The 144,179-nt window shown below is 40.3% G+C and overlaps 4 protein-coding genes and 1 pseudogene across 5 annotated transcripts; 3 read left to right on the forward strand and 2 right to left on the reverse strand.

Annotated features, from left to right (window-relative positions):
* The first annotated feature begins 684 nt into the window (after positions 1 to 684).
* CUNH3orf52 (chromosome unknown C3orf52 homolog) lies at positions 685 to 25,251 on the forward strand. The gene is made up of 6 exons (XM_035444114.1): positions 685 to 816; positions 6,041 to 6,170; positions 18,065 to 18,192; positions 20,903 to 20,973; positions 24,879 to 25,060; positions 25,220 to 25,251. Exons 1-6 carry the CDS (start codon positions 685 to 687, stop codon positions 25,249 to 25,251), a joined length of 675 nt encoding a protein of 224 aa, XP_035300005.1.
* A 527-nt stretch (positions 25,252 to 25,778) lies between these two features.
* LOC113835364 lies at positions 25,779 to 26,208 on the forward strand (annotated as a pseudogene).
* Positions 26,209 to 36,008: 9,800 nt separating this feature from the next.
* Positions 36,009 to 45,428, reverse strand: Gcsam (germinal center associated signaling and motility). 2 transcript variants are annotated; one of them, XM_027412590.2, is made up of 6 exons: positions 45,272 to 45,428; positions 42,520 to 42,588; positions 40,152 to 40,208; positions 39,230 to 39,276; positions 37,333 to 37,361; positions 36,009 to 36,378 (listed from the first exon to the last, which is right to left on the reverse strand). In XM_027412590.2, the coding sequence occupies exons 1-6, from the start codon at positions 45,298 to 45,300 to the stop codon at positions 36,061 to 36,063; spliced, it is 549 nt and encodes a 182-aa protein (XP_027268391.1). In that variant the 5' UTR covers positions 45,301 to 45,428; the 3' UTR covers positions 36,009 to 36,060. The 2 variants fall into 2 exon arrangements, with proteins under 2 accessions (XP_027268391.1, XP_035299185.1); XM_035443294.1 differs by lacking the exon at positions 42,520 to 42,588.
* Positions 45,429 to 50,415: 4,987 nt separating this feature from the next.
* Slc9c1 (solute carrier family 9 member C1) lies at positions 50,416 to 110,302 on the reverse strand. The gene is made up of 28 exons (XM_027413261.1): positions 110,155 to 110,302; positions 109,756 to 109,856; positions 107,840 to 107,968; positions 106,840 to 107,005; positions 104,140 to 104,265; positions 98,164 to 98,325; positions 95,104 to 95,203; positions 94,195 to 94,338; positions 93,049 to 93,223; positions 92,134 to 92,215; positions 90,629 to 90,795; positions 88,423 to 88,548; positions 85,996 to 86,090; positions 82,667 to 82,786; positions 79,869 to 80,064; positions 78,486 to 78,671; positions 77,136 to 77,285; positions 75,763 to 75,814; positions 74,005 to 74,153; positions 70,010 to 70,135; positions 67,236 to 67,334; positions 65,135 to 65,308; positions 60,882 to 61,013; positions 60,576 to 60,761; positions 57,661 to 57,787; positions 53,717 to 53,775; positions 52,716 to 52,769; positions 50,416 to 50,550 (listed from the first exon to the last, which is right to left on the reverse strand). The coding sequence occupies exons 1-28, from the start codon at positions 110,300 to 110,302 to the stop codon at positions 50,416 to 50,418; spliced, it is 3,666 nt and encodes a 1,221-aa protein (XP_027269062.1).
* A 10,777-nt stretch (positions 110,303 to 121,079) lies between these two features.
* Positions 121,080 to 141,733, forward strand: LOC100771559 (OX-2 membrane glycoprotein-like). Its single transcript, XM_027413262.1, has 5 exons — positions 121,080 to 121,092; positions 124,231 to 124,569; positions 125,198 to 125,497; positions 134,146 to 134,257; positions 141,643 to 141,733. The coding sequence occupies exons 1-5, from the start codon at positions 121,080 to 121,082 to the stop codon at positions 141,731 to 141,733; spliced, it is 855 nt and encodes a 284-aa protein (XP_027269063.1).
* Positions 141,734 to 144,179: the final 2,446 nt, after the last annotated feature.

A 144,179-nucleotide genomic window follows, 5' to 3' on the forward strand; every position in this document is an offset into this window, starting at 1 on the left:
TGGGTGGAGAACTGACACATCGTCGCTGACTTCCCAAATAGGCTGTCCTAACTGCTATCAGTGACACGGATACTGTCCCTATGCCTGAAGCAGCTTTCAAAGGGAATTATGCGGCTGTGTATCATTCATATTCGGGTGCTCATAACCCAGCAGGCTGCCCTGCACACAGAAGATTATTCATAGCTGATCGGTGATTCGGTAGATGAACACCCTCGCTAGACAGTGAGTACTGGGGTAAACCTCGCAACGCATCACACTGGTCAGGGAGAAGGCAGACTGAGAGCTGGATCCCGCAGCCCAGCCTCTCCCTTCCTTGCCACAGTCCAGTTTGCAATCAGGCTACTTGAGGCGGTCTGGGTCTTCATCCACAGGGAAAGGCATTGCAGGCAGCAAGCTGAACAAACCAGAAAAACAGCCCTCCTCTGCTCTGGAGCCCAAAACAGGAGGGTCCCACCCGCATCTACCTTTCCGGAGTAAGGTCAGCTCTCCGAGGCCAAATCGCCTCTACTCCGTGGCTTCGCCCCTCCCCTTCAGGCCAGCTGCCACAGGTATATCCGGCGCCGCCCGAGGTCTACCTGCCACGCCGGGTGGGTGGAGTGTGAGCTGAGTCGGACTCTCAGTGTCCTGGACTCTGCACCTTAGGTGCCTGGGTCTTGCCTGTCGGCAGAGCCTCTGTCCTCTGCCATGGAAGGGGCCAGAGCCCCATCGCCCCGGGAAGAGCTGGAGCTCTCGATGCTGGAGGGGCAGCGGGAAGAGGAGGTGCCTCTCAACCTCCAGATCCAGCCTTGCTCCGCCGAGAACCCTAGCCCGGCCCAGGTAAGGACTCGGGGCTGTGGTGTGTGACAGCAGGAAAGGGGCCTGGAACCGCTTAAGGGCTCCAGGGCTCCCTTCCAGTGTTCAGGACACACAAAGAGGGGGCCAGGCGAAAGAAGGCTAGAATGCCTTAGGGCAGACCTCTCCACTACTGAAACCTCCCCTAGAGACACTTCAGGAACCCTGGAGGGGGCGTGGCTGTCACTTTCAAGGGAGAGGAATGCTTTGGAGGTTAGTGGTGGTGTTAGAAAGTTACATATTTTTTTTCTTTCATTCGCAAGTAAAAAGAGAGTGGTGGGTAGAGTGTTATCCACTCTCTTTCCCTCTTTCCTCCCTTTCCCCTCTCCCCCTCTTTCCCTTTCCCCCTCAGCACTCCCACCATTCACCCCATCACTGGTGGCTTACAGTCCATTACCTTCTATCTCTACCCAGTTCTATGTCCTCGCCCTCCCCCACCTTCAAACACATTATGTTTTCCCCTACTTTGGTCATTGCTTCCTCCAGCACAGAGACAGGTGCGCATGCCGGTGCGAAGAAACACAGGGAGGAAAGAACTAGGGCCAGACTGAGAGATGGCCCTGGTGAATTCACCGGCTCAGAAGAAAGGAAATAATACCAAAGTTCTACCTAAGAACTAGCCTTCCAGTCTTTTCATCTCTGAGGAAGTCCTTGGGGTGTGTAGGTTAAACTCTTTTCTGATTCAGCCATGGTAATGGCTGAACTTTATTCACAGATCAAATGCTTGTAAAACATCAGTGAGCTTGAATTCTGAGCCATCTGTCTTCTGATTAACCTCCAAGGTTAGCTTGAGTTTTACTGGGCACATTCAACTCTCTGGGCACATCGTTTTAGCCTGGGTTTTCTCACCCCATTCTTCCTCCATCCTTTTTGTGGCCAAGTGCTGGTTTCAGTAGAAAATCCAAGGCTTGAAAACATTACTCTTGGTCCGCAGTGATTCCTGGAAACAGTGTGGCAATATCTTGTTTCATAACTATCTTGGGGAATACATTGGCACCTTAGGTTTGTATGAAATGGGACCACAGATGAGTGAAGTTTGGAAAATATGGCTGAAGGCTAGTGCAGGTAGACATAGCCAGGAACTTTCATTCTCCAGGGCAGGGTCTGGGCATGGAAATTACAACTAATTGCCTCAAGTCAGTCAGGCCCAGCACATCCCCAAAGATTTCAGACATTCTCCTCGGGGGTGGGGGGGGTGCGGGGGGTGGGGGGGTGGGGTGTGAGCTGGGAGCTGGGACAAGTCTGTGAAATGATGTAACATCTTATGCTCCATTTGGGCTTCTGAGAGCCCTAGACTGCTGGTGGACAACAGTTGAGAACATGCCAAATCCATGCTGAGCATCAGAATTTTACAATTACTTAACACCTACCTTGTAGAGAGTGTGCTTTCATGTCCTAGTGACTTCCTTGTTAGTCAGATGTATACAGACTTGCCAGACTTCCTTGTAATATAGCATTGTAGGTCACTAAGTAGTAAAGTTTCATTGACTGATGGAGTGGAGTAGGGGTGAAGGACTCTATGAGAACCTGCAGGGCCTTCTAGAAATACTTGAATGGTGACATTTTAATAAGGAAACAGTGAACAAAATTCTCACCCCCTTTTGTGTTAAAATCCTTCTAATTTTATAGAATAGGTAGAAATGCATTTTAACATGAACGGTCAATTAATTTTGTTCAGTAAGGACTAGTTTGCACAAGCCCGGTTCCAGATGCTGAAGATTTTTGTGTCAAGGTCTCAAGTTGTGTGATAATAGTTCTGACTTTGATACTTGTTTAAGTCCATATACTTTCCACCATATGTTTTGTACCTAACATATGTGAAATACCGTAACACACAAATGCAGTTAATTATTTTCAACTTAGAAGGAGCTGTCCTAGTTAGCATCAACCATCAACTTGAGACAACCCCAAATCACCTGGCCAGAGAGTCTCAGTTGAGAAACTGTATCAGGTTGGTATGTGATAGGTTTGTGAGGGATTGTCTTGATTGTCATTTGATAGGGGGTGGGTCCATGCCATTGTGGAGGATACCATTCCCAGGGAGGTAGTTCTGGGCTATGCGAAAACTGGTTAAGCATGAGCCAGTGTGGGAACTGGCCAGCAGCATTCCTCCATGGATTCTGCTTCAAGTTCCTGCTTGAGCTCCTGCCTTGGCTTCCCTCAATGATGGCCTGTGGCCTGGGAGTGTAAGCCAAATAAACCCTTTCTTCTTCCTCTAAGCTGCTTCTGCTCAGGGTGTTTTTAATTTTTCTTTACTTTTTTTTGTTTTATCACAATGACAGAAATGAAACAAGAGGGGAGGGGTACTAGTTTTCAGGTTTGACAGATGAAAGAACTGAGTGAAGAAACTTAGGACCAGAGATGCAACCAAGCTACTCAGGCTTACTTAATGGCACCCCCTCAAGTCTGGACTCAGAGCTCCAAGGTCTCAGGTCTATGCTATCAATCAATTTTACATTTATTTCCTTTGTGTGCATGTGCCATGGTGCACCCGTGGATTCAGAGGATGACTTTCTGGGGTTAATTTTTTTTCTCCCCTACTATGTGTGTGTGTGTGTCCCGGGGATCAAATTCAGGGTGTCAGTCTTGGCTGCAAGGACCTTTACCTGCTGAACCATCTGGCTGGCCCCTGGTAATTGATCTTATGGTGCACAGATAAATACATATGACTTGATTTATATAATTTCATTTCTAGTTGCCTCAATCACAAATTTTATATTACTAATAAATATATACAGTTATGTAATATATGCATTTTTAAATGACAGGTGAGGACTAGAGGGGCAGATCTGGCTGATGAGGGAATTCTAGGTAGATGGGTGAATGGATGATGGGCAGAGATTAGCACTGACATCATATGCATCCCATTAGTGTAGGCGTTTTCCTGTTTGAAAAAGTTGAGCTAGGGAGAATGTGTGAAGAATTTCCCTCCCTTTCTTAATCTGGATTTGGAATGTAGCAGAAAAGGAATATAAGCCATCGAACTCCACTTTGTCTACTGTGAATACCCTTGGGCAAAAATTACCAAAGAAACTGTAGTTGATAAGGAGAGACTTGGTTTCTTTTATGGCTTGTTACCAGGTCCCCAACTCAGCAGCCCAGAGATGTCTTAAGTGATGGCATCATCATGTATTAACAATGAACAAGTAAATGGAGTGTTCTGTGGTAACCAAGGCTTATTTGAGTTAACAAATTAGCCCCATTGCTGAGCATTGCTCAATCTAGTAGAAGAATCAACTGTCTGTGTTTGGATGAAGTGTGTGTTTAGATCAAATGCCACAATGAAGAGATGGAAGTGCAGATTCTCCTGTGTACCAACAGGTTTACCCTTAGTCTTCATAATAGCTGCTCTTAATTGAGCCAAGAAGTAGACAAGCTTTTTGGATCAGAGATAGGTAGTCCCACCAACGTGTCCAGATCCTTTATGAACATCATGTATTTAGTAGTTTACCTGGGGAGGTGATGAATCTCCCTTGCAGTATTCAGAGAAAAGCCTTAAATTTCATAGCCTTTTAATGCATTCATCAAATGCACAGTGGAATTTGCAAGCGTATATAGAAGACACCTTGTGGAAAACCTGCCTGAGGCCTTGAAATAGATCACTGGTACACACCAGATTAGATCCAACTAACCTTAACAGCAGTCAAACCCTTAGTTGTTGGACATGAGCAGTCATTCTAGGCTCATGTGTTGACGGTTTGGTTTCCAAATGCAGTAATGTACAGCGATGGGCATTTTGGAAGGTACTTGGATCTTCAGGGCTTTGACTTCACTTACAGGGTTGTCCATTTCTTGATTCATAATTTGATGGCATGATTGGAAGATACTGGACACTTTAGGAGGTAGAGCCTACTTGGAGAATGTCTTCTCTGGGGTATGTCCTGGAAGGTTGTATCTTGTGCGCAACCCCTTTGACATTTTCTCTCGTTGCTTTCTGATTGCTATGAGGTACCGCATACTCCCATTGCTGTGGTGTTCTGCCATGGAGTTAGTTGCCATGGACCCAAACAACGAAAAACAAATATTAAACCATAGCCCAAATAAATCTTTGAGTTGATTTTCTCAGGTGTTCTGGTATAGTAAGGGAAAGCTAACACATACATGCTTTGCAGTGGGCTCTAGCTTTTCACTCTCTAATCTCAGTTTCATGACTCTTTATGACACTGCACCCCAAACCTTAGGTTGTTCCTTTAGCCAATTCTGTTACAAATCAGCTGGTTACTGTTTTTTTTTCCCCGAGAGAGGGTTTCTCTGTGTAGCTTTGGGGCCTATCCTGGCTCTTACTCTGCAGACCACACTGGCCTTGAACTCACAGAGATCCGCCTGTCTCTGTCTTCTGAGTCTGGGGTTGAAGGCATGCACCACCACTGTGGGCAGTTCCTGGGTTCTTAATACCTTCAAAAACCCTTCCTTCCATACACAGTGAGAAATATGTTCTCACTTGTGTGCTGAAGTTTAAAATGTTGATCTTACAGAAGCAGAGAGCAGAAGTACTGTGATCACAGCCAGGTAAAGGAATAGGGGATGGAGTGATGGCAAGCAGGTGGTCAGTAGAAAGAGAAGTACTGATAGACAGAGGAGATGCCTCACAGTGTTCCATAGCACGACAGAGCAATGATGGGTGACAATGATTTTACATTTTAAAACAGCTAGTCCTAATATAGAAGAAATGATTAACATCGGAGGTGATGGATCTACCATTATACCTGACAATATCTCAGTGAGCTCCATATATATATATATATATATATATATATATATATATATATATATATAATATATCATGTGAGTTAGAAATAATATAAGCTGGGAAGTGGTGGTGAATGCCTTTAATCCTAGCGCTTGATAGGCAGAGGCAAGCAGATCTCTGTGAGTTTGAGGCAGGTCTGGTCTACAAAGTGAGTTCCAGGACAACCTGTTTTAGAAAAATATAAGGAAGGAAAAAAAGAAAAGAAAAGAGATAAACACACATTTTTAAAACTCTAAGAGTGAAAATCATCCTGTCTCCATGTCAGAACCCCCAGAGGAACTTTGGCTTCCTTCATCTTGAGGCTACATTCTGCCCTGTTGTAAGTTTGATTCAGTATAGTGTATCCTCTTGAGGTTAAGGGCCTGATGACCTTAATTCTGCATCACTGCTCTCTAGTAGGACTTTGAGACTATTTGTTGAAATCCAATGACTACCTCATAATCTCCCTTTGCTTTTTAGACAAACAAGGAAAGTCCCTGGAGTCCCTGTAACAAGACCGTGGTTGGAAAATGTAAACTGTGGATGGTCATTGTCACCATTTTCCTGTGTTTCACTATAGTGATTGTTATAAGTTTATGCCTTATAGGAGGTAAGGACTCTATTGACTGTGCTGACACATTTGAAGACCTTGTCAAATGCTTGTGACTTACACTGAAATGGAGAATGTGCTCACTGATATGATACTATTTGTAACATGAATTGAAATATGGCTTGGGCAGCTGGGCATGATGATTTACCCCTATAATCCCAGTCCTTGAGAGGCTAACATGAGAGGGAGTCTTTAGCTAGAAACCAGCTAGGGCTATATTGTGAGTGTGAGGCCAACTGGGGGGCACAAGTGAGACCTTATTTCATAAAAGAAAAACAGAAACTAAAATCAAATACAACAAAACTGTCTTGGAATATGTTGTGTGACATATACACAAATCTCCCCCGACCCTGTGTGTGTGTGTGTGTGTGTGTGTGTGTGTGTGTGTGTGTGTGTGTGTGTGTGATGGTGATATGTGCACATGAATACAGGTGCTGCAGGAGTTCAGAAGAGGGCGTTGGAACTTTTGGAACTGTAGAGACAAGCTGTGAGCTGCACTGTGTGGGTTCTGAAAACCGAACTTGAATCCTCGAAAGAGCCCCAAGAGCTCTTAACCCTCAGCCATCTTTCTGCTGCGTAAAATTTGAACTTAAACACTAATCTGCATTTTATTACATTTTAATGCATGCTTCCTTAAAATTTCTTATAATTTACTTCAAGGAAAATAATTAGTATATTTGGTACCAAATGATAAAATAATAATATATTTGAGAGAGTTTTTAAAAGAACTTTACTGAGGTATGTGGCAGTAAGCCAGTGGTTCTCAACCTGTGAGCTGGCACCCCTGGGGTGGGGGTTGCATATCAGACATCCTACACATCAGACATTTACATTATGATTCATAACAGTAGCAAAATTACAACTATAAGGTAGCAACAAAATGATTTCATGGGAGGGGTCGTCACAACGTGAGGAACTGTGTTAAAGGGTCACAACATTAGGAAGGTTGAGAGCCACTTATTGAATAAGCTGTCACTGTTTTAACTCATTTTAGAAATAACTATTAAATTATATTTCCATGAAGCAAGCAATTGAATGACACTAACAATATACTGCATATATATCGTCTCACTTGGCTGTGTGTTTTGGTTTAAAAGCAATACAGTACTAGCCACACACCCCCATATTATTAATAGTTTGTCATATGCTCTTCTTCTCTTTTTCTTATTTGCATTTTTAACTAGAATCACATTTTTTTACATTCTAGCCCATCTTCATGATTTTAATGTTGTATTAAGATAATCTTACCAGGTCATAAAAGTTTTGGTAAGCAATATATGTAGTCTATATGTTGGTTACAGTATAGTCTTATATATAGTGATTGTAGTGTGTGGATCTTCTACAGCATTTTAAAGTCTTTTAGGTTGTGACTCTTCTAAGAACTATTCCCTGTATTTTTCAAAGTTTTAAGATGCATAAACATATTATACTCCACGAGGTAAATCATTTTTACATCAAAATGGGGTGGGGGAAGAATCATGACAGTGGTGGCCCAGGGGGTGTTCACCTAGAGCTAGGGTTCTCCTAAGGTGGTGTGACCTCCAAGAGGTCTGAGTCCGGTTCTCAGGAGCAAACCTGGTCATGGAAAAATGTCACAAGGACAGGGAGCTCTGAGTCTCTCCAGAGGAATTCTTGGGCAATTTTTTTTTTCAGGAATCCTATTTGCTTGTTTTTCCTTCAAGCGTGATAGCCCCTGGAGGCTTTCACAGGTTTTGAGTTTCTCAGATAAGCACCCTTCTACTTAGTTGATGTGGGTTAGGTGGGATGGGTGATTCCCTGAAGCTGTGAGCATCTTTGGGGTGTGCTGCACCTCCTTCACCACACTGAGGACAATGTCTTTGTTATGATCATCCACTCTGTCTTCACATCAGCTGCCACAGGTGGTTGCTGAAACCAAAGTTGAGTCACAGTCTCCGCCCATCTCCAGTGCCTGGTGCAATCCTGAAAGTTGACTGATTTGCCTGATGGCAACCAAAGAGCCAATCGTAAAGCAGGTGACTTAATATTCAGGACTAGAAACACAAGACTGGGAGTCTGTCTATTCTCTAGAAATCGCCTGACTTTAACTACAAAAAGCTATCTGCAGAGAGTTATTTAGTTTCACTCAAAAGGTTTTGGGGAGATGTGAAAAGCCATCTTTAAAGTCCTAAGTAACTTTTAATATTATAGTGCAAACTTTAATTTGATTGAAAATTTGCATTTTAACATGTTAATGTTATTAAAGAGATCTAAAAATAAATTTTTTCCCTCTCTGGGAAATACTTATTTTATTGGGAATCCTGCTTATCAGGCTCTACGGCTTACAGGGAGAATCATGATAGACTAAAGAAATGGAAAGTACTTAAAGAACTTGAATTTGAAACTATTATATGTTCAGTTAATGTACCAATTAGTTTTATGTCAGCTTGACACAAGCTAGAGTCATTGGAGAGGGGTGAGCCTCAACTAGAAAATGCCTCCATAAGATCATGCTGAAGGCAAACCTGTAGGGCATTTTCTTAATTAGAAGTTGATGGGAGAGGGCCCAGAAGAAGCAGACTGAGCAAGCCATGAGGAACAAGCCAGTTAGTAGTATTTCTCCATGGCCTCTGCTCCTGCTGCCAGGTTCCTGCTCTGCCTGAGTTTCTGTCTTGACTTCCTTCAATGATGTACAGTGATGTGGAGGCATGAGCCAAAAACAAAACAAAACAAAACAAAACAAAACAAACAACCCCCACACTCCCCATGCCCATAAAAATGTTTTCTTGCTTTTGGTATATTTGGTTTCATCACAGCAATAATAACTCCAGTGAAGACAGTAACATATATCCGTAATAGTTTGTTATATTTTCTAATTTCTGATTTGCCTTTTGAAATAAATTGAGATCAATTTTTAAGACTGTGGCCTTTCTTGAAGGTCTTAGAATCATTCTGACATCATTTTGCTAAATCACTACAAGTTCAGGGAATAATCTCAGTGAGGTAATAGATTAAAATAGACGAAAAAGAGTAAGTATATTAAACAGGGATGAGATTAAATAGATTAAGAAGGAGAGAGACAGCAGGCTGCCCTGCGTGATCATGCTAGCTACACCCAGGACTACTCTGCTAGTAGTTCTGGAAGGACAACTGGCAAGCTTCAGCCACTGCCCAATTGCCAAGCAACTGATATGAATCACATATTTGCAGAACTTAAGGTACTGTGTGGGAAGCAGGGGAAACAGTAGTCCTGGGGTAGCCAGGGGTCAAGATTTACTGAGACAAAAAGGTTCCTCAGGATCCATACTGGTCCATTCTCTCCCATTTTTCCTCTCTCACATCTCTGAAACTCCAATCTCAAGGCTCTCTAGTTTCCCAACAAGCTGGACATTGAGGTGGAACTCACTATGCAGTTGAAATAGACGAAAACAAGACACTGCGCACATCCTGCTGAGCAATAAAGGACCCATGGCAGGGTATCCAAGGGAGAGGTGTAACTGCCATTGTTAAGACTTGCCTGTATCTGGTGATGTTTAAGGCAAGGTGTTTGGTCTTATTTTTGTTCTCAGTCCTCTGAAGGCTGAACACTTGTTATTCTCTAACGTTTGGGGTGGGCTCACCCCCTCCTCTGCTCTGTTGTGCACTGAAATAATGGGTAACTTAGAGTAGCAACTCAGCTATGTACACAATAGGGATAAGAAGCCATCATGCCACAAGATTCAGCTGACAATGACTTTTTTTAAATTGACAATTTTATGGGCAGAGTCTAGTGAAGCTTGTTGAATTTGGAGAACTGCTTGTTCCAGCTCTGCAGAGAATTCTATTAATGGACAATTTCCTTCTCCCTGAAGAGTTATAAAATATTTGGTGTGAAGGGTAAAGGGGGGTGTCTTAAGCACTGTTGTATTGCTGTGAAAAGGCACTATGACCAAGGCAACTCTTATAAGAGAAAGTATTTAATTGAGGGCTTGCTTATAGTTTCAATATTTAGGCCTTTATCATCATGGTGAGGACCATAGCAGCATGCAGGTTAGCATAGTGCAGGAAGAGTAGTTGAGAGTTATATCCTGATCTGCTGGCAGAGAGGAGGTCGGAGAAGAGGAGGGAGAGGGAGTGGAAGGGGGGAGAGAGAGGGAGAGAGAGAGAGAGAGAGAGAGAGAGAGAGAGAGAGAGAGAGAGAGAGAGAGTCAGAGACAGGGTTGGGGAGCGACATTGAGAGAGACTAGGCCTGGCAGGGGCTTTTGAAATTGGGGGGTGGGGTGGGAGGGGCATCTTCCTCTTTTCTTTCAGAGTCATTTTCTTTGTAGATAATTTGGAAAACCACTCATGCTTCTTCAAGGGTTCCTTTCACTTGGGTACCCTGGTTAGAAAAAAGTAACCCTGCACCGAGAAACACCTCGTGACAAACAGGTGAATGCTTAAATATGATGTAAAGTTAGAGAACTCTGAGTGACCCCCACATGACACCCTCCCTCAGCGTTACAGTTGACCCTTCCACCCTCTTAGTTCAAAGTGCCTTTTGTAGGAAGGAATGCTGTGACCTGACCCAGGCAGGGACTTCCTTTTTTTTTTTTTTTTTTTTTTTTTTGTTTTTTTCGAGACAGGGTTTCTCTGTGTAGCTTTGGAGCCTATCCTGGCACTTGCTCTGTAGACCAGGCTGGCCTCGAACCCACAGGGATCCTCCTGCCTCTGCCTCCCGAGTGCTGGGATTAAAGGCGTGCGCCACTGACACGTGGCGAGGCAGGGACTTTCTAAGTGATGCAGTGTTGAGTGGATTACTCCATTCTTCACTAGAGGATGAGACTTTCATCTTTTGGCATCACATGAACCTGGCACACTGTTTTCACAGGGAGATACTTCCTGGTTTGGGTGACTCATGGGGAAATCCTTGGCAGATACCATGAATAGCTGTAACCTACAAAGGTCCTTAGGGCAGGAGCTGAACTCCCTAGATCCACTTTCTTAAAGCTACTTTACATTTTCACCTGTCAGTTTTTCCCACCAAATCTTTGGTAATTTTCCACTTTCCAAAGACTCAATTCTTACTCGTGTTCCCTACAAAATATCATGAGCATCCCACAGTTCTTCTTCACAGGATTTGCCATGTCACGGAGGTATTGCTTTCTCTCCCTTCTTTTACTGGAAAACTTAGAGGTGGGTCTGCATTTGGATCTTGCTCTCTGAATACGTCTAAGCCTCTTGTGTCTATTGACTGAAGTTTTATTGTACCAAGGTGACTACAAATTATTTGATTGTGAAGTCTGACCTTTATCCTCCTTTGGTCCTATTTGTAGCTGTCATCTTTGTCAGGTAAGCTGTACTCCCCGAGTCTATGTGCATACATACATATGTGCATACATACATATGTGCATACATACATATGTGCATACATTACCCCCCCAGATATGTACTAGAGAATGTAGAGCCATATACATTAGGTAGATGTTCCACCACAGAGCTATATCTCCAAGCCCTTTTAGTTCTCTGTCTGTTTGTCTGTCTGTCTGTCCGTCTGTCTCTGTCTCTGTCTCTCCTCTAGTACAGGGTCTGTGGCTCTTGATGGCCTGGAACTCACTATATAGACCAGGCTATTTTCAAGCTCACAGATATCTGTTTATCTCTGCCTTCCAAGTGTTAGGATTAAATGTACGGGTCACCACAGCCAGCTTATTACCTTTTATTCTGAGATAGGGTCTCTTACCAAGTTGCTCAGATCCATGATCCTCTTGCCTCAGCCTTGTGAGGAATTGAGGTTATAGGCTTGTGCCACTGATCAGAGGTGGGTTATTTTTGTTACTTTTGCTAGTGGTTTTGGCCCTGTGGGTCCATAAGGCTTTTCTTTAACTCTCTCACCTTTCATATTTTTAATTTTCCTCTCTTGGAAAGCTCATTGATACCTAGGGCAGCAGCCTACCCTATAGGAGAGAAATTTTGTTTACACCTACACATGCTGCTGAGTTTTAGAGATGTTCTTTGGAAGATATCACCACTTAGAACTAACTGTAACTATATCCATCATTATCTATGTGAAACTAGTATATGTTTGTATTCTGCCTCAGTCATCTTGGCTTACTGTAACAAAATGCCATAAGCACAGTCACCTTAAAAAAATAGAAATTGATTGCTCATTATTTCAGAGGCTCAGAGGTCAAAGTTCAAGGTGCCAGGAGATATGGTATATAGTAGTGGCCACTTTCTGGTTTGTAGCTGACATCTTCCAGTCTTTGGTTAAAGGGGCTAGTCAGGTCTCTGGGGCTTGCAGTTTTTACAAAGAGAGAGCAGTAATCACATTCACAATAATCAGTCACCCCAGTAACTGGTTTCAGCATTTGAATCTGGGAGAACAAGCATATTAAGAGCCCAATATAGCTCCTCCCTTGTCACTCACTTTTTATAGTTTCAAGGTGACGGAGGAGACCACATACTCTTGCTTTGCTACCATCTAGCTGTGTAGCTTTAGAAAAATTTTCTAATCATCTGGACTTTAAAAAAAATTTTTACATTGCTAAAATAAAAAGTATTTCTGAATCTATTAATACACCTTGACCCTAGTACATATTAACTTATTGGCCTGAAAATTATACATTTTCTTTAAGCCTTTTAAGATGAAAACAATAACACTGAACTCAGGAATGATGTGCGGTAAAACCTATAAAATGCTAGCAGGCTGTTTTTATTTAGTGATTACTACAGTAGCTGTTCTTCTTCTTGGACAGGCTTGATACCATAGAGCCATTTTGGTTTCTTTTTTCCTTTCCCAAGGCAGTAACCAAATCTTTCCAATCATTCCTTAATAGTGACTGTCCCTGACACTGTGAGATTCTGTTTCATATAATTTATTTGCATTGTTTTTCATCTTTATCTTCACTTGCAACATTGGTGTTAATATTTCTGTTGAAAGGCTAGTTTCAGAGATTTAGGTGACCTCCTCAAGATCATCTGGCTAATGAGTAGCTAGCCTGGTGTCAAAACCAAATCTGGCTAACTTAAACCAGCTCTGTCCTCTGTCTCTCTTTTCCTCCCTCCTTACTTCTTTCCTCCACTGTCGGGCAAAATAAGCTTCAGAGTATGGTACCCAGCAGCCTTCCTTGATGCCTCCAGGCTCTTCTGGTTCTAACTGATCCAAAGTGTGAGTTGTGGTATAAGCACATCTTCTACCTTCTTCTAGAAGGACTCCCGACAGTGCTCTATTAACCTCCTGACATCTCTAGCATTTATAGCTCCCTCTCCAGCTTCGTGTCTTAGAGTCCAGCTGAAGATCTGTCATCACGTTCCTCCCACATACTGGGAATATGTCTGTGATTTTTTTAAAAAGCCATTTCATTTCATCTGCATGGAAAGCATTGCTTGTATCAACTGTCATTAGTTGCATAAAAACTATTCTGGCTGGCCAAGTCTGTTATTATTTTTATTTTAATGAACACATTTAAAGGTCATGTCTCTGTAGAGACTGAATTATTTCTAAGCTACAAGCTAAGTATATGTCATCAGAGATGGTCCTAGAAAACTCATGTTGAGTTTTCTGTCGCTTCATAGCATCTTGAGTATAGCACTTAGTTATTGGTATTCCTAACACATCTTATATCGTACCTGTTCTTTGGGAGTCACTGAGAGAAGACTATGTGGTAGGTGGAGAGCTCACAAACATCTATCGCAGCATCACTCACTCATAAACCTTTGAGAGGGCTTTGAAGTTCCAAACCATAGCAAATGATACATGGAGTACTTTGTTTTTTGGAGTTGGGTTACAATTTTTTGTAGTTTTCAAGTGTTTGGATAAGATGGCATACTTCTTAGAGTTACATAAAAATATTCAATGATTTACAACAAATCAAAATTCAGGGCTAACCCTCTGTGTGTGAGATTCCCCAAAATGAGTTAGTGAATTTTTAGAAATATACATACACAGCACTCGTGGCATATTTGCAGTTATGACTACCCACTAAACAAAGGCATTTATTATTAACAGAATCTACAGGGATTTATGGTGAGATTTTAGAGTCTTTCCCAGTGAGGGTACTTGGGACTAAAGTTTTACAGCAGCAAGTTGTGACTAGACACGTGCAAAATCCATTCTGGGTGCCCACTAGACACTTTGTGCCAAGGCTTTTGTTGGGTGTTGGTTACATAGCCTCTGTCTGAAGTATGCTAAATTACAGACTCTCAGAAGGAAAGGTGATACTGACCATGTTGTTTATACAAGTAGATGAGGCACAGTAGGTTACCCTTCAGGAGTTGATGGGAATCTTGTTCAGATCCAAGCTCCGAATGCTAACCAGAAGTCACCCTGAGCAGGCCTTTCCAAGGCTGGAAATCTCAGCGCTCTGTAACTCTTTGTGGCCAATTCTTTGCCCCCAATTCCTCACAGTACTCTCTTACAGGGAATAAGTGTCAGAACTCTTCTTCCTCTTCCTCTTCTTCTTCTTCCTTCTTCTCCTTCTCCTCTTCTTCCTCCCCCTCCTCTTCCTTCTTTTTGGTTTTTCAAGACAGGCTTTCTCTATGTATCCTTGGCTGTCCTGGAACTTGCTCTGTAGACCTGCCTCCTTCAGCATCCTGAGTGCTGGGATTAAAGGTGTGTACCACAGCCGACTGGCAAGTGGTACAGATTTCTTACTTTGTGTGTGTGTGTGTGTGTGTGTGTGTGTGTGTGTGTGTGTGTGTGTGTGTCTGTCTGTCTGTCTGTCTGTGTGTGTGTCTCTGTGTATTTGCCTGTATGGAACCAGAGAATAACTTTGTTATTCCTCAGGGGTCATCCATCCTGTTTTTCAGATGGTATTTCATGTTGGCCTCCAACTCATCAAATAACCTAGGCTGGGTGGCCAAAGAGCCCTGCAGCTCTGTCTGTCTCCTCCCAGAACTGAAGTACATACCATCATGCTGGGCTTGTTTGTTTTCTTTTCTAGTATGATTCCATTGATTTAAAATTCAAAATAAGCAAGTTAATCTATGACTACTGAAGTCAGGAAAGACATTCCTTTTTTGGGGTGGGTAGTGAACAGAAATTTCTGTAAGGAGATAGTTTTTTTTAAATATTTCTATCAATTTTGTACAAAACTTTTGGTCATATTCACCCCTACTCTTCCCTCTAACTCCTCCTAGATTCATGCCTGTATCTCCACCCCTTCCCAACTTTATGCTCTTGGTTTTTGTTGTTGTGGTTGTTTGTTTTTTAAAATAATCTACCAAGTCTATTTTGTGTAGACCATATACTCCTAGGAGCAGGGTCATCTCCTGAAGCATGGTTGACCTTCCAGAGCCACACCTTAAAAAGCTTTCTCTCCCCATTGGAGAGCTGGCCTTGCTCCTCACCAGCTGCAGCAGTGGGCCCTGCACCTGATCTGAGAAGCATAGTAGAGCTGGCCTGGTGATGTGGGTGTAGGTGAGCCGGCCCTGAGGACATGATAGCAGAACTGGCTCCACCTTTTGTTGCCTACAACATTGGATGAGCTAGCAGGAAGTGGAGTGCGGGGGGCAGTGCTGGAGAACTTGCCCTGTTGGTGAGGATGAGGGAGAGCTGTCAGGCTACAACCCAGCTACCACCTAGGCCCAGAATCAGGGCTATGAGTTGGACCATCCTAACATCCACCCCATCTATAATCTGTTGGAGCATGTGAAGGGGCTGGTGCTGCAGACCCAAAGCTGCAGAATCTCCATGACATAGGGCAGCAACAGGATGTCCAAGAGGAGTCCAAGTCAGGGACTAGTATTGGTAGAATAGCAGAAGCCAGAGGCCTTGAGCCAAACCAATGATTCATTGCAATGAACACTTGAAAATAAAGATGAATGGCCTAAATAAACTGTGTGACTCACTGTGACACACTACAGCTTCTAAGATGAGATATTTTTTCTTTTAAAATTTATTTTTTTGGGGGGGGGTTGGTTGCAAGCTCAGAGGGCAGGTAAGAGAAGATAGAGAGATGGATGGATTGGGGTTTATGATGTAAAGCCCACAGAATCAATAAAAAGTTTAAATAATAATAATAATAATAATAATAATAATAATAATAATAATAATAATGATGATGATAATGATAAAGCTGACTCTCCTTCCCCTAGAAGCTTTTAATTGCCAATAGCTCCTCAAGGGTGGAGGCTCATGAGCCCTTCCTCCCTCCATGTTATAATGTTGATCCCCTTGATCTGGGCCTCATGCATCTGCTGAGAGTTCATGAGTGCAGCTGTCCTGTCACTTCTAGAAGACCTTGACCATTCTTGTCTTCCTGACAAGGAGTTCCTGCAATCTTTTTGACCCTTCTTCCACAATTGTCTCTGAACTTTGGTGGTGGGTAGAGTCATGCAGATGCTCCAGTCATGGCTGAACACTCCACTGAGACATACTCTCTGCACTTTGATCAGGTTTGAGTTTCTATGGTCACCCCCATCCATTGCACAAAACACTTCTCTGATGAGGTCTGAGAACATCTGTAATCTACAAATATAGAGATAGGGATTTAGAGGAAGTTTGCTATTTTTATGTCCATTTAGCAGAATAGTGGTAGTATGTTTACTCCTGTGGCCTATGAGTTCCCCAATCATGAGTTCCCTTTAGTGGACTGGACCTTAAATCTAATTAGAGAGTAATTGGTTACTCCCATAACATTCTTGCATCTATCGTGTCAATGGGCATATTTTTCTACACTGGACATTATTGTTGTTCACAGGGCTAACAGCTGGGTAAGACTGTTGAACATGTTCATTTGTGTGTGTGTGTGTGTGTGTTCATGCATATGTGGAGGTCACAGGTTGACATTAGGTGTCATCTTCAACTGCTCCCCACCTGCATTTTTGAGACAGAACAGTCCTGCGTTTTATCTGCATTTCTATCATGCTAAATGCATTCCAGGATGGCCTTTCAAAGGCTGGTGAAGGAGGCAGAGTTGGTTACATATGATGTGCAGAACTTAAGGGGAAGTCTGAGATCACCTGGTTCCTCAGTTCCCACGCTTTTCACAGGGCAGATGAGGTGGCCCCCTGTGTGGAGCAAGCCTGTGAGGCTGGAGTGGAGCCAGGAAAGCTGCAATAACCATGCCAGTGCCAGCTACTGGCTCCGGGCTCCTGGCTTTGTGTGGTTTTCCTTCATTCCTCTAGCACTAACTGTTTAAGAATCAATTAGCTCTAGTCATTAGAACACAAGCAACACAGAGCCCATTGTCCTAGAAGTTGCTCGGCAGGCAATGGGGCTCCAAGTGAAGTTTGGTTTCCCTTCTACAAATAGAGTACATCAACATCCCTCTCCTGTGGAAGCCAGGGTGGAGTTGGAGTGATGACTTCATGCCCATAGCCTGTCTCTTAGAAAGCTTGGAGACATTCACTCATATCCTTATTTTCTAATCTTGCCCCCATTCTTGTCCATGGTATCACTTTCTCCTCAGGGTCTTTGACAACACTGAGCTGGAAAGTGGTTCACTGAAGCTGCTTGTGATCCTTCCCTGTATGTGTTCACGCTGTCTCCCAGAACTTGGCCCAACACCTGAGTACTCAGTCAAGTTCAATGCTGCAAACAACTTCATGTTCGTCCACCTGGTCTATATTCAGTGGTGTCAGAGACCCCTTTGCCCTAAAACCAACAAAATGTTTATTACAACAAAGACAAGCATCTCTTTCTTTTATTCATTTTTGCTGATCAAAGAAAGTATTTCTGCTTGTACTTACTGTGTCCAGTCTTTAGCTTCCATGAGTATGGATAGTTATCTTTACCTATAGAAGCCAACAGAATGAATGCCTTTTTTGACTTTGTATTTTTTGAGACCCAGTGTCACTGTGAAGTCATGGGTGTCTTGGAGCTGGCTATGTAGATGAAGATGGCCTGGGACTTGTTGTAGTTCCCCTGTCTGTGTGTTCCTGGATTAGAAGTGGGCACCACCCCATCTGTCTTTATTAGACCCATGATTTTATGCATGTCCTTACCTCTATTTTTACCTCTCGAATCTCTTTAGTAACTTACATTGATGAAGATGAAAACGAAATCCCTGAATTATCATCCAACAAAACCTTCTTCATCATGCTCAAGATTCCGGAGGAGTGTGTAAATGAAGAGGGATTACATCACTTGCTCACCAAAAGGGTAATTATGCCTTATGTATTGCTTATGGAGGTCTTAACGTTGGATATTATGAGTTCTGTTAGAGAGATTGGCAAAGCCCTAGAGTGAACAGCAGAAGATGCTTATAAAAGCAAGTGGAATGAACCTGGCCCGCCTCCAGCTTTGTGTCCCAGAAGACAGCATCCTTCACACACGCTGGTCCTGTATTTCACCCAGCCTAATAAGTCACTGATGACCTAATAATGCCAAGCTCCAGGGCCACATAGTCCTTGCTTACAGGGAAGTCTGAGTAGGGGAAGCAATCACACAGTTACAAAATGGTGTAGTTATTTCCTAATACTGAGTTACATGCAATGTTGATGGTATTTTTTAAAGTATGTGTACATGTCATTTGGGTGCGTATATGCACATGTGTGTACATGTGGAGGCCAGAGGTTAAATTGCTCTCTACTGTAGGTCCCCCCTTTGGGGGTCCATGACCCAGCTCCCCCGAAAATACACAGAGACTTATTCTTATACTTATGAAATGCCTGGCCTTAGCTTGGCTTGTTTTCTAGCCAGCTTTCTGACTTAAACTATCCCTTAAACTTTAACTACATTTTGCCTCTGGGTTTTTAACCTTTCTTTATTCTGTATATCTTTCTTTCATACTCCATGGCTGGCTGTGTGGCTGGGCCCTTGAGTTAGGTGAGAGTGCCTGGTCATCCAGCCTGCTTGAGATTAGATAGGAAAGAAGGTGTGTACCTTCACAGGGTCCTACTGGGTGTTGTATGTCACAGTGCTTACTCCTGGATATATTCTCAGCTCACCAATCCTTCCCGGTATGCCTGGGAATGGCTAGCTCATCACAAGGTCACCACCAGTAAAGTGAGAGGCCAGAGCAGTGTCTGGGTGGAGGTTGCATGGTGGGCATGAGTGGGTCTGGCCTTGCTTTTGATGTAGCTGTGACTTTAATCCCAGAGCTGTTCCCATGCTGAGAGAGGTACCAGATCCCAGCCCACTCCTGACTTATCCTAGAACTAGTGTGTTGGAGAGCAAGGTTTTAACTTTCCAGTGTAAATGTAGAAGGAACACAGTGTAAATTCCATCCACCATGTATTCCCTAGTACCAAGCAGTTAGGATTTGTATCTCTTGAAACTTGATGGGAAGACCAAGCAAAGCTGGGAAAACCAAGCTAGAGAGATGGCTCAGGGGTTAAGAGCATGTTTTGCTCTTGCAGAGGACACAGGTTTGGTTCCCAGTATTCATATGTCAGCTCACAACATCTGTGATTCTAGCTCCAGGGAATCCGATGCCTTCTCCTGCCTCCATGGGCACCAAGTACATGTACATTACACGTACAGATATGCAGACCAAATGTACAGAAAAATAAAACTAATTTTAAAGGCCAGAAAAGCTTATGTCACATGACACCAATAACTACTGTCTGAAAATGAAACCAACCACTCCGAATAGAGAGGAAAAAGTTAAGACAAGGAAATAACAGATAATTGAGTGGTAAGAGGTCCTAGAGAGTTAAACACATAGAAAGGTGTTTCCCCATAGTAGGAAATACAGTATACACTATACAGTATACAGTATACACATGATGTGAGACATGATTCTACACCCCCAGGTTGGGAACAGTTTTTAAGTTTAGTAAGATTATGGGGAATTGAGTAGGTATGATAGTAAGGAGAGGAAAATGGAGAACGTTCAGCAAGAATGTGTTGAGCTGAAGAGGAACCTGTTTTTGTGCCAGTGATTCCATTTCTTAATATACTTTGGGGAGATTCTCACATGAACAAAGAGATGCACAGAGATGTCTGGGGATGATTGCACCAGCACAGTTTATGATAGAGACAACCTGAAAGGAAGTCTCATGGCCATCAGTGGGGAGCCTGATGAGTCGGGGTAATGACTTAATGCAGTCTATGTGGGAGATGGATTGAAGGGACTCCCCCAATATGCTTGTTAGGCATAAATCTCAAATGTAATTTTTAGTGAAAAAAAAGTAAGTCTTAATTTGTTCACAATGGCACACATCTGTGATCTTAGCTACTCGGGAACCTGAGGCAGGAAGATACTGAGTCGGGAGTTTTGACCAGCCTGAGAAAGATATGGAGAATGTGTCTGAAGAAATAAACAGAAACAAACACATGCAAAAACAGCTCTTAGAAGATTGCATAGGACACCTTTATTTCAATAAATAACATGTTGTTATGATTCTGTAAAGAAGTAGTGATTTCTAGCCGGTTAGTGTTGGCACACGCCTTTAATCCCAGAACTTTGGAGGCAGAGGCAGGAAGATCTCTGTGATGTGGAGAATTGCCCATGAGTCACCCGGACTTTATCAATAAACTCATTTTTATTTTTTTTGGCAGTCTCATTATGTAGCCTTGGCTGACCTAGAACTCACTATGAACACCTGGCTCATCTTGAACTCCTGGGAAGTCTGGCTTCCTTAGCTTTCAGAATGCTGTGATTATAGGCATGTGCCTGGCTCTCAATGAGAATCTACTATTTGGAACATTGAGAACTTTTGGAACATTGAGAACTCACCAAGGGCTAACTTGAGCTTTGATTTGTGGTCAGCTTACATGTTCTTACTCTTAGTCTAGAGCTAGACAAGTGAATTTCCAGCTAGAGTGAATTCCCCTTTATCCTGAAGTCATTAGCTTCTGTAGGTATTATGTAAGATGACTGCCAGTGACTTATGAGTGTGTTCTTATTTCCTTGATGCATGTTTAGCTCACGGACATGTATAGAGAGTCACCATCTCTGAGCCGTTATTTCACTTCTGCTGAAATCGTCGACTTCAGGTAAGAGCACAGAACTTTACATCTTGTCATCTTTCTCAGAAGAACACCCACCCCCCTAAGCAACCCAGCACTGCTTACCCACACTGATTTCCTTGAGCCTTGGTGCAGGAAAGGGGCTGATAATAGAATCACAGTGTCGTGCTGGGATGGTTCCTGGAAACTGCTTAGCTCAGTTGATATTTCACAATTCAGAAAAAAAAAAGGAAATCATAGACTATGTGATTCAATTAAGGTCACGCACAGAGAGGAAAAGCCTGTCCAAGGGAAATATTCCTGTTTAACAAAAGATACATAAGTATAATAAGTGCAGAAATAGACATAAATCTCAGAGAGTGATGTACTGGAAGTGACATGATCTATGTGGCACAAAAGTGATTTAGGACTATAATCTCCTCGTGTAATATTAATACAGAACATACCAGTCAGTCAGGTCTATCTTCTGCCTCCTGCTTTTAGTGCTACCACCAATGACTAATTACACTCACTCCTACAAAATTAACAACCCTAACAGTTTGCTTTGATTTTTTTCAGTGTATATATTTACTATATACAGTATATATTCATACATTTTTTTCTTTTTAATTCCACGAAATTTGTAATAGTTAGGGAATGTAGATCAAAGTGTGTGTGTGTGTGTGTGTGTGTGTGTGTGTGTGTGTGTGTGTAGTCAATTAATTAATTATTATTTTATATCACAGAGATTACTGGAAGTATTTTAAACAAGGTTTATGTGACAAAGCCTTATTGTCACTTGTTCCTTGGGTGTCACTGGGAGGTAGCCATTGAAGTCAGTGTTACATATTGAAATTCTCCCACCCAAGTCATATTACCAGTAGAACTGAGGGAACTCTATGACAGTGGTGACTTTATGGGGTAGGACTAGAAAGACTCTGAAGTCTGAGGCTGCCTTCCTTCTTCATAAGTCTCTGCAGGCACATACTGCCCAATTCTGACCCTACTGCCTTTAGTTATAAGTCACTGGCACAAACATGGAAATAGGAAAGGGAGAGTTGCACAGTCAGACCTCACATGCTTCACTAGACCTGTCTTTCAATTCGTAGTAGTGCTGAGGGAGGAGTGATTCGCCCTCCCACCCCCCAGAGCCTTTGGGTCTTTCCAAGAATCTGTCCTTATGCTATGGGTACAGAGGATCAGGGATTAGTATACAATGGGTGGGAGTTGATGCTGGGGAAACCTACCAGAAAACTGAGCAAAACAGGTCCAGAAAGTCAAGTGTTAGAGAATTCCCCTCTCCACCCCACTATGCAGTTGAGGCTTAAACCCAGAGCCTTATGCTTCCTTGTTTGGCTAGTGTTCTATTACTCAGCCAAATCCCCAAACTCCTTCAGAATTTGTTCTTAAAAGTCATTTGGGGGCTGGAGAGATGCCTCAGCTGTTGAGAGCACTTTCTGTTTTTTCCAGGGGACCTGAGTTCAGTTCCCAGCACCATGTTTGGCTGGTCAAAACCATCTGACTCCAGATCCAGAGGATCTAGCATTCCTACAGACAGACAAACAGACAGACAGACACACACGGCACACACACACACACACACACACACACACACACACACACACAGATAGAGATAGAGATGGATGGATAGACAGACAGACAGACAGACAGATAGATAGATACAGAGAGAGAGAGAGAGAGAGAGAGAGAGAGAGAGAGGAGAGAGAGAGAGAGAGAGAGGGAGAGATTGATTCTCTGTATAGTCCTGGCTGTCCTGGAACTTGCTCTGTAGATCACATTGGCCTCAAAATCAGAGATTCAGCAGTCTCTGCCTCCCAAGTATTGGGATTAAAAACGCTTGCTACCACTGTCTGGCACAAAAACTTTTCTTTGAGAAAGGTACTCATGTAGTCCAGCTGACCTGAAACTTATATAATCAAGGTTGACCTTAAACTTCTGATCTTCCTGCCTCTGAATGCTGGGATTATAGGCATGAGTCATCATGGCAGGTTTTATGTAGTGTTGGGGCTTGAAGTGTTTCATGCTTGCCAGGCAAACACCAGTCACACCCCAGCCCACATTTTCATTGTATTTTAAAAGCTTACTTAGCATTTTGAAAATATTGACCTAAGAAATAAAGATCACCATATCTAAAAGGATGCCTTTACATATGTGATATGACATCTTTGTCCCTGGCACACGCATTTGTGTCTGCAGAGTGTTCTTTACCTTGGACCAGGACTGGTCCAACAGGAACCTGAAAATACCATTTGCTGCATTGGTTGCTAGTCCCACTCTAGTGGTGGGCTGCTGTGGTAAAGCTCACAGAAAACCATCTTCCCTCAAATTTCTGTCTTTTATAAATCCATCTGGGGAGGTTGGCATTGGGGAGGCAGGGGTAAAGTTCTCAGACTGGATCAGGCAGCTTGATATTCTCACTTGGCTTCCAGCTTGATCTTCTGAAAGTCCACCTTGGGCTCTTCATCAGCTAGCTCATATTCTTAACAGTGATCACACAGGATTGCTGCCTGCCAGCCTGTCCATCCTCCATAGTGATAAACCACATCACTGTTGGATAACCAAGGACACCCTCAAGCTAGGGTAGCTGGATTGGAATAAAGAATGGGCTCTTAAGACTGCCTTTAGTGGCATACTGGCACCTGAGCTTTGTTAACAGTCTAAGCTTCGTCATTCATTTGGTCCACAGAGCTTGGCACAGTTCTTTTCTATTCGGGAAAGTTTACAAACTGGGTTGTCATCCCCTGCATTATAAAATGTACAGTCATCAGCCTATGTGATATATGGCCTCAAGAGGGAGCTCTTTGCCTATCCTTAGTAGGGCAGTGACCTATTAACTCAGGAGAGACTGAAGAGCCTATAAAACTCTGCCTAGAAGAATCTTTCTGATGTGACTGTCTGTTAATTCTTTTTTTTTTTTTTATTGCTGAGCCTTATCTGGGTCATCTTGACCATAGAAATAGAATAACTGTGAGGTAGCATCTAAAGGGCAGCTTAAGCTACTAATTAAGGATAGATCTATAATTATTTTTCACTGTAAAAATTGGGAAAAAATGTCCTGAAAGATGAAAGGGTTAGGGCCTCTGCAGGGTTGAAAATTCCTTAGGTCTCATTACTGAAAGATAAAATTTTGTCATGCCTAGAGGGCACTGGAAGTGGATATGGGGGAATGCTCCCCCAAACCCAGGAGGTTTGACTCACTCCTGGTGCACAGGGCATTTTTTTTGGAAGATCAAAAGGTCTGGAGCTAGGCCAGGGTAATGAGCCTTGGGTCAGACCATAATCATTTTTATAGGTTAACTGGTTAAACTTGGGGGAGGGTGTGATCAAAGTGTGTGTGTGTGTGTGTGTGTATGAGAGAGAGAGAGAGAGAGAGAGAGAGAGAGAGAGAGAGAGAGAGAGAGAGAGAGAGAGAAAGAGAGAGAGAAAGAGAGAGAGTGAGAGAGAAACTTACGAAAGAATAAATAGATAAATAAATAAACATTTTTAAAGAGCTCATTAAGACGATCTGCTCTGTTGAGTACACATACATAGTGACAGCATTGAGAACAGGGAGATGGGAATAGAGGAGGAGGAGAGGTCAGGCTTCCTGGCTTGCCCTACAGGATGAAAGGCTGATGGCAGATGGGTGTGTGTCAACCCTCAGTCTTTCTTTATGACAGCTGGGTTGTGTCCTTCTCTTTCAAAGGTAACTCTCAGTGGACCCCTAAAGGTTGAGCAGTTGGTGGTGGTTGTGTAATGGCCGGAGGAGGAGGGCTCTAGGGCAGTGCATTCTCCTAACTAGTGCTCGCTCTGAAGCTGGTTCCAGGAAGATGTGGAGCTAAAGAAGTGTTAGCACTAAAGGTAGCTTCTGAGTCTCTGTCTTCTGACTCTCACTGTGATTCTGTTTATCCATTAAAATGTCTGTCTGTATGTTTTATTGGCTTGGTTTTCAGCGTTGAGAATGCCACGGTAACGTATCACTTGCAGTTCGGAGTTCCAGCTGAAGATGATGGCTTCATGAACTACATGATGAGCAAAGAGTTGGTGCTTGGCATTATGCGACAGAATTTCCACGATAAGAATGTATCTAGTTGTGAGAGTCTCGGGCTTGACCCAGAATCTCTCTTGCTCTACGGTAAGTTGAAAAGGCAAAGAAGTGGGACCCTTCTTTGATGAATAAGAGAATGGACTGGGGCAGACGGCCTTGTTTGACAGTGTTGGTACCTTGTATTGTGTCAAATCATTTATCTTTTCACTCTTCCACAAACCACTCTCTTGCTCTGGGGTTTTACAGCCTGTGATCAGAGTAGTGAGAAGGCACTGTAGGAAAAAATAAACCATGGAGAACCCCACAGCAGAACAGCAGGCTCTCTCCACGCAGCGTCCACCAGGGCTGATGTGAGTGCCTCCACCTAAGGCAGCTGCCTAACACCATGCCCCTTGTCAGTTTCTCCTGGCATACGGAAGGTGGTTTGAGGTGTTCATACTTTAGTCATCGTCAAAGTTAGATTACAAAGAAGGGCCAAAGAAGTGCCAAATGTTAAAATGCCTTCATTATCCAAAAGGCTAAAACATATTTATCACCAATCATACCAAAATAAAAAAATATAAGTTATTTTGCAAATAAATGAGCATCCAAGAAGGCAAGTGTTATCTGCCTTTTGAAGAGTATCCAGCGTGCATACAGATCTACATATATGCATATGTGTATTTGTTCATGCATTCAGAGAGAAGTTTCTCTATTCACTACTGATGACCATTAAAATTGGAACTAAGATTACTCAGACTCAAGAAAACCATAATAAACACAAATGTTCAAAATAATTTTGGCGCTCGTCCAGGGATGGTGCTTAGAGGCACTCAGAATGGTCCAGCATTTGACATACCAACTTAGGCTTTCCTACAATACAGCCTCTACCAAAACTAGGCTTTCTCGATCCCCTGGCAACAGGATTGTTTACCTTTATACCAAGAAAGTTGGGAAAGCACCAAAATCTGCATGTGGTGTGTTGTGTGCCCAGGAGAACTTCGAGGGGTTCATGCTGTCAGGTGAAAGTCCTTATGAGACTGTTGAAGACAAAGAAGCATGTCAGCAGGGCCTATGGTGGCTCCTATGTGCCAAGTGTGTCTGACAGGATCAAGCAGGCTTTCCTTATTGAGGATCAGAAAACTGATGTGAAAGTGTTGAAGGCGCAAGCACAGAGTCAGAAAGCAATAAATCTGCAGCTTTTAAAACTAAAGGTCAAGGCTTGGTCTGTGAAAAAAAATAATTTTGGCTTTTGAAAATTAGTGACTGACCTACTTTCACTTCTGTTACTGGGATCAACCCTTATTTCAGGTTCCAGTTTGTGATGGCAGGAAGCTCAGGGCAGCAGGAACTTCAAGTTTCTAGTCACATTACAAGCACAGTCAAGAGCAGAGGGGAATGACCGCACTCACACTTTGTGCTCAACTATTTCTCTGCTCTTACACAATCCAGAGCTCCAGACTGGGGTGGTGCTGCTCACTTTCAGACTGAGTCCTCTCCTTTGTCAATTAAGGCAATCAACACACCTCCCTCCCCATCCCATGCCCACAGGCCAGCCTGATCTAGGCAAGCCCTCACTGAGATTCTTTTCCCAGGTAGTGACTCTAGCTTGGGTCAAGATGACAATGAAAACTAAGCATAGCAGTAACTTTATGTTTGTCTTCTTTCTAGAATGAAGTGGTGGAGGTTGGTCTGTGTCAGAAAGCACTGCTCTCCAGAGTTTCAGAATGAAGAGAATTCAGAAACCTATCTGGAAGTGACCAGCAGGAGGAGACAGGCCCACTCATTCTGCCCAGATTGGAAGTCTAGCTCCATATGCAGGATTTGAAAGGCATTGTGAGAGGCGTCCCAGCTGGGTTCCTGTGCTAGATGAGGTCTGGGGTGAATCATAGCTCCCATAGTGTGAGATTCCTGCTGCTTTTGAGGCACTGGCCACCTCTACTCACACGTGGATGCTTTTTGTGTAGCACAAGGGTAGTGGTACCTGCCATTGTTTTAGGCAGGTTCTGTTAGCCTGCATGATGGGGCAAGGAGAAAGCAAGTAGTCAGGGGAAGGAGGGGAACCAAGGCAATCGTTCCACTCGAGCCCTCTTCCCACTCACAATTATATTTGCTGGACCTTTAAGTCAAGGGTGGGAGGAAGAGGAAGATAATTCCAAGACCTAAAGAGCATAGCTCTTCATCTACCTCTACCACCTATCCCTGGGTGTATGGACAACTGAACTCAGGCGTATCACTGAGTGTTACATATGGAAATGTGTTCTTGTTTCTCTTCTCTTCATTGCTTCTCAGTGTCTTTTTTTAGAAAACCTGTCTGTGAGTTTTGAACATGCTGCCATCTTTTAAGATTGCTACAAATTCGTATTTTATTATTATCTTGTTATTTTATATAAAAGCCATCAAGAGATCATTAGGACTGCTTAATTCCTGCTACTGATACCACACACTGGCTTTGTGTTGTTGCCTGGTGTCACCAGCCTTCCTGTAGGAAACACTGTCTTGAGTCGTTATTGCATGTCTTACTGCAGATGACTACTAAGCAGGGAATCTCTGTCCTTTGGAAACTGTCGAAAGAGTCATTCCTGTCCCTTGGAAGGTGAGGAGGATGTTAGTGACTGTATCAGTCACCTGTAGATAAAGAATGCCTGTCATGAGGGAATAGAATATTTGTTTGTTTGGAAATTGTCTTCCTGGAAATTTTCTGGGATGGAGAGTTTCATTGTTGTATAATGAGAAATTCCCAGCCTGATACCTCAGATAGATGAGTCATGGATGTAGGTCATATGGCAGGCAGCTGTGTATGAGTCTTGTCAAGTGTAGGGTTCTGAACAATGTGAATTTGCTTTCTTATTTAACTACTATATACTATAGTAATAATAATTATCTATATTGTAATTTATTGTTTCATTTTCAGTTTCTTAAACTACTGAGATGGGTGGATTTTTCTCCTCCCCTTTATTTTTACATGTAAAATGTGAACCTCCCTGTGCCTGCAATGTTTTGAAAGTAATGAGGAATTTTTATGTATGATGATTTAAAAACATTCACAATAAATTATTTTTGCAACTGTGTTGTTTTACCATCTGTCTCTCTGGTCTTGTGTCTCTAAGGTCATGTGTTAGGTGGGCATTGTCTTGCAGAAAATGGGGATAGAGGTGACTGTGCACATGGAGGCAGCTTACTCTTCTGTGTGAATGAGATGAAGCCGAACCAGGCTGAGCTGGGATTGGCTGTGTCATCCTCTCATTTCTAGGAAGAGATGGAGGAGTCTGTCCCTCTCTCCTTCTGTCCAGTCCTTCTTAGGCAGAGTGTTACAGTATCAATCTGGAATGTCTTTCCGCTGAAGCTGCCCGAACCCTGCCGCCACATGGGCACTTTCCACCAGCTGCCTGAGTTCTGCCCGCTGCGTGAGGGCCCCAAATAACACACAGAGATTTATATTAGGTACATGCTGCTGGCCAATGACTAGGATTTCTTTTTTGCTAGTTCACTCTTAATTATAAACCATAATTATTAATCTATATATTTTATAAACTTATCTTATTGAGGATGCTAGCAGTGTGCATCCATTCTTCTCAGGATCACAGGGCGACAACAGTCTTTACTACATTTCCCAGAATCCTCCTTGACTCCTAGTCCTGCCTAACTTGCTCTCCTATTGGCCAACAGTACTTTATTTATCAACCAATAAGACAAACATATACACAGACGAACTTCCCCTATCAGGCTTATGTGTTAAACACTTGTTTCACAGTTAGTGATATTGTTTGCGGGGAGCTGTAGAATGGTTAGGTGGTGGGACTTAATGGACAAAGAGGCTGCTAGAGGTAATCGTTGGAAGGCTGTAGCCCAGTCCACTTTGTCCAAGCTTCATTTTCTGCTTCCCAATCCACCATAATGTGGACTCCCCTACCATCTGCTCTTGCTGCCGTTAACTATGCTTTCCCTGTCATGATGAACTGAAACCATGAGCCAAAATAAATCTTTTCCCCATGAAATTGCTTTTTGGGTGGGACAGGAAGGATGGGTCTGTTAGTGTCCGAAGATGGGGTTTGGTTTGTTCCCCCTTTTCAGGAAGCCCTGAGATGTTAATACCTTAGTTTTGATTTTGACCACTTGACCCTAGAGAAGACTTTCTAATTTGACTTTTGGATACAATACATTATGGGGAACTAAAGCATACTGAGATGTCTGGTAAAAATAATTTCATGCACATATACATTGTTTTGTTATAAGAGACATATTTTGTGGTTACCATGCATCTTAATGACAGGAATAATGCCTGATGCATCATAAGACAAGATTCAACAAATATCCATGAAATAATTGAAGGATTTAGGATGAAAAATGTTGCTTTCAGGAAGTCACATAGCTATGAATAGAACACTTGTCCTGTTGTCAACAAAATTTCTAACCAGGTGTCCACCCTTTTAGCTTTGCAATTTAATTTTGTTCTAAAGATAATTTTTATCTTTTAAAAATTTTTATTTATGAGTCCGTGCTTGAGTGTGTGTGTGTGTGTGTGTGTGTGTGTGTGTGTGTGTGTGTGTGTGTGTGTGAGTCTGAGGGCATCAGATCTCCTGGAACTGCAATTGTAGGCAGTTGTAAGTGTCACAGTGGTGCCGCTGCTGGCACTAGGTTTCCTGCAAGAGCAGCACACACTTGTAATCACTGAGCCATCTCTCTAGCCACCTGTAGACGTGCATGCATAGAGAAGACAGTAAAATAAGATGCTAATGTTATTAGAGAAACAGGATCTGTGTGTATGAAACAGGAAACAGCAGAGAAAAAATAACTAGGTTTAACTGTAAACAATACAAACTGTAGATTGTGGATGGTCAGAGAAAAGAATGGTCAGTAGTGTCTACTTGAAGACTTTGAGTGATAAGTAGACTCAAGCTGACCCTGAAGTGCCAGTGAGATAGGAACCAACAGATTTATCCTTGCCCATTTATTCTTTGTGGTGGTTTTGTTTGTTTGTTTTCTTTTTTCTCGAGACAGGGTTTCTCTGTATAATAGTCCTGGAACTCGCTCTGTAGACCAGGCTACCCTAAAACTCATAGAGATCTACCTGCTTCTGCCTCTGGAGTGCTAGGGTTAAAGGCATGGTTAACTGTTCCCGGCTTGCCCATTAGTCTCTTATGATAAAGTTAACAAGTTTTTGTTTGTTTCTTTGCTGTACTGGGGATTAAACCTAGTACCTCATATATGCCAGACAAGCATTGAACCACTGTACTGTATTTTTTTAAAGATGCAGATTCTTGACATGGACCCAGAGTGTGATTAAAACAAAGATGGTGGGAACAGTGTCCCAGTGTTCCCTTCTCTCCCGTTAGTAAATAAAGCACATGGACTGTTGCTGTTCTCCTTATTCTGCACATTCCTTAAAGTCTTTCCTGTGTTTATTGACAATGGTCCTCACTATCAGAAGGCAGCTCCACATTTTATAGCTAGAAGCCAAAGCTTGAAGAGAGAGAGAGAGAGGTGGGGGGAGAGGGAAGTCATCTACAATCCCACAGTTGAGGGAGACAAAGCTTAGCCCACTGGGTAATCACCCACGAGTAGCCATACATCCCGATCGGTGCCCTGAGAGCATCCTCAGTTCAGCCTTGGTTGGCTTCAGATACTCTGCCAGGAACCCAAGTGATAGGAAGAAGAGAAGAACTGGGAGATGTAGCCATTGGACTGTAGAAAATGAATGAAAATGATGCTGTGCATTTCTTCAGACAGTGGGAAAAAAACTCTAGAAAAATAGGATGGATTTGTACTGATCCACTTAATAGTTGGCAGAACCAATAAATCTTCAAATTTGTGAACTTCAGAGGCTAGGTTTGGTAACAATCCAGCCATGTGCACAAGAGAGAACCTCTTTTCCTCTGTAGGCTCCTCTGGTGACCTGGAAATGAGCTGTTCCCTTCACAGTCTTCCATCCTGCCCATCCCCATGCCCTCCAACCTGATTCCCCCAATGCCCTCCATCCTGTTCCTCCATGCCTTCTGTCCTGTCCTTCCCCATTCTCTCCATCCTGTTCCCCATGCCCTCCATCCTGCCCCCCCATGCCCTCCATCCTGTTCCTCCATGCCTTCTGTCCTGTCCTTCCCCATTCTCTCCATCCTGTTCCCCATGCCCTCCATCCTGCCCCCCCATGCCCTCCATCCTGAGACACTCAAAAGCCTGGCCTCATGCTGCCCTAATCATGTCAGCATTTGAACTTGCCACCAGTCCATTTTCCTGCCTTATCGTGCCCCCTTTCTATTTCTATCTCTTTCTTCTGTTTTAAATAAGAATTCATTCACAGAATAGGAGTTTATTTGTAGGTGTTAATATGAATGTGAGCGGAAACCACAAAGCCTGCCGTAGCTTGTACAGTGGATCACCCAATTTTCTGCGCACTGTTTGAAGCCCTGTACAGGGGAGGGCATTTCTCATTATAGTTGTGACTTGAAAGAGTAAATTAGAAACTCAGTCTGTTTCTTTCTCAAGAACAGGGCTTCTTTTTTTTCTGTTTTTTTTTTTTATTTGAATTAGAAACAAGATTGTTTTACATGTCAATCCCAGTTCCCTCTCCCTTTCTCCCCTCTTCCCCTGCCACCCACTCCCCAACTAAAACCTATCACATACCCCTTCTGCTCCCCAGGGAGGGTGAGGCCTTCCATAGGGGGTCTTCAGAGTCTCTCATATCCTTTGGGATAGGGCCTTGGCCCACCCCCGGGTGTCTTGGCTCAGGGAGTATCCCTCTATGTGGAACGGGCTCCCAAAGTCCATACCTATGCTAGGGATAAGTACTGATCTACCTACAAGAGGCCCCATAGATTTCCAAGGCCTCCTCACTGACACCCACATTCATGGAGTCTGTATCAGTTCTATGCTGGTTTCCCAGCGATCAGTGTGGGGACCAAGAGCTCCCCCTCCTTCAGGTCAGCTGTTTCTGTGGGTTTCACTAGCCTGGTCTGTACCCTTTGCTCATCACTCGTTCTTCTCTGCAACTGGATTCCAGTTCAGTTCAGTGATTAGTTGTGGGTGTCTGCTTCTACTTCCACCAGTAGAAGCTGCTGGATGAAGGCTATAGGATAGTATATAAGTTAGTCATCAATCTCATTATCAGGGGAGGACATTTAAGGTAGCCTCTCCTCTGTTGCTTAGACTGTTAGTTGGTGTCATCTTTGTAGATCTCCAGACATTTCCCTAGTGCCTGATTTCTTTTTAAACCTATAATGTCTCCCTCTATTATGATATCTCTTATCTTGCTCTCCTTTATTCTTCCTCCAATTCAACCTTCCTGCTCCCTCATGTCCTTCTCACCCCTCCTCTTCTCTCCTTCTCATTCTCCTAGCTTCCTCTCCCCTCTCCCCATGCTCGCAATTTGCTCAGGAGATCTTTTCCCTTTCCCCTTCTCTGGGAAACCATGTATGTCTCTCTTAGAGTACTCCTTGTTTCCTAGCTTCTCTGGCTGTGGATTGTAGGCTGCTAATCCTTTGCTCTATGTGTAAAATCCATGTATGAGTGAGTACTTACCATGCTTTTTTTTTTTTTTTGTGACTGGGTTACTTGCTCAGAATTCTATCTTCTAGTTCCATCCATTTGCCTGCAAATTTCAAGATTCCGTTTTTCCCCCCGCTGAGTAGTACTCCATTGTGTAAATGTACCACATTTTCTCTATCCATTCTTCAGTTGAGGGGCATCTAGGTTGTTTCCAGGTTCCGGCTATTACAAATAATGCTACTATGAACATCGTTGAACAGATGTCCTTGTATGAATGTGCTTCTTTTGGGTATATGCCTAAGAGTGTAATTGCTGGATCTTGTGATAGACTGATTCCCATTTTTCTGAGGAATCACCATACTGATTTTCAAAGTGGCTGTACGAGTTGGCACTCCCACCAGCAGTGGAGGAGTGTTCCCCTTTCTCTACATCCTCTCCAGTATAAACGGTCATTGGTGTTTTTGATTTTGGCCATTCTGACAGGTGTAAGATGGTATCTCAGAGTAGTTTTGATTTGCATTTCCCTGATAGCTAAGGATGTTGAATACCTTCTTATGTGTCTTTCAGCCATTTTAGATTCCTCTATTGAGAATTGTCTATTTAGTAATGTACCCCACTTTTTAATTGGATTGTTTGGTGTTTTGGTGACTAGCTTCTTGAGTTCTTTGTAAATTTTGGAGATCAGCCCTCTGTCAGATGTGGCTTTAGTGAATATCTTTTCCCAGTCCGTGGGCTACTGTTTTGTCTTACTGACTGTTTCCTTTACCTTACAGAAGCTTCTCAGTTTCAGGAGGTCCCATTTATTAATTATGGATCTCAATATCTGTGCTACCGGTGTAATATTCAGGAAGTTGTCTCCTGTACCAATCAATTCAAGAGTATTTCCTACTTTCTCTTCTAATAGAAGAACTGGGATTCTTTGAGTTAGTGCATTACTAACTCCATGGAACTTTGTGTGTGTGTGTGTGTGTGTGTGTGTGTGTGTGTGTGTGTGTGTGTGTGTGTGCACTTTTTTCTGTAAGACTACATAATTTCATCAGAAATTTTGGAATGTGTAGAAAGAGGGATCAGCATCAGCCTGTGGTAGCCCTTAGGATGTTTTTTTTCTTTATTTTTGAGAATTTAAAACATACATCTGATTAAATCTACCCCCATTTCCCCCTTAAACTCTTTTCATATGTCCCCAACATCTCCCATCCCAGTTCATCATTCTTTCTGGATAAGTTAGAACTGTCCTTGTGTGTGTGTGGGCAGACAATTGTAGCAGTGCCACCCCTGAGCAGGTGGTCCTGGGTTGTATAAGAAAGCAAACTAAGAGCGCTAGGGAGAATAAATAGCATTCCTCTAAGACCTCTGCCTTATCTCCTGCCTCAAGCTCCAGCCATGATGGAACATGATTGGGACATATGAGTCATATAAGCCCTTTCTTCCCCAGTGGGATTTTTGTCAGTGTTTTATCACTGTAGTAGAAAGCAAACTAGAGTAAATGACCATATATCAGATGTAGCCCTCCAATGTATGGGTGCAATAGACGGAGCCTCAAGTAAGTGGGTCAGAGTCAGAGGCAGAAAAGAAACAAAGATTTGAGTCATTCTCTGGCCCACACTGCTTGCTTCCCATTAGCCATGTGTTACATCTTGTACAGCATTTCCTATCACCATGGGCACGCCCTTTGAACCTGAGTGACTTCTGGCCAAAGTCTAAAGTTAGGTTTCTGTGTAAAAGCTAACTGGAAGAAGGGAGTTAGCTTGAGACCATGGTACTGGTCAGCTCGTCAGCTGCAGGTGAACAATGGGCTCACGCTTCAGCAAACTCTCTCAGAGGAACTTAAACCACTGCACTTACTCCCAATGGGCACCTCGCCTGTTTTGTTTTATATTTATTTGTGTGTGTGCATGTATATGCATGTGTGTGTGTGTGTGTGTGTGTGTGTGTGTGTGTGTGTGTGTGTGTGTGTGTGTGCCTTATACATGCTAGACAAGGGTCCCACAACTGAGCTACCTCCCTAACGCCTTGTGACATTTTAAGTAGAAAGTTATTCAGCTTTGAGAACAAAGCAGTAATTAAGTGCATAGGACATCTCGAGCTCGTCTCAATGAACATCATACCATTTAAGCATCCCTAAAATTAGGACAGTGGCCATGAGGTAAATACCATAACACCTTGAGGATGCAGGTGTGAATGTAGAAATAGTCTAATTTGCTAATAATTGTTTTCGTCTCGATCACCTTGTTTGTGGTTTAATGTTTTCCTGCCATTTCATTGCTATCCACTCCTAATGAGTTGCCTCAGAAATATCCAAACATAGTCCTCTTAAGTAAATCTCAAACTGTGATTGGCTAGGGCAAAGGTCTGCAACATTACTACCCAGAGTAGGTTAAACTAATGATATTTTTAGCTTTGTAAAGCCCTGGTCTGTGTCACAAATCAACCCTACCATGGTTGAGCAACCATAGATAGTATGTAGACAAATGAGTGTGTCTGTGTTTCAATAAGACTGTATCTATCAAAACAGGTGGTGGGGCAGATTTGGTCCATCAGCAGGCTATGCATAGTTGGCTACCATAGCATAGATACAATTCCAGAAATTCTAAAGAAAAAAATGAGGAAAATAAAGAATTGAGGCATAGAGGGGTGCTCACAGAGAAGGGGTATGTGTGTTATTTTTCCCATGTGGATATTTCACATATGCTGGATTATTTGTGGAGAAACTTACTCTATATTGTATGGAGCGGGAACATGGATTTGGAAGCCAGAATACAATTCTACTACTAATGCTAATAGTGTACCTTTGGGCAAATTATTTTCTCTCAGCCGAAAAAGAAGACAGTGGCATTAAAGGTTCTGCAGTGGCTTTTCTGCTCCATCACTCTCTGATGCTGTAGCGATTCTACTGAGGTCTTTCTTTGTTCCTTTGTTTTGGTTTGGTTTTGTGAGACAAGATTTCTCTGTGTAGCTCTGGCTGGGCTGGAACTTTCTATAGACCAGGCTGGATTCTACTAAGATTTATGTGGAGGGGTTTGAGCTGTCTCTTAATGGTAGATCACTTGCCTAGTATGGATTTGGTTCTGGGGATGCTTTCCTGCACCATAAGAGAAAGACAATTCAAAGTCTGAAAATGTAGTTTAAAAGTATATTAACAATGGTACAGGAAATTCTAAGCCATTGGGACTAGTAGGGAAAGGACACCTACTAGAATAAAGGACTTGTCTTGGGCCCATGGAGTAAAAGAAATATTGCAGGTTACTATAGCAAGTGGTGCTGAGCTGGAATTTCACAGTGATGAGGGAATTCCCTCCCGGCACATGTCACATGATGAATAAGCTTGTGGGGATAATTCATGAGAATTTAGTGAGAAGAGCAGAGCCTTTTGTGGTACACCCAGGTGTAGATATGGGGAGCCCTTCCTACCACAGAATATTTTTAACACCACTTAGAAGCAAAGGTGACATTCAAGACTAACTTTTGAGTGTTGGCTATTCTCAGACCCTAAAAGGATTTGAGCTTTGCAGAGTCTGCCCTGCCAATGTCCTCCAGAAGAAATAAGCTAAGGATCTCTGCTTCCACTAGAGTCTCCAACTCCTACTTTGATCTGTCAGTGCTAAACAAACTCTAACCTAGTCACATCATTGTAGATGAGCAAAATGAGTCTCAAAGGGAGCTCTAAGTGGCCATGGCTGTTGAGGGGTATGGCAGGAGAGTCTGCTAGGCACAAGCAGTTCATATTCATCTTCTGCAGAAGGTGGTGTCTGAGGGGTGGAAGGGAAACGGAGAACCGAATACTCAGTCTCTGCCCCTCTTGAAGACTCTCTGTGTCTTTCAGCCTTGCTGGGGATGTTCTCATAGAACTCCTCCACAGAGTTGCCTGATGGCCTTCCTCCAAAGGCCTTGTGATCAACAAGGACGTAGCATAACTCCTCTGTGTAGATCTGGCTAGCATTGTCCTGCAGGTCAAAGGAGAGCTGCCATAAAGATCAGGCCTCTTTCCATTCCATTTATACTTCAGTGACAACACAGGCCTGACTGGGGGAATTCTGTCTTCTACCACCGCCACTGCTTACTCAGTTTCTTAGCCATCTTTTCTAAATGGCTTCAGGAGCATTCCAAACACTAAATTAGAAGATGGAGTGTTCAAGTCACCCAAAGCATATAGCTGACCTGTTCCATAGTGATCTTTGATCACCTTGTATACTTCCCCTGGTCATAGAATATTGGATGTGCTTGGATAATGTTTAACTACTCATCACAAGATTATTATTGTCATTATTTGAGACAGGGTCTCATGTATACCAATCAGTATGCAGCAGAGGATGACCTTGAACTTCTTCTGTTCCTCTTCCTTTTATCTTATGAGTGCTATGGGAGTATGTGTGTTAACCACTTCCAGCTTATGCTGTGCTGGGGATCAAACCCAGGGCTTCTTGAGTGCTAGATAAACATTCTCTAAAATTGAAATGCACCCACAGGCAGATTATTGTATTAACCATTCAAGGGAAGGTGTCACTAATGGTGGAATCTTGGGAGCTAAAACTCAGAGGCAGCAATGTATAGTGGAGAGCACGTGGCTGTTAGAGTGAGACTGGGCTTTGAATGCTGGCTCTTCCATCTTTCAGAGGCCTGAATTTGGAGACTCTAATGTAATCTCTCATGTTTTGCATCCGTGAAGTGAGAGGGTACATTAATACAGTGATATGGGTTATTGTGACTGTTACATGACATGTCTGTCAAACACTCAGTCTGTCATCAACAAAGTGCTCAGCAAATGTTATTTCCCTCCAACCAGTTATGCAACAGGAGTGCTGCTGATTCTGCCACCAGGCTCTGTAAATAATTGTGGGTTTCTGCCCTGGCTTCTATACTGCTTCCTCCATGTTGTGATCAGAAGAGGGTCTCATTACCTGCATAGGAGCTGAAGTCACCCCTTCATCTGCAGAGAGAAAATACACTCAATGAATCTCGGGTTGGGAGGAAACTCCAGGGGGTGGGTCTGGGGTGTTTGCAGCCAGACAGCCAAAAGCAGTCTACAGAAGTCTATAATGTATCCCTAAACATCATAGGACAACCTAAACAAAGCACAGGAGATCTTTCTCAAGCTGCTGAGGCCAGGAAGAAAGATGCTTTAAGTGCATCTTTGGGCAGCCAATCATACCCCGTCTCTTCTCTCTTCCCTTATGTAATACCCATTGTGCACCCACTTGGTAAAAAGACAACAAGGGATACAGACACACCAGAAACAAGCCTGTCTTCTCAAGGCTCACAGACTAGGCAGAGGACATACAAGACAGCATGGGAGACCCACAAAGCAGTCAGGAGGGTGCCCTTTCTAACAGGTGATGTAAGATGGTGATAGCATGGGGACTGGTGCTCAAGGGAAGTTTTTTTCAGAATGCTCAGATGCTGCACACTTACATTTCTGCAGAAGCAAGACAGTTTTTCAAAAGCTATTTTACTCCAAACTGACTGGCTTCAGCCACAGAGCAGAGGCACACTTCCCAGCCCTGGCATCCAGCCAGAAAGGCAGAGCTGTCCACAGAGGGCACTGCCTGGCTCATGGGTTTATACTTCCCCTGATACTTACATTCTCATAAGCTTTTATGGCCTCTGAGTCTCTGAGACTCTGAGACGTCACTGAGTCTCACTAGAAGAAAGGGCTCTGCATTTTGGCACCAGTGGCATTATTTATGTTGTGTCTTATTCTGCTAGAAATTGGAGTTTGTTGGGACCCATTGTTGCTGGGGTGAAATGGATCATGTTGGGAGGGCTAGGAACTGCTTTATACCCATAGAACTGAGTGTTGAGATTCAGTGTTTGGGTGAGCTATACTCTCCACTTCAAACCCAGCTAGGGAAAGACAAATTCCTCCATTCTTTCCCTATAGAAATGTTAGGGTCCATCCTCACACCCATACTTTCTTATTCTTTGTCTTGTATGTGCTGTCATTCTCCAACAACTCAAGTTTCTTTCTCTCTTTTAAAAATTATTTATTTGTGTTTTATATGCAATGGTGCTTTGAATGCACCTGTCTTTGTGAAGGTGTCAGATCCCCTGGGACTAGAGATACAGACAGTTGTGAGCTGCCATGTGGGTGCTTAGGAATTGAACCCAGGTCCTCTGAAAGCAGCCAGTGCTCTTAAATACTGAGCCATCTCTCCAGTCCCAAGTCTTGTTTCTTTAACTTCAACACTTCCACAGCCTCATAAGAGGTCTTCTGGCATCGGTTCTTGTCAACAGTTGATCCTGTTCTCTCTCTGCCCATCCCACGGGGCTGGATAATCTCTTTAATGCAAATCTCATCATCCCTGCTTCTTTCAGAAAACTTCTCCATACTCCCCGCGCCCCCTTGCTCTTGAGGTGAAGACTGAAATGTTTAGCTGCCCCTCTGTGCCCTATCTGTGCCCTAGCTGGCACATTTGTTGTTCCCAGTCAGTTCTTCAGTTTCCAGATCAGGCACTGATTGAGGAATATGGAGATCAATCAATCATTCCCTGCTTCATTGAACCCACTGCCTAACGGGAAAAAGAAGCAAACAAGCGCGGAGCAGGGTAAATTGCAGCAATACATGTAGGTTTATAGTAGAGACATTCCCACAGGGTTTGAAAGCATAGAGAAAGGATATTTTTGAAATACAAGTCCATCAAGAGTAAAAATGATGGGAAATAATAACTTACTTTGCTTCCTGTGATACAAATTTGATCCCAGAACTCGGGAGCAGAGCAAGTTCCAGGACACCCAGGGCTGTTCCATAAAAAAACCCCGTCTCAAAACAAAACAAAACAAAACAGAATGATGACTTACTTTGCTTTGGAGAGTCTTGTCTGGCTTTAAACATGCTTGTGTTTTTCCTGTAAGGAAGGAATATAGACAGGTTGTTTCAATATCCAGAAGGCCTTAAACATTATATTATGAAACTTTAATTTCAATCATTATTAGTTATTATTCTTTTTCTAATACTTTTTTCAGCAGATAGGAATGAAAGAATAAGAAGAAGGGAAAATATAGGATGACGTCAAGTAGAAGTGCTTTATTTTCTCCCCTCACCTCTTCTCCTGCCTATATTTTGCAATCTGATACATGTATACGTGGTGTTAAGAGGTGACATTTTCAGAGAATTTTGCTGACAGAAACCTCCATTTTGTTTTATATCATGCAAATGGAGGAGCAGGCACTTTTCAATGCCAAGCCTCACCTCTGAGCACCCAAGCGAAAACAAAAAACAAAAAAACCAAACACTTCCCCTTAAAGTGCACTTCATAGATGACTTCTGGAAATACGATGGAAGCCCATTGTCATCTAATGGGCAAAAGCACAATTTGTTGTAAGGATAGCCACACTTCTGGTGTGCTAATGTCACTATCAATCACTTAGTGGGGGTTAGCTATTCTTAGCAACCCCTTCACTCTCTGGAGTGTCTCAGTTTGGACAAGAAATCATCACCTGGACTCCATATTCTCCCCGCAGAGGAGTGTGACGACTTTAGGTATTAATGGGCAGTTTCATTCTTACGTCTGAGGCTTACCCACGTGAGAAGAAGCTCCCACCCATGAGACAATTGTTCTTGATTCTCACCACACTCTGGGGGCTGTTTCCTTGACTGATTCTCGGTGACCGTACTTGATTTGGGTGTAGCCACAAAGAGGAAGGAGCTCACAGCCCCTTACAAATCCCACACTGGAAACACAGTTAGGGAATTGATTCCTTGGAGCAATACTTTACTTACCAAGGAAGGCAGGTACATCCTTCAACGATGTGACAACCACTCCAGCACCTGAAATAGCTGGGAGGAAGAAATAGATAGGAAGTCAGTGAGTCTGGTTGCTGCAGCTTTGTTAATGGTGACTTCTGTCCCCTTGCTGTTTCTGTCCTCATTTCTTGTGAACTGGACACAGGGCTATGACACCATCAGTTTCTAACCAGGGGAATACCTTTCTGTCTGATTCTCATCAAGGGAAACAAGAAGTTTTGAAACCCACAATTCCAGTGATTTACTTGACTCCTTGTGGTGGAGTTATCTCCAGAAAATCAAGGTTTGAGAAACCATTTTGTTTGGCTCAATTGGTATCTCCACAGGATATCACTGAACTCTGACTCTTGAATCTCTCCTACACATACTCCAATCTAACAGACTAATCACAAGCTGATCCCCTTCACTAGAATGTGAACGTCACAAAGCTGGGAACTATATTCATCCTGCCGGTCATGGTTTATGTCACCTGGGTATGCCACCCTACAAATTTGTTTTCCATAAGTATTTGACGAAGCTATAATAAGTAGCTGTGAGCACAGCCACCAAAACTGGAGGTCATCAAGTCTACCACCCAAATTCTGATGGTATAACTAAGTACAAAAGTGTATGCTTTTTTTTTACAGCACAAGGTGGGATGCTTACTATGAAGTCAGGCATGTAGGATGAAGTCTAGCCCTCTGTGCTTCTTTCTGGATTTGAGGTATAGCTGACTGCCTACAGGATTTACCATGGAAGCCTCCCTTTAGTGTATTTCATGTACCAGTCACACTATATAAAGACATTTGGAAAATGCTATAAAAAATGTGCCCCCAGAGAACCTTCCCGAGTAGTTCCCTCAGAAGGAGCAGAACAGGAAAAGCTGGCTATAACCCATGGCCGTCCGTGGCTGTGACTTCCAGTTAGGGTGAACGTCTTGACGGCTTTCAGGTTCTATGTGCTATCAGAGACTTTAGGGCATGCCCACAGCTCTCGCTAGGTCACCTTTAGTGTCCTTTGTGCCCTATAAACCATTTGCTTTCATCTTCTGCTTCTGTTGTTAAGGGCATCATATGGAAACTCCTGTATCCGCCCAGTGCTAAGAAGGCAGGTTCACTAAGGGAACATGGAAGTGAGGTGATAGGGGGATGGTGGAGTTGTGAGTTACTCATTATTTCTAAAAACCTTGAGCCACAACTTAATCTGTAAAATAAGGATGCATGTACCACTTGTTTCATGAAGCTGTTAAGGATCAGACAAAGGTGATGATGGGCGGGCAAGCGTGATTTGTTAGCTTTCCTTCTTCCCCACACTTCCTTGCAATGCATTCTTGCATTTTAATATGTGTGTTTTGGCTTAAGGTGAGTTCAGGCAAGGAAAACAACATAAAAAAATGCCTCCCAATAAGCTCTCTCTGGAGTTCCCCCAGAAATGGGTAGCACAGGGAAGGCTGTATTTGTGACCGTGAATTAGAGAAAAAACCTCAGTGACATCATATGGATGCCAGCAGTCTCAGGTGCCTGTCTTTTCACAAGGCCTCTGTCCTCAAGCCTATAATCTCTCTCTCTTTTGTCATCATCCCCCTATCCTTTTGTCTCCTTTCCATTGTGTGATGTACGTGCTTTAATAGATGGCCAATGACATCCATCAAGATACTTGATTCTCAGCTTGCACTGAAGACATGTAGCCTGAGGCAGGAAGTATCTTAGGGTCCTTGCCCTGAACACAGTCTTGGCTTTGTGGTTTGTTTTTAGGTCCTTTCTCAAAAGTGCTTCCTGGAACAGTGAACATGGCTTCTAACACTGTAGGTTATAGAACAACAGACTTTGTTATAGTTTGGAATTCTTAGACCTGAGTACTTGTACATTGCAAGATTCCTTCCTTAAGACTGGGTTCTTAAAAGGCCACCCAGGAAGGATGCATGAAGCTGTATTAGATTCATGACACCAGAATAAACACAAGCAGCACTCCACAGGCCTTTCAACCTCCTTACATAGGAGAATGTAGTTAGCTCTGAAACAGAAACTTAAAGATTAATATGACAAAGCCAAGGGAGCGATTTGAGTACAAAGGTACTCTATTCTGAAAAAAAAAAAAAAAAAAAAAAAAAAAAACAGGATTTCAGATTTTTATTTCAAGCTGTATCAGGGACTTAAGCATCTGATTTCCTGTTGCCAAGGATACAAGAGGCTCTTAGAATAGCAGAATGTCTCCTGTCCAATGTAGGGAATTCTTGCTTTCTTTCCTACTGTTTTCACACTTGACTGCCATTGTGGCTGATACTGGGCTTCTGCTGTGAAGAATGTGTAGCCCCAGCCCTAACAGACTGTTTCTTCCTGGGGAGTAGGGTAGCATATACTCTCACCTGCGTGTCCTCTGCTTGAAATTTTGGAGTCTCAGATTCCAATGTGTCTCCTGAGTGTCCAGCTTCCACCTAAAACTTAAATATCAGAAATGTACCATGTGTTTCCTTCCATAATTCCCACTATAGTTTTATGGGGCTTTTTCCAAGTTTTTCATTTCTTCTGTTTATGTGCAGTCCTGGAACCATCTTAACATTTCCCTGCCATCTTTTAATGTTCTCTCCTGAAACACAGGACATAGTCTGCTGCAGATCTGACATCTTGATCACTAGAGGAACAGTCCACACCGACAATCCTAAAGTAATGCCTGAGAATTCTCATCCCAAGCATGAAAATTCCACTGGCCAGAGATGCCTGAGACTCTCTGTTCATTGTCTGTAGCAGTTCAACGGGCTACACCCAAGCAATGGGGATCTGCAAGACACCATCTTCTACAGAAATCCCAAGAACAAGGGATAGATAGAAGGGAAGGAAAAAAATAAATAAGGAGAATTAAATACATTCACTGTTTGAATTAGGTTTATGTTTGATCATTCTTTTTCCATCTTCTGGAAGTTTAGAATATGAAGATATAAAATTGATGAGTACTTCTTAGTATATACCAGTCTTTTATGTGTTATAGTTCATTCAGTTTCAGACAAGTCCATCGGTGGTTGATATTATTGTTCTGTTATCTATTACCAAGGGAACTGGGGACAAAATTCAGGCAACTTGTTTGAGGATCCACAACCAAGAAGGGGGAAGACTTATGTTTTCTTTGGGAAAATGCTTTTCTCTAAGACCTTGGGCTTTTCTTGTGGGGGAGAGGTGGTTTTCTATCCTATGATCTGCAGAGACACAGTAGGGAGTGTGCCCACAGGGGTAACAGAGGAAAGATGGACAAGAGATACCAGCAGATATAAGACAGCAACTTAAATTAGCACAGCAATGAGGATGCGGGGCAATTTAAGGATACAATTAGGCAATTATTTTGGGATACAATAATAACTGAACCATGGATTGAATGTATAGAACTAAGTGTAAATTCATAAAAACCACAGGAAAATGAGAGTGTGATTTGGTAAGGAAAGACTGCTGAGTGTGAATGCCGTGAAAGACACCTAAGTGATTTTCAGAGTGAATTCAACCACCTTTGAAATGAAATGAACACCGAATCAAAAAAATATAGCCACCAGCTAGAAAATTATTATCTTTTGCATATTTATGAGAAAAACCCATTAAAAAATACAAATGGCTTTACTTTAGAAACAAGATAGAGTAAACCCTAAACAAAAATTGAAGGAAGGCAATACTGGCTGTTCACAGGTAAAGAAACACAAATGACTGATGGATATTGGAATTAAAATAAAGACTATGGATGTAATGCTGCAACTGTAGGTGTGGATACCAACCCATCTCATCCTCTTCTACCCGTGTTTCTCTATTTTCATCTCTCTTGTGATAAATGTGCATCAGTGTTACACTTAACCCCACAGCAAAGTTCTGAGACGTAAAAGTGCATGTTGTTTGCCTTGCATCACTATTTCCTCATCTATACTATATCTGCATTTTGTTTTTTTCTCTCCCCAGGAATGCTTCCAGTCACCCACCTAGCACTTACTGAGTACCTGCTGTGTACCAGAAACAAAGACAGGAACCAGGAATTCACAAAGCAAAGAGCAGAAAATAAGAAGCAATCCTTATTTTAGAGGTGTTCACAGAGAGACATAATGGCAGTCAGTATAGAAGGCCGTTAGAAGGTGGATGGAGGAGGGGTTGAGAGACTCCAGGGCAAACACTCAGGTAATGTTGTCACTTAGGAAAGGGCATGGATATACCCAAGTCTCCTTTGGGTAAGTGACATTTTGCAGCACCTCATTTTTCTATGTTTTTCCTTTATATGCTATCTGAGACCAGCACAGCAAACACAACCCTGGAAAACCCTCTGCTACCTTATTCTCTATAGATTACCTCACTTCATACCATAGAAATTCCTTTATTTTGGGTGATAATAATTTTTTTATATGTGTTTGCTTTGACTGAATGAAAATGATGGTTTGAAAACCAAGAATAGCCTCCAATCACTGAACCCTTCTATGTGGGGGACTATGGGACTGCCATCCACACTAGGAACCCCTGGATAGGACTATCCTATTATTTCCATTTAAAATGAGGAGACCAGCTGGGCCATGGTGGTGCATGCCTTTATTCCCAGCACTCGAGTTTGAGGCCACATTGGTCTACAGAGCAAGTTCCAGGACAGTCAGGACTACACCGTGAAACCCTGTCTTAAAAAAAAAAAAAAAAAAAAAGCCATAACAAACTAACTCATACACACACACAAAAACCCAACAAAATAAAATACGGAGTCCAAAGTCCATGAATATGAAGGCAAGCCTTCTCCCTAGTAACAGACTCCCCTTAACCTGCTTGTAAATACACCACCTGAAGCCTCACGGTGGCAGGAAATGTCTATTTATTTTAAATTTATATGAACATATTCAGAACATCAGGAACCCAGGAGCACCTCCCTGTTCCAGCCCAAGGGCCCTTGTTTCATTTCTTAGACGGGCAAAGTCCTAACAGGGGATTCTCCACTCTTGAGCTACTCTCCTCCTGCTGGGATTCAGGGCAGAAGGCAAACCTGTAGGGATGTCACAGGCACTGAATTCTTGTCACACACTCCTTACCCGTTCCCTTCACCCTAAGGGTAGCCCTCCTTTTCTCTTTCACCACTGGGCTGGTCCCCGCTCTCCCCGGAGAAGGCGAACTCACCCGATTTCCCTCTGCAGACAGTTCCCCATCAGGCTTCTTTGCACCTTCCCTTGGTGTCTTCCCACTTCCTTCTCACCCCGCTTGCACCTTACTCTCTTGGGGGCACCTTCCAACTCACAGTAGGGGCAGAGCAGCTCTGGCCAGCCTCTCAGTCACAAGGAGGAGGCGCGGCTGGAGGAGGAAGAGGGCTGGTGTGTGTGTGGGGGGGGAGCAAGAGAGGCACATGCATAAAGAATATTCTGAAAGGTCAAAAACACCCATGCACCAGGCTACTAACCAAAGCAGAAACTGCTGGTCAGGGAGAATTTAGCTTCCAGAGAACCCTAGACTTGTTGCAGAGGGGCTGTGGGGGCTTTCTATGGTAGACACCTACATTTATTAAATTACTGTTTCAGGAAAAACAAATGTGGCAGGAGCTTTGTGTAGAGGCAAGCAAGCAAGCAAGCAAACAAATAACAAAACAAAACAAAAACCTACAAAACAAAGTAAAACAACAAACCCAGAATCAAGCCACAGTCTAGCTGGACATATGTAGACTGCTGGGTGGGGGAGCAATAGAAGGGAATAGTAGGGTTCAAGCTATTTGATGTGAGCACTCGTGTGTGTGTGTGTGTGTGTGTGTGTGTGTGTGTGTGTGTGTGTGTGTGTGGTAAATCCAGATGAAGGAAGGAGGAGGGTAAAATAAACTAAGGATGTCTGAAAAAGCCATAAGGAATCATACTGTTAGCTCTCTACCTAAAAATACCTATAATGTATGTAAATACACACACACACACACACACACATACACACACACACACACACACACACACACACACACACTTATATTTAAAAAATTTCCATCTGGGCTGACAATGGTCATTCTAAGAGCCAAAGATCATCTAACAAAAAACGGCAACACCGCACACGAGAAGCCCTCTTTTGAGTTGTTTGTCAGGGGTGTCAAAGAGACTCCCCAGACATACAACTTATTGCTATTGCTCTTGGTTGCCCCCTAAAGGCAGAAAGATGCCTTGCACTTTGGAGGGCCCACACAACCCTGATTTGGAATTTAAGCGCCTACTCCCCGAGGACTAACTTTTATGGTACAGAAGGCAGCATGAACGATTCCAAAGGAGGAAGGCAACCAACAGTGCTGCCTAGATAATAATTCTCATGAATTATAATGGTGACTAGCATAGCACACTAATTTAAAGAGTGCAGTAGTGACACACATACCTTGGTGGTAACCAACAGCTCTCTAATTGGACTTCAGATTCACTAAACAAGAGGGAAACCATGCCTGGTATTGGAAACCTAGTCAACTCCCCAGAGCTAGTGAAGCCATGGATCTTGGAAAGAACTTGTAACTGTTACTTTGCTAAAGGAGCACAATCCCCAGCTATATTCTAAATATTTTTTTCTTATATCCTGGGATAAGTGTAGTTCTCAACCTTCACTAAGGAAACTCCTCTTTGCAACAGAAAACCACAACTAAGCAAACATGCAGCGTTGTGGAGCCCATTTCCAAGGGATACATATACAAAACAACTCCTCCTCCTAAGGCTCAGGTATTATTGTTGAAAACAGTATGGGAAGATTGCAAAAGCTAGAGAATCAGGGAGCCTGTTGTGAGATTGTGTCTCCTGGGATTGTCAGGGCTACACCCATAAAGTCTCACCAACATGACTGTCTAAACGTGAGCTGAACAAGTACAACAACAGATGTGCTAACATGGAGAGGGGAAAGCTCCTGGAGGCCTTAATCTTACACAAAGAGCTACACACAACTAAGGAATGCTGAGAGTAGGAGAAAGTCTTCCTCAGAGAAAAGCACATTCAATACCAAATGGTCAGCCCTGGAACAATACATACAGTAACATATAGACTGAGAAAGTTGTACTTGTGCATTTTAGAATATATATTTATATATTGCATACATATAATTGTTGTTACAAACAACAGAAAAGAGGCACTAAATTTGGAAGAGAGCAAGAGCAAGGGAGGGAATGTGGAAGGGTTTGGAAGGAGGAAATAATAGGATTATATTATAATTTCAAAAAATAAAGTACTTAAAAATTTACACACACACATACACACACACACACACACACACAAACACAAATCCCACCCTGTAACAAAGTAGACAAAGTATTTTAACAGATTTATCCCCTAAGATGTTATGTGGATGCAAATGAATGTTTGAAAAAGTGGGGAACATACTACCCATTAGGGAAATGGAAATCTAAACCACAGCATAGTACCTTTTCATACTTATTAGAATTCCTAATATTGAAAGCAAAAGCAGAAGCTGATAATAGCACGTATGGAGAATGGATGTGGAGGAATTGAAGGTCTCCCAGGTGGTCTAAAATAATAGTCTTTGTGCAAACCAATACAGTACATTTGTATACAGATAAGACAGTCTTCCCAAATAAACCAGTAAGCCCATGTTTAAGTATTTTTTCCAGGTTGAAACTATAAACTAGAAGAACCAACCTGGATTCTGGATATAAAATTTTATATTAATCCCCACACCTCAAAAAATAAAAAAATAAAATATAACCTCTGAAGGTAGTGAACAGATGAAAAAATGTTATGCCTTACACAGTGGAATATGGCCTGGCAAAGAAAAGAATGGGCTCCTGAAGTAGATGACAATTAGGATAATTCCAAGCGCATTACCCAACTGAAAGAAACTAGACCTTCAATGGCTTTGTGACTTTCAGGACAAGGCAAGATGGTAGGAGCAGAAATCAGGAGTGTTTACCGGGAGCACCCCACCCCAATGTACATATGGGTGGCACTTATTCATGTTAGGAGGGGATTTTGTTCTTTGTCTTGACTGTAGTGGTTGTTTGTCTATGCCTTCCTCACTATTTACAGAATGGTACCCTTGGTACCATTAATGCTGAACAAGGCATCCCACCATATGGAATGGGCTCCAACAAACTAGCTCATGCACCATGAATAAATAGACCCTGGTCCTACTGCCAGGGATACCTCAGATAGTCCAAGTGTCACAACTGTCTCCTATACACCGAGGGCCTAGTTTGGTCCCCTAGAGGCTCCATAGCTGTCAGTCTGGAGTTCATAAGATCCTACAAGCTTGGTTCAGCTGTCTTTGTAGATGTCCCCTTCACGATCTTGACCTCCCTTGCTCATGCATTCCCCCCTCCCTCTCTTTAACTTGATTCCTGGAGCTTGGCCTGGTGCTTGGGTGTGGATATCTATATCTGGTTCCATTGGTTACAGAATAAAGTTGGGGTATTCATCAATCTGATTATAGGGGAAGGCCAGTTCAGGCATCCTCTCCACTTTTGCTAGGAGTCTTAGCTGGAGTTGTACTGTGGATTCTTGGGAAATTTCCCTAGCACCAGGTTTCTCCATGATCCCATAGTCGCTCTTAAGATATCTTTCATTGCTCTCCTACTCTGTCCCTCTACCTACTCAACCATCCCCTTCCCTCATGTTCTCCCCTTTACTGCCCCCTTCATCCCCAGTTTAACCAAAGGATCTCATCTAATTCACCTTTCCAGGGTGACCCATGCATCCATCTCAGGGTCCTCCTTGTAACCTAGCTTCTCTGGAGCTGTGGATTGTAGCCTGCTTATCCTTTGCTTTACAGCTAGCATCACTTATGAGTAAGTAGATACCCTGTTTGTCTTTCTGAGTCTGGGTTACATCACTCAGGATGTTTTTTTTATCTAGTTCCATCCATTTGCCTGCAAATTTTATGATGTCATTGTTTTTTACACCATTGTGTAAATATACCACATTTTCTTTACCCCTTCTTTGGTTAAGGGGCATCTACGTTGTTTCCAGGTTCTGGCTATTAAGCAACTCTTACAGAAGAAAGCATTTAATTGTGGTCTTGATTACAGTTTCAGAGGATTCACATGCTGGAAGCAAAGGTGCCTGAACAGTAGCTGAGAATTTTACATCCTGACCTGTAGGCAGCAGATACAGAGAACAAGGACTTTGCCTCTCATGGGATTTTGAAAGCTCTCCCCGCCCCACCCCCACACCCCGACTCACCTGAAACAAGGCTACACTTACTCCAACAAGGCCACACGCCCTAATCTTTCCCAAGTGTTGACATTAGTTGTTTATGGCTGGAATTGGATGCACTGGAGACAGGGATTGCAAATCAGTTTTGGATCTTGAGTCCCATCTTTCAAGCGTCAGTTTTACTTCGACCACTAGATGGAGACATTGAGCTGTGGAAGTGTGGGAGCTGGGCAAGAAAAGGCTGATTTTTGCAAGAGGTTGGGCGGGGCATTTACTATGTAGACTGGTTAGTGTGGTCCAGACTTTGTGCTAAATAAACTGCTCTAGCTTTGAAGAAGTTGTTGCAATTCCAAAATGAAATCTCGGAGCCATTCTTTTCTTATCCTCATCAACGTTTACTTCAGTCCTTAAGACCTCTGAGATATTGTGTGCACCGAACTGTAAACAAAAACCTGGATATTTATACAGGAGTGAGGGTGAAATTAGAAGATTTAGGAGCTGAAATCTTTGCACTTAGCTTATTGTTTGCTGTTGTGTGGGTGGGAGTTAACAACCAATTTAAATACTATTTCACTATACTTTTTTGTTATAAGGTAACAAGATCCTAATAACCACTGGTTACCGGCTTTCTGAGAGTCACAAACTGGCAGTTTCTCATGTGAGAATTCTGTGGTTATCTTACCAGTTCCTGCATTTTGTAGGTGAGTAGAGATGAAAGCGCACCTCGTGCCCTTCTCAGGCCGAAGCCCCCACACATTCTTTCCAAGTCCTCGTAGAGCTTTGGGTGTGACAGAGATCTAGACTCTGGCGATAGGATCAGTTTTTAAATCACTGTCTTCTGTAGGGAGGTCTTTACAGTCCAGTCCACGCTTCCAGCCTGGCACTGACAGTCACTGAAACTGTGGCTGTCTTCTTCTCTTCAGTAGCCTCGATTTCTGAAACAGAACCCAGACAAGCCAAGCAACACAGCAAATGACGTGGGATTAAAGGAGTTCACAACTGTATGGTACATTACACAGTGAAGCTGTGAAACAGAGTAATTTATCTCAGTTCTCCCACTGCCATGACATCCTCTGCAAAAATTAGGCTAATTCCCCTTCTAAGACACATGTGATATCCTCACGAGAGTACTTCTCTGCTGTTCCGACGATGGTCTCAGATTGAGGGGGGAGCTCTCCGTTCCTTGTCTTCGCACTCTTCAGCCACCTCCTCCTCCTTCATTCTCCTGAGGGTGCCTATCTGGTTGATGAGGTTGGAAGCAGAACTTGGGTAGTCTTTGTGCAGTTCTTCCTGATACATTTTGGGCATGGATTAACCCTCAGAAATCCTGTATGCTCCTCTATTCCCAACCATGCATCAAGCTTAATGCCAAATGCCTGCTATAGTCCATTTCCAATTCTACCAAAAAGAAGGCAACCACTTTCTCTTGTCGGCTCCATTAGCAATAATGGTGCATGTGTAACTTGTGCTGTTTCTGATCTTTTGTCTTATTGGGGGGGGGGGCACCACCCAGCTCCCAAGTAAATCACATTCAGAGGCTTAGTTATGAATGCCTGGTCTCAGCTTGCTTTGTTGCTAGCCAGCTTTTGTTTTTTTTCTTTTTCTTTAATTATCCCATCTACCTTTCCCTCTGGGCTTTTTCTTTTCTACTTCTGTAAATCTTACTCTTACACCACAGATTACCATGTAAGGAGATGACTGGGTGACCGAACCCTGCTGTCCTCCTCTGCTTGTTCTCTTGCTCTCCTCATTCCTCACGGCTCCTATTTATTCTCTCTGCCTGCTCCTGACTCACTATTGGCCATTCAGTTCTTTATTAGGACTGCCAGGTGGTTTAGACAGGCACAGTAACACAGCTTCACGGAATTCAACAAAAGCAGCCTAAACAGAAGGCACACACTTTAATATTCTACCGTGTGTGTGTGTGTGTGTGTGTGTGTGTGTGTGTGTGTGTGTGTGTGCACGCGTGTGCGCGTGCATGTGTGTTTGCATATCTCTGCGTGGGGTGCTATGCATGCAAATATGTGTTTTACTTCCTAGCTTAGCTCTTTTACTCTCTTCTCAGCTAAGAAAGCAGAGTCAGGTTGCTCTAACAGGGCCTCTCAAACAATACTGCTGCAGCTGCTTAGTCACCAACACTGGAAAAAAGGCTGGTTGAGGTTCCTAAGAGGATCAGACTCCATTGTCTTGTGCTCAGAGATCATCTGTGACAGGGACATTTATGCTTGGCTCCTCTGTCTCCATCATGAGTGGTTGGCATGCCATTCCGAATTCCCAGCACTTGAAAACTGCCATTTAAGTTTGTATTAATTCTTCAGGTATTCATTTGGGGTTGTCAATACTGGTGGAATGCGTAGGGTAACAGCTTATTTTCAAGTTTCCATTCTGTCTCCTAGAAACTGTGATGTTCTTTTTTTCTGCAAATTACTCAAAAGTGCTGTTTAACTTTGGTCTCTCATAAATGGTGAATAAATACATCTACCTTGTATGGATATTATAATGATTAAGTTCCTGACTGGTATAGTCAGACATATCATGCACCCAAGTTGTTTTTTTGAAAATTTACTCTTCTCTCATGTGTTATGTCCTGACAGCATTTCCCGTCCCCCATCTCCTCCCAGTTCCCCTTCCCAACCCTCCTCTCCTCCAGATTCACTTCTCTCCTGTTTCTCTTCAGAAAAGAGCAGGCCTTCTAGGGATATCAACCAAACGTGGCATAACACATTACAATAAAACTAGCCACAGACTCTCATGTCAAGGCTAGGCAAGGCAACCCAGTAGGAGGGAAAAGGTCCTAAGAGCAGGCAAAAGAGTTGGAGACAGTCCCCGTTCCCACTGTTAGGAGACCCACAAGAACACCAAGCCACACAACCATAGTTTTAAATGTGGCTGTGACAAAATCTAGTATCACCTGATAAAAGGATCACCACTGAGGGGCTGCCTAGATGGAACTGGGTGGTCTACGTGTCTGTTAGGGACACTTTTCGTTGATAATTGAGTTGGAAAGTTCTGACCTGAATCTGTATGGCACCATTTCATGGGCTGGGCCCTCAACTAAGAGTGAACAAAGATAGTTCAGCACAAAGCAGCAAGCAAGGATGAGTGACCTCTCTCTCTGCTCTTTGCTGTGGATGTACTGTGACCACCACCTATGTGAAAAGTGAAGTGATGAACTGGGAGTCAGTGAAGTAGCATTTTGACGGTAAGTGATCAAATAGAGAGAGGAAAACAGGAGACTAGACAGTCTTGGAGTCTTATTTTAAAGTTATCTGCCCCACACCCCAGTCTGAATTGAGAAACACCAGCATTTGGAGTCGGTTGGCTAGTGGGGGGGAGTTCTTTAATTCACACCATCACAAAGAGGGAACATGAATTTTGCCTTGTCTCTATCTGCAGAAATACACATTTTCATGGTCATGTTGAGAAGCTTAGGCAGCTTGCTGACCCTTCTTTACCGATTGCTCCTGGGATGTTAATTCTGTCTCCGAGAGTTCATCACTTTCTTCTGACTAAAAATTGACATGGGAACAGAAGTAAAATTTAAAATCCTTTAACAAGGTATAATTGTTAGTTGTGTCAACTTGACACACCTAGAAGAGTCTCCACGTGGGATTGTCTACACTGGGTGGGTGTCTTTTGAGCATGTTTGGGTGGCACTGCCTCAATTGTGAGAAAGACTCAGCATAGCATGGGCGGTTCCATTCTTTTGGCAGAGGGTCCTAAGCTATTCAGGGGTGGAGAGATAGAGCTGAGTCCTGGCAAGTGAGTGCAAATGCTTTTATTTCTTCCTGCTTTTACATGTGGGTATGATGTGAAGTTCCTGCCTTCACTTTCCCTCAAAGTTGGATTATAATATAAAATTATAAAATGAAATAAGTTCCTTTCTTTCCCATATTGCTTTTTGGCAGGGTAATCTATCACAAAAAAATAAAGAAAACTAGAACACAAGGGTTTGCTGGACAGAGGAGGGCTGGTGTGAGAGCTGCTGTAGAAGAGTGAAGACTGGGACTCTTGCAATGGTCCCTGCATTCTCCATCTTATAGGACAAGACCAGGGGTATCTTGGTGTTGTGACAGAGCTTTGAGGGGTCATTGCACCTTGTCAAGGAAAACCATATTTTGGGAATGATAGTGGTGGGAATGAACAAGGGAGTAGGCACCAAACAAAGCCAGACTGTAGTCAAGGCTGTCCTTGCTGATGCTTGCATGCTACTATGATTCAAGACAAGCCTTCTGCCATCTCTTGAATTTGTTAGCCATTTGTGTTGTAATAGTTATATGAAAGTATGTTAACAATGCCTATTGTATGCTGGGCAGAGAGAAACTTTTCATACCCAAATCTATAAAATGGCTAATAGGTAAAGTCCTCCAGGATAAGAGAAATGCATTGGTAATTTTCATAAATTGCAGACTCTCTTTTATCTTAATAAAACACGAGAAAACTGTTCTTACTTTACCTTTTCCTTAGCATCCTTCTCTTCTTCAGAGCTTTCATCTAGTGTTTCAAGTGATTCTTCTATGAAGGAAGACAGAGTTACTTCATTGCTGGAGCTAGTCACACTTTTAAGGGGACCAACTATCAAACTAGGTCACATTTAAATTAAAGACACCTGGAATCTGTGATCTGACACAGCAGTGGGATGAAAGGTCACTTTTAAAGAAAGCATGTTTTAATTGTAAAGATATGTAACAAATGCACAGGACAATTGAAAAGCTGGGATAAAAATCTATTATTTTAATATCTCTTCTAAATTATATATTATTATATAATAAAACATCTGTATTAATATGCATTGGGAGTGCCCATGTAAACAACAAGGACCCACATGAAAGCAAAACTCAGCCATGCTTTCTGAGCTTTTAGTTAGCTGTAAGTGCAGGCAAACAAACATGAAAACAGAAACAAGGACATGGTGAAAACAGGACACCATGTACTGGTCTCCGGAGGACAGGGTTTGGTGAATTTGAAATGATAATTCATAGGGGTGTGTGTGTGTGTGTGTGTGTGTGTGTGTGTGTGTGTGTGTGAGAGAGAGAGAGAGAGAGAGAGAGAGAGAGAGAGAGAGAGAGGTTGAAAAGATAAGGTTCAGTAAGCCCATGTGGGGTAGGTTTGAGGGCCCCAGGAAGAAGGAACAGTATGTGAAAATGCCCAAGAATTAGAGATCACTAGGTCTTTTGTTTCAGGGGAACCATTGGTCATTTGGTATGTTTATTAGAGTTTTGAGATTAAGGAGAAGAGTTGGCAGTTGCAGAGACAGCAGATGATAACAGCCCCAGGACCATAATCCTCGGCATTTGAACTCATGGCCAGTAGGAACCCATGAGATGACAGGATTTTATGTTCACAATGATGCAAAGATTTGGAAGGCTGGAGAGATTCTTAGTATTCAGGCATCTGTACTGGCCTGTCCTTGGGGTTCTGACTGGATACATCCTCAGCTGCAGCCACTAAGAGCACCACCTGTGTATATTTACTATGTTTCATTTAAAAAGGGCCCTGGCCGCCTCCCATCCTTCTCTCTCTTTCTCTCCCTCTTTCTGTCTTCCCCCCACTCTCTCTCCACCCTCTGTCCTCTCTCCTGCTGCTCCTCTCCCCTGAGGCCAGTCTCTCCCCTCCCCTTTCCCTTTTTTATGATCCCTTTCCCCACAAACAAACAAACAAACAAAAAACCGAAAAACCCCCACCTCTGCTTGAACCCTGTCTCATGGTTCTCTCTCACACTAATTTTCTTAAATTACAACAGAGATGGCTTAGCAATCAAGAGCATGAATTGTTCTTCCAGAGAACCAGTTTGGTCCCCAGCATCCACACTGGGAAGTTCACAATGGACAACAACTCCAGCTCCAGTGGGATCTTACACCTCTGCCTGTCTTGGGCACCTATATACACAGGCACATACCTACACATAGGCATACACACACACACACACACACACACACACACACACACACACACACACACACACTTAAAGGTTTTGAGTGTACACCATTATAATATAAAAAAGATAAAATTCACTTAGAATTAACAACATAGTATTGGTAGTTTTATTTGACATATACCACAGGCCTTTTTCACATTGTAACATGGAAATTGATTATTTTAATGATTATGTAATTTTTTATCTTGTTGATTAAATTGATAATTAAATGATAATTTGTTATACAGTTTTACTGATTCTAATTTTCTATCTTTGTAGTGATACCAAATTATAATTTTATCCTTTATCTTTGCAATAAATGTCTAGAAATTGCAATATTTAATCAATGGCTATAAAGCTTATTGTTTTTAGAATCTCTATAGTTTCACTAATTTATACCAGTGTCAGTAGCTTTTTGTTTTTTGGTAAAGGGTCATATATTTTAAAAATTTCACAAGGATGTCTCATATTTACTGTGAATGGACTCGATGTAGAATCAACTAAGAGACACTTCTTAGAGTGTATTTAAACGAGGTTTTTGAAAGGTTTAACTGAGGGGGAATCACCCTGAGTATGATAGCTGCATCCTCTGGATTGGGCTCTCAGGCTGACTTAAAAGGGAAAAAAGGCAGACACCAAGCTGGACACTGCATCCATCTCTCTTGGCTTCCTAACTATGAATGCACCACCATGGCCAGATACCTCACTTGCACGGCCACGCCTTCCCTGCCATGATGAAACTTTTCCCAAACTGTGAGGCAACAAACTCTCTTCCTTTAAGTTACTTATTGTTAAATATTTGGTCACAACAATGAGAAAAACAATGAAAACACTCACTAATGAAGTAGACCAAGTATTTGTTTCCTTTAAATATTAGCAACATCGAACATTCTTTTTCTTCATTTTTTTCCTTCTCCTTCCTCTCTCATTTTCTATCTCACCCCCACACCCAAGTCTCTGGGTCCTGAGATTAAAGCCATGTGCCACCACGCCTGCTTAATATTTCATTTGCAATACATACTTCTTCTGTGAGTTGTCCTTTGACAGTTTCTTTTTTCCTGGTCTATGTATTCTTTATTCCATTATCATAATTTCCTGATTGATACTATTTTTGCCAATTGTCAGAATTCTACAATTACTTTATATATTTCTGAATTTAGCACACAGTTTATTCTTTAGTCAAATGATGATTATTTATTCATGTAGTTATTGATTTATTAAAATCTATCCTAAACAAATTTGGAAATTCTTGTCGATGAATTATTAGTGGCATTTCTTGTAGCTAATACCTTTGCTCTGTAGCTCATATTGACTATGACCTGTAAATCTCCCACCTCATTCAATTGATGAGAGTTGTCGCTCTCAACAACGTTATTCGCTGTGGTATAATTTTTAACAGTGAAATCTGTTTAAAGAATAGACTTTCTACCAACACCATCCAGTGATTCATGCATCTGCTATTGAGAATGCAAGTCATATTTTTGCTGTTATCAATATACCGAACATTTTCCTTTGGGGGAAGGGCCAACCATTCTGTCAATCATTTCTTCATATTATTTTTTATAATTATTCAAGATTAAACTTAAAGATAAAACACAAATATTTCTAAGTATAACTCTGATATTGTATATTAGGATGGTTGATTTTGATTTCCACCAAAAAGTGACTTGATTGGATAGAGAACACCTGGGGGACGGTTAATAAAGCACACACTCTTGATGTGTCTATGAAACACATTTCCAGAGATTGTTAAGTCTGTAGGGTTACAGGCAGACAAATCCAAGAAAGAGGCTATTTTCACCAGGAGTAGTTGGTTGAAGCAGCTATGGCTTCTTTAAGCATTGTCTCAGAGTCCAAGCCCAGAATATAACAAAGCAGAGCTTTTTACACGATTTTGGCTTCTCTGTCTCGCATATATGGTAACTTACACTTTGATTGAGTGCTTTAAACTACTAGGCAAGGAGAGCAAAGCAGTTGTAATGTGGAGTGAGGGGAAAAGGGGGTTGCAGGAGAGAAGTGAAGTTGTAAGTACTTAAGGATACTGACCTCTGCTATATCTATTTCCTGTTTCTTTCCCTTGCCTGTGGGTGTGGGGTACCATGGTAGGTCTTGGTGTGTGGAATATATTGTCCTGGATATTTTGGGTTTGTTTCTCTTTGCTTCCTAGATGCCATAAAGTAAAAGAAATGTCTACTTTCCCTCAGGCTCTTGGATCCAAGATGTTATAGGCCCCCACTCTTCTCCCCCGCCCCATACAAACCCTATGGCATCAGAGAAGGTAAAGAACAGACCGAAGCCTCTGACATCATGAGCTGAAATGAAGTTTCAGGTTTTCGACATAGTGATGGGAGATCTAACATATATATGGCAGATAAAAGAAGTCCTTGATACTCTAGGTAGAATGCATACACTTGTTCCCAAACACAGGCATCACTATTTTATGAAATCTAAGTCGGTTCTTATAATTGAGCCCAAGACATCACCTTTAAAATTTGGTTTCATTGAAATTCTCCGAGGTGGTATGTACTTTCTTACATTCCATCTGAATTTTCTTACAGCAACTGAAGTTTGAATAATCATCACTTTGGTAAACTTTTCGGTGCCTTGTATCTGAAAGTTGATTGAATACATGTTACTTTCTGAATACATGTTACACAGGTACCTGTTGCTCTGGCTAGGTCATCAGCTTCTTGACGGCTGAACAAGCCTTGTTCCGCATACACACTCTTCCTTGATGCATTCGGGCATATTATTTCAGACAGATTTCATGAAAACATCCCTAACAGTATGCTTTCTTTTAACAGATGAAGACCAAACCACACTAAATTTGATGCCGCTTATTCTAACAGAGCGCTTGAGACATATTTTCTTTACTAAACATCAGAAATTGCCAGTTTTGCCTTTTATGTGATTAATAATAGGTGGGTCACTATTCATAACATATCTTAAGGATGAAGTACTGCCCAAAGTCATCTTTAAGGATGTTTGGTTACAGATTAGACCTGCCTAATAAGTGTTTACTGTAAGCACCATTTAGTATCTTTTCCATTTTTGAGATGTTAGGAAACAGTAGGGCCAGATGGCATTTTGACTGACCGCTGACAGACTCCACCTTATGCCCTGTAGTCTTGAGTTCAGAGCTGTCAGACCCACAGCTTCTGCTCTAGTAACCCCTGTGAACACTCAGAAAAAACTCTTTCCTGGCTGCATGGACCACTGCAACCACAGCTGCTATTCAAGCTTCAGCCCTTGCCTAATGAGGCCTCACTCTGATCAACCACCTCTACAGGCAACATCCCATGCCAGGCCTTTGTCAACTGGAGACCATGTTCTTCCTGCAGTTATTCTTACAGAGACAGGAGAGGGACCTCTCACCAGTGCCTTTGGACAAAACTGTGATTGGTCATAAAAGAGACATGATTGGTGCATGTGAAAGGGGCCGTGATTGGTGGAACCAGAAGCTATGCACACACAGGACTGTGATTAGTATGCTACAAGGGTGCCCTATCACCCTTCTAGCTATACAAACAAGCTGTCTTTTACTCTCTTAAAGTCATCTCTCCTGTATATTCTCCTTTAGCATTGGAACACTGGGTCCAAACAGTTCCTCCTACTCCTGGTCTTATTGCAGATACAACATCAGAGATAGCTGAGAAAAAAGTAGACAGAACCTTGCGAGTAGGGACAGCACGTAAGAGGTCACTGAAGAATTGCAGAGAATAACCAAGGTAGAAACCATACAAAGCTAAGACGGTGATGTGACTGCCATTGAAAATGCTGTAAAGAGCCAAAGGCGGAAACTGAAACTACAGAAGGCAGGCTGTGGTTACTAGGAGACTGGTTGCTAGGAGACCAAGGATTATGGAGCCAAGAGTCCTGATTTGCAGATCTCACCACAGGAAGCCCCCAGCTTTGAATACTTGTGCTATAAGCCCCTGATTCTTGTGGCACAGAACCGAAAGTCTCTGGGTCAGAGCTGTCAGTCCTAAGGGAGCTGCTACATGAAGATCCATGATTTCCACCTAGGTGGCAGAAATATCCACAGGCTATATTTTGACAAGAAGGAATTGACTCAGTAGGCGAAAGGAATAAGCTGTATTGAGATCACAGTGAACAGGATAGAAAACAGGAGTTAGGGAATCAAATGAGAAAAAAAATATACAATCATAAAGATGCTAGCACCACAATGCTCGACTAGTCATCAGGCTGAGAGTCTTTTTGTGTCTATCAGCTTTCCATTTCGAAGCAACTCATCCAAAATAAAATGCACCTTCTCAAAATTAATGATAATGTCACACACGTGGCCAGGATGCTTGTTAAGGATTTCCACGTAGCAATGTGCTCTCTCTAGGGTGACAAGTTCATCTGACCCGACCTTCAATAATAATCTGAAGATACAGGCTAGCAGATCTTTGTAGGTGTTTTTCAGTTCTTGGCAATCAAGGAAGCTTATGACATAGTTTGAATGAGTTCTCGTGTGGTCCATCCATCCTGCCCTCCACCCCATCCCACCCCACCCAATCCCAACATCTGACAGTGGTTCCCATCCCTCCCAGATGATTAAAATACAGTAAAAGTGACTTGCAGCTTGCTTTTTATCCCTCTGTCCCAAGTCTATCCGGGAAGTACATCCATCCCAGCTGTTAACTATGACTATACATATGTACCTGTTCATTTTCATGTGGTAGACATCTTGTGGGTAGTTTCATTGTCTTGCCCACTTCATTATTCTAGTGCTGTTTCTGTCACATCAAAGCTGCTTAAGAATGAATTTGAATGTTCTGTGGCTGATGGAATTGATTCCCGTGTTACTCTTCCTAACTCACTTTCTGTAGTTGTATTTTGTCTGCCCCCAATTCCTCGTAGTATGTGTCTCTTGTACTCTCTGTCTACCAGGTACAAATGCACACTCACACATGCACATAGCTTCTCTTTGATGTTGCATATGCCTCAGGTTCTCCTTTTGAACTCATAACAGTTTAAACGGAAAGCACTAGTTTCATTTTCTGAGCCAGAGGAAGACATCTGCCACTCTGTTTAGTGGGGTTTGTCAGAACCTTCCAGAGTACTGTTAATGCAGTTCTTCTGAAATGCATGCATGAAACTAGTGGGTCCTCTTCTCCTATGCACTACTACACTGGAATGTAACTGTTACTGAAATTCTATACTTCGGCGTGTTTTGTTTGGCATTGGCAGGGGATGGAAGAAGCTTTCGTCTAGGCCATTGAGTGCAGAAGCAGTCACGGAACACTGTATATGTAAGTGCACATGGGTGTAGATGGGTATGACATTGTGGGATGGAGCGGGGAAAGAAGGAGATGGGAAGGTGGAAAGTCTGACTGCCATGACAATTTTTCTTATATTAATTCATTCTTGCCAGAAAGACCTACTTCTGTACCTGGTGGCATGTCACAGGAATTAGGAAAGGTGCCTTATAAATTTTTCGCAGCTGGCAGTCTTCCGCAGATCCATGGATTAGGATAACATGAGTTACAGTCTCATCATAGATGTCAGTTTTCGTGTTCATAGGTATGTCCCTGATGAAGACATTGCAGAGTTTCAACTGCATCTTGTAGTTCCATTCCTTAAGGAGAAGCACAGCTTCATGTCTGTTATTTGCTCGCAGTCAGTTTCTGCCACCATATCTGTGCAGGTTTGCTCAGGGATGGGGGTTGCTAGCAAGAATTCAGAAAGACCCTCTTACCTCAAAAGGTAAGTGTTCACGGATCTTTTGGGCAGTAATGGCAAGTCCAATTTTTTGCCATATTTTATGTCTCAAGGCAGGACATCTTTTTTCAAAGCCTTCATACAAGTGGCTAATGGGAATGAAATAGGTCTGAAAAAAAAAAGGTAGAAAGTGAACAATTTGTGCATACCCATGGCTGAAGAAATATCTGTATCTCCATACAGTGACATTCAAGCTAAGAATTAAGATGCATGTTGCAATTCAGAAATCCCACAAAATGCATTTATTAGCGCCTACTTATAATCCTGTAATAGCCACAATTTTAGAAAGCCTCATGAATCAACAAGGACTCTTTAGTTTGTTTTTTTAAACTGTATGTCTTTCTCAGTGTAGTCTATGTTTATGAATCATGAAATTATAAGAAGCTAAATACTTGTCATCTTCTTACATATCTAATTTTATTTTCATTGGCAAATAATAGCTATGTCTGCTAATGAGGCACAAATAAAACTAATTAGCATATCTCCACTTTATCAGATTACAATGGTTTTGTGTCAAGGGTATTATAAATTATTCTTGTGACCATTTTGACATATACATTGTTATCACTGTGTTCACCATGCAGTGCTATAGAACACTAAAACATATTTTTCTAGTAAGCAGAAGTGTACCTTTGACTTCCACCTTCCCTTCCCTTTCTGTACAGTTCTGGTAACTACCCCCAACCCCGTGCCCTCTGAAACAAGTCTGCTGCCTTACATTCTTCAAGGAGGTAAAAAACGTGCACCATTTTCTTTCTGTTTCTGGTTTGTAACATTTGCATAATCTTCTTTAAGATCATTCATGCTGCTGAAAGAATGGACTCTCATTCATTAAAATGTTTTATTATTTTAGTTAACATGTAGTCCATACATCAATTAATTTATACACAAGTCATGGCACACCTGTGAAAATCAAGGGGCAGCCTGCAGTAGAGTCACTCACTCTTTCCATCAAGTGGGTTCCAGGGATGGGACTTGGGTCATCAGCCCATCATTCTTTTCAGAGTCCAAATAGCATTTCAAAGTGCCTGTGTTTTCCTAAACTGTGTATCAATTTCTAGACACTTAGGCTGTTTTCATTTCTTGACATGTAGAAAACAGCAATTAACATGGGGAAGTAATTGTTTCTCCACAGCATTCTGATTCCTTTTCCTTTAGATTTGTACAGATGACAGATTTCTCTCCATTCCTCTGCAAATGGCTGGTATTTGTTTAAGGGAATCATTTATTATCTGCTCATTGAGAGTCATTGCAGACTGGCTTTTATAATTGGGCTAATTAGTTGAAAGTCTTAGATATGTTCTAAAACAGAGCGAGTTGAAGCTAAGTTAACTTTGACTCTCTCTACTGTGGATCCTGTGGATGCTCACTTTTAGCATTGACTTAGTGGATCTAGAGAAGGCAGGGCTCATCTCAGCTCTGACATAGATGATCTAGAGAAGGCAGGGCTCATTTCAGCCTGACATAGATGATCTAGAGAAGGCAGGGCTAGCTCTCCGAATTGATAGGGCAGATCTAGAGAAAGGTACTTTAAGTGTGGTCTTTACTTCCATGGTCTACTATATCTGGTTCTTCAGTGGAATACTGATGGTTTAAAATAATTTCTCCTTTTTGAGAACTGAACCTTAAAAGTCCTTATTCGTGGCAGTATTTGTTCTGATTTTTTTTTTTTTGAGACAAGGTCTTGCTTTGTAGCTCTGGATGGCCTAGAATTTCTTACATAAAGCAGGCTAGCTTTGAACTTGTGATGATCCTCTAGACATTTTCTGGGATCACAGGTGCATACTACTGTACCTTCTGGCACAAAAATCTCTACATCATTCTCAACAATCTGGTAAGTATGGCTTTGCCTCACCCTGTTGGATGTGCAGTACATCTTTCAGTTGAGGACACGAGGAGAACCTCTCTGGGATTTTATATGCAGGACATCCGCTGTGTACTGGGTTAGAATCAGCCATTTTATTGATTACAACAGCACAATTCATTAAGATCACTGTCTTGCTGAATGGTGACTAGAGGGCAGTGTGAGGCAGAGACACAGGTGAGGTAAAGGGCTGTTCTAGTTTCTTCTGTGTTGCTGTGATAAAATACTCTCGCAAAAAATATATATATCTGGAGTAAGGATTTATTTGGATTTTCATTCTAAGTTATAGTTTAGCATTCTGGGTGAGTGAGGCAGGAACTCAAGCAGTTGGTCACATCACATCCATGATCAAGAGCAGAGAGAATGAATGCATCTTTGTTTGCTTGTTCTCAGCTAGCTCTGTCTTTCCTTTTAATGCTTATGGCCTAGGGAACAGGGCCTCTGGCAATAAGCCAGGTCTTCCCCTTTGATTAAAAATCCATACAGGCCCCCACAGACACACTCACATGTCAGCCTCATCTAGATAGTTTCTCATTATGACTCTTTGCAGACAATTCTAGATTGTGTCATTTTGTTTTTAAAGCTTAACTTTTCTTCCTAGAGCTTTCAGATTTATCTTGATCCTTCCAGTTTATCATGATGGAAAACATTGCCCTGTCTATTTTGTGAGGTTTTGTGTTTGGTTGTGGTGGGTTTGCTATGTATACAGTGACTTCATAATTGCCTGCTGGGGTTTTTATCCAAATCCTAGTTACTTAGAATGTCACATGTATGTATTTTACTGTGTCATTAATTAAAGATGTTTTCAATAGATGTAATTATCCTACTAAGACAAACAAGAAAACGAACAAAAAGCCCATACAAATAGGTCTAAATGGTGGTGAGAAACCATATAAAATCCATCCCTGAATCACTGGCCTCTGAATGATAATGATAATTTGTGTGTATGTGAATGAATGCACAGATATGAGCTCACATGTGCATAAGCATTGGATACCTCTCATTTAAATCTACTGTGACTGATAGCTAGCCATTCTGTAACTCTTTCAAATGTCCAGCTTTATACAACTTGGTTGAAATACCCCACCAACACTATACTTATTCCTCTGTGCTCTACCTATAAATAAGCTAAACTGGAAAGAAAAATACTGGCTCTTGAGCATCAATCCAGAGATAAGATAACAAACTCTACCCATCCTCACACCTTGCACTTGCAGCCTCTTACTTGCTTATAGAAGTATCCTTTTTTAAAGATATAAATATATATATATCCATGCAAAAATTCTGTTTCTTATTTTTACCACACCCTTTCCAATCTTACCCTACTCTTAAAATATATGCTAAATGCTTTTTCTATTGGTTAAACATCTTTAATTTTCAAATGACATTTTAAGGCTCCAAAAGCCACTCAAACTTTTAAAAAATTGTCTCTTCACATAAAACTTCTTATAAAAAGTATCCAATATTTTGTTCATATTAAAATTTCCCAAATTGTCTCCAATATATCCCTTTATAATAGTTTGTGTATTTAAATCAGAGCAATTGCACATGGGTGTTGCAGCTCTTGGGTCCATTTTTCCTAATATTCCCTTGCCTTCTCCCCATTTCCACTTAATGCCACTGACTTTCTAGAAAAGCCAGGCCATCTGTCTTTCAGAATCTCCCACATTCTAGATAAAGCAAGTAATTTCCTCTTGGTGTCACTGGCTTGTTTGTCTCCTTGTGTTCCCTGGAAAAACCCTTTCTAGAAAATGGTTTGGCCTACAGGTTTAAAGAGCCTCTGGCTTTGTTTCTGCCCTGTGCTTTCATAGTTAGAAGTCATGATTGTTTCTATGGCCAGTGGAAACTTCTGGTACACTATGATTTTGTCCTCCCGTCATGTCATGTCTCCGATCAGCTTTCCTACTGACACATTCTGGTGCTGACTTTGGCTCCTTCCTTTCCTTATAATTTATGGCATATTTTTCTGTTTTCTTTTCCTTGTATTAAATAAAAAAAAAACGACCTTTTTCTGATGTACTCACAAATAAAACATCACAGGACTAGACTAAAGTCTTCATTCAAGTAAGAGTTTGCGTAGTCCTAAACTTTGTTCTTAGTGAATGACTCGCCAGTCAGTGTATGCTATCAGGAGGTAGCAGATCCTACCCAGTGTTACTACAAAACAGCTCATCTGGCCCAGACATCCTGGCTAATTTCTTCTTTCACTGTGGGAGGCTCACTTGGAAGCCATTTTTCCAGGGCAATATGTAAAGTGTGTATACATTTACACTTTGCCACTGGCCCCTAAGCACTAAAAGCACCTGAAGTTTGGTACCAAGCATGGAAAGAGCTACAACAGCAAGGCAGAAGTACTGTTTACCAACCTCTACGACTGTTTTGCAGGTGGCAGAATATTGCATCCGTTCGTCAGTCAAGCAGTTTAACTCTCCAATTATTTCCCCACTGAGCAAATACTCTGTGTAAGCTGCTGGGAAAGATTTAATATCTGATTCCGAGGGCACCCTCTCCGTCTCCAGCTGTGGCTTTGACCTTTTAAGCTGTAAGGAAACAAAGAGAAAAACACATTTGCTGCTTAATTTATGTCACCCAAACTGTTTGCCGTTTTCTTGCTTCGGTTTTAACAAGTACACTGTAACCACATCGTTCTAGAAATAGTTCTTGCTTTAGAGTAAAGTTATTAAGTTAAGCAGTATGGTAGTTGAATGCAACTGCCCCCCCTACCCCCGCCCCCGTAATCTCAGAGGGAGAGGCACTATTAGGTGTGGCTTTGTTGGATTGGGTTGGAGAAAGTGTGTCACTGTGGGGGTGCGTTTTGAGGTTTTCTATGCTCATGATACTGCCCAGCGTCTCAGTTGACTTCCTGTTACCTGCAAGATGTAGGACTCTCAGCTACTCCTCAAGTATCATGTCCACCCCCAGCACATATCACCATCCTTCACGCCATGATGATAATGGACTGAATCTCTGAATCTGTAAACTGCCACCTCAGTTAAATGTTTTCCTTAGAAGAGATGCCCACGGTCATGGTGTCTCTTCACAGCAATAGAAATTCCCAAACAAGCAGTGACTCGCACACAGCATATTCTGAAGCAAGGTGGATATTTCCTATTTCTCTCTGTAGGCCAATCTATATAAATCTTAAAGGGCTGAATCTCCCATTCATAGAAACATATGAGTAAATTTACATCTTCAGAGATGGTTCTTTTTTCTTTTTTACATTTTTCCCCTATTGTAAATTCCACCTCTCTCTTAACATTACTTCTATTCCAATTAACCTGACATAATTAGATATAAATAGTTAATGAAAAGAAAACATCTAAGATTTTTCTTTTGGAGACAATATCATGTATTCTAGGCTGGCTTCAAACTAGAGACAATTGTCTTGACTCAGAATTTGAGTGCTGGGATTATAGGTGTGAGCTGTCACACTCAGTTCAAGATTCCTTGACATTGTTTTTGTTTGTTTATTTTTGAGATTGTAACATTCCTGTATATTCATCCATGCTCTTTTTTATATTCATGGCCTCTTTGTTCAATAATTGTTATCGTATGCATATCTATATTTATATGTACTTATATATCCCTGAATCTAACCTGCTGTTTACATATAATGTTATTTGGTTGTGAGCCTAGCCTTTAACAGCTGAGCCTTCTCTCCAGCCCCGTATAATGTTATTTGAATATATGTTTTCAGGGCTGATCATTTGGAACCGTATGACCAATTGATATGCTCTTCCCTGCAGAGGACAATGGTCACTGTCTTGTTGATATGCTCTTCCCTGCAGAGGACAATGGTCACTGTCTTGTGTTCACTTGAAACAGTATTTTTATGTAGGAGTACAATTAAAAGTACTTCAGAGTTTCCAACACCCCCAACATCCTTTTCAAAAATTAAATGAAAAAGAATGCTTAATGTTTTTGCTAAATGTAGTCTGCTGAAATAAAAAAAGAATTGTGTCTTTAAACTATATCTACTAGGAAATAATTTTACATAGTAAAAGAGTCCAGTAAATTGAGTTTCTGGACTCTTAGGACTATAATTTCTTTTTTTTTGTTTTGTTTTAGTTTTTTTATTTTTTATATATTTGAATTACAAACAAGATTGAATTGCATGACAATCCCAAGGTTGAGTCAGGTATAGATTAGAAGAAAGGACATATGATAGGTAGGATTTTAGTTGGGGGGGTGGTAGGGGAGGAAGGGAGGGAGAAGGGAACTGAGATGGTTCTTTTTTATAGTTTCCTTTTATCTAGTAAAACATGTGGCTTGAAAATTGCCAGGTTGTTGGCCATTATGTCTGGTCCTGGAAATTACCATTTGAAAGCTAACTGCTCTCCTAAGGAAGGATCACTTCATTTATAGCATGGAAAGGCACTAATTCTTAATTTTGCAAAGTTCTTTTTTTACCCTAAAAATAAACAACTTGAATATTCTCAATTACATTCGTAAGCATCTCTGCTTTACCTTGACCATGCCTGAGATAATTACATAGATTCCTTCTGGCTCATCACCTTCTTCAAATATGTTATTTCCACAGTCAAATGTTACAATTCTTGCTTTTTCCTAAAAAGAAAAAAAAAGGTAATTCAGGATCTTGCTTTATATTTAATAGAGCTTTTATACATTTAAGGTAAATAGTCATTAAGATCTAAGAAACTGTGTTAGTTGCAAATGTGTAAGAGAAAAATAGGAATTATGAATAGCACACAGAGAAATGTGGAGAGCCATGAATATTATAAATTTTGTATGAAATGCTCATGAATGTATGAAGAAAAAGAATCTAGGAATAATGGAGAGGGAAAATGAAAATGTTTCGCCTAGGTGAAAAGTTACAGGTAAATGGGGCTAATGACATGCTCATGTCTCAGTCACTCTAAAAAACTAAGTAGAAAACAATCCATTTTGAATACTTAAGGGGAAGAAGCAAAATTGGTCTTTTGGTACTGATCAAGTACTGAAAAGAATACTATTAAAACAATCAGTGCTGAGAGCTGCTGATAGAAATGGCTTTACCAGAGGCCACTGAGTATATACAGCAGGTGGCAACTAGTATTTAATGGGTCACCCTACCAGATTAATAACTCTCTGATGGGGAGCCCCACTTGGCAAAGACAGTGGGGTCACTGATTGTAAATGATTAGTTGCTTCTGCCTGTAGTTTTTTCTCTTGTACAGCTACTGGTATTTTTTCCACTGCTTGTGATATATATATATATATATATAAATATATATATATATATTTATATATATATATATATATATATATATATATATATATATATAATCCACTGGGCACATATAGCTGTGGATGATGAGGAAGATGATTTCTGCTTAATTGCATAATTCTGATGAATAGAAGTAATACCAGGATATTTTTCATTAGACTGATATAGGAAAGGAATAGTATTCTCAGTCACAAGGACAGCTAATTTTAGACTTCAGAACAAATTTAAAGCAAACTTGTTGCCGCTGGAGATGAATATCTGGTTGCCCCTGGAGACAAATACATAAGGACAATTTCCCAGGTTTTTGTTGCTGATTCAGGGTCAGGCACAGAGCCATTTAAGTGGACATAACTTTCTCAGCAATGGATTCTCTGCACGTACTCCCAACCTCAAGGTTTAGCCAACTAACTGTCTATAGTTAAGTCCTGAATTTCAATGTCACTTTCTGTCTGGGAACACTGATCACTCAGAGCTATGTGCTTACTTTACTTACCATGCCTGGTCAGTGCAACCTCCCTAGCCTGAGAGAAACTGTGTGATCAGTAGGGCTCTGTTTCTTATTGTTTACTCAAGCAGTGCCGTGTGACCCTGAAAATGTGATTCATATTTGTTCAGAGGCTTTGCTGTAGGAAGCAGGAGAGAAATGTGAGGTGTGTGTGTGTGTGTGTGTGTGTGTGTGTGTGTGTGTGTGTGTGTGTGCGCACTGAAAGGGAGATGTAGCTGTAGGTGCAGAGAAAAAGAGAAGTGTGAAGAGATGCTTCTGAGTGGGTCGAGAGATACAGAAGATGTAGCTGTATAGAAGAGGCATGTGCATGCACTAAAGATGATGTGAAGGAAGAAGTATATGGCTGTGTGGAGGATATAACTGTGTGGAGAGAGACGTGTAAAGAAGTGTAAAGGCAGATAGCTGTGTGGAAAATGTACCTGTGAAAACAGACGTAACTGTGCAAAGAGATGTAACTATGCATGACTGTGTAGAAGAGAGCTGTATGCATGTAAAGAGATGGAACTGTGTAGAGAAACTGTCAGGAAGGAGAGATTTTTCAAGATGAATGAAGTAAAAGAGAAGGTTACCATCAGGAAAGTGTGTGTGTTTCCTTATTTAGTCCAGCTCTCATATAGAGAAGAAATGTTTCTAAGTCCTTACTGCTCTCAGAAGGCATTATTTATGCAACCCTGGGTGCAGACCTGGGAGCTGGCCTTGCAGGCTGGGGTAAGTCAAGATTTATGCATTCTACAGGCACTTAATGAGTATATGCTATGCATTATGCAAAATGGTGGCATGGGGATTCAAAAGATGAATGACACCAGGCAGAGTAGCCTATGCTTGCAATCTGACATCTGAGAAGCTGAGGAAGCATGGTTGAGACTTTGAAGCCACCGTGGAATACATAGCAATATTCTTTCTCAGAATCAACAACAAAAGGGAAAGAAAGAAAAAGGAAAGATAAAGGATGAATGAGCCCAACAGCCACGGCAGAGATGGGAAATTCCTTGTGATGGGATGCGCTTGGTAGTATAGCAGGAATTCACATTGGAAACAATGGTGGCACATTTCCTTACTTTAAGCTGGAGACGACATCATGGTATTCTGGTGAGAAATTAGCCTAAGGGCCTACTTCTCTGACCTCGTCTGGTAGTTTGCAGAAATACAACAAGTAGGAAAAGCCTGAGAAAGGTCTAGGACCAGTGGACATTTCCAGGAAGTTACGCAGAATCCACAGATTCATGGAATTAGGAAAGGGTGTAGTATGTATGGATCCAGCAGTAGTGCAGTGTGAACAGAATAAAGGGTACATGGCATGGGGAAAACAGAAGCTGATGTGGGATGTAGGTGGGAGGCAGTTTGTGTGAGAACTTTGGGTTGTACTCAAAGACATGTTGAGAGTATCCTATAGAGAGCAAGGGGCACTTATAGAGTTTTAGCTAGCGAGTATCACAGCTAAATCCTTATTATTTTAATGATTATTTGCCAATACATTAAAAGTATAATTAGGAAGAGAAAATTTTTTACCTGAATAAACTTTAAGGACTCGTGATCTTTACTAAGCCAGGGGATATAGAATGGGGATATATCAATGCTGAGAGGCTGGCTGACAGACTGCAGATCATGTACCTGAATCTTTTTGGCCGTGATTAACTAGAAGCACAAAGTAAGAAACAGGGTGAACCAAACCCAGGTATACAGAATGGGGTGGAGGAGGAGGGAGAGAAGGGGAGGAGGAAGAAAGGCAGCTTTATACTGTGTTGCATTAGTCAGCCGTCTGCTTTGGAGGACGCTACAGATCCAAGGCCCATGCTGTAATGCTCTCCCATCCTGGATTGTAGAGCTTTGGATGAGAAGTGTCCCCTCTAGGGCCACATATTTGAACACTTGGTTGTCCCCTAAAGTCTCAAATGTCTGACTTCTTGATCCCCAGTTGGTAACCTATTGGGGGAGGGTTTAAGAGGTATGGACTGCTGAAGGAAGCATGCCACTCGTGGTTGGCTTTGGAGGTGTCTGGTCTTGTCCCTCATCGATTTTTGTCTCTCTGCTTTATGTTTGAGGTTGAGGTTGTGATCTCTCAGCTTCTTCCTCCTGCTGTCATGACCATGCTTCTCGGCCATGATGGACTTTTATCCCTCTGGAACTGTAAGTGCCGATAATTTGTAACCAGAACTGTGTGTTAATATCTGCTTGTATCTGCTTTTAGTCACTCGGCATAGTGTTTCTGAGATTTGCCTGTGATTGCAACATGATTCATACAAGCTGAAACTGAAACAACTCAGGTGTCAGTGAACGGTAGAGAAACCAGTGCTATAGTCATAGAATATATGTGTGTGCATACACATGCATATCCACAGTAATGTAGATGAGTTGAATGAAACTTTGCTCCTAGAGACAGTGGATTCAAGTGGCTATGGGACCAAGACTCAACCCTGATCGTCCTTCTTTTTGCCTGATTTCTCTGGCATTTTGCTACAATGACAGAATTCAATTCTTCCCAAGTTGATGTATAAACTTAATGAAATACAGTCGGACACTTCAGTGGGCAGTTTAGCAGAAATTACCACACCACCTTTAAGGTTTATTTGAAAATATGAACTACTAGATCAAGCAAGAAAAATTTTGAAGAAGAAAACTGAAAGATACAATCAGGGACAAAGATTTAGTAAACATCTGTCCATAATCAATATAATGTGGCTTGGTACAATGATAAATACAACAAGAAGAAAGGATTCAGAAACTTACACACGTGCGCGCACACACACACACACAGGAGAGAGAGAGAGAGAGAGAGAGAGAGAGAGAGAGAGAGAGAGAGAGAGAGAGAGAGAGAGAGAGACAGAGAGAGAGAGAGAGAGAGAGAGAGAGAGAGTCACTAAACCCAAGACAGTCTCCTACAGTGTTATAGAGTGAGGTAGTCTTTTTCATAAATGGGGCTGGATCAAGTGATTATTCACGTGGGAAAATGTCAATTCAATGTAGCATTGTGATGCAAGGCATTCTGAATGTCACTACTTCTGTTTCTTTCTTTCTTTTTTTTTTCTATTTCCTATAGGGTAAACTTTTCGTTCTAATCAGTCTTGAGTTTTTATTTCAAAATCCTTAAACACTTTTTTTTTCCTGTTTTTGTCTTTTTACAGTATTGTTCATAATAGTATGGGTTCTAGATTCAGAATGCCTGGATTAGAAGACTGATTTCTGGGGCTGGAGTGATGGTGCAGCTATTAAAAGCGTATCCTGATCCTGCAGGGGACCCAAGTTTAGTTCTCAGTCCGTATGTGGCTCACAGCAGATAGCCTGTAATTCCAGTTCTGGGGATCTAATGCCCTCTTCGACAGTCTGTGACCACCTATATTCACACACACTCTCGATGTATGCAATTTTGGGGGTATTTTACACACAAGTACTGATTCAAATAATTTCCACCTCTCCTTTTCCTGCCTCCAACTTCTCCCACTCCCTCTGAAATTCAGGACTTCTTTAACTATTGTTACACACACATATATCTACCTGCATACATGTGCATATGTTTCATAGATCAGCCTGTTGAGTCCCTTTTGGTGTTAGAAGTATATGTATGTGTTTGGAGCTTACCATTTGGTATAGGATAACACATCTGGGCATGTGTTTTCAAAGTAGAATTTTAATTTGCCGTTTTAATAGCTTGCTGATTTGCATTTAGTCTATGTTATTTAAATTTAGTTTATCGTAACTGGATTGAGCATTAATAGCTTTTTATGTTTTTATGAGTTTACAAGCAAATTTATTACTAGTTTTCAATTTCTTAGTTCTTTTTTCTTTATTTTATCAATAACAGGGTCTTGTTTAGTCTAGTTTAGCCATTAATTCACCTCTACTCAAAGATTATCATGAACTCCTGATTCTCCTGCCTCTGCTTCCATTATAGGCATGCTCTAGCACTACCAGCTATTTTCTTTTTATATATGTAATTAACTTATTTATAGTACTAACTATTGAATTCAGGGCTTTATTTATGGTAGGCAAGCACTCTCCCACTGAACTGCATCGTTCATCTCTATGTGGCAGACACTGTGCAAACTGTTTGTTTCTATGAATACGGATGAAGAAATCTCTCTTAAAGATTCTGCTTTCCTTACTTTGAGTGTATGTCCCGAAAAATTGCTGGTCCAAACGGCAATGTTAGTGTGCTGTGAGCATTCAATGCCATTTCCATAGAGGTCACCCCAGTTTACATCCCTACCAATGGCATGCAGGGATTCCGTTTTCTGTACTTGCTCACCACCATATTTCTGTTTTCCTGAGTTGGTGTGGCCATCCTGCCGAATTTCCTTTCCATTTGTGATGATTACTGCGTGCCAAGTGCACGTAAGGCTAAGATTTCTTTATTTAGATAAACACCAGCCCAAACGCAAGCCAGAGCATGCCAGGGGCAGCAAGGTAGCCAGGCCAGAGAGAAGGGCCTTAAAAATCATTCCCGAATCACCACCTTAGACCTCCCCTGACCATGCCCTCATGGGCGTGTCCTGGCACACCTGTCCAGGCTACTAGGAGGCGGGGCTACAGTGTCTCCCTACACATTTGTTGTCTCATTTTTTAGATTCCCGTTTCCCTGGGGGCCAGTGATATCAGGCACATTTCTACATACTTATTTGGGTCATTTGGTTGTGTTTTTTTGGATGCCTTTTCAGATTTGTTGCTGTTTTAAAAACCATGTGTTTTTAGTTTTAGGAAAATTCTCTACATATCAATATTTTAAAAGTATAAATTAAAAATATCCCCTCTCACTTCATGGGTCACCATTTTTTTAAAGCATGCAATAATTAGATGCATGTTTTTAAAATGCTGTTCATTTTCTTTCTTTTTTTAGTCTATGCTTGCATGTGCTTTTGGCACTAATTCCAAGAAATCAGCTTAGTTAGTAATAGAATTTTAGTCCTATGTTTTCCTCTTTCTGTTTTATAGTTTTAGGTTTTACTTCTAGGCCGTGGATGCATTTTGAGTTATTTTCTCTGCATGGTTTTAGGTAAAGGTCCAACTTCCTTATTTTCCATAAACAGTATGAAGTTTGATGGTGTTGGCTTTAGCCATTCTGCTCATCTTTGCCTTTTGTTTGGAGATCCTAATGTAAATTTAAGATAATTTCTTTAAATTTTTTCTTTAAGATTTTGTATCTGTGCTCCACTTCATCTCCTCCAACTCCCCACAAGATTTATTTATTTCTGTCATTTTGACTTTCTTTTTTCTATTTGTCTTTTCTAAACACAGTTTTTTTTGGTCCTACACTATTCTGTAATTTGTGTGCTTGTATGATATTTATAGTGGAACATGTAGGTTCTTTTTCCTTTGTGTACATTTTTGGAAACTTTTTGTGCCTATCACGAGGAGGATATTTGATATCATGACATTCTAACACTGAGTCTGAGTCTACATAAGCTTCACTTTCACAGAGCACAAAAAGTCTTAATATCTCTAGTCTCATCCTTTTTCAGTGGCTTGTGTATAAAAAACTACATGATTACTTTGAAAATACACCATCTTACCTTATTAATTTCAGTACCTTCCATTTTATGTATAATTCCTTTGGACCTGAAAGCCTTGACAATTTCTCTAGCCATATTGAGCATGACATTAATCTCCTCCTTGGTTTTCATAGTGACAGCAATTTCTGGATGATCATATTCTAAGTAGCCTGAAGAACAATGCAATATTTTTAGGTAAAATGAGAAGAAAGCTTTAAGTATTTTGTGAGGACATGAAACTAACCATTCTTCTCTAAGTCAATAACTGCAACTTTTACCACAGGGGCATGCATCTCACTGTCAGGCCTGCTACCATCAATCCCACAACCAGTAATACTGGGGTTTTGTCATTTTCTTGGTTACACCAACACTTGTGCTAAGCCCATGGAAAAAGATGGAAAGCCCTATCCCTAAAATAATGGTTACACTGGCCCACCATTGCTAGGCCCTACAAGCATGCTTGGAGCCACATTTCTGCTATTCATGATCCACTTTCCTGTTCAGTTCTCAACAGGATTTCTGGCTACATACTGCATGTTCAGCTTTGGTTTCTGATTAAGTCCTATAGCTCATCCTGGATCATTTTCTTCATGTCCTGTTGGCAAACCTGGAAGACACATCCATCTGTACCTTTCTGCTTAGCTTCTCTGGATTCCTAGATGCCCATGTAAACCTCATCCAGTCACATTAGGCATGGGGGCTTTCCCTTGGTCTTCACTTCTTCTCTGTCTTGTGTAACTAGTTGCCTTACAGCTCTCCCGAGCATTATTCTCAGGCTCTCTGTACTCTTTTGCTGCCTGCCACTTCCTGCCAAGCCTTGTCTTTACATGTGAGCACCGTTTTCACATGTGAACACTATGTCTTTACATGTGAGCGCTGTTTTCATATGTGACCACTATTTTTCGGGGTATTTGTTTCACTCAGGATTTTTCCTCTACCAAAAGTACAGCCTGGCGCACTCAGAGATGACCCTCTTGCCAGGTGGGCATCGTACCCTCTGCACTTCTCAGGGAAATCCTCAGGGCTTTCTCTGCTTTGATCTCAGTCCACAAATTCTGAATGTCTCTGCAATATTCTTTGAGTCAGTCAGTAAGGCACATGTTACATCTATTTTGGCAGAAGGGGGGATTAAAAAAGCTACAGATGTTATAAATATCATGGTGTGGTAATGTGGATTGTTAGGCCACACATAAAAGCCTTGTATTGTGTCAGGTAGAGAGCAAGTGTGGTGACTACTTCTATACTGATATATGTTATATGTCAATATAACTTTACACTAATTACATACACTAGAAAAACACAATCACATGGGTTGTTGGACCATACATAAAAACCTTGTATTGTGTCAAGTAGAGAGCAAGTGTTACTTCTATACTGATATATGTTATATGTCAATATAACTTTACACTAATTACATTCACTAGAAAAACACAATCACGTGGGTTGTTTAAGTTTACAGTTTTACTATTAAGAATTAGGGTTTGGGGGATGGAGAGATGGCTCAGTGGTTACGAACACTTACTGTTCTTGAAGAAGGCCAAGGTTCAGTTCCCAGAATCCATGTAGGGGCTCACAACTGTCTGATTCCAGTTCCAGGGGATTCTACACCCTTTGTCTGGCATGCATGCAGACAAAACACTCACACAATATAATAAAAATAAACATTCATAAAAAGAAGTGGGTTTCTTTTGTAGATTTTTGGTTCTAAAACCCATTGCTTTTCTGAAGTTGTCATAATAAGAGGTAGCTAAGTTGAACATTTAGAGTGAAGGTGCCTACCTAGCTCTTTCATAGCACGTTCCATGTTCCTCGTTACCCTCTTTAACAGCATCTATAGAACAAAAAACCATAAGAAAAGAGCTTTACATTTGTAACTGATTTGTAAGATAATAAGATAACTTTATTCAAAAGCATGATGGTGGGTCTGGAGAGATGTCTTATCAGTTAAGAGCTCTTGCTATTCTTACAGCAGACCTGAGCTCAATTCTCAGCACCCACAAAGCAGCTTAAAACTGTCCCTAAGTCTGGTTCCAGAGGATCAGGTGCCCTCTTCTGGTCTCCATGAGAACCTGGTATCCACCCTGTGCATACATACAAGTGTACAAAACACATAACACATAAAATAAAAATAAATATTTTATGCATGAGGAAGACCATCTTAAGGGTCATATTAGGATTTGGGCAATGAGATTTCAAATTAGAGACATGGGGTGGTTTTCAATCTCAAATGCAGAGAAGATTTGACCAAAGTGTATGAGAATTAAAATCACAACAAGCATTGGTTGATATTTTAGAAACACAAGTCCTTTGCATCCCATTCTTTGTCCTCTTAAATCCCATTGCTAGGTATTAGTCATGGGAGATGCTAAACAAGCTGGCTTATAATTGTAGGTAGCAGAGAGGAGAAACGCTATTTATGTGTTTTACCTTGTGTTGGGTGTACATTATTTTTACTATGCTTGTGGCATAGGCATTCAAATATTACAAATTATGTTGAAAGGCAAAAACATAATCCCACCTCGTTGTCAAACTTCTAGGTGTGTACAGAAATTAATATGCTTCAAATTGAGAATAAAAAATAAAATTGAAATAAAAATAATTTAGGTCTAAGATATCTTTGCCACATACTAGCCGTGGGAGGGTAGGCATGATCAAGCAAATCTCTCTCTTGGACCAATTTCTCATCTGCATAATGAGAGCATGTGACTGGGCACATGTAGATAACATGTAGTTTTCCTTCCTCCTTTTTGTCTGCCAGACCACTGGCTTCTATTTCCTTCACTTTTCATTCTTGTCAAAATTAGAAAATGGAGAGAAATGGAAGGAGCTTTGGAACATGCTGTGGAAGCTCTGATCAGCACTTCGGCCACTCCTCCTCACTACGCACTATTTCCTGACTAATCCTGGAGGCTGCACTGGGAGACAGTTGAGCACTGTGCATGGATACAAAAGCACCTTCCAAGATCATCCTCGTGTGCTAATATGGCACAGACTTTCTAGCTAAAGAAGACAAGTGATGTAGTTATAGAAATAGGCCAGCAACTCAGGAGTTAGAGACCACACCTGTGTGTAAAGACACCAGACAGGATATGTGTGGCAACAGGGCACTGAGGAGAGTTAAGGTTTCTCCACATGGTTGGCTTTTCTCTCACCTGTTTAGCCTGTTTGGAACTTGCGATGTGATCAATTATATTCAGTACATCAATTTCCCCTTGGACATAGCCTTTTAGTATAGCATAACGAAAAGATATCTGATGGCTCATCCTTTTGTCTATTATATGCAGCAACTTTGGTGTTATGAGCTAAAACAAAGGGACTGTTATTAAACATTAACTGTATATTCTTTGGTTTGTAATTAACTTAGTTGGGTCAGTTGCTTTCTCTGTTGTGCTAGTGGTATAAGATGTGAGCCCTTAGTTTCTGCTCCAGCTGTCATGCCTCCCTCCCATGACAGACTCTTGTCCCCGTGAACCCAATGTGTTCTCTCTTCTCTGAGTCACCTTGATCATAGCGCTTTATCCCAGGTATAGAAAAGTAAATATCATGCTACTATTTTGCATTTCTCCTGCTCCGTGACATTGGAACATGCAGATTCCATGCTACTTCCCTTCTAAAAATATGCTCCATAGGAACAAAGGTCTCAACTAGTCTCTATTCACATTCACAGGTCTACCATCTGACATAAGCATTCAGAGTTTTCTGAACATACTTCTGAACTTTTCTTAGCCCAACAGATCCTCATCTATTTCCTAGACTCTGTCTGTATACACATGTTAGAGAGAATGGACTGTAGTCTTTGGAATACTCTAGACTTGCCTTCCTCAGATTAAATTGTGTACTAGTGTAATCTGTTGTCTCACAGAGTACTACAAAAGTATATACTAAAAACTGACTATATCTGGTTGGTTTAGGTCTTAGTAGCAAAACCATTTCTAAGAATGCATTAGAAAGATATAAATATTCTATGGCTGTTTCTCTACCTATACATCCTCATAGGATAATGGATTAATAGCTTTCCAATCACTTACATAGTCATATACATGTGAAAGCAACATAGATTAGACATGTAATTTTGATACCATAACACTAACTTTACACAATATGAAATCACACTATTTTAGTTCTTGATCTGTGTGAATATATACTATTGGCTTCATCGTTGTGGATTATTTTGTGGTGATTGTTTTATTTCCATTTTAAATTCCCAGCTAACTATATAGACAAATATTACTTGGAATACACTAATATTTACATAAACATGGATTTTCCAAGCATTCTCTGTTAAAAAGGGAAGGTTGAGGTGAATGTCTATAGTTCCATAAGCTAAATGGATTTATAATATAATTTGGGTATTTGAAATTTTGGCTTGTTATAGGTAGCTAAACGTTTAGACTTAAACATCAGCCCACCAGCACCTGTTTTCTCTGAACCTGTTGAGCTGATTTTAAGCTGATATTTCCTGATTCCAAGCCCACAGAGGAAACCGAAGCCCCGTGCTTTACCTTCAAGATGCGTGGGATCCGAAGGAGTCGAACTATGTTCATAAATATCACAGTCTCATTTAACTCATGGTCGTAACTAATGGAGCCTGTTTCTCTAAGTATTAAATCTATGATTCCGATTAAGGTAATCCCCAGCTCAAACAGGAGCCAGGTGTGTGAAAAAAATTCTTTTCTTATTGCTGCCACCTGTTGATAAAAAAGGAAGCGACGTCGTCGTATTTTCTGCTTTTATGAAAGTGCTCCCCGCCCTGAATGTAAACGTTATCAACTGGGCTTTTCCTTGATCTACCTGTCAGACTCTCTGTCAAAAATACCTTGGACAGGAAAGTAAGCAGAGGATACTTGTAACTGTATCCCTTAGAGAAGGAAAACTAAGACTGCTGATGTAGGTATAATTGTACAGCAAGGGTATAGATGAAAGACAGACTTATCAAATGACACTGGAGTTGTCATTGGTCAGCAGTTGGGGGGCAAGCCAAATACACAAAAATATCCTGTATTAGGGTTCCTTGATTTCAAACAGCTCTAAATTCCACAAGAATCCTGAGGTCTTTATTTTATACTATTTAATTATATCAAATGTGTGATGCTGAGTAGTAAAAAAAATCATATATATATGTATATATATATATATATATACATATATATATATTTGTAATTCACATGGGCTAGATTTTATTAAATCAGTTCAAGATTTAAAAATTAATTTGTTCTGTGATGATGTAAAAGAAAAGAAATTTTTAATATTTTGAAAAGTTAAGTGACTGTAAATCTTTTATCTAAACTTCCTTGGTAATTGCATCAGTGCTTTTATCTCAGCACATTGTAAAGCTAGCAGAAGCCATCACACATAAGACATGTTCAAATCTGTGCATCTCAGAGATATTTTTGTCTTTTATTTTTTTTCAAGCCATGCATTCTGCCTTAGAGTAGTCAGACACAAAACAGACTTTGCGGGGTTTGTGCACCTTTTATTTTGTTTTGGTATTTTTGTGTTATTATTTTTCGTTTGATTTTCATCTTTTTTGAGGGGGTAGAGAACATGAAATGGTGTAGATAGGAGGTGGGTAGGATCTGGGAAAAGTTCAGGGAGGGGAAAGAATAAGATCAAATATACTGTATGAGAAACCTTTGAAAAGAATGCGACTGATACAGTTTCAGCTCACTCTGTGTCTCTTCGACCTGCATCCTTGTATTTTGGCAAGGACGAAGTCAATGCTTAAAGCACCCATATTTTACATTGTTGCTTTCAACGTCACCTTTAAAAATGAAATTTGTGGGCTTTGAGAGGACACAGAAGTCCACAATACTCTCTTAGGAAACTCTAGCTGAGGTTGCAATGTGTCTCCCATTACACATTCATATGCACAAATTTCAGATTACCTTAAGTAGAGCCTCTAGAATATAAAATGTAAGAAAATAGTAGTTAGCACACTTTATTTCATCTTCATAGATATCATTTACTCGGGCTATCCAACAGATTATCATAGGATATACACTCATTAATACAGCAAGGTATCCAGTGTACTCAAATTCATCTGCAAAGACTATTTTATGGCATGCTTGAAGAAGAAAGTATCTGCAAAAATAAAAAGGGAAGACAATTTTATCTGAAAAAAAATTACATGAAATATATTTTCTTTATTTGGTCAGTCCTTTTCTAGTTACCGGGAGCCAGAGAGCCCTGCTGAATTCTAGGAAGTTGCCTCACTAGCTAGATATTAGCATCTTGAACAAATCTGATGATTGTTAATCTAATAAAGAAATCAGTGGAGATACCTGATGTGGGAGAATCAAGCGGTTCCTAGAAGCCACACACTTTTAAGCAAAAATCCTGGTGCCAAGGGCAGGCTACCTTCCTATGAACTCTTGTCCAAGGAATTCCCTCAGGTCTCCCAAACAATACAGGCAATTTCTACTACTATTGGTTGCCTACTGGAACTACTAGTTGGTAAGAGCCAAATGCTTGACCCAAATGGTTTGGTCACAGGATACAGAGAAATCAACCTGATCGGGAAGCTTCCTCCTGCTGGCTAGCTCTCATGGTTTCAGGAAATGGCATGAAGCAGCAGGGAAAAATTGTCATGGGCAGTCTTGCTCAGCTATGGAAACTGTGCAGGCTGGCTGGCCAGGCACGATGAGCTCACTGATGCAAAAGTGGGAGGTCTGTTATAGGGACAACCAACTGTCTTCTGTTTGGATTTGATGCTCATGTCACATGAGGGAATTCATATCTGGTATGGTCAAAAAGGTTGTGACTGGGGAGGCAGGAGGCTCTAGTGGGGAAACTAATGCTCTCTATGTGATAAATCAACCTGCTGTATCCACCCAAGCTGCTAAAGAGCCGTGCTTATACCCATAGACTAGTGTTCCTGTCAGCTTTCAGCAGAGATGTTTCCTTTTGTGTTTGTACAGAGAATAAATGTATTCTCAGTCATAAAGGGGGCATCTGCACTACCCCTTGAGAGGTTCAGAACATCATGGAAGAAAGGGCAGAAAAAAAATGCAATAATCAGAGACAGCAGGGAAAGCAGTGTAGTGGACTGACTTCCAGGTCTGACATGGCGGTTGCTCTCCAACTCACAGCAGCTTTCATTGCATAAGAGCTGCAAAAGATTAGGACAGTCGGCATGCCATTATGTCTGGAGTATAGGTTCACCTTTTTCCTGTGGATATACATGCAATTAACAGATGATGGGGAAATGAGAGCGACATTTTCTTCAGTGTTGTATCCACTATGAATTAGTAGACCATAGACCTAACTGCTGTGAAGTTTCACAGACTCTAGCCATAACAAGAACCATGTTTTCTTATCACAGGACTTGGCATTTCCAGATAATAAACCCCAAATGTAGAAGGGTTGCAGACAGAACTGTTTGATAACATATTAACTAGGTCCACTGTTCTTATAGATGCCCCTTATCCAGCAATATCCAGTGATCTTTTTAAATACCCAGAAATACAGCCAAAATACAAGAAAATGGAATATATCTTAGTCTCACTGGGTGACATTAGCCCACCTTTGGCTCAATTGGGTGGGAGCATATCATCTTTCTGCTCTCTAGTCTTTCATAAGGGCCCTAAAATAACTAACTTTTCTTTCTGAGTGAGTTAAAGCCTTTCCTTCAACCTACCCCTCTGTCCTGGCATCTATTAAACCTTTTACTAGATCTATAAATCTCCGTCTCTCTCAAACCCTGCTCCTTCAGAAAAAAGTTAGGTGCAAATGTTAGTGTAAACAAACTACTACCCATGAACCTGCAAATAAATCCCCACTCATGCCCAGGTAAACAACTGTGCTGACTAGTTTTATGTCAACTTGACACAAACTAGAGTCAATTGGGAAATAGGAAACCTTAATTGAGAGAATGCCTCCACCAGATTGGCCTGTAGGTTCATTTTGTTGATTAATGATTGATGACCAATGTGGGAGGGCCCAGCCCATTGTGGGTGGTGCCATCCCTGGGCAGATGGGTTTGAGATGTATGAAAAGGCAGGCTGAGCAAGCTGTGTGTAGTAAGCCAGTGAGCCTCATTTTTCCAAGGCCCCTGTATCAGTTTCTGCCTCCAGGTTCCAATCTTGAGTTATTGCCCCGACCTTCATGGATGATGAACTACAGCTGTAAGATGAAATGAACACTTTCTTCCCCAAGTTGCTTTTGGTCATGGTGTTTCATCACAGCAACAGAATCCCTAACTAAGACAACATTAATGAAACTCATTCAGGGACACACACACACACACACACACACACACACACACACACACACACACACACACACACACACACGAATATTAAAGTTGAAAATGGGTAGTTTAGAAGATTTGGGGGTCAAAAGAGAGTGTAACAGGGTGAATATGTACATGTATGAAAATGTCATAATCAAACATATTATGTACAATTAGCATGCTAATAAAAAGGAGAATATTACTAGAGATTTAGCATAGTATAGAATGTTTGCCTAGCATACACAGCTTCTTAAAAATACAATCAACCCTATTACAAAAAACAAACAAAATATCATTCTTATATCTTTTCTTCTTTTAAGTAATTTTTGTATGTATGTAAAGAATTAAATTGTAATCCACTTCAAAATAGTTTGCAAAGCATTTACGTTATAATTTTAACAGGAACTAACTTTCAAAAGTTACCATCACATTTCCTATTCCAGGGTTGCTCACCTCGATGGAACCCCTTTATCCTTTTTAGTATTGTACACCCAGTTGAGTAGTAATTTTCTAAGGAAGGAGAGGACTTTTTTGCTTTCAGAATAGTTCTTTATGGTTTCAGGACTCATATATCTAAAAAAAAAGCACAGAGAAATCATTAAATGTGTTTTAAGTACCTTGAGATAATACACAACTGTGTAGTCAGGTTGTGAGACCAACTCACTGAAAAGAGCCCAGATTATTAGGAATACAAGTAGTAGAGATCTAACTGATCTGGGGAAACAGTCAACCATTTGACACCTAGGTTTTTATTTTATTGCCATCATCTGTTATGGCAATGAAGAAATACTCATTCTCTCTAACATGCTTGTTCATGGAGATAAAATGAGCTGTCAGACTGGGATAACCCAGTAGTACATAAAGCATCTAGCCCACCTCAAGTGACTACAAGAGGGTAAACATGTTACCTTGGAGAGGTCAATGTCATAAGAGACTCGAAGGCAGGTTTGCAGCACTTACCAGAAGCTGCTTGTAGATTTAATTTTTTATCAGAACAGTTCAGATCTGTGAGCAGTGGCTTGGTTTGGCTCGGCAAGCCCTCTTGATTTTATAAGAAATGTATCTTTACCAAGGACTCTCATTGTCCTTGTCGAACAGTTCCTTAGGCTTTGTGTCTTATTGTGTCATGTTGTGTAACTGAAGAATATTGGAACTCCAAGTATTAGAGCTGACTTTGTCGTTCCTCTTGATTATTTTGTCTCACTCTGAAATTTACGTTTTTTTTTCCTCTCTAGGTATATTGATATCATTGAAAGTGATGCAGTCATTCAATTCTCCAGGATTTAATATGATTCATCTATAAATTGTAAATAGTTATTGAACTAGTCTAAATGGTTGTGGCATGCTATGGATAAACTATGAAGAAATATTGATCTCTTTCCTTAAGTGTCCATGGATCAGTGTGATGAAATAAGCAAGTAACCACTTTCATAGCTGTTGTCATGGAGACAATAAATAGGAGAAAACTCTCCACCAACAAAGTGGATATAAAAATAGAGTTCTGGATAGGAAACCTTTTTGAAGGTATTATTGTCTCAGATAAGATATGGCTTTTTCACAGGTACTAATAAATCTTTAAATTAGGGGATTCCAGAGCCCTAATTACAAAGTAATCAGTCACTAAGCAGACATATCCAGAAGACTGAGAGGAAACTGACACAAAGAAGGGGGCAATAGTGGGCACCAGGAAGGAGCACAAAGGGACTGAGAGACAATGTGGGAGATTGTTGTGACATACAACAATTTTATTCACATGTTAGGACACATATTCAGCATCAAAAAATGTCAAGTCATATACCAGGTACACAGTAGTTTAGGCACTTAGATTTCTGTTTTATATGAACGTGTTCACTCCTGAGACCTCATTTGGGGAAAAAGCATAGTTACTTTGCATCCCAGCTCTGTGATTTATTAGACAAATAACCTCAAGTAAGCAACTCAGTTTCTCTGTCCTTCACTTCCTTTCAATGCATCATGGAGACAATAGGAGCACTTCTTTTATAGAAGCTCTGTGAGCTGAACATAGGCAATGCATGGAACATGCTCAAAAGTGTGTCTGGCACTCAGTAAGAGTAAACAATGTATAGTATTGTTTCACAGGGTGCTGCATATGCACTATGAGTAGGTACTGGTGCCCTTGGTAATCCCTCTGCATCTCCTATTATTAGACTTGTTTTTCTCACTACAGGTCACCCCAACCAGTGGAGCTACTGAGTGGTTCCAATCAAGAAATGACAAAATCAATTCCAACGTAGGTGAGGAAAAAAAAAAAAAAAGCATGTACCAAAAACAAGTGTGATCGATAGTTCTCTAGCAGTGGGAACGTAGCGCTACTACTTTGGTATTGCCTGTCGAGCCTGGCATGTGGCTCGGCATACATTGGTGCTAAATATGTGTCTTATATGTGTGAATAAATTATCACATGTCTCAACAATCTCCTGCATTATCCCTTTAGTCTGTTTGTGCCCCTTCCTTGTGCCCACTGTTCACCCTGTCTTTGTGTCGATTCCCTGTCTGTCCTCTGGGCATGGCATGCTTCTGCCTTAGTGCTTGATTTAAAGGTTAAAAACAAATCAAGTTGGTTTTTTGCTCCCTGATGCTTTGTTTTTGACACATTGCCTCTAACCAGACAATGTAATGACAAGGATTGTTAGAGTGGTATTTATTCATTATTATTTCCACTGTGCTCTGTATATCTGTCTTCTCTGAAGAGGGCACTGGATGATTTTAAAAAGATTCATTTTCTCAGCTCCTTCAATTCTGTGGAGCTCATCTAAGCATTTGAAAGGTATGGATTTAGAGAACAAATGGATTCTATCGTGTTATACATGGACATATCTAAATACATGATAAGGAAACCAAGTTTTAAATAACACATTTTATCTTCCTTGCTGGATATATAAAGTGTTGTAATGATTTGCACAGAATAGCTGGAAATGAAAACTCTTATGCTCTTGGGGAAAATCTGTACTTGAACTGTAGTGAGTATTGAACATCTGTTTTCCTTATAGATATGTGCTGCATGCTATGGATAAACCATGCTTCTCTTGCTGCATACAGCTCTTTTCTTTTCTGTACAGGATAGCATATGTGAATGGGCACAAGACTGGTACATCACATTTAGGATATATGGACAACAAAATCCCGGCTTATTTGTGGGATAAGCTCTAAGCAGACTCTGGAAATGACCTTGGCATCATTCCAGCTGAATTTGAGTTTCTTTGGCATTAATGGGGAGATTAGGATTTGGGAGGTGTGTCTGAGCTTTGGGTAGACATGTCAACTGCGCTGCAGTTTAATTTCCCTCCTATTTCCAACCACAGATCTTCCATTCCCTTACAGAGGTGACGTGAGGGTGCTTTCCCCAATACAGCAGCTGCCCTTAGATGATGGGTCATCTAAGGAAATCAGTACCAGATTACAGACATATGCCCAGTGTTAATAGAGGGTATGTGGGGTCCATCTGTGCTTTGAGAAGGTGCACCTGTAGAAATTAAGGGTCACTTGGCCCCTGTTAGGTGTTCAGAGGGGATAAAAGGAAAAGCACTTTGCTACCGTTTAGCTTCCCATATGGGAAACAAAAAGGAAAAAAGGTTATTTCTTTCAGGAGATGATTGCCAAATACACCATCCTGGAGGACTCAAGTGTGGGAAACTGAAGGGAGGAGATTCAGCTTGAGTGTAGGGTGCAGAGCATGGAGTGTTTGTGCATCTGGTATCAGATGAATGGAGGTTACAACATACGAGCTTAAGGCAGAAGCCCTCTCTTTGCAACATACTTACTCTCCCTTCTCGACAAAGCTTCCGGCTGCACCTACCAACAACTGCACTGCACTCTGGGACAGAATCTCATTCCTGTACTGTCGTTGGTAGCTGGCCTGAAAGAAGTGTTGATTCAAATTATTACATGCTGTGGGTGCAATGATAACTTATTGCCTCCTTAATAGAAAAAGAAACGATGTGTGAAAAAGAAGTCAAAGTCCCCAAATGACCTAGCATGCTGGCAGAAAGAATCTTTACGGAGAGTATGGGTCACCATGTCAACACTGTAGATCTAGGCTTTGGGTAGAGTAAGCAGGTTCTGCCGGAAACTGTGGAACTGCTAGTCTTTGACCAGGGTTCCCAAAGACGGAGTTCTGTGAAAAATAATACAGGGGTTGCTACAAGCTATGTCCCACCGTGAAACTCATGGTGCATATTAGAGTATTAAGGGCATTTAGAAATCCTGATGGGCTAAATGACCTTGGCTCATCTTTACTTAAGCCCATGTTCCCAAATATTTCACAACTCAACTCTGCCGTCTCCTGTCTATTAGACGACACAGTCACCCCTTCGCTCTGTTTATTGATCTACTGAGCTTCAGGGACTGTGTTTGAGGCTGTACAATCCACTACTGGATGCTGGACCTTACAGAAGTGAGCTGATCATGGTTGTAAATCACTGTATAGGACACATTTCTAAATTGTTTCAATTTGGGAAGGTTGGCAGAAGAAATAGAAAAGTGACTTCTATTTCCTGAGCCCTGTAACAATAGATGGCATGCAGTCTCCACTATTCTAGCACAATCTTTTTCAGAGTTAGAGCCTAATTCAAATGCACTCAAAGTCCCCAGTCAAAGGGAAGAGCCAGCCATCATAGTTAAGGGAAGTCAAGAAGGACTGGTCTGATCACCCAGGGTTAGGCCAGCATGAGTCCTATTTCCCTTCTTTCTAAATCCTCTACTTGGGAATTGCTGTCTGGTTGCTATCTATCCTATTCCAGTTTCCTTCTGATCCACATTTTCACCCTCATTTCTGCTGGCTTATATTCAAGACAGGGCACTTCCCTGTCTTTAGAAGTAGCTCAGGGGTAGTTCCGAGGCAAAACTCCGATGACTGGCTTTCCTCTATTTACCTTAGGGACCATTGTCCCTGGAGCATCAGCTTTCAAAAAGATGGAAGAGCTAGCAAAAACCTTTCCCCTACGCTTACCTAACCGGGAGGGGATATTCTTGAGCTTCAGGTGGTAACACTTAAGTTGTCATGACAAGTGTGAATTCTGCAGGTGGGATTCAGCACCAGGCATCCCTGTCACTCATCCACTATGGACCTGGCACTGATGCTTCAAAGAACTCAAGTTCTTGGGAAAACAGTTTAAGAGAATATATCTGCCTTGATTACTGCTGAAGAGAGAAAACTCACAGCTTACAGGACCCCATTTCCCAAGCAGAATGAACAAGCAGAAGGCTTAGAGTCCCGAATGGTTGCAATAGTTGAAAACCATGGGTTTTCATGGGTTTACATGGAAGGAGAACAAACACTGATGCTGTGGAAGGGTGAGTCACAGCGTGTGGTTAGGATTCTGACCTGGATAGAAGGCTGAAACTAGGCTAAAAGCAACTGCTCCGAGTCCTGTTCACTGCTGCACTACAGAGCTTCTCTAATTTTAAACTCTCATTTGAGTGAAAGCACAATAGCCTCTGTGTTTACAGACCAGACGGAAAGGTATCCTGGCAGTCTGGAGCCAAGGAACACCAGAAAGTCACACTGTATAACAAATCTCACATGAGAGACTGATTGGGAGGGAAAACCCCAGGAGGGTAGATGCCTCTGCTCTGGCAAGAAGCAGCAGACAACTGGGCAGAACACAAGGTTTATATAGCATTCCTTGGGGGAGGGCTTTCCAGAGTGGCCTTGGATTGGAGGAATTATGTGACCTGATGGGGCCAGGTAATTATGGGGCAAGATCAGAGATTGGTGGGATTTGTTTTTCTTGCAGGATAGGGCCTGGCCCCTCTCCAGATTTGGGACTGGGACTGTTGGTCTGCATTTATTAGAGGATTTGGGGGAAATCTTTGAAAAGTAACTGGATAGAAATCAGAGAGGGTAGTGTCTTGGAACCAGCTATTTTAACCACAGCTGAAGGCTGTTGTTTGCATCTGTGAAATTCCCAAACTAAACACCTGTTTCTTAATTCCATTTTGTATTTCCTTCTTCCTCTTCTTCCTTCCTTCTTTTCCTTTCTTCCTTCCTACCTACCTTCCTTCCTTCCTTCTATTTTCCTCATTCCCCTCTTTCACTCTTCTCTCGTTTCTTTCTGAATTCCCCTAAACACTGGCAAATGTTGCTCTTGTACTAGCATTTGTAGTACAAATATATTGAGCAAGGGAAAAGCTGTTCAGTACAGTTTTGGGTCCCCAATATTTTTAAAGGAAGGCAGTGGAGAACTAACTATCTGTGCTGACAGGAGACGCCTGTTGGCCAGCTCCATTGCTTCAATGTTGAGTGTCTCATCTATTTCCTTGTTGCAGTCTGGACATTTCACCTTCTGACGCTCTGTTGTTTCTTCTTGGTTCAACTAATTAAAAACAAAAACAATGCATGAATACTAATGTAGAAAAATCTGCAATCTCCCACTAGATTTTTTTTTGGGGGAGAAGACAGAAAATCTGGTAGATATATGAAAATATCCAAGTGTTCCTCATTTTCTCTAGTGTCCTCACAGGGATTCAGTTCTACAGGAGATAAGATAACTGACAGGTGGTGGGGAAGGAGTTGTACCTTTCCTCTCAGTGGAATTATTCGGAGTTTATAAAAACTATCATATATAAAGTCACACTTTGACTTAGTAGTCCTGTGTGGTTCCCTGATAGTCTCAGCATGACTTGTTGGAAATGTGCTCTCCTTGTCACTCACTGCATCAGACCTGGGGGAGCTGGGTAGCAATCACTTTGTCTGCTGCCCTTAGAGCTTGATGACCACTAGTTTAAATGAATTGTTTAAGGCAGAAGAAAAAGTGAGCATGTGTTAGACACACAAATGTAGAAAATTTGCCAATGAAGAAAACTGAAGCTTAGAGAAAATCATTTGCTCAAGATGGCAGAACAGACCTCTAATTCCAGCTACTAGGGCAGTGGTTCTCAACCTTCCCAATTCTGGAACCCTTTAATACAGTTTCTTATGACCCCCAACAATAAAATTATTTTTGTTGTTACTTCATAACTGTAATTTTGTTAGTGTTATGAAACATCCTATGAAAAGGTCATTCAGCCCCAAAGGGGTCATGACCCACAGGTTGAGAGCCATTGTACCAAAGAGACTGAGGTAAAAGGATTACAATTTAAGGCTTTGGTGGACTACAGAATGTGTTTACAAGGCCATTGTTTATGACTTAAGTTGGGGATTAGCTTTGTAGTAGAGCTCTACATTCTGTCCCCTGCTTTTAAAATAAGCAATTAGTTAAAGGCTAGGATATAAACTAGGTAGGTCTTCTGAGTGAGGCAAGGGTCATATCCATAACACAGAAATCACCCCATGACTGCACCACCAAGAGGACAATACCAGTATTTGACCATCTGCTTCTGACACTAATCAAGTGACAAGACCAAAGGCCTGGGCACTGCCTTATGACCATATGGGGAGTGGAATGATAATGCCTAATACTTCAATATGCATCAGAATCTCCATTGTGGGAGCAGGAAGCTTAGGAGTGTTCCAGATGCTCCTGATGCACACAGGTCAGCAAAATGCTGTAGTCAAACACTCAATCAAACTGAAGAAACCCTTGGATTCAATTCAGTATTTGTCTAACCAGAAATTGTGGTTGAATTCCTGGACAGCTTATGGGTATGAAGTAGACTTGGGATCCTGCTTCCTAGAAAGCAAACATCTGGCCCTTCATATAATGTGATGCAGAAAAGAACCACTAAGAAAACCAGCATGGCATAGGACATTTGGAGAGAATTGTGACCTTGGGTAGATCTGGGGACACTGAACTATTTTCTTCCTGGAAGCTATGATGCAATGCTGTCATGGCTACTATTCTTTCTTTTTTTAAATTTTAAATCAGGTTCTCTTGCAGCCTAGGGTGATATTCTAAGCACTTTAAGATGATTATATGTGATCTTGAAGATCCTAAATTAGTTCTCAGATATAGGTAGGGCTATTTCATTCACAGATTGACTTTTGATGCTGACCTTGACTTCTGTTTTATAAAAAAATGCAACCAACCATAAACTAGGCTGCAACCAGTGCTCAGCATACATAATAACCTAAATAAATTGTGAATAAATAAGAGTTTGTAAGACCATTCTCTCTCCTGATCTAGTGAAAAGAGGGCATTTTCTGTGCCTAATTTTCTTCTTCTTCTTTTTTTTTTTACACTATCTTTAAAAGGCAATGCCAATATGCTGCTGTCCTGCTTTAATTTACATATATTTCTTCTATAGTCAAATAGGTTGGGACTACTACTTCATCACACAATAACCACAAAAAGTCTTAAGATGTTTTCTTTACAGAAGATATGGAGTGACAAATATACCTCCCTATGAATTAAACATTACACAAACATTTTGAATTTGAATTCATGCTTATGATTTATCTATATTTAATGACAATCATATTTACTCTAGTGGAATAGAAAGCTATTGCATGCTTACTGCATATGGATTTTGAAGTATAATTGCCTTCTCAACCATGTTCCAGTCAGCATTAGCAAGATCTTTATCAAATTTGAGTGCGGAGGCTGTAGACTTGGTTAGCTCTTGAAAGTGTTGGAATGTGTAATAAACCGATTTATGTTTTGTTGATGTTACATCACGAAGACCTTAGGGGCAAAGAATACATTTTACAAACAACAGAAGGATATAATTTTGATATGAATAATAAAATTTCCTTTTGTTCTTTACTTGTCCACACTAACCATTTGTGCAGTGTTGTGGTGTGTGTGCATGTGTGTGTTGTGTATGCATGTGTGATCTGTATTTGCATGTGTGCAGGTGCACTTGTCTTGTGTGGTTGTATGTGGAGGCCACAGGTTGATATTGAGAAAGCATCTGATATTTTGAGACAGGGTCTCTCACTGACTGTGGAGCTCACTATTGGCTGGTCAGTGAGCTCCTGGCATCTGCCTGTCTATGTCTCCAGTGCTGGGACTACAGGTGCATGCCACCGTATCTGGCATTTATTTTTTGCATGGGTTCTAGATCCGGACTCATGTCTTTATACCTAAGCCCCAAACACTTTACCCATTGATCCATCTCCTAGCTCTACCACCATGAACACTTAAACATTAAAGGTTCTACATAAGTTCATTATTGATATAATACTAACATTCAAAGTGTTTGCACTTGAATACTCCTTTTGAGCTCCAACTGGAAGAGCAATAGTGAATGTTTATTTGAATGCCTACAATACACTAGGGGAAGATGACTCAGCATTTTGTACTAACTGGTCCTTATTTATCTTGATCACCTCTCATGGTGATTCTTTTCTCTCAGTTTTCTAGATGAGGAAACTCTACTGTTTGCAACTTGATCTTCTTCCTCTTTTAGGCTTGGACTAGAACTTATGCAACTGGCTTTTGCATTTCTCAGGCATCCACCCTGAAGTTCTTGGAACTTAGTCAGCTTCCAGACTTGCATAGGCAACTTCGCACATCAGATGAACTACCTGCCTTATTCTCTTGAGGGTCAAATCCCTCTACTGTTTTCTGTCCTTGAACATACACATCTCTAACTTCCCCAGAAAAACAGCACTTGTTATCTTTTCTATTTTATTTTGGGTGTGGTTTATTTATTTTGGTGTATTTGTGAATTTCAGGAATACTGCTTGCCTTTCTTTATTCCAATATGACCTCTGTCAGCTAACAAATCTTACCTGTCTTCAGAATTTATTACTTTACAATAGTGCCTAGTATCTAGAGCATTCTTACTAAAAAAGTCTGTTGAATAATTGGATGACGTTACATACTCTTTAACTATACTAGGTCAACATAAATGATCATCTAAAATAAGTTTATTAGCCTGAATAATTTATAAATTTTATACAGCAGTTCAATTAGAAAACACCGACTTATATTTAGATGGATATTTTCTTTTTAGTGCTTCTTAGAGACTTTGGAATAATTTTTTCTTCTGTCATCATAGTAAACAGTAGAGCTTACCTAGTTTAGTAACTGCCATTGGCAAAATAAATCTATTGATAATCAGGGTAATCAAGCATACTGATACTCCATGAAATAATATCTAGAATTGAAAAATATATTAAATAAGTATTCAGGATAATTTATTACAATATATTCTGTATTATGAATTGAACTAGATCGTAATATGTTAACAGATGGTTGTAGCAAGTGAAGAAGTTGGATGTTAGGCATGAAAAGAGTGATCTGGAGACTCACTATATTTTTGCACTCATACATCTTTAGCATCTTTTAGGAAAACACACAAACAAACAAAAAGTAGAGTCAGGACTCTGTCTTCCCTCTTGAGGTCTGCAAGGTTGATCATAATAATCTCACCTTAAGATGCAATAAAGGGAGAAACATTCTACCATGTTTCGTTAGGACGCTACTTAGATAACTCTACCTGACAAAATCTTTTCTTCCTTGCATTATTAAAGGTAACCACATAGAGTGATACAAGGAATAGAGCCAACTGTCAGCAAGACCCCTCCTTGAGTGAATGGATTCTAAAATAAAAATAAAAACAACTGAATGTTTGTCTTACAATGGTTACTGTTTAAAAATGATTTATAGTTTTTAATTTGTCTTCACTTGAAACCCCTTAGACCTGTGAAGAAGGCTGGTGTCTCTAAACTGATAAGGGAATGAAAATCACTGGATTCCCCCCCCCCCCACTCCCAGTCTTGCAGGTTCTTGACCAGAAGCCTCACTGAGGCCCTTGTCTTTTGGCCTCCCTATAGGTTAGTTCACAACTTTCTGAGGATGAACAAAGGACAAAACAAGAACCCCTTCCCCTAGGGAAGCCATATGGGATTGCACTGCAAAATCACATTCAACACTGAACAACAAACACTCTAATTAATTACTCAAGTAGGAAATTGTAGCTTTCTTTACTTGAGATTTTTCCCTCTCAGAGCCAAGAGAAATGTCAGAGTAGGCAAGCAGGAGGGCCATGTTTATGTTTGGTATCCCTTTCATTTCACTCCAGACCATGATGAACGCCCAGCGCCAGCTGAACCCATGACCAAGTCGAGACAAAATGGGGCTCATTAGTAGAAAGACCAGAAGTCTGGAAGACAAGACATGTTTTTAAGTTACTTTTCGATGGAAATGTTCTCCGGTTTTATTCTTGTGCATTTCCAATGAGCCATACACTGTTGTCATGGCTTCAAAGGGAGCCATGTTTCTCAGAGATACTCATAGGGAGAATGGTTTGTTCTTGTTATTTCTTTCCATTGTTAAGTGGTAGGGTAACTTTGAATCATGTGTGGGTGGTGCTTTCACAAATGGAAGACAAATGTTAGACATTTTATAAGGCCACAATGAGAAGGGGTAAACAGAAATGAGGGGAAATATCCTTCCTTTATTTTTCTTAGAGATTTTCATCTTGCTCAATTTATTCCCCTTGTCATTTCCAACCGTTATACCCATTTTATGTGATAATTTGGGACAAACACTTGGAAATAGTGAGTTGATGTCAATAAATTACTTTTCCTAGATGGAAGTAGAAGGTTAGCTATTTGAGTGATAGCTGTGAGATTCTAGTTATGGCTGATGTTCTTAGTGTACAGTATTAATACTGGAAATGGGAACCACAAAAGTTATTGGGTGGAGAAGATATTTGCAAGTAGGTTTTCATTCTGATTTCCTAAAGAGATATTTCCAATTATAGTTTCAAATTCAAAGAAATGAAAATATAATATTGAGTTAAATCCCAAGATACAATTTCTACTGTTAGGTATAAACTCTGTACAAAGATAGGAAATGCTGGATGAAATATAACAAATATTAACAGTAGTTGCCTCTTAGTAATTGTAGATTATGAATCTTTTTTATCTTCAAAAAGTTTCCAGAAGTATCTGCATTGCTCTAAAATTCATTTAAAATCTGACAAAACTCCTTTGGGTATTACTTTGCCAATGATTACTTGAGAAGTTTGAGCCAACTAACTATTCAATCTGAGGTGTGAAATAATTTTGTTATTTTGGAAAATAATCTTCAGATAAATTAGTATAAACAAAGTTCTCATTTTATTCTTACCTTAAAACAATCAGTGTGAAGTAGATATTTAATGAATAATATACATCAGAAAATGATATGTATAAATATGTGTGTGCAGGGATTAGAAGTCCAACGAATGTAAATACCATAAGAAAACTAATGAAGGACAGACAATTCCAGAATCTGCATGTTTGAGAAGAGTAAGATATAGTTATAATTAATCAACATATTTATTATAAAGCTTACCTATATGACACGTTATACAATTATCAATAAAATAAAGGTGAACATGGCAGTTAAGACTCCTAAGCAGATACCCTCCATGTGGCAAGGAACAAATCAGAAGTTAGCTAGTGGGCTATGGACGTGCTTTACTGATAATACTGGGATGCAGAGCTCTGGGATGGTCTCTAGGCGTAACAACAACCTGAGCTGACTAATCAGCTCAGGACAGGTTGCCCAAGCCGAGAGCTGCACCAATCCCGAGACTGATGCTTATGCAATTAGCAGACGCCCCCAGACACTCCCCTTGCTCTACCCCAATATATGCCCTGCCCCACTGCTGCTCAGGGTCGCTCTTGCTCCACCCACTGTGTTGGATGGACAGAGGACCTGAGTTAACATCAGTTAACTCATTAATAAAAGACTCTGCTTTTGCATCAGAACTGGTCTCTTGGTGGTTTTGGGGGTTCAGAGTCTGGGCACAGCAATATCACAGAGAAATCTTCACTAAAAGGGATGCAAGCTAGTGGGAAAATGGACCCTATGTAAACTCAAGATTAGGTGATCTCTTTTGTCTAAAATTGTGGAAAAAAAATGAATGTTACCTAGAAATTAGTGGGATAGTGTACATATCAGTATCTTACTCTTGCCATGTCGATATAATTAGTGTCATAATTTCATAGCTTCCAGTGTATAAAACAAAGTGAAAACAGAATATTCACTTACTCCGTGAGAAATGCTTCAACTCCTGGTTTAAAACTTGTAGAATTTAGAAAAAGTCCCATGGTGGTCACAGTAAATATTCCAGACAATCCAATGATCTCACCTATGTTTAGAATGGATAACAAAAGGATTAACTTCAGCAGTATTTTGGTCTCTACTGGATGTGAAAATGTCAAATAGTGTGACTTTACAGAGAAGTTATCCCACTTGATTTCACCTAGGAAACATTACACGTTGTTACTGCTGTCCATAGTTTGCTATGTAAACTATGGGGAAAACTCTCAAATGCAGACTATATTGAATAGTAAAATATGTGATGCCCATCTGCATAGTACTTTGGCTTCATATCATCAGCATTTCAAGCATCTCTTCATCTATTCCAGTGGGCAGAACATCCTTGGCAGACCTACTGTTCCAGAGCAACTCTGGATGGGTGAATTGGAAATGACCTGGTGAATTCTGTGAGACCTGGTGAATTCTGTGAGAACCAACCCACTTCAGACACCTTCTATTTGGAAGATAATAGAAGAGCTGTTTTGTAGTAAAAGTTAGGAATTGGGGACAACAAAGCCATAAAATTGATTTCCTCCTGTTTAATTTTTTTATTGGTGCATTTAGTACAGAAAAACTGAAAAGTATAGAAAGCTGTTGATGGATTTCTAAAAGTAGGTATTATACTTGTAAAAACTTCAATTATGTGATTATATATAGCACAAAGAGAAAGCTTATAATCTCACTTCTAAGGCTGTAAATATAATTGTAAAGAAAATTTTGGAAGCCAGGTATGGTGCTACAAACATGTAATCCCAACACTTGGGTAAAGGCAGCAGTGGAGGCAGAGGCAGGGGCAGAGGCAGAGGCAGGAGGATCTCTGTGAGTTTAAAGCAGGCATAATCTGCATAGCTCATCTCAGGACAGCTAGGTCTATAAGGGAGCCCCTGCTTCAAAACCAAAACTCCAAAACAAAACAATAAGTTAAAGCAAAAAACGAAATAAAGGAAGGGGATTTTTAAACTGGAATTCTTTTAGGCAGAATATTATATTTGCCCGGAAAGAAATAATTTGGTAAGCTTTTAACTATGGGATGAGGATCAAGAAATAGCCACAAGTATCCACACATGCTGGATTTTTACATTGAAGACAGGTTGCAAAAATGAAGCAGGAAAGATGAGGTCATGGGAAAACAGAGGGAGCCATTAGATCTGAAGGAATCATGAGCAACATAGTATGATTTTGTTGTGAGTTTCCCAGAAGTGACTATGCATTAAGGCAAAGACAGATGAGGTTGTGAGGAAATAAATGCTGGACAATTCAATAAGTCTTGAGATGTTTGAGTTTGCAAAGAACTTTTGTAGGGTTGGGAATTTTACATAATTGTGTCAGAATCCTTTTTAGGAGTAGAGTGCCCAGTGAACTTGGGTATCCTACATCCATCATCAGTACCCACAGTCATACACTAATAACTCTGCAGTGGAATTGCACAGCAATGCAAGTCCTTAATATACTCCCTCTTGATCTAGTAAATTAATACACATTAAAATATTTATTCTTGCATTTATGAAACATTTTGGATCTACTACTCTTAAGTTCCACACACATATACATTTGGCTCAGTTCTGGGCCACTCTATTTGATTTGCTTTGTATTCTTTGTTTTCAAGAGCTAAATTTTAACTGCTACAGACTTATTAAATGCTCTGATATTTGTCTAATGCATAAAGTTCTTTGCTTAAAGTATCTATTTTCACATATTCAGTTTTTTCTTTGAGGTAGTCTCCTGTGGCATCCAGACAGGCTTCAAGCTTACTATGTAACAGAGGGTGACCTTGAACTCCTTATTTTTTGTCTTTACCTCCCAAGTTCTGGGATTACAGTTGTGCATCACCATGCCCAGATCCACACTCATTTTATAAATTCTTTTTTAAAAGTACAAAATCCCAAGACTAAAAACATGCTACTATTTGATTCAGATTATGAGTAAAATTTTAATTTAATGAAATTAGCATTTTTCCCACAGCCCCAAGTCTTCGTACCTAGAGATGGACAATCTTAAGTTCCAGGTTTTAAATTTTTGTCTCAGAAATGTAAACAGAAACATTTCAGAAGCAAACACTTTAGTACATCATTTAAATTTTTTGATTTAAGTGTGCTGTGCACCATGTGCATGCAGTACCTGAGGAGGCCAGAGAGGGCGTCTGAAGTGACAGACAGCTGGAGTGGATGCCATATCTCTGGCAAGTTTACCAATTGGAATTATGAAATAAGAAATGGGGGCCGGGTGCTTTGAGAAGACCAAGTTCAGGAAAAGTAACTAGAACTTGTTAGGTGACAGCCAAGGCAGGAAAATATTGCTGATGCCTGTTTTGAACATGATCGTGGGCACAGTAAAGTAGTTCATGATGATGAAGAAATTTTTGTGTTATTTATATTTTCTTTGTCTTTTGCTTTCAGAAAATTCTGTTCTCACACTCTCCTTCCTAAAGGTCCTATTAAATTGAAAGTTTAGAGGTGTGTGTGTGTGTGTGTGTGTGTGTGTGTAACATTTCAGATCTTTATAGGAACTCAACTGTATACATTTACACTAATACATACAGAATTTACAGCAACTGACTGATAATCTTTCATTGTTTTAGCTATAAACAGAAATTTTCTCCATTGCAATTTATTCAAATTCTATAGATCTCAGTAACTTTTGTACTTTTCTGTGTAGGTTCAAGCCTCCCAAGTTTATAGCTTGAAAGTTTGTAAATTTTTGTTAATGTAAAATAATCAAAATCCAGATACAGAGGGCTTAGTGTCTTTGTAGAGGGTCTACTGTCTATCTGGTAAGTAAAATTCTTTACATATCTTATAACCTAAGCATGTAACATATTTTTTTTTTTTTACTCACAACATTAGTATAATTGGCTATAAAATTCTTTCTTTAGGAAAGGTTTCACCAAATTCCTCTTTGTGTATTTGTTTTCTGTATCAGGGTACATTGTTCTCTGTGTGCAGGTATTCACATTTTTTATATTGAATGCCTCTATGTAATTTAGTGTGAAGCACAGACCCTCTTACTTACAAACGTAAAAGACGAGGTAGAGAACGGAAAAGATGAGAGTGATGTGATTGACATCGTCACTAAAAATAGTAGACATCCATAGCTGAATCAGCTTGGTGCTTAGGATTCCAAACAAGAAGCTTTCGACCAGATACGACCAAGCTGTAGATACAACATTACGGGCTACAGGAAAAGGGAGAAATGGAAAAATGTCAATAGAAGTCACCTGGCCTTCATGTTAAATGATGCTCTAACCAACTTTTCTTTTTGTCATTAAAATTAGCTCATTGCTGGAATGAGTATCAGAGTACAGACACCTCTTCAAGACACCAAGTTTACTGGACTATATGTTGTCCTGTTTGTAATTTCTTAAGGACCCTCCAAAACATTTTCCTATGACTGAATTAGTTTATGCCAAGTGTGCATAGCAGTGACCTTTTCTTCACATACTTACCAACATGTTAAATCTTTCATTTTTTAATGAATTTTTTAAAAAAATACATTAATACAACCTGCTCAGTCTGTATAAGGCTGCTTATATGGAGGAAATGATGTAATTATATTATGATCTCAAAAACAAAGTAAAAATGATATAAAAACATTATTTCATTATTTTATGTGAAAGTAAGTTTTGGCTACATACATGTCTGTACACCATGTGTATACCTGGTGCCTGAGAGGGTCAAAAAGCGTTGGATCTCCTTGAACTAGAGCCAACATGTGGGTTCTGGAAATAAAACTGTGGTCCTCTGGAAGAACAGGCAGTGAGTGTTGTTAACCACTGAGCCTTCTCTCCAGCCCCAAGTCCTGTTTCTTTGTTTTACAAACGTCATCTGTAAAATTTGAGGTGATATCATATGTTTGTATTTCCAAAATAATTGATGACATGAATGGCTGAGTGCTTTTATGTGCCTAATGCACCTTTGTATGTCTTCTTTTGAGAAATATCTGTTCAGCTCTGTCTTGGTTACTCTTCTATCGTTGTGAAGAGACACCATGATTAAGGCAACTCATAAAAGAAAGCATTTAATTGGGGACTGTTTACAGTTCCAGAGGGTTTGTCCATAGCTATCGTGGAGGAGAGCATGGTGGCAGGCAGGCATGGTGCTAGAGCAGTAGCTAAGAGCTTATATCCTGCTCTGCAAGCAGCAGGCAGAGAGAGGGAGAATGATTCTGGTGTGGGCATTTGAAACCTCAAAGCCTACTCCCAGTGACACACCTCCTATCACAAGACCATATCTTCTAATCCTTCTGTAACAGTCCACTGACTAGGGACCAAGTATTCAAATATATGAGCCTATGGGGGCCATGTTCATTCAAACTACCATAACCCCTCTTTGCCCACTTAAATTTATTATCATCATCTTCAGCAGGATCACCATCATTATCACTATCAGTATCATTAAAGTGTTTGTGCACGTGGCAGTCAGAGGACACCTTTGTAGTGTCAGTTCTCTCCTTCCACCTTTATGTGGCTTCTAGGGATCAAATTCAGCTTACTAGGTCTATGTGTCACGTTCCTTTATTCATAGATTGTTCTCACTGACCTTTCACAATTGCAAATGCAACTTTCCTAGATATATAAAAAAACTTTAATGACCGGCAGTAAGTGGATGGACAAAGAACATTTGGATCCTGGGTAGTGGCATACACTTTTAGTCCCAGCACTTGAGAGGCAGAGGCAGGCAGATCTCTCTGAGTTTGGAGGCCTGCCTGGTCTACATAGCAAATTCCAGGACAGCTAGGGCTGTTCTATAAACTCTGTCTCGAAAAACAAACAAACAAACAAACAAACAAAAACCCCCCAAAATCAAAATAATTTGGCATATATCTACGTCGGAATAACATTCAGCTTTAAAAAGAAGGAAATCCTGTCATTTCCTTACTGTCATACCAGTAAGGATTCACCTAAAAGGCATGCTAAGTGAAAAAAGTCAGACACAGAAACACAGACAAATATCAAAATACCACATGAACACACACACACACACACACACACACACACACACACACACACACACACACACACACAGATACACATACAAGTCACATGTAGTAAAGGTCACATTTGGTCACTTGGAAAGCTTCTTTGGTTGGATGGGGCAGTCTTGGAGATACAGGAATGATTAAGCACTAGAAAGTCCCAGACTTGGAACAGTTATTCTGGATGTGATGTAATATGACTAGGAAAGAGGACAAAATAATCCTTCTGAGCCTGTGATTTAGATCTCAAAAGTCCCACATGAATGCTTGTCTTGAACTTTGTTTCCCAGTTTGTGGCACTGCTTTGGGGGCTGTAGGGCCTTTTAGGAGGTGGGATCTGGCTAGCTCAAATAAGCCACCAGAGGTAAACACTGGCTCCTGTCTTTTTCTCTGCACCTTTCTTCATCACTTGCAGCAACCTTCTGTCACTGCATATGGTGTTAGTCCCCTGTGTTTCCCATTGTGATGAACTGCAACCTTTTGGAATTGCAAGCCAAAATCAATCCTTCCTCACACACACTGTTTCTGTAAGGCATTTAGGCAGAGCAACACAGGAATCACTAATACAGGGTCTCTGCCCATTCAATCCCTTATATTTCATTGGCCTGTCAAAGTGATTGATTAATTCTTTATTGTTGGACAATCTCTTTGTTTTCTCTTACCAAAGCAGTTCTTCATTAGATATTTCTATACATAGTTTTGTGTTTCTCTGGTTTCTTCTTAAGTTCTAAAAACAGTTTCTCTTCTATTTTATTGCTTATTGTTGTTGATTTGTTTTTATGCTTGTTCATTTATTCATTTGTACTGAGACAATCTCATATACCCCAAGCTGGCACTGACTTTGATACATAGCTAAGGCTTTTAACATCTGACCCTTCTGCCTCTACTTCCCACATGCTGGATCAGTTGGGCAAGGAATCTTGACATGTACTCTGGGGTGGCTGAAAGGGGGAGAAAATTCCTTTATGAATCCTTGTCTATACATTTCCATTGGCAGGTAGGGCATCATCAAGATTGCCAAGGGGGGGGTAGATTCCTTCCCACCTGGACTCATTCCCTTAGCTAAGAAGAGAGTATGAGTCTCAAACCTGCCTAGTATAAAGAGGAATATCTCTGGGGATAGTCAGGATATGGCAGGGGGATTCTGTGAATGACCCCAAAGGCACATGAGTTCTAAACATGCAGCTGGCTGTGGCTGAGTCCAACACCACCCACCACTACGAGAGGAGACAATGACTTGTGAAGCATGCAAGAATCAGCTCTTAGAAGCACCCGGTTTGGCAGTGACTTTCTCTTTTAAAACAGGAAGACAGATTTTAGCAAGCAACATGTTTGCTGACTAGATTTATTAAGCCAGGAAAAGCCCCAAAGTAAATTTCTTGGAAACTATCCTTCTGAAAGATTAAAAAGGAGACTGAGGATTTGTTCCATTGTTTTGTTACCAAAACTACTTGCAGGATCTATAAATGGGATGGAGCTTTGTGTATTGTAGTTCATTGCTGAACCCTGAGGTACTAGAAGAGGACCTATCACAGAGTGGACATTAGTAAATGATAGTTGGATTGATGAATGAATGAACTGTGTTATCAGTGTCTTCTTACTAGATTTTCCCTTTGACCCCATTGACAGCGAGTGTCAGTAAGATCCTCTTGATTAAACTGTAGACATAATTTCTCATGAAGTGTTCTGTCAAATCCTCTTGCCAATATGTCATATTCTGTCCTGGCTGTACGTATATCTCCCTGACTAATTTATTGATGTACTTGTGGGTTTTTTTGGGGGGTTCGTTTGTGGGTGACTCTTGAGGTTTTAAGAATTTTCTGAAGACAGCAATGTCTCTGTTGCTCACTTAGCTGTCTGTGGGGAAGGTTGGGTATGCATGAAGTCCTGTGGTGAAAGCTCTCTCAGTAATTTCCTAGTACTCTGGAAGAGGTTTTATGTGTGGTTGTTTGCTTTTTCATACAGAACAGATGGCAAATTTTAAGCTTGTGGCTTTCTATATGAAATAGGGATTCTGGGCTCAAAAATCAGTTTCCAAGCTGGCATGGCCTGGGTAAACAGATACGAAATAATGTTCTAGTGACTTCTTGTTTACAATTCTTGAGGGCTGAAGGTTGGAGGCAGAGGCTTCTTCAACCTAAGTGAGGCAACTTTCTGCTACTTGGATCAGTCACTTTTCAATTTTTTTTTTTAAAATTTGAATTAGAAACAGGATTGTTTTGCATGACAATCCCAGTTCCCTTCTCCCTCCCATCCTCCCCCCCCACACAACTAAAACCCTATCTATCACATTTCCTTTCTGCTCCCCCTGGATGATGAGGCCTTTCATAGGGTGTCAAGGAAACAAGGCCCTCTTAATCAACATGATTAGGGCTTATATGAACTCATAGAGAACATGTACAGGGTCCACACGGATCTGTATCAGGTCCTCTGCAAATATATTATGGCCCCTAATTTAGTGTTTTAATGTGATTCCTGAGTGTGTGAACAAGTATGTATCTGATTCTTGGGTCTTCTATTGGGCTTTTTTCCTACTATTTGTTTCTTTTGTCTAATTCCAATGTGTTAATTTTTGTTTTATCTTATTATATTTTATTGTGATTCCTTAAAAGTCTGTTCTTTTCTAATGAGAGACAGAAAGGGAGTGGATCCAGATGGGAGGGGGTGTGGTGAGGGAGGGGGAAGGGTAGAAGGAGGGGAAACTGATTAGAATATTATGTGAGGAAAAAAATCTATTTTCAATAAAAGGAAAAAATAAGATCTTGAAAAAAAAGGAAAAATGTGCTCTTCTGGTGTGCATGGAAAGATCGCTTGGAATTTTTCTTCTTTTCCAATATGGGGGATAGTAGAAGGATCATATTTCAACAGAATGTAATTAGGAATCATATAAACCCTTTGTTCACATCCAACATCCTAATTCTTCTCTAAAAAGTCTACCAACTAGGGACTAAACATTCAAATATCTGAGCCTATTGGGGGCCATTCTCATTGAAGCCACCACATCCTCGACTAGGATAATGCCACCTTGGGCCTCAGAAGTCAGTGAGTAACATAGTGCATGCTACTCAGGTCTTTGAGAAGATTGCTTCCGTTGCTTTCCCCAAATCTGTACAAATGCTGCTACAATAAAAGCCAACTGTCTTCCTAAGTATTAATTTCATTAAAAATGAAAATATTTTTAATCTTGGAAATCTTTAAGGAGTCCCGTGGAATTCCTTCTCCCACTACCCACTGATTCGGAGACTAAACATTGAGAACCAATGATATTTTAGATTTTCATCAGAAATGAGAACTAAGAAGCTGTGGAGTGATTCAGGGTGATGTGTAAAAGCTGCAGTTGCTGCTTCCAAGCCCTGCTCCTGGCTCCTGCTCCTTTAGAGAAACGCATAGGAGATTGTGCCAAGGCAAAGGAGAAGGAGCTGACTTCTCTTCCTGTGACTGGATACACTATTGGCTTATCTTCTAAGCTGTTTGTTTGTTTGTTTGTTTGTTTGTTTTGCTTTGTTTTCATTTTGGAAGGGAGAGGGTGGAAGTGCTACACAGTAGAAAACAAAATGACAGCAGCAGTAATAACAAAATCTCATCACATCATTGTTCAGAACAGGCCTGAGGAAGGCTGCTCTAAAGAATAGCCTCATGGAAAATTTCACCCCAATCTACAGCAGAGTCAAAACATGCTGCATAAGAAAGAAGTGTTACACAAAGGTCAAGTTGATTAAGTTGAGTCAATACCTGACACTTTTTTTTTTTTTTTTTTTGGTTTGTCGAGACAGGGTTTCTCTGTGTAGCTTTGGAGCCTATCCTGGCACTCGCTCTGGAGACCAGGCTGGCCTCGAACTCACAGAGATCCACCTGCCTCTGTCTCCTGAGTGCTGGGATTAAAGGTGTGCGCCACCAACACCTGGCATACCTGACACTTTCAATAAGCATAGTTTATAGTAAGATACAACATTCATGACCACTTTCAAAGAAAATAACAATTCATATTTTAATAGGTTAACAACATGTCTTTACCTAGGGTATTGTTCATCCGTTGTGCCTTGAAGCTTATTTTCATAACACCACTATATATAATTAAGGATGTAACTGAAGTCATTAGACTCTCTCCATTGATTAAGTTTGCGAGGCTTCTAGAAAGACCTACACAGTCAGAGAAAAGAAAACCTCATAAATATTTTAGAATGCAATTGCATTAGCATGCAGGACAATATTCTTTGCTATGGATTTGTGTTATCTAAAACTACTGTCGTGTTGGAAAATGAAACAGTAAATTTAGTTATTTACCAGCTCCAAGTCTCTACAATCATAATCAAATACTAAATTAACTAAGCCAATTATGTTTGTGTAAATCATATAACTAACTTGAGAACTTGTTCATTGTTTCAAAGCATTGGTGACATCATCACATTTATTAATGTAAAGAATTTAATTACTTGACTTACATAGGTAAGTCAATTACAAGGCAATTCCTTATAATTCATTTGTATTTAAGGTGAGACAAAAATGATGACACAAACAGAGTAAAGTACAGGCCAAAGTCTTATAAACCAGAATCAAAGTAAAACATTAAAATATTTGTCTAGATAAAATTAAAAACTGTCTGACTTTTCTGTGTATTCTATTTAATGCCATTAAAATTCAAGTTACAAATGACTGCAGAGCCTGGAAAAGCTGTTGCTGCTATTGATGCATTATATATATATAAGTAAATATATATATATAATGATATATATCATAATATACATATATTATATATGAGAACATTCTGATATGCCCTACTTCCATCCTAATTTTCTTCTATTTATTATGGGATTCTAAGCTTAGGCATCTACCAGTTATATATTCCCTTTGCAATTAAGTATGACAGCACTGGCAAGATTGTAGGACTGGCATCTTTTGTGATTTGGGAGTCATAGGGCAATATAGGAACATTCCTTATAGGAAAATTCTTGTCCTATGACTGCAGCCACAATCTACATATGGTCAGTTTGCTGATAGAAAAAACAAAGCCTGAGCTCCATGTGCAGCCAAGAGGACCTGAGATGGATCCCCTGAACCCACGTGACATATCTGACCACAGTGGCATGCACCTGTAATCCCAGCACTAGGAAGCTGGAGTGAGACAGCCAGCTCCCCTCGCCAGCCAAGCCTAACCATTGAGTTCGGGTTAATGAAAGACCCTGTCTCAAATGTGTATGACAAACAGGAGGGTGATTTCTGGGTTCTCCTCAGGTCTCCAAGGGTACATGCCCATATGTGCCCCAGCTGGATATACACATGGACTCACATGCACAAAATCTTGCTTTTCAAGACCAAGAAAAATTGCTACTAGGAGAAAAATACTTTTTATAACTATTTTTGAAAGGTACAAAGTTATAAGAACAACAAAATTCCAAAAGTAATTCGGCAAGATGCCCAGTATTTATGAGATTAGCTTTTCAAGATCCACCAATTAGATTATTGTAATTTTTAAAAGACAAGGAAAACTTCAGTAGAGTACTAGATTATAAAATTTCCGGATTACATAAGTGCAGAATGGGCTTATTGGTGTCACAATAATCTAAGTTTTTTGAGTAGAAAAAAATGCCAGATTAATGAAATCCCCAAAAGGTAGGGACTTGGAGGGAGAGAGTGGAGAAGATAAGCACCCATGGTTCTTGATGGATTCTGTAATACTTTAATGTGGATTTCTTTATGATGCTCAGGCTGGCCTTGAACTCGTGCTCCCTCTACTTCAATTTCTGGGAATCCTAATGCATACCACATAGCTAAGTATATACTTTTAAAGTCTCACTTGAGGTATAACATAACGGCAGAACACTTGTCTAGCACGCTGAAAACCCCAAATCCATTCTCAGCACCACAAAACAAATGCATGCAATAAAATAAATGCACCCTCCCTTTAGGATCTTAATCTCATTGTATTGAAGATTCACATATTTACATTTGATATGCCTCCTATATTCTATTTCTACTTGCCAAGAGCAGCCCTGTTCCATTTATCTGGCCATAGAGTAGAAACAAAATTGACAAGAGCATGAATGTGCTGTTAGTGTGCACATGTGCATGGGGTGTACCCATGATTAATACATATTCCAGCAAAAATAAAATTTCTGGTGCCCATCATTTAAAAGCGAATAAAGAGAGAAACCGGGTCATTTTTCCTGCAGAAGACTCTAGATTCCTTTCCTTTTCTGACTAGTTTAACTTAGTATTTTACTTCTAAATATAGATTTGTCCACCCTAAAATAATATATGCCACAATAATTCTATGACTGGTAATTTTATTATTTTGCCCTCTTTTGGCTGTTGATTAACGGTGACAGTGACACAAAGGAGTTTTTAAATGGCTTCATCCTAATGACTGTCTTCAAAGGCCAAGGGACATTGAGCAAAAGGAAATTTCACAGTGTATATACACAGTAAGTGATGGCCCAAACTTCTGTCAGTGCAAAGTAGCTGCTTGCACTGCTCTAGTCCATGATGGGAGACTGCTCTTTTTAGATGCAACATGAGCTCCTCATTGGTCTTTCCTTCTGCCCTAAGCATTACTTACAGAATATGTGCTAGTCCTCCATATCCTCCATTCCTTCACCACACCACTACATGTGGTGAAAATCCATCTCTAAGAAAGGATCTTAATTCAAAGGTGAGTTAGCTACAAAATATGTCCTCAGCATAGGAAAGGAACAAAGAAGAGAAAGGGGTACCTACCAAGGTCTCTGATGGAGGCTGAAGTCAGCATAGGATCTGAACTTACAAGAACAGCTGAAAATAGTAACCAGGGGACAGTCTTCAAAGACAGTTTATTCACAGATTGTAGATACCAAAGGATTAAGGTATAATTCATCACAAATCCAGGAATTGTAATTAAGAGTATCTGCAAAGACATTTGGTGGTCAGATTGTTTTTGCATTCTGTTTTGAAAAGCTCAAGACCAGACAGACTGGCTATCATTGTGGTCTTCAGGCTCACTTTGATGGAGCAGCCACCTACTCTTAATGGCCAGCTCAACAGAAATACACAAAGTGGCTGAGCAGAGATCCTCTGGGCCAACCTAAAGGACATTCATAGTATGTTGTTTGTTGCTATGGCTCCCCCACCCTCCCTGCCTCCTATCTGAGCTCAATGTGCCTAGTTTTGAGTTAAGATGTGTTACTTATGATGGTGTTCAGGCAAGACTGTCTACAAAACTGTTTTCCTAGATTTGGAAGGTGTGTGTGCACAGCTTGTGGTCAGGTGTGTTTTATTTCAATGTCTTTCCTTGATACAGCCCTCATCTTCTGGTCCTAAGAGGCCACTGAGATTTGGATTACAGCTACTTCTGAGTCATCCTCTGTACTTTCGCTGTTCCCAAAGTTGTAGTGTTAACGTAGTAGGGATTTAAAACCAGACATTTTTCATCAAATTATTTTTTATCCTTGAGATAATACACTTCACAGTTACAGATTCCTGGAGCTAAAATGATAATTGATATGAAGTTCTGTCAGTAGAATTGTTTCTTTTACTCCACAATTTTTCCCCTGAGCTTCCAATCTGCTAGAATATTGTCAATATATGGTTTGTTTGTAGATACAAAGCTGAATTTACCACTCTGGTACCCTATACTTTCCCCTTTTTCTTTATTTTCCATTTTGAAACAAAACATTTTTATTGTCTGAAAATAATTAGTGCAGTTTATGAATGGACAGTAATATGAGAACAAAATTATTACCTGCCATAGTAACTTCTGGAACATATATATATCCATCTCAAATGCAACATTAAAGATAATTACTGGTGTAAATATACCAAAAAACATGTCTGGATCCACCCACTGTATGGCTTCTGCAAATATCTGGACCTATTAGTATAAAATTGATTATTCACATATATCCATACTTCATTAGCATAGAAGACATGTCAGATGACCTTTTCTCACAACAGAGAAATAAAGTTTTAGAAAGATACACCACGATAGGAGGGCTGAAGTCTTACTCTGTTGAATATTCAGAACTTTCCACCTCATTGTCAGATGAAAACAGATATCTAACAGAGGAAAGTTGAAACATATACCTAGGCCCTTTCTTTACAACTGGTAGATAGAGGTAATATATTGACACAGGTATAAAGAACATATAGTGGATTTACAGATATAAAAGAGAGACAAAAAGTGTCTCAGGTAAATGGGTTTTCATGCATAAGAACCAAAAGATGAATAAATGACCCTTCTGAAGCCCCAGAAGCTACAAAGAGCCGCATTCAGTCAATATCTGTTGAAGAATGAATAGAATAGCTGGAAAAGCAAAGAAAGTTCTTGTGAGTAGCAAAATAACTCATGGTGTCTCTCCTAATGCCAGTTGGCATCAGCAGGTTATACTAGGAACATTCATTCTGTTCTTATTTCTTTTGTGGTGCAGACTACCACATGCAGAGATTTCACCTGGCCTCTGAAAACAGGCATAGGATATGTTCATACAACCATAACTGCTGTTGCTTTGAAAGTCTTTTATCTCTGACCCAGTTCTGTGCTTTTTCTACAAAGTTGAAACTACGGCAGGCTGACTTATTAGCTTGCAGAGTACTATCTTAGACATGCACAGTTTGTGACACAGGGTATCCTCCCTTGGAGGGGTCTTTGAAGTACTTAAAGTTGTATGTATGTCAAAATTATGATTAGGTAAGTGAACAATAATTTGGTTTGGGTTCTTGCATGAATAGATAGTCTTTCTTAACATTATTGGCTGTATCTGAGAAAGTGCATCATTTTCAAACCAGCTCTCACATTCCCTGGGGTGACTGGCTAAAGCAGGCACTGGCTAAATACAGCCCTTGGGCTAAATCTGACTCACTGTTCATTTAATATGTGATGTGTGAGACACAGCTGTGCCTTTTCATTTGTGTAATTGAGAATACCTGCTTTTGAGCCACCATGACAGAGTTCAGTAGCAGGACCAGAGATCATAAGTCCTGCCAATATAAACCATTTTACATTATGTCCTCTTACAAAAAAAACAAAAAAAAAACCCCAAAAAACCAAAAAAAACCCCAAAAACTTTACCACAAATTCCTGGATCAAAGCACTATTTAATGTGTCAGGAATAGTCTACATTTCTTATAGTAAGTATTCTTTCCAGTCTGTATAATACCAACAGTTCCTAATGTTCCTAATGTCACTTCCTTATCTAAATCTAGTTTGTCTTTGTTATTTTCATTTCAAGGAATAGGCTCAGTTTATGTTTCTTTCAATGTCCTACCATATGCACCCTTAGAGACTAGCATACCTTATAGAAAACTTATAAAACATTTTTAACTAAAGCAACACTATTGGATCACTATTAAAATGTATTTTACTAGCAAAATCCTATTCTAATAACTCCAAGTTTCCCTGAATACCTATCTTAATGGCCAAGTTCTTGTATGAGATTTGAATTCTGCTCTATCCTCTGTAGCTGTACACATTCTCATTCCTCACTACCTACATGCTGTCACACTGTGGGCTCTGTTCTTTCAGGGTTGCTATTTTTCTATCTTACAAGCATCCCTTGCTTGAGTGGGAAAGAGATGAGTCTTTTTTTCAAAAATCCTTTAGCCTTCATTGCACTTATGCAATTTTTAGATATCATGCGGATATTCATTTATTATACATACCTGAGTAGATGCAAAACTCAGAATTTCAAAGCAGCATCCAATTAAAAATAGTATCACGGAAAGAGGAATTGGGAAGTCTTTCAGATGCATGTTCAAAAATGCTGCAAAAAGTAGACTTGTTACTGATAGGCAATGTAATATCTTATTTACAGACTTTTACTATTGTGTGTTTTATGACTTAATATCATGGAAGCAGAATGGTATCTACTACTAACTTGCTGTTTGCACCTGATTGAGACCCTCTCTCATGCTTGAAGATAGAAAATCCATGCGATTAGTACTGGTATATTTGTACTAGGTTTTGTAACCAACCTCTTGGCTTAAGAACAATGAGGACTTAGCTATAATATCCATACATATCCATAGCCTAGACTAAGGAAGGAGAGTGTTTAAGCTTACCACCAATAGTGCAGATCAAAGATAGAATCAAGATGATTTCAGGGAGGTCTTGTGGAGTGCTCAGAAACACACTTTTGAGAAGATCCAGCCATGGACTGCTTAATTTGGCACCTTGGGTTGTTGTTAAATTCTCAGCAATTTCTTCCATCCTCCTGTTTAACTACAGTCTGTCTGTCTCTAGTCCTATGTCTCTCTACAAAACTCAGAAGGGATCAAAGGAAATAAGGGTTTTCTTCTTGGTGTCCTCCTAATGCATTGCTAAAAGAGAAGAAAATCACTTATTTCTCTAATTATCTTGAGTCCTCACTCATGGTCTGTAAACATCAAGGAAGGCTCTCTTTTCTTCGATGCTTCCAATTGAAATAAAATGGATAAGCCAGAATCCCAGGCTCTGGGGACTAGCTATCGATATAGCATATCCTCTCCCAGTCCTGAGTGCTACGCAGTCATTGCCTGCCTTGTACCTGCGCACCTACCCAGAAGATTTCTTCACCTAACCCTTCTCCCAACATTGAGACCTCAGCTAGTGCAGGTGACCCATCTCTGGGGGTATGACATTGTGAGACTAGTCCTCAGGTTATCCAACTGTCTGTGGAGGTGAAGGAGCATTTTTATTTGTATCATAATTTCAAAAAGACAGCAATAACAGGCCATGCTGATAGAAACTTTTTCTTTTATCCCCAGAGGAGCACCTGCAGGCCAGCATTCTGATAAGAGTGCAAAACAATGAACAGTGGCCACATTCAGACAACTTATCTCTTCCCAAGGTAATATAGTTTTACAACAAAGGTCTTTAACTTCATGAAATCATACCTTGTGGGATGGGATAACGACTCCTTGTGCCCCTGTTGACCTCAAATATACAAACATATATTACACATATACACGATATGCTTTTCTGGTTATAAAAATATTTTGAAAAAGAAATGAGATGAATATATGCTTATTGTTAACGGTGAAGTACATATGTAAACAGTAAAACAAATCACCCACATGACTCTCATCCAGTTGCTTTCTATGCTTTTTTTATACTGATGAACTCATTCTCCTGTAAAAAGGCTGCATACTGCTTTCTCCCTGTCACTGTGTCAACTAGACCAGTACATGGTGTTTATAGTCACTGGATCACACGAGCACACAAACTCCATGATCAGGCTGTCCCGATGCAGAGGTCTGGCAAGCTTCTCTTTGTAGTGTCAAAGCCAGATTTCTCTAACTTCATGGGTTTGTTTTCAAATCCCCTTAATTTCCTATCCAGTGCAACTCCTCTCTGCATCTACTATTTTCTGAAATCCTCTGGAGAGTCATAATGATGCTGAGTAGTCTACTCAAAGATGGCCTAGATGTCCCAGGTGATTTAATATGTAGCTATTTAACAATCACTGCAATTGTCCCAGTCTGAGTCTAAGGGCAACAATTGCTCAGTTTTCCATCTCCAACCCAAGTTCTGATTTTGATTAGGTTTTATGACAAAGATGCTTACAATCAGAAATACATCTGTAGCCAGCAGATTTTGTTATCTGTAGCAGTTAGGATGACTATTTACCATGGGACATCTAGGTAAAAATGATGCTATGAAGAACTCCCTATATAAGTCTGGGCTTTGGGCCATTTTGAAAACGGTCTATGGGATGAAGCTTTCCTATAAGTTGGGTAAATCACGGACAATTCTGCCACTGAGTGTGTCAGGAAATCTTATCTATAGTGAACATAAACCCAAGTAAATGACCCTGTGACACACAGAAAAGCAGCAAAGGACTCTTTGGTAAGTGTGAGTGGGAATGTGTGGGATCACAGAACATGCACAAGGTTCTTATATCTGTTTCACTCTTGTATTTGTTTGTTTGTTTCTGAGACAGGGTCTCATTGTGTAGCTCTAGCTGGCCTCAAACTCATAGAGATCTGACTGCCTTTGCCTCTCAAGGTCACAGCCTGACATCTCATATGTAATCTTGGTGCTTTGTGGGATTGTGTCTAATAAGACAACTTGCCCTAGCCAAAGCCTATCAGTCAGTCAGGTTACCCGAACACTGAGCCCTAACTGTGAGGATCAGGCCAGATTCTACAGTTAGGGATGTGTGTGTATGTGTGTGTGTGTGTGTGTGTGTGTGTGTGTGTGTGTGTGTGTGTGTTTTCATCAAATGGTATGTGTGTCTCTTGATGTATTCTTAATGTATCAGGAGCTTGAGATAGAACTAAATAGGTGGCTGAATCACTGCAGCTCGTGTTTAGTATACACAAAGCTTTGGATTCAATTCTCAGACCGGCAGAAACAAACCAAGATGATCTATGTCTGTCATCCCAGTACTCTGGAGATAGAGACAGGAAGACCATCCTTCGATACATAGCAAATTCGAAGACAGACTGGGCTACATGACACCCTGCCTCAAAGACAAAAACAAACAAAAAAGAACTTGAAGTGTATCTGGAATGGAGCAAAAGCACTCAGCTGTGTCTCTTGAATAGGAGATATTCCATCTGGGCAGCATGGCAAATCACTCAGTAGAAAAGCATCTTGATGCCTGATACCACCCTCAAAGGTGAATGTAATTGGCCCAGGGGGCCTTGTGGGTCTTAGGAACAATACAAGTTGCACTGTGATTCTTTCTGTGTGCTTTCTGTAGTTGATACAGCAGAGGGGTCTCTGGTCTTCTGAACTGTAGATAGGAGCACACAGTCCCCAAAACACTTTTCTCATTTCTAAAATCACTTTAAAACCTTAGTGTCTACACATTTAATTCTAATGAACTACTTTCAGGAAATTATGCAGCTCCTTCAATTTCTGATTATCCTTGAAATTCGGGGATACCCCAAATAAGTTCAACATAATTTCTTATCAGTGTGGCATTTATATGGTGTGGTAAATGCTTAGACTCCAAATTTTACAACTTTGACTTAAAATATATGAAATAGCCTTTTCCTGAGGAAATGCCTATCTTAAATTAGTTTGCAGATGCTAGTAGTACAATTTTTTAATATTTTAAAGATATGTATAAAAAAGTTGTAGTGAAAACAATCAACTTTCCAATACATTCAAAACTTCAGAACAAATTGGCTTTATATTTTTCAAAAAAATTTATGAGTACAAGTCCCATTATGGAAAAAATAGTGGATTTCTTGTGTAGTTTCGATGCATTAATTTACCAATGAAATATTTCATTTTGTAAATGAAGGTAGTTAATGGGCGGCCTCTAAGAAATAGCACAGCTTTGTAGATTGCCCTTAGCCAGCAGTGGTAGTAGAAGTCACATTTATTCACTTTGTCCCTGAAAAGAAGTTTTCCTTTCTGCCATCACCATTTTTCAGGAATGGGGTGACAGAAATATCCCAAAGGAGGGTATTGCGGGTCCCTACTCCGCCTCACAGGCAGCGAATCTAAGGCCTCAAGATTGGGGGTAGTTACAATTGAGCATCCTAATGTCTGCACGGTGAACTCAGAGACAATAACCTGCCTTCCTACCCACTGACTCTGAACAGGGGGCCCTACTTCTCAGTAGTGCTGGTCAGTCATAATAAACAGCCCTGCCTCGGAATCCTCCAACTCACTTTCTTTTAGGGCATGACTTCTCATTACCTCATCAGTGGGAAGTCATTATCCTCATGGCTGTGAGTGGTTAAGGAATAACTGATATAAAAATTATGATGGAGGAGGAGCAGAGCAGATATTTACCATGAGGTGATTGATCTTACAGAAGCCTTTGGTTGCGATGAGAAAGGCAGAATGGCCTAGAGGGAAGGGTCAACTCTAAAGCTGAAGGCTGTGGTTCTCTTTGTTTCTCCAGGAGAGGAGATTCAGAGACCAAGTGTCAAAAGGAAAGGTCAACTTCTAGAAAGGGGGCTCACCATCCGGAGCCCAGGAGTGTCCTGAAAAATGTGAGAAGTGGGGTCCTGGACCTTCCTCTCACTTCAGAACAGTCACAAAGCAACTGCAACCTTACTGACAGTTACTTGCTCCAAGCCCCGCCCCTACCTTTCACCTACTGGCTGCAGTTTCATAACTCCTGACTTGATTGGCTGATGAAAACAGCATCCCTTTTCTGTATATTAAAGGCATTTAAAGTTATAAAGCTGTGTTTATTAAAGAAAAATAAAAACAAGAAAACGTGAAAAGAAAGCACCAGAAACTGTGTTATTTACGCGTATTTAACCTGTGGCATAGTGAGTTTCTGGCCGTGAACCCACAGACAGTGTTTTCTCTGCTTTGAATAGGAGGAAGTGTGCTCGATAGGGTGGGGTTGTGGATGTTTGAATGCAGGAATTCTGGTTGCTGGGTTTGAAGCATGAGGTTGGGACCTTGGTTCTGGCATGTGAAAGAATCCAATCAAGACAGAAAGGGAAAATCGCTTCTCCTTCACTCTGGGGCAACTGTGAAGATGGTTTCAGACACAGTAATATATTCATGTACGTTTTTCAAATATATATATATATATATATATATATATATATATATATATTAATATAAAATAATTTAATTGAAGTTATTTAGCAGCGTTATTGTGGAATCAAGCTTTGTGCTTTTACATTCTTGCTTGTATTTGTCAGTGTTCTCAAGAGGTACAGTGTCTGCATGATGAATATGCATAATATGCATATTCTAATTTGTTGAGATTCTAATCAACCACCACACTATTCTAAGAATGTATTTTGAGAGAAATTTTGTAATACTTTCAAACTCTAGGCCATATTTGGGCACGTGGGAGACCACTTTATATTCTGACTCACACAAAGGCTTTGGGAGGATGTTTAGGTGCCTATGAGAAGGAATGAAGAGAGAAAGAGTGGAAAGTGCAAGAATAAAGGCAGAGGAGTGATCATCCCATAGTCCTCTTGACTGTGCTGAGAGCACTGCCAGCCTTATACAGCCTGACACCTATAAACAACAGAGATCATGGAAGGGAATTATCCCCACAAGTTAACAATGGGAATACATTTTGGCAAGTGGTCAAAGAAACCATAAAAGGATTTTTAAAATGATAAACTAATATAAAGTTTTAATGAAATTAAAGTTAAGATTATTTCTGACTAACCATTTAGATGGAAGTTATAAGGAGTGAATACATATTTTATATTAGATATAGAATTAGATTATTAACCTCGGTATGTTTATGCTTATAGAAATATTATTGATATTGACAGATATTAATTAAGTGGGTCTCATAAAGACAATTTCTTTTGAGTAGACCATGTAGTTTGACTATGTTCGTCTCTCTTAACCTGCCTTTCCCTCTCTTTTTTTCTTCTTTTGGCTTTTCACTACTCTCCTTCCTTTTCACAGACTCCTTCTGCTTTTAAGTCATATATAGAGATGCACACACATGATTTAAATATTTATACTAAATCTAGGACTCACAAATAGGAAAAAAACTTGACCTTTGTCTTTCTGAGACTGATTTATTTTGCTTATATGCTGGTGGCCAGTTGCATCCATCTTTCAGCAAAGCTTTTCTCTCTCTCTTTCTTATGTCATTCTTTATGAATATGACTCCATATATATGCTAATATATTATATATATGTATAATTATATATATATTATATATATATATATCAATTCCACATTTTCCTTATCTATACATCTGTCGATTGTAGCACAAATAGTAAAACCCAGAGACAGACACTGGGGTTCAAGCTGAATATCAGAAAAGCAAAGCAGCCAGCCAGTAGCTCTTACCTCTACCAAGGCTGAAATGAAGAGCCTGTCTTCCCTGTGACTGGAAACTAAATCTCACGTGAGACCCTTTGCTTCTTCCTTACCTACCTCTTTAGTACTGGGATTAAAGGCATGAGCTCTGTTTTTCTTTTAGACTGACCCATTCTCATGTAGCCCAATGTAGTCTTGAAGTCACAGAGATTCATCTGCCTCTGTATCCTAAGTCCTGGAAATAAAGGTTTGTGTGACCACTGTCCAGCTTCTATGGTTAGCTAGTGTTGCTAGCTTTGCATTCTGATCCCCAGGCAAGCTTTATTAAATCATAAACATCATATCACCACAGTCAGTGGGTACCTAGGCTGATTCTATAGGGCATTTTTGTTAATGATGCTATAATGAAAGTAGATGTGCAAGTATCTCCATGGGACATTAACTTAGAATCCTTTCTGTGATTAGTTGCCCTGTGGATGTGCTATTTTACAACCCACTAACAGTGTGTAAGAATACCCTTTCCTTGCATAATTGACAGCACCTGTTTTTGTTTTTGTTTTTTTGTTTTTGTTTTTGTTTTTGTTTTTTGAGACAGGGTTCTCTGTGGCTTTGGAGGCTGTCCTGGAACTAGCTCTTGTAGACCAGGCTGGTCTCGAACTCACAGAGATCTGCCTGCCTCTGCCTCCCGAGTGCTGGGATTAAAGGCGTGCACCACCACTGCCTGGCGACAGCATCTGTTGTTATTTGTTGTCATTCCACTAAGGTAAGATGTTATCTCAAGGTAGATTCAATTTTCACTTTCCTCATGGCTAAGGATATTTTGTATATTTTATGTGTTTACAGATATTTGAACTTCATCCTTTGAAACTTTTTATTAGTTCTTTTGTAATTTTGCACTAGGTTTTTGATCATATTCACCCTTTGCCCTAACCCCTCATAGATACACCCCCATCTTCTGCCCTCACTCAAATTTATGTTCTGCTTTTGGTGTTATTTAGTTGGTTGATTTGGGGATTTCGTGGGTTTGTTCTGCTTTTCTTCTTTTGGTTTTTTAAAAATCTGTTTAAAAACCAATTGAATGCAATATAGCTTATCCTTTTAAGACCTATTTGTCTCAGTAGCTCACTTATTCCATAAATGCAAAAAATATCAAATAGTAAATAAAGAAATAAATCTAGCATATTTTTCAATGTTTTAATTGTGTGGTATTTAACTTCCTTAGTTAGCTTTATTCATATATTTTCCTCCCTTCCCCCTTCCTTTCCTCCCTTCCTTTCTTTCCTTCCTCCTTCCCTTCCTTCCTTCCTTCCACCCTCCCTTCCTTTCCTTCCTTCCCCTTCCTTCCTTAGTTTCTCCCTTCCTTTCCTTCCTTCCTCCCTCTCTCCCTTCCCTCCTTCCTTCCTTCCTTCCTTCCTTCCTTCCTTCCTTCCTGCCTGCCTGCCTGCCTGCCTGCCTGCCTGCCTTCCTTCCTTCCTTCCTTCCTGTCCTGGAACTCACTCTGTAGACAAGGCTGGCCTTGAACTCAGAGATCTGCCCCTGCCTCTGCCTCCTGAGTGCTAGGATTAAAGAAGTGTTCCACCATTGCCCTGCTTATTCCTAGATTTCTTAAAGGTAATATGAATAAGATCATTTTCAGAATTTCTCTTTCATTATATTCTTATTAGTATATAAACAGTTACTGAATTTTTATGTTTAGTAGAATTCACAAAGGAATATATCTGGTGATTTCCTCTGTTGGAGTTTCTTGATTATTGAGTTAACATTTACACTTGTTATGTGTAAATTGAGATCTTCCACCTGTTTTGAAAGTTTTGGAAACTTTGAGCAATTTTCTATGTAATGTTCATGGCACTCTCTCATAAGTACTTTGTGTTTCAGGGTGCCACTTTCTTGTTTTTTCTTCTTTTTAAATGTAAATTAGAAACAGTTTTATTTTACATATCAATCCCAGCCTCCTGCCCATGTCCCTCCCATGTCCCCAACCTACACTCCCATCCCACTCCAGTCCACTCCCCAGGGAGGGCGAGGCCTTCCATGGGAGATCATCAAAGTCTGTCACTTCTTTTGGAGTAGGGTCTAGGCCCTCCCTGGTGAATCTAGGCTGAGAGAGTATCCTTCCATGGGTTCCCAAAGTCCATTTGTGCACTAGGGATAAATACTGGTTCCACAGCCAGAGGTCCCATATACTGCCCAGGCCCCCTAACTGACATTCAGGGTGCCTGGTTCCATTCTATGCTGGTTCCCCAGCTGTCAGTCTGGGGTCTATGAGTTCCCACTTGCTCAATTCAGCTGTTTCTGTGGATTTCCCCATCATGGTCTTGACCCCTTTGCTCATCACTTCTCCCTCTCTACAACTGGATTCCAGGAGTTCGGCTCAGTGCTTAGCTGTGGGTATCTGCTTCTGCTTCCATCATCTACTGGATGAAGCTTCTAGGATGGCATTTAAGGTAGTCATCAATTTCATTATAGGAGAAGGGCATTTAAGGTAGCCTCACCACTATTGCTTAGATTCTTATTTGGGGTCATCCTAGTGGCTCTCTGGACATTTCCCTAGTGCCAGATTTCTCTTTAAACCTTTAATGACTCTCTCTATTTAGATATCTCTTTTCTTACTCTCTTCTATTCATCCCCTGACTCAATCTTCCTGATCACTCATGATATCCCCCTCCTCTTCTCCCATTCTCTTTTTCCTACCTCCCTATCCACCCTCCTCCCCCATGCTCCCAATTTGTTCAGAAGCTCTTGTTCCTTTCCCCTTCTCCCGGGGACCATGTATGTCTCTCTTAGGGTCCTACTTGTTTCCTAGCTTCTCTGGTGGTGTGGATTGTAGGCTGTTAATCCTTTGTTCTAAGGATGCACATTCATTGCTGGTGGGAGTGCAGACTTGTATAGCCACTTTGGACATTAGTATGGTGGTTTCTCTGGAAAATGAGAATCAATCTACCTCAAGATCCAGCAATTCCATTCTTAGGCATACACCCAAAGGATGCACATTCATACAACAAGGACATCTGTCCAACTATGTTCATAGCAGCATTATTTATAATAGCCAGAACCTGGAAGCAACCTAGATGCCCCTCAGCTGAAGAATGGATAAAGAAAATGTGGTACATTTTCATGCAACGGTGTACTACTCAGTGGGAAAAAAATAATGAAATCCTAAAATTCATAGGCACATGGATGGAACTAGAAGAAACCATCCTGTGTGAGGTAACCTAGTCACAGAAAGACAGCATGGTATGTCCTCACTCATATATGGATTTTAGACATAGGGTGTCACTTTTAATGTCTCCTCATTCATTCTTGAATTTAAGGTTTTTTATTTTTTATTTTTATTTGAATTAGAAACAAGATTGTTTTACAGTTCCCTCTCCCTCCCCTCCTTCCCTGCCACCCCCTACCCCCAACTAAAACTCTACCTATCACATATCATTTCTGCTCCTCAGGGAGGGTGAGGCCTTCCATAGGGGGTCATCAGAGTTTATCATGTCCTTTGCGATAGGGCCTAGGCCCACCTCCGTGTGTTTTTGTTTTTATGTGTGTGTGTGTGTGTGTGTGTGTGTTTTGTTTTTTATCTTAGCCTGGTTAAGTGTTTCTAAACTTTGTAATCTCAAAAACAAAATGAAACAACATAAAGCCTTAGTTTTATTGATGCTTTTATAGTCTATCTGACTTATTTATTCTATAATGATTTTTATTTTCTTCCTTCTGTTAACTTTGTTTATTCTGTTCTTTTTCTGCTTAACTTATAGTAGGTTATTCATTTAAAATCTTTTGTCTCTTTTATTATGAGTATTGACAGAAATATACATATGTCTTTCAACTGATTTTGTTGTATTGCATGAGCTGGGCATGATGTATTTTTCTTTTTACTTTTCCAAAGAAGCTGTTTTTATTTATTTTATGAAGTCTTTGACTCATTCATTGGTTATCCAAGAGCATGTTTTTAAATTCCTATAAGTTTGTGAATGTCAATATTATCCTATTATCCTTTTCATGCCATTGTTTTGAAACGTATTTTATGTGATTTCACCAGTATCTTGAATTTATTAGGACTAGCTTTGTGGCTCTATATGATTTATTTTGGATGACATTTGAAAATAAATTTCCTTTGCCAGTATTGGTAGAAATGTTCTATGTGTGATTTCACTGAGTCTGTAATCTTGCTCATTTTTACTGTTTTATTATTTATTTTCTGTATGAAAGCTATAGCTACTCCCGAAAGTAAGGTACTGAAGCCCATACTATTATTGCACTGACATCTATTTCTATATTTATTAATACATATTAATAACTATATACAACTATTATTTGTTATAGACTCTTGAGAAATTGACACCTTTGTTAGCATATTATGACCTTCTTTGTCTCTTATGTGCCTGTTAGTTTTTCAGCTAAAGTCTATTACATCAGCTTTAAGTTTAGCCTGTTACCTTGGTTACCATTTGCAAGAACTTCCAATTACTTCAAATTTAATCTATTTGTGTTTTTAAAGATGAAATAAGTCCCTTATAGGATATATATTTAACTTACTCCTGACATTCCTATACTTGCATTTAATTCTTTGGTTTTTTTTTTTTACAGTTTCTTATAGTGCATTATGGTCATAGTCCTCTCCTCCATTATGTCCTCTTATTTCTCCACATTGGTCCCTTTCCACTGGTCCTCTTGCATCTTTTACATTTGTCTTTAGCAATTGAGACATGGTTTCCTTAGAACACTTTGTTGGAATTGGAGTAATTCTGTAAAATTTAGAATGTTTCTATCACACCATTGCTCAAAAAAAGAAATCTATGGCTAAGTTTTTATTTCAATAGATTTCCCTGCGCATTAACAATAGTACACTATGGTTCAGAAGTTACTGGACATCCAGGACATTCTTATTCACACTCCGTGCTCTCTGCCTCCAAAATGAAGAGTTAATTATTCAGTTGACCTTGAGTTTTGTGCATTGATGCTCCCCTGCCTCCCCGAATGAATAAGGAAAATTTGGTACATTTACACAGTGGAGTACTGCCTGGCGGTAAAAAACAATAACACCTTGAAATTTGCAGGCAAATTGGTGGATTTAGAAAAAGCCATTCCTGAGTGAGATAACCCAGACCCAGAAAGACAAACATAATATGGACTCACTCATAAGTGGATATTAAACACAAAGCAAAGGATAAGCAGCCTACAGGCCACAACCCCTAGAGAACCTAGGTAACAAAGAGGACCCTAAGAGAGACATACATGGATCTGCCTAGGAAGGGAAAAAAGACAAGACCTTCTGAGTAAATTGTAAACATGGGGGCAGAGGGTAGGGTAGAAGAGGAAACAGGAGGAGGAAAAGGGGGTAGGGAAAATGTATAACTCAATAAAAATTAAAAAGAGTTCACATGATCACTTAATTTTTCCTTTGGAAATTGAGTTTGCTCTGCATTAAATGAGAAAATGGGTCCTGGGTGGGCAGTGATAATAGAGGCAGGGATGTAGATGTAGTAAAGATTTACCTTAGTGATGAGAAGAAAGAAAGGTCTCTGTCATTTCAACCTAGGAAAGACAAGTATTTATGTTTGAGGATGAGCATACCTGACACCTAGCCTTAGTGGCCTTTATTTTTATTAAGACAGAATTTAAGGAAGAAGTTAAAAGAGGGGAGAAAATTTTTCATAAGGATTTACAAATGACAACAAAAAAGAAGGCTTTTGCTCATCTGTTATTTAGTATGGAGGAGAGCAGTGTGAAGATACATGTTCATGAAATGCAGGCTGACTATAGACACCACTGCAGAGAAGCCATGGCCCATTGCACTCTTCAGAGAAGAGCATCATATCTTGCTCCAAGGTTTGGCTTCTTGTTGGGAGCCATAAGTTAAGGGGCCATTCAGAGCAGTGGAAAATTATAGGTTCTTGAAGCACTTGCCATCTGGCAACTGCCACCACTGGCTGTTCTATTCCAGGAAGAGATAAGCAGCTCCGAGGACAAGAAACAATAGGAGGTTTTCAGGCAACAGACACCCTTTAGAGAGCCGCTTATGCAAACACCAGGTGTACTAACTCCCTGCACCCTCCTCAGTTCCTTCTCCCACGGTCCATCCTGGGAGCCCCACCGCCAGCAGCCTTGTTCCCCTCTGCCTCCTCACTCCCTCCCTCCTCGCTCCCTCCTGGCCACATTTCTATGTAAGCCACATTTACTCCTCTTTCAATAAACGGAGACCGTGACAAAAAATTATGCTTGCATGGTCTCCTTCTTTTCTCCCGCCCATGATTCTTTTCAGGCAGTACCTCTTCAGACCCTGAATAACTGGACCTGCTGGACGGGTCAGGTTCTATAATCCCAAGAGTTTCTCTGGGTGTCTTAGTTAGAGTTTCTATTGCTGTGAAGAGACACCATGACCATGGCAACTCTTAGAAAGTAAAACATTTAGTTAGGGTTGGCTTATGGGTCCAGAGGTTTAGTCCGTTATCATGGCTGGAAGCATGGTGGTGTGCAGGAAGGCATGGTGCTGGAGACAGAGCTAAGAGTTCTATAGCAGGTAAAGAGAGAGACACTGGGCCTAGCTTGATCAGATAAAATCCCCAAGCCCAATCCCTTTGTTTTTCTCCAACAAAGCCACACCAACTCTAACAAGGCCTCATCTCCTAAGGTCTATCAAGTAATGCCACCTCCTAATGACCAAGCATTCAAACCTATAAGCTTACTGGGGCTATACGTATTTAAACCACCACACTTGGTGAAATTATATCTTTCTGAATCTATAACTGTATCTGTATCTATATTGCTACATATCTATATGTCTATATATTTCTAGTTATAGCTAGCTATACAGTATTTAGACAGATTTTGGGAATAAGGCAGGTGTACATTGCCCCACATTTAGTGACCACAAAAAGGAGGGAGTGGCCAAACTTGGTAATGAATAACCACGGTTTGGCAGAAAATTAGAAGTTCAGCTAGAAAGCAAAGTATTTTGACTGCTGGTGAAGTTTGTGATGATTTCCATCAACAGATTCCATGGCCTTTTCCTCCCATTGCATTCTCCATCTCTTACTGCTTCTCTGCACACAAGAATCAGGTAACTATTTCCTTTTACAGATGTTTGGCTGGGAGTTAATGGCAAATAGCACCTATTCTATTCCTGTGAAAAAGGTTTCAGTTGCTTTGCTTAAGAGAAGGAGTTTTGATGTAGCCATGCCTAAAGCTTTGTTGTAATAATTGCATGTGGTAACTTTCCACCAAAGTTTTCCTGTTTAAATATGCAAAAAATAAACCACTTTGCATCAGACTCCAGAAGTTTTGGCCCAGCACTGGTTAACTAAAGATGAATGCAGGTTTCATTTTTGCCTCACCCAAACTATTTTCCTGCCAGCTGTGACCCTTGCAGAGACCCCACATTTACACCTCCACTCTTCCTCTGACTCCTCTCAGATCTGCCCTCACCTCCCTCTGCAACTTCATGTCCATTTAAAAAAATGACCTACTGAGTCTAATTTATTCTGTCCTTTTACCCATGAGTGTGGATCCATCCTCTGCAGTGTGCTATGAAATGTATTCTGAATTTGCAATTTGATTTTATCATGATATGTTCACATGTTTTTGGAGAATACACGAATTAGCTTCTATTAGGTATATGTTAGGGGTAGATTGGCTACTGTGTCTACTCAGTGATAAGATAACACCAAGGATTTCCATTGAGTACTCAACAGAATTTACACTTCCTTCAGCAGTGTGGGCAATGTGGATTGTTTCTGCAAATTTTCAATAAAACTTGACATTGTTTGCCTTTCATTTTAGACAACTGGTGAATATGTAGTCCTCACTTTAGTTTGTATTTCCTTGATGACCAAGTTGAGCACCTTAAGTACATGAACTATCCAGCCATATGTAGAATAATTCATAACTTAGGATACATATGTAGATACATTTACATATACATATATATAATTATGATACAAGTTTAGCTCATATATATATGTAAGCAAAGTCATATATATGTATATACAGGCAAAGATATATGTTGTGTACATATATATGTATGTTGGGTAATTAATATTTCTTAATTTTTAACTGTAATAAGTATTTACTGGGTAATATGTGCCAGAAACCAATTTAAAAACTAGGTATTCAATGTTGAAGAACATACTATAGTTGCTCTCTCTCTTTTTAGTTCTGAGGATCAAATGTATGTGTTTGCATGTGCTAGACAAGCTTTCTACCACTGATAACATACACAGATTACAGCTCCAAACTTTTTCCTTTTCACTGAGGCACAGTCTCTCTATGTGTCATTGGTTATTCTTCAATGCACTACCCTTTTTCCTCAGACTGGAGTGTGTCATTTTCTACTGTGCAGAAGAGGCAACTAAAATGATAATCACAAGCAAAGAGAAATGATATTAGGAACACTAGGGTGGTATGGATGTATATTTCCCTTAACACTGGACCTCATTTTCAGTGTTTTCACAGAAAATAAAGCATAAGAATTATGAGACAGCTGTACTGGGAAGAAACATGACCATCTTCTGCAACTTGACAAATTTGGCAAATGTTCTGCAAGTTACCTGGCAGAAAATCCAAGGCTCTGAGCCACAAAATATCGGCACGTATAGTCGTAAATATGGAGAAAATATTCTCCCACCATATGTAAACAGGCTGCAATGCAATATCCTGGAACCCAATGCTTCCTTCATAACTATCCAAGAAGTGACATTTGAAGATGAAGCCTGCTACAAGTGTCTGTTTAACACTTTTCCACATGGCACCCATGGAGAACAAACCTGTCTTAACATTCTAAGTATATAACCCTTTCTCTCTGGTCCTGTAATGGGGTAGGCATACTGGAGTTGCAGTGTTTAAGGACATTGTCCACAGAGTTACATGAAGGAAAACTGTTGATGAGTCCAGGTTACTTAAACAGGAGAAAATAACGGCAGCAGATGTAATTGTGCACTGAGACAGGACCTTCCCACCCAACATCACACTTCACTGGTTTCCGTTAAGTGGAGAAAACCCAGGAAGAGCATCAGAATTTTGCTACTAAGGCAATGGGAAGGTATGAGAAAAGAAAGAGATAGCAGAGAAGAATTAGGGAAAGATGAAGACTAAGGGAATTAGGGTTCCCCAGCCTTCAAATAAGCAATATATATGCCAGTAATAGTGAGAATACCAGAGTTCCGTATTGTGCTTCTGCAAGTGTGAAGTGGCGGTGGGGTGTATAATATAATTTGTAGCTGCATAGAACTTAAGACAGAAGTCAGTGAATGGAGGAAATGGTATTGTAAGTTTTATGACATGTGATGGGGAGGTATACAAGAGGGGTGTGTTTTTATGTGTCACATGAAAATTGGGGAAAAGCCATTCATTAACAGCAGAGAATTTGGTATAACCTTTGTATTAATTTCATTTCCCTCTCTTTGCCTCAGCTGTATCTGAATTAATAACTGAACTCCATTCTGTTCCTGGCTCTGAAGATCTCCTTAACCTTCATTGTTCAGCTGTGGGAAAGCCCGCTCCTGGAATCTCCATTTACCCTTCCCAAGACCTAGTGTACTCACAAGAAGAGTTCTTTACGGAGAACCTGAATACCACAGTGACCATCACTAAAATATACAACATCTCTTTGAAAACTGTGAGGTCATTGGGTCTTCAGGATGTAGTTGTGTCCATGACGCACCCCCTAACATATGAAGAGAAGATAGTTCCTCTGCAAGTAAAGCAAGAAGGTAGGTAGAAATGACAGCAAAATCAAAGAGAACAGTTGGAGCTGGGAAAATAGCTTAGTCTGTAGAATGCTTGTCATGAGAGCATGGAGACCCAAGTTTGAACCCCAGCACCCATAAAAAGCCAGGCGTGTGTGTGTGTGTGTGTGTGTGTGTGTGTGTGTGTGTGTGTGTGTGTGTGTGTGTGTGTGTGTGTTATCACAGTCCTGGGGAGGCAAGGAAAAGCTCACTGGTCAGCCAGCCTAGAGTAATTAGTGAAAGTTTCTGAAAAAAGTGAAATAAAGCTAACCAAATCCCAAGTTCCAGTACATACATTTATACACATACTTTCAAATACACATATAGGAGCTCAGACATGAATACACATGTATACATGCAAACATGCACTTACACATGCACGCATACACACATAATACACAAGACAGAATGAAACAGAGATACTCATCTTTTAAAATATCCATAATGAAAATTGCTCGTGTTAATCAGCTATTTTTGAAGAAATAAACCAATATAATGTATATTTATGATTAAGAAATCAAACAATGAAGAGCTGGGCATAATAGCACACAGCTTCAATTCTAGCACTTAGGAGTTAGAAGTATGAGGATTTCTGTGAGTTCAGGGCTAACCTGGTCAACATAATGAATTCCAGGAGAGCCAGAGCTGTATAGTGAGACCCTGTCTCAGAAAAAAATCAAACAATGCTGACAGTTGTCACAACCCCTACCCCTGCACCCTGCAGCATGGTTCTTTACAGAAACCCTTCCCTTCCTTAATTTTTTTGACCATTCATAGTTTTAGTTTTCCTTGATCATAGTCTTTAATTTCTGTCACACACTATCTATTTGTTTTTTAACTTTTCCATAACATTTTAATTCATGTTAGGTTGTTTTTGTTCTTTTCATCCATTTGGAGACAGCCATTGGCTTTTCCTTGTTTTAAAATTTTATTTTATTTTATTTTAAACTTAAAAATTTATTTATTCTTCTTTCATATATTATATCCCATCAGCAGTTTCTATTCCCTCCTCTCCTCCAAGTCCCTCCTCCCCTAATCTCCTCTCCCCAGATCTACTCCTCCTCCTCCTCCTCAGTTTCCCTTCAGAAAAGAGCAGGCCTCTCAGGGGTATCAACAGAACATAGCATATCAAGTCGCAGTAAGACTAGAAACAAAACCTCATATTAAGGCTGAATGAGGCCTTAAACACAGACAAAAGAGTAAGAGACAGTCCTCACTCCCACTGTTAGGAGTCCCACAAAAACACCAAGCTACACAACCATAACATATGTGCAGAGGACCTGGGTCAGGCCCATACAAGCCCCATGATTATTGCTTCAGTCTCTGTGAGCCACTACATGCCCTGGTTAGTTGTGTTCTTCTGACCCCTCTGGCTCCTACAATCCTACCTCCCTGATGTTCCCATCCACGGGAGTTCCCAGAACTCCACCTAATGTTCGGCTGTGGCTCTGTACATGTGCTCCCATCAGATGCTGGATGACAACTCTCTGATGATTACATTGTAGGAGAACATCTTTAGGAATCATTTCGTTCAATAAAATATCCTAGCTAGTATAATAAGATTTTCAAACATTTCGAAAGTGGAGTTTTGTGGTTTCTCTTCCACCCATTTTCCCATGCCTTTGCCACCTCACCCCTCCTTATGGCCTCATCACTCCAAGTTTATTTTCCTCTTCTTTGACTCATGTGTCCTTGTGTCCACACCCCTTGTCCTACCTCGACACCTAATACTATTTCTCTCTGTCTCCTTTCGAGATATTTTTAGACTTTCCCCACACTTAGTCTTTTTACACACACACACACACACACACACACACACACACACACACACACACACACACACTGCATGCCCTCACAAGGCTGCAATCCACAAATGAGACAGAACATGTGAGTTTGTCATTCTGAATTTGGTTCCACCTTGTTTAATGTTCATGCTTTCCAGACCCATCCATTTTTCTACAAATTTCATGATCTTACTTTTACTTACAACTGAGTAGTAATACATTATGTGTATATACCATGTTTTTATTAGTTATTCATCTGCTGATGGACATCTAGGCTGTGAATATAGCAGCAGTAAGCATGGATGTCCGAGTGCCACTATGATAGAATCTGGAGTTCTTAGGGTATATACCCAGGAGTGTACAGCTGGATCATATGGTAATTCTTTTTCATTTCTTGTGGAGCCCACAAACCAATATCCATAGTATCTGAATTAATTTGTAGCTCCACTAGCAGTAAGTAAGCATTCCTCTTTCCCTACATCATCTCGGACATCTGTTGTTAGATCTCTCTCCTCTCTCTCTCTCTCTCTCTCTCTCTCTCTCTCTCTCTCTCTCTCTCTCTCTCTCTCTCACTTTCTCAGAGTTATAAAATGGCTATTACAAAAGGAAAGCTTCCCCCTGTTGACTCCCCCTATGAGTGAGCTAGTAGGAATGTGGTGAAAAATACACAGTAGACCCGAGTCAGCCCCTAAAACATTTGATGTTTCAGGTGTGATGGTGAATTCAGAGATAGAGTAGTACAGAATGTAGGATGAATTGATCCAACCTTGCCTAGAGAGTAGATTGTGAGAACTTAAACCTTACCAGAAGTGAATGGTAACCATTAGAGGTAACACCGTTCTTCACTTTGCATGATGCTGTAACTACTGGGCACACTGTCCTAACCTGTAGGTGTGCCTCTTTAGAAAACTTTTGTCACTTGCAACACTGCTTATGCTCCTAACCGTAGAGCTATGAATCAAGTAGGAAATGGTTTTCGGCGGGAAAGTGAGGGATGGGAGGGAAGCGAGGTAAAGGAATAAGCTGGCAATTGCTGGAACCATTGAGAGAAACTTAAGGAATCAAAAATTGATTGTAAAACTGCTCAAGAATATCACTGGAATTCTAGAAATAAAAACAGCCCAGGCTATCCAGAGCCACTTGTTTGAAACAGATGGTCACCGTTTCTTTCTTGTGCCCACTTTGACTTCACATATCTGCCCCAGGTCGTCAGACCCATTTGGAGCAAAGCTCCCTGCACAAAGAATAGAAACAGTTTAAAATATACCCCAGTCTTGGAAAAGCTGGGCCCTTTCTGCTTCATTCTTGTCTCCTATAACTGTGGAGATTTAAGCTGGGGTAGATACCACAGCTCTTTGCCGTTGTAAGTATTTTCCTCCAGTTTTCATTGTTGAACTTGCTTGCTGCCATTTCTGCTCGTTTGTCACTTGGGTGCTCTCTTACCAGATCTAGGTCCTATAACTCTTTAGGATTTGGGAAATCTTTACTAGTTTGAAAGGTTTGCCAAAAGTAACTTATTCAGATTTTCTTAACATTTGCAAAAGGAAGCTGGGACGGAAACTAATCGGATGACTCTTGGCCTCAAACTGTCCTTTATTACTCATTTTTTTCTTTCTCTCCATTTTTATTTCAATTAGAAACAAGATTATTTTACATGTCAATCCCAGTTCCCTCTGCCTTCCCTCCTCCCCTGCACCCTCCAACTAACACCCTACCTATCCCATACCCTTTCTGGGAGGGTTTATTACTCATTTTTAAAACACCACTTTCATTTTGCAACTTTTACTATGTCACATAAATCCTTTTATTATTTTACAACTTTATTTTCACAGTCTTGTCTACCGGATCTTTTTTAGTTAGTTAGTGAGCTTTGAACCTCTATGTACAGCCAAACAAGACTTTCATTTTCCATCTTCATCAGACTGTTAGACGGGTTTCCAACTAATTGTTTTCCATCACTTCCCCCTGAAGAGTGGTAGGAATGTTGTTCATAATCCAAAGTTTGGCTCTCTATATATAACGCTTTCAAGTCCAGGTAATACTAGTGGCACGATATGGAAGTATAGTTACGGTATGGGACTCATCCTCATAGCTTACTCTCTTAGCATCTCAAATCATTCTGTCCTAATCATTTATAAATTATTTCCCTCACTCATTTCATGTTTCACAGCCAATAGAATATTTTGCTTCTATCAAATATTACCACTGCCTTCAAGCTAGTTTTAAACCTCACAAGAATTGTTGTGTCAATTTGTTTCTTGTTTGCACTAATTAACAACACTGTCATCACAGTGAGCGGCATTATTCCCATGGCTAATCCAAGATATAGTGATGGAAGTCACCCATTAGGGGCTTTTTTGATTATAGCATCTGTTAACATGCTTGAGGGAATTTTTGTGTTGCTGATAATCAATACTTATTACCTGTATTATGATCAATTTAATAAGATTAAGCCTAGCATAAAGTAGAATAACATTTGAACATATCAGGAGTAGCTTAGTGAAATATCCAATTACAAACCTTTACCAAGCAAAGGTTTATTCTGATTTTTCAACAGCCGAGGGTATTAACCCATTGCTTTCTCAGATTCTCAACTCCACACTGTCTAAACTGGAAGGAAATTTGTACTTTTCTAGTTTTCTTCCAAGTTTTTACTTTGATTTATGGCAAACTACATTGCCAATTACCTGAGAATTATGGAGCAAGTCAATCAGCCTTCACTATTTTCTGATGTCAAGAAGAAATGTCTTCCTCTCTTCTTGCTTAAACAAGGGACATAAGATAATAGTGGATCCTTCATATTGAAGAGAAATAGTCTAATTATTTTTCTCCATAGCCTAGAGAGTTGGTGACTATCTTGCATGAGCAAACAAATTATTTGAATAATAAATATCTGTATGAAACAAAGCATTCCCGGATTGCCACAGAGCCTGTAGGGTCTCAACTCAGTGGTAACTATAGCCTGTGAGCTTCTCATTTCAGTTCTATAGGCCAAAGCATATTACATGGCATACTATTGACTTCAAATTAGTAGATGCATTTCAGGTTTCTGAGAGTTAAGGAAAACAGACACCCATCCCAGTGGAATGTTCCCCTGATTAAGGCCTTTACAACACACTTGCCAGAGGGTGGAATGTGTTAGTGGACCTTCTCTTCTCCCTGCTTCTCCTGGGCAATTCCTGAATCTGAAAGAAAAAGGCCAGGAGAACCTGGGGTCTTTGTGTCTGCTGAACTTCAGGTGCCAAGCTATGGGGACACAACTGGGACAAAACTGGGTTTTTTTTGTTTGTTTGTGTGTGTGTGTGTGTGTGTGTGTGTGTGTGTGTGTGTGTGAAACAGAGTTTCTCTGTGTAGCTTTGGCTGTTCTGGAACTCACTTGTAGACCAGGCTGTCCTGGAACTCACAGAGATCCGTCTTCCTCTGTCTCCAAGTACTGGGATTAAAGGTGTGTGCCACCAACACCTAGCAAAAAAAACAAAAAACAAAAACAAAAACATACCCCCCAAAAAAACACCAAACCATAACTCAGTTTTTATGAACATAAAACATAGAAGGAGGTTTTCTCCCAGATTGTACAGTAAAGGGGTCCAAATTATTCCTTATTAGGCTTAGGAGACTCCATAGACCACCCAACTAGTAATAATTACATTGTAGGTGTTGATATAAGTGTAACAGCACTCCATGAATTTTAAAATAAAATCAAGTAATACAGTTTCTTTCTTTAAACTGTACACTGATGAGGCGAGCAGTTTGCTGCAAATTAAGAGAAGAATAAGGGAGTTCTGTGATTTTTTTTCGTTCCTCCCCTGTTGTACATCAATACAAGATGATGAGTTTTCTAGGCTCTCCGTTGGTAACACAGTGTACAGTCTTGTTACTACTCCTGTATATTGACAGCTTTCATAGCATTGCTGCAAGAGAATGAAGTGAAAACCTGAAATGATATTAATTTGATAAGAAGATCTGGTCTACTTTGTACCAATATTAGGATATAATGACTGACATTTTGTTTTTGTAAACTCGGAGGGGCAATGAGAAAGATCCACCTTTTGCAGAATTTAGTCACATTAACCCAGGAACCAAGGAGAATCACTAAACCATCAGTAAACCCTGAATATTTTCTTATTTCACTGAGATTTTTATCCTGTTAATTCAACTGATTCATTTCATAAACCTCTCATTTAAAATACATTAAATCATCTGAGGTAGCTTTTACTTCATTTTAATATCCATGACTTTTTCTTTTCTTCATATTATCTGACAGATTATATAAACATCTTCAAGTTCTTTTATGGAATTTTTCCTTCTTTTGGGAAGCAAGTTTTTTTTTTTGCAGATTTTTTAAAATTTGAATTAGAAACTAGATTGTTTTACATGACAATCCCAGTTCCCTTCTCCCTCCCATCCTCCCTATCACCGCCCCCCCACTAAAACCCTACCTATTACATATCCTTTCTGCTCCCCCTGGATGGTGAGGCCTTCCATAGGGTGTCATCAGAGTCTATCGTATCCTTTAGGATAGTGCCTAGGCCCACCCCCGTGTGTCTTGGCTCAGGGAGTATTCCTCTATGTGGAATGGGCTCCCAAAGTCCACACCTATGCTAGGGATAAGTACTGAATTATTACAGGAGGTCCTGTAGATTTCTGAGGTTTCCTCACTGAAACCCATGTTCCTGGGGTCTGGATAAGTCCCATGCTAGTATCCCAGCTATCAGTTTGGGGAGCAAAAATTCCCCCATGTTCGTGTCAGCTGTTTCTGTGGGTTCCACCAGCCTGGTCTGGACCCCTTTGCTCTTCACTTGTCCTTTTCTGCATCTGGATTCCAGTTCAGTTCAGTGATTAGCTGTGGGTGTCTGCTTCTACCTCCACCAGCTGCTGGATGAGGGCTATCGGGTGGCATATAAGTCAGTCATCAATCTCATTATCATGGGAGGGCATTTAAGGTAGCCTCTCCGCTATTGCTTAGATTGTTAGCTGGTGTCATCTTTGTAGATCTCCAGACATTTCCCTATTGCCTGAGTTCTCTGTAAACCTAAAATCTCTCCCTCTATTATGGTATCTCCATTCTTGTTATCTTCTATTCTTCCACTGACTCAACCTTTCTGCTCCCTCATGTCCTATGCATCCCTCCTCTTCTCCCTTCTCATTCTCCTAGCTCCCTCCCCCCTCTTCCCATGCTCCCAATTTGCTCAGGGGATCTTGACCCTTTCCCCTTCTCCAGGGGACCATGTATGTCTCCTTGTTACCTAGCTTCTCTGGCAGTGTGGATTGTAGGCTGGTAATCCTTTGCTCTATGTCTAAAATCCGCATATGAATGAGTACATACCATGTTTGTCTTTTTGTGATTGGGTTACCTCACTCAGAATGGTTTCTTCTAGTTCCATCCATTTTCCTGCAAATTTCAGGATTCCATTGTTTTTTTGTTTTTGTTTTTTTCCCCGCTGAGTAGTACTCCATTGTGTAAATGTACCACATTTTCTCTATCCATTATTCGGTTGAGGGGCATCTAGGCTGCTTCCAGTTTCTGGCAATACAAATAGTGCTGGGGAAGCAAGTTTTTAATTTAAAATTTTTAATTTAAAATGAAAATTGTTTATTTCATTAATTAAGTTATATTTCTGGCAATTTCACACACATATGTGCCTTCTGACTCCCCTTTCCTCTCCCTGCTTTCTCATCTTCCTCCACTCCTTCCACCCCACCCCCACACATCTTCTCCCTGCTACTCACTCTCCTAGGCTCATAACTTTTGATCTTACCTTGTGACCCACCTAGTTTAGCCAGAGCTGTCAGTGGTAACATCCACTGCAGACTGTGGGGTCACCAGTGGGTGGATACACAACTGAAGACAAGGCTTTCCATTTTACCTGAATAGATCAAGATTGCAGAGTGGGAATGCTGAGCCTCCTCTCCCCCCCAGGCTTGGCAATTGATGGGCTAAAAATTTTCATTCTTTCAAAGACTTTTCTTCATTGCCTATTTTAAGGAAGTCACATATTCTCAAGTGTATCTGGAAATAATAGCTTGAAAATCTGTTTCACTAATTGTCTTGATCCTTCCCCTTGGGAGTTCATCCTTCTGTTCACTTTACATGTTTACTAAGTCTGTTTCTTCACAAGTTCTTGCTCTTTTCACTTACAGTTTCTAATTTAATACTATTTTTAAGGAGTCTCAAGAAATATTAGAGATAAACATTTGTGTTATGGTTGTTTTTTGAAGCAGAAGTCAGCCACCTCCTTTTCTAGATCAATTTCCCCAAGTCATAAAACTGTATTATATAAATTAAATACCATAAGCATCTCTATAAATCTATTGGCTGTGTTAATATGGTTAATTTATTTTTTATTAAAATGCAAGTGTCAATAAGAACCAATTTATCAATTCAAAAGAAGGTTCTCCTCTTAGTCTTATGTTAAATATTGGGATGTGAATTCCCAATTCTGGTGAAATTCCATGTGTAGTTTTTCTGATTTGTCCGAATTGCCTTCAGAGAAGATTTTATATTTCAGTGCCAATTTCTTCATGTTCAATCTCCTTCACCTACCTAAAATGGCTATGTAGTATCTCATTGAAAAAGAATTGAAAAAACTCGATAAAACTGCATCTGTGCAGTCAAAGTCAAAGCCATAGTGCCTTGCTTAAAGACATGCACAGGTCCTAATTATATCCAAGTGAAGAAGAAAATACTCTGTAGGATTTCACTTTTCTTTCCATGGCAATGAGAAAACATCTTATAGTGTAAATGTGAATGTCAATTAAGCAAATCCAAAAACTTTACAAATTAAAGTCTACCAGATGGCAAGTACAGTGTAGCCAGAGGAATAAGATGTTCTGGTTTGTGTTTTTCAGGTACCATGGATCATATTTTAAATCAGATGATAACTGCAATTGTATTCATCATTTTATTTTTCATTTCTTGTGTCATCAATGTTGCTCTCTGTTTTTATTTAAAAAAGAAAAGGTAAGCTATAGGATAACCCCCTGTGACAGAGACACTAGGTACAATAGTGCTAGTTGGAAATATTAGTATTTTTTTAACTCCAGGGTTTCTGGAAAAATCCATCATTCAGAGGGTAGTGAAAGAAAATTTGTTACATATGCTTGACAACTTCTGACATTGGATGGTTATCAGAGTGGACTGTTGAAAGCATTTATGTTTATGGTAAATTGAGTGAAATCTTTTTTTAAAGGAAAAATGCTCATTTTTATTTTACCAGTTAGAGAGTATTGCCTGTATGTGTCTGTACCCTACATGTGTGTCTGGTGCCCGTGGAGGTCAGAAAAAAACAAACAAAAAACAAAACTGAAATTGGAAACCTGAGGAAGGTCCAACTGAGGCATAAGGATCTTAGTTTTAACTTAATACAATAAAATACTCACCCATATACAGCCCCCTGGTGGACAGAAGTATATGTTGTGGAGATAAATGGACATAGGAAAATTCGAGGCCGTGACATTGGAAACTATAGACATAATTGGTAGTGTGTGACTTGTTTTGCTGTCATTATATAGTCTTTAAATTTAAAAAATGGTGGGGTTTTTATTCTGCTCCATCTTAATCCAGGGAAATGTGAGAATACTATCTATAATCTAGAAGTCTCTCTCACTGACACACAGAAGAGAGAAGTCTTAGAAGACAAAAATGGAGCATTTTGAAGAGACTGCTACAGTAGTCAAATGGAGACAGATGATAACAGTCTAAAGAGATAGAAATGAGGAGGAGGGGTTAAGGATGAAAATCCTTAAGGATTCAGGATGAAAAAGGTTTCTTGAGTGATGAGTATGGAGATAGAGTGAGAAGAAAAATTTTTCTCACTCAAGGTAAATGTTTTTAGCATTAAAGAGAACTTATACAAATATATACAAGAATAAGAGGAAGAGCTGGCTTTGGAAAGAGGATTAAGAATTCTGTTTTAAATGTTGTCATTTTAAATGCCTATTTCATACTGGAGGGAGTATGCTAATTAAGTATCTACATGGGTGCATCTGAGATTTGTGGAGCAGATGATAAGTTTGTAATATAGAGGATATGGTTTCCATGGAGACAAATCATAAGCTATTGCTCTCACTACTGTAATGTAAAAATCAGTAGGCTAGTTGCAGTATTTTGGTTAACTGCTCAAGAGAATTTGTGTATGAATCTATCAAAATTTGGTTAATAACCTGCTCTTACAATGTGCTACCATGAGAAGAAATTTTTGGTCAGTATTTAACTTATTTCTGTAACACTGTAATGGTATTTCTAGGTCAAAGAATACACCTGTCTTGTTATCAACACTGAGGTCCACACCATCACCAAGAAAGACTGAGAACTTAATGGACCATCACCATCAGACAGACATAAGTGGTAGTATGTGATTTTTTTGTCACTGAATATTCTTTAAATCATGCATTGACTAGCAGCAACTACCATTTTAGAAATAAGTGGAGAAAAATGAATTCAAGTGAGGTTTTATTAATATTAATGTCTTTAAGTTTTAGAATTAAAATTAGATTCATTTTAACTGATACACAAAAATTATAGATATTTATGGAGTACTGTGTACATTTTGATAGCAGGTTAAAGATATCTATTTCCTCAGACATTTATCATTTCTTCTTACCTAAAACTTTTCAAATGTTTTATGCTAGGTTTTAAAGATACACAGCACGTAATCAATATCTATAATTATCCTTTTGTTCAGTAGCATAAGGAAGTCTCATTGCTGTCTAACTGTAACTTAGTCCTGCTGATCAGCCTCTCCTCATCCCTCCTACCCTCTATTGTGCCACTCTACTCATTGGCCTCTCTTCATCCCTCCCACCCTCTACTAACCCAGCCTCTAGTGACTACTACTCTACTCTCGATTCTGATATGAGTTTTATAGATTCCTTATCTAGACAAGATCATGTAGTACCTTTCTTTATGTTTCTGGATTATTTTACTTCACATGGATGAACCCCTAGTTCCATCCATGTTATTGCAAATGGCAGAATTTCCTTTTTATGGCCAAATAACATTCATGCAGGTGTGAATTCATCACAATTTATTCTCTACTCATCAGTTCTAGGCATGCAGTAGCTTCATTTCTCATCTGGTGTGACCTCCAGACATGTCAACATTTTCAACATGGAGATTTATTTAACCTTTAGTTAAATATACAATAATTGGATAGTTTGATCATACACTAATTCTATCTTTTTTTAACTTTTTGAGAAGCCTTCCTAGTGTCTTACATTTTACCTACAGCATGCAATGGTTTTCTTCTCCATATCCACATATCACTTTTCTTTTGTGTTTTCATACTAACTATTCTTATGGGGTAAGTTTTTATCTGCTGGTCATTTCTATTTGCAATTCTCTGATGATTAGTGTTGTTTAGCAATTTCTTTCTCCTATTTCCATTAGCTGTTTTGTATACCTTCCTTGAGAAATGTCTATTTAGATTTATTACTCATAAGATGGAGTGCTTTATTTTCTTGGAGTTCTTAAGCACCTTGTATTTCTTGGCATGCCAAACCCTGGTCAGATGTGGAGTCTGCAAATACTTTTTCTTCAATGCAATTTATGCCTGTTTTCCTGGTGGGTTATCCAACTTCCCTGACAGTGTTTTCAAAGATCACTGAACTTTCCCAGTGTCTCAGTGTATGTTTTCATCTTTATTGAAATCTGTAGATGTGTGGGTTTATTACAGTGTCTCTGTTCTGTTCTGCTGGCCTATGAATCTGTGTATTGAAAATGCCATGGTGTTTTGGTAACTACTGCTTCATGGTATATTTTAAAGTCAGGAGGTAGAGTGCCTTCTGACAAGGGAAGAGGTTTTATTGTTCCAGACACATTTGGGGTTCTTTAGTTAGTTCTGTGCAGGATGTCATTGAAATTGTACAAACTCTTTGCTTCACTTTCAGTAGTACAGTTATTTTAATGGTTTGAATTATCCAAATCAAGGAATACAGGGTATCCTTTCAATGTGTGTATCTTCTTTGATTTCTTTATTTCATGATTGTGATTTCTCACTGTACAGGACTTTTGGTAGGCTGATAGTCTTTTAAGTTATTTTTTCCTTCCTTATATTGTTACATGTTTATTCAAGTTTTTCTTTTTTAGGAAGGCTCACATTTTTTCTCAAAAATGTTTTTTTGGAATTTCTGCTAATCTAATGCCTTGGTTCTTTTTCTTTGTTCACTATCATGAATGATACTTTCTTTTTAAGTAATATCTTGATGGCTATTAGTATCTAGGAAATTTTTTCCTATTGTAAGTTAATTTGTGTTTGGAATCCTTGCTAAATTTTACAGATTCAAAGAATTTCAATTGATTCTGATAATTCTCTTTGCACATGGTCATCCATCACATAAACTTTCCTGGCTAATTTCTGCCAACTGGACACAAGCTAGAGTTATCTGAAAGAAGAGAACCTAGGTTGAGACAATGCCTCTATAAGATATAGCTGTTGAACATTTTTAAATTAGTGATTGATGGGGGAGAGCTGAGCCCATTGTAGGTAGGGCAGGTGGTCCTGTGTTCTTACAGAAAGCAGGCTGAACAAGCCATGAGGAGCAAGCCAGTAAAAAGCACCAATTCATGGCCCCTGCACCTACTTCTGTCCTATTTGATTTCCCCTCTGACTTCCTTCAATCATGAACTCTAATGTGGAAGTATAAGCCCAATAAGCCCTTCTGTCCTCATTTTTCTCTTAGTCATTGTGTTTCATCACAACAATAGTAACCCTAACTAAGACAAATACATGGATTTTCTTTTCCAACTATATATATCTCACTTTAATACTAAATATCAGGGAAAACATCTTTTTATGAATTTATGAATTTAAACATATTATTTAAGTATGCTATTTGATAAATGCTGGCTACTAAGGATATTTTTGTGGGCAAGAAATGTCTTATTATTATTCTGATTATTTTTGAAAGTTTTATCATTCAAAGGTGATTCAGGGTTGGAGAAACGACATTGTAAGGTAAGTGCTTATCTGGTAAGTATGAGGCTTTGAGTTCTATTTCCAGAACCCACATAAAAATACTGGACATAGTGGTGCATGCTTACAATCCCAGAGTATGCTGGAGAGGTAGAGACAGGGTTCCAATGTATACTGAAGACCAGCTGAGACACCCAGCCTCGTGGACTGAACAACTACTAGATTCTTGAACTTTCTCTTGGTAGACAGCCATTACTACGCTAGCTGAACCAAAGCCTGTACACCATTCTAAGAAAACCCCTTTCTTTATCTATGTATACTTTCATCCTATCAGTTCTGTTTCTCTAGGGAACCCTGACTAAAACAAATAGTATCGACTTCCATTTTACTATTAATATTCATATTTCATTTTGGCATGATTCATGTCCTACTTTCATTAAACTATTTTTTTACTAGCTTAAGGTTCATACTCATAAACATGTTTTAAGTATTTATTCTCTTTAGTTATTTATTGAAGACAACACATATGCTCATTTCAATGCCAGTTTAAAGATGTTTTCTTATTTTATTTATGTGAATTAGAAACAAGATTGTTTTACATGACAATCCCAGTTCTCTTCTCCCTCCTGGCCTCCCCTACCACCCCGACCCAACTAAAACCCTACATAACACATACCCTTTCTGCTCTCCCTGGATGGTGAGGCCTTCCATAGGGTGTCATCAGAGTCTATTGTATCCTTTGGAATAGGGCCTAGGCCCAACCCCATGTGCCTTGGCTGAGGGAGTATTCCTTTATGTGGAATGGGCTCCCAAAGTCCACACCCATGCTAGGGATTTCTGTAGGTTTCTGAGGTTTCCTCACTGAAACCCATGTTCCTGGGGTCTGGATAAGTCCCATGCTGGTATCCCAGCTATCAGTCTGGGGAGCAAGAGTTCCCCGATGTTCAGTAAAAATGTTTTCAAATATATAGCTTAACTTAATTCTCTCTACCACTCATAATCATATTGTCTTATCTCCATACTTTTTCATGTAGGTTTTTCTGAATTATTTACTATTTCATAGATGCATAATTTACACAAAAATAAATTTGATAGTTTTGAAGTTTTACATATATCTTGTAACCTACCTATGGATTCACTTTTCCATTTACTTTGGAAACTTTTGAAAATGTTTTCATTTAGTCTTGATATAATAAAATTTCTAAGTATTGTGCGCTTACCCATATATTTTTCATTCTCTTATTGTATAACTAAGCTCTTGAATCTAGGACTAACACTTTAGTAGGTTAAAAGCAAAATATTTCCCAGTAAAACATTGCTTACCTGAAATAACAGCAAGGATAGAGAAAAGTTTGCCATAAAATAATAGGAAGATATATTCTACGGAAAAATCAATGTTAACCAAAGAGAATGGTACACACACACACACACACACACACACACACACACACACACACACACACATACACACACACACACTTTCACAAGCTTATGAAATGCTATCTATAAAAAAATGGTATTACCAAAATAAAAATAACGACCAAGCCAGGCATGGTGGTTCATGTCTGCAATCCCAGTCCTTGTGAGGCTATAAGACAAAGTGATTGAAATAGGTTTGAGGCTACATAGTGGCTATACAGTGAGTCCCAGACCAGCCTGATTTACAAAACGAGATCCTGCCTCAATCAATCTATCCATTAATCCATTAAGCCATCAATTAACAACTTCAATTTGGAAGACAGAAAGTCATTATGAGTAGTATAAGTAGGTAGTTGCAACTTAGAGGATTTATGCTCTGGGCCTACAGATAGCAGTGACAATGAAGCAGCTGCAACTATATGCAGTAACAAACTTTCCCATCTGCACTTGGGCGAAGGGTGCAGACACAAATGGAGGCATAGAGTATGAAGTATTTACAACAACTCAAAAACAAGCAAGCCTAGGCTGTGGTGTCAGGTACAGAGCCACGGTGTATAGTGTGCAGTGGTGACATGAGGAGTGGGAAGAGGCTGAAGCAGGCTCTGTTGAGTTAGTCTTGTTAACTTTCAAAAACTTCTAGGTTCTGTGTAGGTACCAGTTCGAATTCTCCATGTTCTTTGAGTTCTGTCTTCAACAATTGGGCCTTGATATGAATTTGTGAAGAGCAATCTATAGTCTTGGCAACAGTCTGTTTTTGTTTTGTTTTTTTTGTTTGTTTGTTTGTTTTGGTTTGGTTTTTCTTATTTTGGTTTTTTGAGACAAGGTTTCTCTGTGACTTTGGTCTTTTTTTAATTAATAAATTTTATTTAAATTAGAAACAATCTTATTTTACATATCAATCCCAGTTCCCCCTCCCTCCCAACCTCTCATGCACCCTACCAATCCTCCCCCATCCCATCCTCCATCCACTCCCCAGGGAGGGTGAGGCCTTTTGAGAGGGATCATCAAAATCTATCAAATCATTTGGGGCAGGGCCTAAGCCCTTCTCCGTGTATCTAGGCTAAGAGAGTATTCTCCCATGGGGAAAGGGCTCCCAAAGTCCCTTCGTGCCCTAGGGAGACTTCCTGGTTCCACAGCCAGAGGCCACATAGACTACCCAGGGCTCCTAACTGACACCCGCGTTCTGGGGGCCTGGTTTGGTCCTATGTTGGTTCCCCTGCTGTCGACTGGGGTCCATGAGTTCCTACTTGCTCAGGTAAGCTGTTTCTGTGGGTTCCCCCACCATGGTCTTGACCCCTTTGCTTATCACTCATCTCTCTCTGAAACTGGATTCCAGGAGTTCGTCCCAGTGCTTAGTTGTGGATCTCTGCTTCTGCTTCTATCAGGTACTGGATGAAGGCTCTAGGATGGCATTTAAGATAGTCATCATTCTCAATATAGGGGAAGAGCATTTTTTTGATTCCCATGGCATTCCCCTTGTCCAATACCTCAATTACAAGTAACCCCCAAAAAATACTGGAAACTTCATTGGGTGATGAGAGATAAGCAGCTTGGACTCTATCTGCCCTGGTATTTGCTGATTTCATTTAGATAGCCTTCATATATGTATATATTTTAGGAAGTTTCTACTGTATTAGGCTTCCATACTACCCTCAAATGACCCTTAGTTTTATCCCATAACCTCCTCCTCCTCCCTTCCCCAATTTATTCTCCCATTCCAGCTACCCATTCATCAATACCTTTCTTTTCTGTTTTCATTTCTTCATGAGATCTATCTGAACCTCAGTCCAATAATCTACACCTACCCTCTGTGATGTTTTTTGATATCTTGTTTCTTATATATTTTGAAAATTAGTTCTCTATCTGATGGAACAAACAAAGCGCCACCATAACCCATTCTGTAGGTTACTGTTTTCTATGAATAAGTCATTTGCTGTGCAGAAGCTTCAAACTTTCATGAGGTCTCATTTGTTAATTGTTGATATTACTGCTGTGTTTATGGTGTTCTGTTCAGAAAGGTTTTTCCTGTGTCATTGAATTCAAGGGTATTTGACATTGACATTACAGAGCCTGACTCCTATGTTCCAACATTTTTGGTGCAATAAGTTATTCTGCACTCTACTAAAGGAGAAACTTATACACCAAGGTAACCACAAACCCGTTATCTACAATGTTGTGTTGCTTGTAAGGAAATGGTGGCACAAAGCTTTTTGGGAGGACCCAACCAGGAAGTGATTTGACTTAAGTCCTACTCTAAGAGATGAAACCTATACAGGATACTGCTTGGGTGACCAAGAACCTGAGTCTACATAGCCCAGAGACCTAGGGTAAAACTAAATAATACTGGTCTAAAAGGGGGGGGGAACATAACCATAAATTGATTCCTAATGATATTCTGCTATTCTCATAGATCATTGTATTTCTCAGCCATCATCAGAGCTTCCTCTTGCAAGGTGATAACAAATATAGAGACTCATAAATGGGATTTCTCCATCAAATCCCTCCCATCAGAGCTCAGGTAACCCTGCAGAAGACAAGGCAGAAAGAGTGGAAGAGCCAGAAGCGATGGAGGATGCCAAGAAAACAAAGTCTTCTATATTAACATGAGCAAAGCTCCTATGAACTCACAGAGACTGAAGGAGTATGCACACTGCCTGCACAGGTCTGCACCAGGTCCTCTGCATGTATATTATGGTTTCCAGTTTAGTGGTTTCATGGGATTTCTGAGTGTGAGAATTTGTTGGTCTCCGATTTTTTGTTTGCCTTCTCTTGGCCTCTTTTCTTTCTGTTGGCTTGTCTTGTTCAACTTTGATGTGTTAGTATCTGTTTCATTTTATTATATTTTGAACAAAGTGAATGGATGGATAGATAGATGGATGAAAACATAACTAGTAAAGTAGAGGTTAATAACTGAACTGTCATTTATACCTGCTGGGAGAGGTTTTTCCAATAGTGGGATATCAACTGCCCTAGCACAGTTTTCAAGTTCCGGAGTAGCTCACTGACCTGTATGGACTTCACAGGTTTTTGTTGTTGTTGATGATGTTTTGTTTTTTGGGGATTTTATGCTTTGATTTGGCTATAGTTTGTTGATTATCTCTTTTTTTCATTTTTGGGTGCTTGTTTTGTTTTTTAGGTTTTCTTGGTTTTGTTATTGTATTGGGTTATGTTTGGTTTTTGAGAAAGAATTTAAGTTGAGTGGGTAGGGGTAGGGAGCGAATCTGGGAGGACTTGAGAGAGGGGCAGGAAAGGATCAAAATATATTTAAATTAAAAAGTAGTGTAAACCATAAAGGGTATAAAAAAAGAAAAATGTTATAAAACACAGAAATAAAATCTTGGTTCTGGCCAAATAAACAATTCAAACTGTGTACTTGTGGCCTATAAACCTTATAAAAGACACTTTTAAATTAAGAAGTCTTTAAAACACTAAGGTGGAAGCCTTCATAACAGTTTACTTCAATAGTTCACTCTAATTTAGTTTACTCCAATAGTTTGAAAATAGTAATTTATTGGGGCTGGAGTGATGGCCCGGCAGTTAAGATTACTTTCTATTCTTCCAGAGGACCCAGGTTTGATTGCCAGCACCCAAAAGGAGGCTAACAACCATATTTAACTCCTAAGAGACTAAATGCCCTTTTCTGCCCTCTACAGAGACCAAGAATTTACACAGTACATAGACATACACACAGAGAATATATATGCATGTACCATACCACTGGAGTCCTGAGAATTTTACTGAGAAGGTTCTTGAAGTTTGGGTGGATTTATTTCTCAGCCTTTCATGCACATATATGTTACTAATAAGTTCAAAGTGATTGCTACCTCCTGCTCAGTCAAATTAACATAAAGTCATAAATATAGTGCAGTATGTGATATTTTGTGGAAGAATATAGGAGGCAGCCCTTCTGACTTGTTTTGACACGGGCTGGAGAATAGGTCTTTGAGGTAAAACTGAAAGGTATACTGCTGGCCTTGCCAACTGGAAGCAAATTGCTTCTGGTGGTCTTTCTGAATAGGTCCCCACAAAAGGCATTTGCTAGATCCATATCTACAGGCCAAATATCTTAGTTAGGGTTTCTGTTGCTCTGATAAAACATGAAGGCCAAGAACAAGTTGGGGAGGGAAGGGTTTTTTGGCTTATACATTCATGTGGCTGTTTTATCATCATAGGAATTCAAAGGGCAGGAAATTGGAGGTCAGAGTTAAGCGGATGCCATGGAGAGATGCTGTGAGCTAGCTTGCTCATCATGACTTGTTCAGCCTCTTTAGAATTTAAGGCTGCAAGCCCAGGGGTGGTATAATCTACAATGGGCTGTGCCCTCCCCCATCAATCAATAATGAAGAAAATGCCCTACAGGCTTGCTTCATCCTGATCTTATGGAGGCATTTTCTTAACTGAGGCTCCCTTCTGATTTTAGCTTATGTCAAGTTGACATGGAACTATTCATCACACCATGTACTGAGGTGTGTGTTAATCTGCTCAAGTAAGGACACCGTATCTTGTACAGCAGCTGTCATCAGAGTCACTTCCAGACTTAGATTTTGATAG

Source organism: Cricetulus griseus, chromosome 4, assembly GCF_003668045.3.
Source record: "Cricetulus griseus strain 17A/GY chromosome 4, alternate assembly CriGri-PICRH-1.0, whole genome shotgun sequence".
Lineage (NCBI taxonomy): Eukaryota > Metazoa > Chordata > Mammalia > Rodentia > Cricetidae > Cricetulus > Cricetulus griseus.

Coding starts and splice junctions, on each gene's coding strand:
- CUNH3orf52 (XM_035444114.1), top strand. CDS start 685: ATGGAAGGGGCCAGAGCCCCATCGCCCCGGGAAGAGCTGGAGCTCTCG. Junction 817..6,040: donor AGAACCCTAGCCCGGCCCAG/GTAAGGACTCGG, acceptor TTTGCTTTTTAG/ACAAACAAGGAAAGTCCCTG. Junction 6,171..18,064: donor AAGTTTATGCCTTATAGGAG/GTAAGGACTCTA, acceptor GAATCTCTTTAG/TAACTTACATTGATGAAGAT.
- Gcsam (XM_027412590.2), bottom strand. CDS start 45,300: ATGGGGAACTGTCTGCAGAGGGAAATCGG. Junction 39,277..40,151: donor GGATGTACCTGCCTTCCTTG/GTAAGTAAAGTA, acceptor CCTTCCTTACAG/GAAAAACACAAGCATGTTTA. Junction 37,362..39,229: donor ACAAGACTCTCCAAAGCAAA/GTAAGTCATCAT, acceptor TTCTCTCTGCAG/ATGAAGGGGTGACTTCAGCT.
- Slc9c1 (XM_027413261.1), bottom strand. CDS start 110,302: ATGGAAGAAATTGCTGAGAATTTAACAACAACCCAAGGTGCCAAATTA. Junction 86,091..88,422: donor GTCTCCTGTCAGCACAGATA/GTTAGTTCTCCA, acceptor CACTTCTTTCAG/GCCAGCTACCAACGACAGTA. Junction 50,551..52,715: donor TAACATCCCAGGAGCAATCG/GTAAAGAAGGGT, acceptor AAAATGTATCAG/GAAGAACTGCACAAAGACTA.
- LOC100771559 (XM_027413262.1), top strand. Junction 125,498..134,145: donor TCTGCAAGTAAAGCAAGAAG/GTAGGTAGAAAT, acceptor TGTGTTTTTCAG/GTACCATGGATCATATTTTA. Junction 134,258..141,642: donor TTTTATTTAAAAAAGAAAAG/GTAAGCTATAGG, acceptor TGTTCTGTTCAG/AAAGGTTTTTCCTGTGTCAT.